This window comes from Aotus nancymaae, unplaced genomic scaffold (assembly GCF_030222135.1).
Source record: "Aotus nancymaae isolate 86718 unplaced genomic scaffold, 86718_ANA_hifiasm-v0.15.2.pri h1tg000072l, whole genome shotgun sequence".
NCBI lineage: Eukaryota > Metazoa > Chordata > Mammalia > Primates > Aotidae > Aotus > Aotus nancymaae.
In genome coordinates, this window is record NW_026988487.1 from 3,409,809 (window position 1) to 3,546,483 (window position 136,675).

Consider the following 136,675-nt stretch of genomic DNA (forward strand, 5'->3'; position numbering starts at 1 on the left):
GGAGACCCACCCACTGCCTGGGTGCCTCCCAGCCTCCTCGTGATGGCAGCTGTCTGCCCCACCTCCCTCCACTGGGGCTCAGCTCACAACGGGGTTCTGGGCCCAATGCATGCCCTTTTCCCCCTCCTCATTTTCTGTGCTGGGATTTGCCCCTTCCTAGGGTAACTGACAATGGAATGCCCGCTTTCCCCAGGAAAACCCTAACCCCTACCCGGAGCTGCCAAGCTCTCAGAATCCAGTAAGTGGAGACCACACTTTGTTTTCTAGAATCTGGGATCCACTTCTTTGGGAATCACACATGTGAGTTGTCAAAGCTCAGCCCAGTCTTGTCCTTTCAGCTACTTCCTGCTTAAGGCAGGGGCGTTGACACATCCCTCTGGCCAGTTTCATAGACACTACCCCCAAGTCTCCTGTGAGCCACTGCTCGAAGAACACACACACACACACACACACACACACACACGAGGATAAGTCATTTTCAGAATTAGTGTAAGCTACATATCACGAAAGAAATGGTTGGCAGAGATGTAGCAAAAGAACCCTCGGCAATGCCAAGCTTCCTGAGTTCCTTGGAGAGTCCCCCACCAACCACATTGTACATATAGCAGGAGATGTGGGAACTGGGGGATTAATCTCGGCATCACCTAACCAAACTTGACTACGATGTACCGTGTCACACCACTGCTGTTAGCACCCTGCGGCGGGCTCTGCAGGAGGAATTTCTCCAAGCACAGGGCCCACATTATGGACGTCCAGCCGAAGGTAAAGGTCGTGGGAAATCTTTCCCTCCCCTACACCTAGCCTTAGAGGCCATGGCCTTTTCCGGGTTACTTCAATTCTGACAATAACAGCAATAGCTACCATTTATTGCTAGGCACAGAGCTCGCCCTTTTTTTTTTTTTTTTTTTTTTTTTTTTTTTTTTTTTAAGACAGGGTCTTACTCTGTCACCCAGATTGGAGTGCCATGGCACAATCATGGCTTTGGCTCACTGAAGCCTTGGCCTCCTGGGCTCAAGCAATCCTCCTACTTCAGCCTGCTAAGTAGCTGGGACTATAGGTACATGCCACCATGCTTGGCTAATTTTATATTTTTTGTAGAGACAAGATCTTGCTATGCTGCCCAGGCTGGTTTCAAACTCCTGGGCTCAAGCAATCCTCCCACCTCAGCCTCTGAAAGTGAGGACCAGGCTTTTTGTACTTAATATGCTATATATTCTTCTGTGCACTTGAAAACTGCACTCTCCAGCATCATCATTCACATCCTAATCGCCAGCCCGGTAGATATTTGGTGGTTCTCTGTAACAACTCTCTGGCATGCTCCCCAACTCGCCCTGTCTTCTTTTTCACCCTGTCCTCCCTACCACGTGCTGAGCACTGCCTGATGCTGAAGATAGAGCAGTGAATAAGACAGATACAATCCCTGCCCTGCCTTCATGGAGCTTAAAGTCCAGCAGGAAAACAGATCAGTTGGCAAACAATTATCACTCAATTAATAAGAGCTACTATCAGCTCCTTCTAACCCCTCCTTCCTGGATTTGTCAGGTAGCTTTCAGCCAATCCCTTTCCTCCCAAAGGTACCTGTTTTCACATGTCCTGATCTTTCCTTGTTCTCCCTTAAAGGGTCTTGTGGGTTCCCAGTCTGGATGACAGTGACCCAGACTGCGAATATTTGCTAAGATCAGGAGATTTAAGGAGCCCTTGAAGGGAGCCTAGAACCGAGCTTGGTAGGATCAGGGAAGGCTTCCAGGAGGAAGGGATGACTAAGCAGCTGAGACCTGAAGAATGGGCAGAAAGAATGATCCAGACAGAAGAGATGCATTTGCAGTAGCTTAGAGATTAGAGGCTGGTTCAAGGCAGCAGACAGGTATGGCTGGGAGCTGCATGGGGGAATGTAGAGAGTCTGGAGAATTAAGCCAGAGTAGATTGTGTGACAACTGGAAAGCCTCCAGGAAAAAGAGAGCCACTGATGGCCGGGTGCGGTGGCTCACGCCTGTAATCCCAGCACTTTGGGAGGCTGAGGCGGGTGGATCACTTAAAGTCAGGAGTTCAGGACCAACCTGGCCAACATGGTGAAACCCATCTCTACTAAAAATACAAAAATTAGCCAGGCATGGTGCAAGCCTGTAATCCCAACTATGTGGGAGGCTGAGACAGGAGAATTGCTTGAACCTGGGAGGAGGAGGTTGCAGTGAGCCAAGATTGTGCCACTGTACTCCAGCCTGGGCGACAGAGTGAGACTCCATCTCAAAAAAATAAATAAATAAAAAGCCGTTGGAAGGCTGTAAGCAAGGAAGTAATAAGGTCAGATTTGCAGTTGAAAATGATCCCTGAGTCTCGGTTTTCTTATCTATAAAATGAGGCTACGAATAGGAGAATTAAATGATAAAATGTCTGCAAACAGTGCCTGGCATATAGCTTATTACTCATGCAGCTAAGAAGCCCTTCCATTTGCGAGGCCTTGCTCTGTGAGGGCTGTTTGGCAATCACATTCAGTTATAGCTAACTATTTATTTATGTAGTGCTCTCTGAAACTTAGAAATGAAATCATCGAGGAAAAAGGTCATGTCTTGATCCTGTCTGTGTTCCCTGTTCCCAGCATAAAGCCTAACACATATTAGGCTAACGTCACCGAGTAAAGAAAGCATCAAAGTGGCGAGTCGGGCCCCAAGCCCACGATGGGAGATACCACGTTTGGCCACAAGAGGGCGCGTCGCGTTTACTCCAAGAGAAGCGGGGCTGCCGGGGAAGGACGGGCTCCGGGGCCCCCCAGGACACTTCACCTCCTGGGACCTTGCTCTAAGGAAGCCCAGTGCGAAGGAGGTGGCTTTCTCAGGTGGTCGCGCTAGGTATCCAAGGCTTTATGTTCAGTCAGATGAGCTATATAATAAAAGTGTTAACAGGCACTTTGTATAGCTGCTGCCTCCACCGCCACTAGTCGTGACGGTTTTACTCTGGATGTTTTTCAATTGGAAAAGCAAACTCCGCCTTTTCCTGAGCCTCTTGGATCTTTGTGGAAGCGGGTGGGCTGCACATATATGGGACGGATTCGTATAGGCTTGCACCCTGGTTCCGAATTTTGCAAATATTCGCAGTCTGGGTCACTGTCATCCGGACTGGGAATCCACAAGACCCGTTAAGGGAGGACAGGTAAAGATCATGACAGGTGAAACAGGTACCTTTGGGTTGCAGGAAATGAATCGGTTGAAAGCTACCTAGACAATTCCGGAAAGGAAGGGTTAAGCGGAACCGGCAGGTGAAGGAGATGCGAGGGGGAAGCGAGGGAAAGGCAGGCGTGGAAGAGGAAGCGAAGGGGCTGTCGGGGCTCCGGGAAGGAAGGGGTTGATCCGGGCTTCGCCCCGGGGAGGAAAGGGAGGAGTGAACCCAGGGGAGGTGGGATCTCTGCGCGGCCTCCCCAAAACAACAGGCCCTCCCGGCAAAGGGTGGGTTAAGGGGGCGGACCCGGAGGGAAGCCACGTGTCGGGACGGAAGGCTATTGGCTCTCCCGGAGTTGTTTGTGAGTGGCCATTGGCGACGTCGAGGCGCCGCGACGAGCCGATTGGCTGGGCCTTGGAGTGCCCGCCAGGACAAGGGTAGGGAGGAGGTGGCCGAACCGCGCTGCTGGGCCGGGCTGGGCCGAACGGAGCGCAGACGCAGCCCGCGCGGGGACCACAACCCGAGCCCTTGCCGCGGCCGCCGCAGCCATGCGCTGGGTCTGGGCGCTGCTGAAGAATGCGTCCCTGGTAGGGGCGCCCAAGTACATCGAGCACTTCAGCAAGTTCTCCCCGTCCCCGCTGTCCATGAAGCAGTTTCTGGACTTCGGTACGGAGTGGGCGGGAGGCGGCGGGCAGCGGAGGCCCGCGGGGCGCTGGGAGGGGCAGTCGGGGGCTAGGGGGACAGAGGAGAAGGGAGGCCTCGATGGACAGAGAAGGGTTGTTTGGAAGGGTACAGGCAGGAAAGAGTTAACGGGGAAGCAGGGACTGGCCGAGACCTCTCGACTGGGCTGTTGATGGGAATGGGGAGCATTCTCAAGGAGGGTCCCGAGGTTTCTTCCTGGGCTTCATGAGGGGTCTTGAAGAGTAAGGGGCAGTAAAGCTGTGATGTTACTGCAGGAAGGGAGTAGGGTGGTATCCAAACGCGGAAGGGTTAATGGGAGTTGTCCTTGATGACTGGAGGGGTAGGGGCCCCTCCTCCCACCAGAGGAAACCGGGGGTCTGCCGTTGGGAGTGAGGAGGCAGAGTTCAGAGGTGCAGCCATCTGTAAAGAGACCTGAACTGGGCATGAAGGGTCAGGCACCCCTGGGCAGAGGGTGAGATAAAGCCAGGGGCAGTTGGGGAAGGGGGCTCTTTCAGAAGAAGATGCCAGTGAGAGAGAGCGCCCTGACTGGTAGACATCCACCCACGGAAGGAGCTGGACCCCACCTGCCCCAGTGGGCAAGGACACTTGAAGATCAAATCTGTTCCGGCCTGGCAGCCTGTCCCCATTCGGACAGGGGCCCCACGCACCGTGACGTGGATTCAAGCCACCTGTACCTCCCTTGGCTGCCCCAGGGCTGCTAGGTCAGGATCGCCCACCACCAGCATTTTGGGGGTGGCCCTGGGGCAAGAGGGAGGCTGTGCCAACCTGGCGGCCTAAATGGGCAATGTGTGGGCCCTGTGTGTCTACGCGGTATTTCCATGGTGCCAGCTGGGGACTGGGGGTGGGGGGGGAGTCTCGAAAGAGTTGAGTTGATAGTGCCTGGCTTGGGTTGCAGCTGCGTCAACGAGAGCAGGGAGGTGGAGCTGAGACATAGGGCACCTGTTCCTCAGGATTCGTCTGCCTGCGCCCCTGCCCTGTCTGAGTCTTGAGCCTCCCCCATGTAGGAAAGCCTCTTGGGCCCACTCCTAGCCCCCAACAGCTGTCCCCACAAACTGCACCCTAATTACAGAAACGTCACAGCTGTGGGGGGCTCACAGTAGAGTCTGGTCAACTTGTAGTACCATGCCCTGGTGGCAGAGTTAGAAGCAGAGTCTGGATGGACTGGAACCCTGGTCCCCTGACCCTGGGCCAAGGCCTTATTCTGTCCCCCACCCTCTCCATCTGGATGCCAGACAAGGGCCGAGGCATTTGGACTCCTGTTCTCAGGCCCCATTTGCCTCACAGATGGGCATTAAGACAAAGCAGCCCCACGTGGGCATTCAGACCAGGCTGGGTGAGGCGGCCTGGCCAGAGACAACGTTGGGACCCTGCCGTGGTGGTCTAGCCATAGCTCCCTCAGCCAGAACCCAGGCTCCTTTGCCCCCTGGGATCAGCCCCCAAAGTGAGGGAGGAGAGGAAAGAGAAGTGAGGTGATTGAGGCCAGAGGCAGCTCCTAATGGGCCCAGGAGTGGCCCTGTCCACTGTGGTTAAGGCAAGCAGGGTTCAGCTGGGGATCAGGAGAACATGCTACCCCTTGCAGTGTCAGGCACGGGGTATAGGTGTTTGAACCCTGCGGGGGACGGGGAGCCTTGCTGTGTGCCTGTGGACAGGTCACTTCCTCTCTGAACCCCTAGTAATGAAGGGTGTAGCTGACCTGGCCGACACATCCTTTGGCTTTTGTGGCTCGTGTCTCTGTGGCTCACCCCTCTTTCTCCTGCCAGGATCCAGCAATGCCTGTGAGAAAACCTCCTTCACCTTCCTCAGGCAGGAGTTGCCTGTGCGCCTGGCTAACATCATGAAAGAGATCAACCTGCTTCCCGACCGGGTGCTCAGCACCCCCTCCGTGCAGCTGGTGCAGAGCTGGTGAGACCCCTGCTCAGTCCCTGCACTTCCCTCTCCATCGCCAGCGTCCTTGGGCTCGGGGGGTGGAATCTCTAGCAGCCTTGAGGGTGGGGTGGGGGCAGGCAGGAGACACTGAGGCCCCAAGAGGCTTGGGGTTGCCTAGGGTCCCACGGGAATCCGAGGCCACAGCAGGGACTGAGGTCAAGCTCCTAGTCTCCTCTGTGTCTAGCCCTCTTCTTACCACCCTCCTTTCTCTGGAAACCCAGGATCCACTGGGAAAAAAGCATGGTTTTCACAGCCAAAACCCCAAGTCAGGCTGATGTCAGCATTAGCCACCAGCCCAGTCCTGGAACTCCAGCAGCTGCTAGGGAATATTTATTTGGGATAACTTTTTGGGAAACAGAAACAAGAAGCAAGTTTTCAAATAAATTACATAACCCAAGCTGTGACACAGAGTGTTTTGGATGTTGGAAAATACTCAGACACACACAGGATGGCACAGTACCTTCCCGAAGAGCTTTGGAGGGGCAAAGACCAAAAGTTGCTTGCGCATTGCAGCAGGAACAGAGGGAAAGGCTCATCAGAGTTCACTCAAGAACTCAAGTTAAGTAACTGGATAATATTAGCCAAAGGCCAGTCACATGAAAAATAAACAAGGGTGTCCCCTGTCACTGGGCATGTAAATGGCTAATCCTCACTGACTTTGGTAGCACCTGTGTGGAAATCTTCTGCTAGTTCTTCTGGACTTGCCGTGTGGTATGGCTGAGGTTTCCTTGTAGACTCAGAAGCAGGTGCCACATGTACTCTGGGCCCAAAGCCATGGGAAATCACAGCACCTGCCCTCAGGGAGCGTGTGATCTTGAAGGGCTCGCCTAGGCAGGTGAACTGAGCACAGCATAGTGCTAGAAGCCGGGAGCTGCCCAAGAATTGTTTTATTTAAATTAAGAATCCAAACTTTTTTTTTTTTTTTGAGACGGAGTGTCGCTCTGTCACCAGGCAGGAGTGCAGTGGCGCAATCTCGGCTCACTGCACCTCTGCCTCCTGGGTTCAAATGATTCTCCTGCCTCAGCCTCCCGAGTAGCTGGGACTACAGGCATGCACCACCATGCCCAGCTAATTTTTGTATTTTAGTAGAGACGGGGTTTCACCATGTTGGTCAGGATCATCTCGATCTCTTGACCTCGTGATCTGCCCGCCTCGGCCTCCCAAAGTTCTGGGATTACAGGCGTGAGCCACTGCGCCTGGCCCCAAACATTATTTTAAAAGAACATTGGGTATTTTTCTTCCCTCATTGTGGAAGTATAACAGGTTCACTTTACACTTGGAAAACGCAAAATAGTAGATAGAAGAAAATGCTAACCACTGCCCTCCACCCGCTAACCGAACCCAGTTCAGGTTTCATCAGATGTGTCGGTGCCTTTCCAGCATTGCCTTCTTTGCACAGAACTGTGTATGTGGGGCGTGTTCTAATTAAATGAGATACGGTGAGGGGCAGTGTTGTACACACAGGGCCGGGTTGTACTGGGTGCACAATGAATGCTGGTTGAATGACAAGTTGTGGGCTGTTGCCGTGGACATGCAGAGGAGGTGACTTGTCACTGAACCTTACAGGGTACCAAGGCAAGCTCAGAACTAGAAGGAAGGGAAGTGCATTCAACGCTAAAGGAATTCTTGGGCAAAGGTGTGGAGACAGGAAGGGGCCTGACTGGGGTGGCCGAGAACTTACTTTCTGGAGATTGTGCTGTGAGTGTGGGCTGTGAAAAGGGGTGGAGGAGTGAGTCTCAGAGCCCGATATTCGTGTAGCCCAACCAGGTCACCCCTTCCTGTGCCCAGCCTCTCAGAGGTCCAGGACCTCTGAGCCAACCAACACTTCCCACCGTGGGTGGTGTGGAGTGGTAGGAAGGGACAGAAGGCGCCATCTGTATTCCCTGGCCCTCCTCCGGCTCTATCCGGCCGCCTGACCTGGCTGCCTCTCCACCTGCTCCCTGACTCCAGGACAGGACTTCTCAGACCCCTCCCTGGACAGTGTGTTCCTGGGAGAGCTGAGGGATGCAGGAGGAGGGCACAGGGCTGCTGAGCTTCCCATGACTCCCACAGGGGCCCCTGCAGAGTCCCTTCCTGAAAATCAGTGACACAGATAAGGGGTTGGCCTGACTTATTCTTCCACAAAACTTGCAAGTAATGTCAAGTACCAGTGGGAGGGAATGAAGTTAGACAAGAGACATCACTTCCTCAATGAAAGATTCGGGTTAGAGGAGAGCAGGCCACGGGATTGCTAAAGCATCCCAACACCCTGAAGAGACGGCCTGCCAAGAATCTTTCCAGAGGGAATGGGCATTGGCTGCAGCAGGAGAAACTGAAGTGTGAGGACAAGAAGGACTTCCCAACAGGGTTGAGGTGGCTGCCTGTGAGAGAGTGGAGATCTCTTTGTCCAGGAGAAACGGCCTGCCAGCTGGAATGATGGAGGTGGTAGAGGTGGGCAGGATCTAGGTGCATGAGAGGAGGGAGAGATGTTACCAGGGAGCTCGGCAAGAGGGCTTTTAGCCTGAGTCTGATGAGTAAGGAGCAAACCCTCCTTTCTGGAAAACACAAGAGCCCTGGGCAGAAACAGTTACTAGCAGTCATGGTTCATATGTAGTCATAGAAATGGAGTTTCTACTCAGCTGGGGAGAGGTTGGAGGCAGAGTCACTGTGGGCATGCTGAGGCTGCCTGGTTATACATAAACCTGATGCGTTATTTCACCTGGACAGACTTGCGATCGAGGCCCCTGTTTTGGTGGAGACTGGCCTGGGAGGGAAAGCCCCCGGTTTGGCCTCGGCATGCATGACTTTGAAGCTTCATCTTGGGCAAGCCACGTGGCATCTCTGAGCCTCAGCTTCCTCATCTGTAAAACGGGGATCCATTGTGTTTGTAAGGGTCAAAGGCCAGTGCTAGATGTGAAAAGCATGCAGAACTCTACCAACACAAGCCATGTCCCCAAGCCATGTCCCCAGGCCATGTTCCCAAGCTGCCGGCCAGCAGCACCTCCAGCCCACAGATGATGTCATTGTGGTGTGGTTTCTTAGGCAAGGTAGTAATAAATCATGATGGTGATAAAAGCAAACACCCCCAAAGGCTTGCTGTGTCCCAGAAGCTGTCCTAAGTGTCTATGCATATTAACTCATTCAATCTTTACAACCTTATGAGGTAGTCCTTGCTATCACCCCCATTTTCTAGATGAAAAATTGAGGTTCAGAGAGGTAAAGAAACTTGTCTGAGATCACTCAGGAAGTAGGTGGTAGAGTTGGGATTGGAGCCCAGCTGTTGGCTTTGGAGACTGGATTCTTGAAGGGAAAGGAGGAGGGAGCCTGCACCCTGGGCAGCCACGTGGAGTCAGAGATTTCAGTTCACGGTGCCAGTCTGTGGGAGAGCAGAACTCACTTTACAAGATCATGGACAGCCAGTGTTGTTGTAGACAGAAAGGGACAACCCTGGCTCCTCTCAAAAACACAGGGTTAAGCAGGAGCCTCAGAGCAGAATCAGATGACAGTGAGTCACGGTGTCACTAACAGGGTCTTTGTGGGGGCTGCAGGTGGGAGGCGAATGGCCCCACTTTCCCACAAACCTCCCTTGCCTGTCAGCAAGGTATGCGGACCCCAAGCCCTGCCTGTGGGGAATCCTCACCCCCAAGCTGTGGAGCCAGTCCTTGCCCTTGAGAAGAATAACAACCACAGAGGGTGTGGCTTGAGTGCCCAGGACCTGCTATGGCCAACCGAGCTCACGGAATCCGAATTAGCCGCTCCTTGCATGACCGGAGCAGAACCGAGCACTTACTGCACGTGTGCTCGAGGGAGCCTCTCCTTTTCTGAACACCCAGGCCCACAAGGTGCTTACTCCTGTGAACCCCATTTGCAGATGGGGACCTGAGGGACTCGGTGGCCCCTTTAGGGTACAATCAGCAGCAGAGCCCAAGCCTGTCTGGCTCAGAGACTCCGGGTGCAGGACACCGTCACCTCTCCCCAGTTGCAGCAAGCACCCCTCCTCCCCAGCCTTTGCCTTGTTCACACCCTGCTCCCCAGCAGCTGTGGATACCAGCGCATGGTGCACACATACCCATAGGCCTGCACATGCCACATGCACACTTACACACACAGCCCCCCGCTGGCTCGGCACCCCCTCTGCTCCCACACAGCCCTGCAGGGCTCTCCTCCCACACCCACTTACCCTCTCCTCCCATCCCCTCCGCCCATTCTCAGCCCCACACTCTGAGCAAGCCCCCTCACTTGTGCCTGCCTCCCCGCTTCCTCCCTCCGAAGCCTGGGCTCGGGACTGGCTCCGGAGCCCTGGAAAGCAGGGTTTGGGTGGACTTCCACGTTACCTTGGGCTGGGCTTGGGAGCTCCAGATCTCATCAAGGGAGTCCTGGGGCCTTGATTACTGCAGAGGTCAGCACGCCCAGAGATGCCAGCCTCCCCCAGTTCACGGGGAGGAGTAGGGCAATGCCTGTCCCACCCCTCGGTGCCTGCCTGCCGTTGCTCCACTGCTTTCAGCCTCCCTTCTAAGCCCAGTTCTCTCTCTGGCCTGCAAGGGGTGGGCAGCCCAGAGGCAGTGCCACTCAGCCCCAATCTCTCTTCTTAGGACCAACAACTGACCCAAGGGTGATATTTGGTGCCCCAGGCCCCTGAGGGGCTTCAGGGCAAGGCCAGGGCCCTCTGGGAAAATCCTCATCCTCTCCGTTCCATTCCAAGTGTATCCTGGGCCCCTGCCCTGGAGGAACCCTAGCCCTGTGAGGAAGGCTGGCAGGCGCTGCCTGCGGTCACTCCATGCTGGTACCCTTTGCTCCACTTCAGTGGCCACGTGACCAGGCCCCATTTCTGCCCTCTAGGGTTGTTTAGCAGCCACAAAAGGGGTGGTGCCAGCCGCCAGGGCACTCTATCTACTTGAAACTGGGACTTTGACCCTGCCCACCCCTACCCAGCACAGTCAGGAAGTGGCTGAGCATCCCAGCTCCCACCCACTCCATCCTCACCTGCCCCCTGGGTCTTGGGAAGGGGTCCTAGGCCCTACTCTGCAGTGGGTCTCCTTCCCTTCCTTTCCCCACCTGCCCCTAGCCCTGCCTGCTTACGGGCTCTCTCTCCTCTAAGAATTGGATGAGCATGAAGGTCTATCCTGGGTCCGTTTAGGGAACAAGGGATTTGGAGCCACATAGGCCTGGGAGAGAGAATCTCAGCTCTGCGTGTTAACGTCCTCATCTGTAAAATGGGTCCAGCAGTAGCGCCCACCCCTAGAGTTCTTGTGGAGGTTAAAATAAGGCAGGAGGGAGGCACAGGATGGAGCCCTGGCCATTGGTACCCAGTAAATGCCACCATCACCATCAGCAGCGGCATCACCGTCAGGGCCAGTGTTGGCGGTTTCCCACGTGGTATAGACTTGGAGTCTGAGAGAGCTGGGTTTGAATCCTCGCCTGCTGCTGACTCTGCGGCCTGGGGCATATCACCTTTCCTCTCAGTGCTGATCTCATTGTCTGCAAAAAGAGGGAGCTACCTTATGCTCATCAAGGCTGTTGGCAGATGAGAGACGCTGTGCGGGAGTTGGCACAGGTGAGCATTAGTGGTCAGTACGTTATTCTCCAGGGAGACAGGTGAGGTCTCAGGAGTGCCACCTGTTGTCTGCTGGGGTGGCAGGGTGAGCGATGGGATCTGAGAGGAAGGCTGATCTTTTCTGCTGTCTGGGCCCCCAGCCCAATTGGCAGCCACAGCCCCTCCTATCTGGCTCTGTTCAGAGCCCTGGGTAGGGAGGGCGGTGGGGAGCTCTGGGCCTGAGCAGAAGCCCCATTCCTGTGGCAGGGGGCAGTTCCCTGGGGCATAGGGGGCACAAACATGCTGTGGTTCAGAGCCTACAAGCAGTGGGCGAGTGTCAGATGCCACCCGGCGGCTCAGAGGATGCACTCAACTGTTAATGACGTTTGAGCCACCAGCCATAATAAGAGCAAGCATTTAGAGAGTGCTCACTCCGTGCTAGGCACTGCGCTGATCATCACGTGGAATCTTGCCACAGAGCAGTAATAGGTAAGTGTAACAATCCCCATTTTCCCAATGAGCAAACTCAGGCACAGAGAGGTTCCGCGACTTGCCCAGGGCCACAGAGCTCCAAGTGCTTGAAGAGCCAGATCTTGATCCAGAGCTCCTTCTTTCACTTTCTCTGTCAGGCAAAAGAGGGAAGGGCAGCTTCACTAGGTGTAAGGGGAAGGGCATTCCTGGCAGAGGGCACTGTGAACAGAAGTGTGGAGGTGAGAGTTGAGCAGAATCAACACCCTGGAGTGGCAAGAGCGCTGGAGACTCGGGGGGCTTCATCATCCCACTTACCAGCTGTGGAGCTGTTCTCCCTCCCTGGGGAGGCTGTGCATGGGGCTGATTCCCGCCTGTCGTGCCTGTTACAGGTTACAGCGAAGATCAGAGCACTGTGGACATGGGAACGAGTCCTCGCGTGGTGGGGCTTTTTTTAGAAACACTGTTGGGCCCCCAGGGCCCTTGCCACTGCCAGGCTCTAGGCAGCCCTCAGTGCCTCCTGGTTATAAGTGTTTCTGCCAGAGAGAGGCTCAGCTCTTCCTGCCTTCCCCAGAGGAACAAGCCACAGACTGGGCATGTTAGCAGGGAAATAGGTCGTGCCTCCCCAGGGCATGGGGCACAGTGGCTCCAGCTTGGTACCATCTGCCACCACAGGTGGGCCTGACTCCCTTGCAGAAGCTGGCCTGCTCCTGTCCCTGAGTTCAGGGCTGCTGCTGCTTTTTTTTTTTTTTTTTTGAGACAGTCTGGCTCTGTCACCTAGACTGGAGTGCAGTAGAGCGATCTCAGCTTACTGCAACCTTTGCCTCCAGAGTTCAAGCGATTCTCCTGCCTCAGCCTCCGGAGTAGCTGGGATTACAGGTGTGCACCATCACACCCGGCCAATTTTTGCATTTTTATTAGAGACAGAGTTTCACCATGTTGGCCAGGCTGGTCTTGAACTCTTGACCTCAGGTGATCCACCTGCCTCGGCCTCCCAAAGTGCTGGGATTACAGGCATGAACCACCATGCCCAGCCAAGTTCAGGGCTTCTTGATGCTCCTATTAGAGCATGAAGCTCTTCTCGTAGTTCAGGGAAAACCGGCCTCCCCACCAGGCCTGTGGATGGGAGGGCGGCGGGGCGGCAACCACTCCTACCTGGCCTTTTGGAGTGCAGTGAGCATCTCTGGACTCTCCATGGCCCCCAGCCCCACCTGGGGACAGAGCCAGGCACACCCACCTCACTTTGGGTCCTTCCCACCTGCCATTTTAGAATATAATTGCCTAGGCAGGTGCCTGGCCCAGAGCACCCCAGCTTGGGAGTCACTGTGGGAGACCCTGTCCCCTCTGTCGGGGTCACTCTGGGAGGCCCTGTGCTGGCCCCTTTGTCGGGGTCACTCTGGGAGGCCCTGTGCTGGCCCCTCTGCAGTTGTGCCCTACTGGATGCAACAGCACCCTTGGGGAAGAAACATCAGCTGTTTCCACGCTGGGGCTCAGAAAGGTTCATAGACCTCCCTGCCTTCTCCCACTGCGGGCGCTAGGTCCAGTCTCCCCACTGCCCGTTTCAGCCTCCGTCTCCTGATCTGTGAGGCCTCTTGGATGGGAGCATCTCCAAGCCCCTTCCAAGAGGACTATTCTAGGATCCCAAAGCAAAGGTGCTAAACGGGGGACCAGCAATTTGAGTTTTTATTGCATAACTGACTGGGTTGTCAGGGAGACTTACATACAAATGAAATGGATGGAGAAAAATAGTGAGGCGGCTTGTCGGCAGCTGTGTGGGGCCCGCGTAGGAGCAGGACAAGAGCGAGGCCCAGCCGAAGTGGGTGGGGAGGGTCTGGCCACCTGAGCTGAGGCTGTGTCCCTCCCGCCCCCCGCACAGGTATGTCCAGAGTCTCCTGGACATCATGGAGTTCCTGGACAAGGACCCCGAGGACCATCGCACCCTGAACCAGTGAGTGGGGGCCGTGGGTGGGGCAGGAAGGCAGATGTCCACCAGGGATATCTGGGGTTGCAGCCCCTGGGTTAGGAGTACAGCAGGATGGAAGAAAAGACCCCTGCCTTCAGGAACATCCAGTCTAAGAGGGGAGACAGACTGCTTCAGGGAGCCCCAAATTTGATGGGAGAGAGATGGGCTTTATTCTCACTGTTCCCTGAGCCCGGTGGGCAAGACCCAGGCCTTGCCCTGGGGAGGATGAGAACTCCAGCCTTTCAAGTGGGAAGCCTGCCAGGCAGGCAGCTGGGAGATCAGAGTGGGCTTTGGGAGGAGCAGGGAGGGCACTGATAGTCCATGGGATTGGGAAGGGTAGACAGAGTGAGGACACCATGGAGAGGGGCGTCAGAAGCAGAGGAAAGTCTGGGGGTGTCCCCATGTGAACACCTGCCCTGCCTTACAGGTTCACAGATGCCCTGGTCACCATCCGGAACCGGCACAATGACGTGGTACCCACCATGGCACAAGGTGTGCTTGAGTACAAGGACACTTACGGCGATGACCCCGTCTCCAACCAGAACATCCAGTACTTCCTGGACCGCTTCTACCTCAGCCGCATCTCCATCCGCATGCTCATCAACCAGCACAGTGGGTGCCGGGTGCAGGGGCTGCAGGGGGGGTGCAGGGGGTGCGGGGGCTGCAGGAGGGGTGCGGGGGCTGCAGGAGGGGTGCGGAGGCTGCAGGGAGGGTGCGGGGGTTGCAGGGGGTGCGGGGGCTGCAGGGGGGGTACAGGGGGTGCAGGGGGTTGCGGGGGCTGCAGGAGGGGTGCGGGGGCTGCAGGGGGTACAGGGGCTGCAGGGGGGTGCAGGGGGGTGTGGGGGCTGCAGGAGGGGTGTGGGGTCTGCAGGAGGGGTGCAGGGGCTGCAGGGGGGTGCAGGGGCTGCGGTGGGGGTGCGGGGGTGCAGGGGGGTGTGGGGGTGCATAGTGCAGGGCCCCAGGGCTGGGCTGCTGAGGGGACCTAGGCCGCTATTCAGAACCCCACAAAAGGAGTCTTTGAATAGTTACTCCAGTAACTTCAGAGTTACTGGCTCCAAAATGGAAAAATAAAATGTTTCTTTTTCATTTATTTCCATTTCAAAAACATTTTTGTTTTTAATGTTTGCAAAATGTAAAGTTATGTCACATAGTTTAAAAAATGTTTAATTTAGTTTTCATAAACACTCTCATTACGTTCAAAAACGATTTGTCGTTTAGAGTTTCTTATTCCAGGAAGATTCACTATGATTGTTGAGAAGTCGTAGCCAGTCGTAAATTAAACAAGTTCCTCATGCTCAAATAATTTTGAAAGCAAGGTGGTAAGAGTTATCTTATAATGTTATAGTCAAAGAAAAGAATAAATCTAATGTGGAGATGTGATGTGGGGAGAGGCCTCTGAAAAGACGTATATTTCAGGCTTGCAAGAGTCTGACACAAAGGTTTAAAAATGGCCTGAGCTGGGGTGGAGGGGTCAGGGCCCAGGGAAGAGAGAAGCAGGGGAGTGAGGCAGCTTTAGGACTGGAGCCTACAGAGGCATCCCAGGTGGAAGTAGAGAGAGGAGGAGAGCCCCAGGGAAGAGGGAGCGCTGGGGCAGGCCGCCACCCAGCCAATAGCACCCTCCCTTCCCGCTTGCAGCCCTCATCTTTGACGGAAGCACCAACCCAGCCCACCCCAAACACATTGGCAGCATCGACCCCAACTGCAACGTCTCTGAGGTAATCAAAGGTGAGCCATTCCCATGGTGCCTGGCCCGCAGAGAAGCCCCAGGGACCCCTCCAAGTTTACCTGGCAAGAGGGTGACTTGTTCCTCAGTGAGTGGTGCCATGGGTTTAATGCTAGTGGTGCCCAGTGTCATTGTTGAGAGGACTGCCTGCTGGGTGGGCCACTCCTGCCCTGAATGGCCCCGTCTTCTCTCAGATGCCTATGACATGGCTAAGCTCCTGTGTGACAAGTATTACATGGCCTCACCTGACCTGGAGATCGAGGAGATCAATGGTGAGTGACCTGGGCTGTGTGTGTGTCTGTCTGAGGGCTGGGGACACGGCAGGGCAAGGTGAGATGGGGAGTCAGGAGATGATTGTTTTCTAGACAGGGGAGAAGCAGAGTTTTGATTGTATTATTAATTCATTTGATAATTTGGGCTGGGCACAGTGGCTCACACCTGTAATTTCAGCACTTTGGGAGGCCAAGGCAGGCCAATCACTTGAGGTCAGGAGTTCGAGACGAGCCTGGGAAACGTGTTGAAACCCTGTCTCTACTAAAAATATAAAAATTAGCTGGGTATGATGGCACGTGCCTATAATCCCAGCTACTTGGGAGGCTGAGACAGGAAAATCACTTGAATCCAGGAAGCTGAGGCTGCATGAGATCATACCACTGTACTCCAGCCTGGGTGACAGAGTGAGACTTCATCTTAAAAAAATAAGAAATTGAATGAATGAATGAATGAAACAGTAAACAAGACGGGAAGGGTCCCTGTTCTCATGGAGCTTACATTTTTGGTGCTAGGGAGATTGGGGAATGGAGCCTTTAGCCAATTAACAAGTAAATAAACAAGACCATATCAGATCATGACAGTGACAGGAAGGAAATAAAATGGGGTAACTCAACAGGGATGGGGGAGGGGCATATCAGCTTGGCTGCTTTCCTAGAACCCCAATACCAGTGGCTTACTTAAGAGGGAGGTTTCTGACTGGGCACAGTGGCTGACGCCTGTAATCCCAGCACTTTTGGAGGCCGAGGTGGGTGGATCACGAGGTCAGGAGTTCAAGACTAGCCTGGCCAACTCAGTGAAACCCTCTCTCTAATAAAAATAGAAAAATTAGCTGGGCATGGTGGTACATGCCTGTCATCCCAGCTACCTGGGAGGCTGAGGCAGAAGAATCGCTTGAACCTGGGAGGCGGAGGTCACAGTGAGCCGAGATCATGCCACTGCACTCCAGCCTGGGCGACAGAGCGAGACTCCATCTCAAAGAAAAAAAAAAAAGAGGGAGGTTTCCCTCTTGCCAGCCTCTGGCTGGGGAGGTCAGGGCTGGCTCCCTACCCCCGTCTCAGTTCTAGCCTGAAGGAAGAGAACAAGGGTATGGAAAGCAGGGCCCAAAATTAGCCGGGCATGGTGGCGGGTGCCTATAATCCCAGCTACTCTGAAGGCTGAGGCAGAAGAATAGCTTGAACCTCGGAGGCGGAGGTTGCAGTGGACTGAGATCACACCACTGCACTCCAGCCTGGGCAAAAAGAGTGAAACTCTGTCTCAAAAAAAAAAACTTAAACACATCACTTCTGTGAGTCACCAGCTACCCCAGCTCAAGGGAGGCCTGGGGATTTAGTCTCTCGCTGGACAGCCATGTACCCAGTTAGAACTCTGGGGAAGGGAGTGCCTCCTTTGGGTAAGGTGGTTGAGTGCTGACCTGACAGTTTCCTGACCCTCGGTCTTGACTTTCCCTGCAGCAGCCAACTCCAAACAGCCGATTCACATGGTCTACGTCCCCTCCCACCTCTATCACATGCTCTTTGAGCTCTTCAAGGTGAGGAGGCTGGGAGCCACGCTTTGCGGGGACCACGGGTATGGCTGGCTCCTCCCATGCATCTCTTACCTCTGCCCCTCCGCAGAATGCTATGCGGGCGACTGTGGAAAGCCATGAGTCCAGCCTCGTTCTCCCACCCATCAAGGTCATGGTGGCCTTGGGCGAGGAAGATCTGTCCATCAAGGTATGTGACCCTTGACCTTGGGGACCAGGGAGCAGTAGTGGGGGCTTCCCTCCTGCCAAGAGACAGGCTCTCCTTCTCTCCTACATGGTGGGCAGATCCTGGGGGCGGGGAAAACCATGAGAGGGTCAGGGGTGGGTGGGGTGGGGAAACTGAGCTGTAGAGAATCTCTGACATGCCCCATCTCTCCCAGATGAGTGACCGAGGTGGGGGTGTTCCCTTGAGGAAGATCGAGCGACTCTTCAGCTATATGTACTCCACAGCACCCACCCCGCAGCCTGGCACCGGGGGGACCCCGTTGGTGAGATGGCTGTACCCCAACCCCTCCCACCTCCTGAGAGGCCTCTCTCCTCCTCACTCACTTCCTTATCTCCAGGCTCACTCAGCCCCTGTGAGGCCATTGGTGACAGTCACCTGTCTTGAGTCTGGGGCCCGCACCTCCTGCATCTCCCGTCTGCACACATCTCACCTGTCGGATGTCTCTCTGTCACCTTTCCCCCCCTTCCCTCTCCCCTGTAGCCCCAACCCCCAATTTCTACCTTTCTCTTGGTGTTGTCCAACTTGCCAGCACCCCCTGCTAGAGAACTTGAGACTCTAAGGAGCCATGGGGCCTGCGCCAACCTCCTGGCCCTGGAGTGGAACTCCTCTCCCTGCCCAAGCCTCCTTCCTGTATTCAAGATTCCCTCATTCATCCCACACCCATTTCTTACCTCAGTGTCCCCTCCTGCATGTCCCCTCCCTTCTCCAGCTCTGGGACTCCCCCTCCCCTCACCCACTGTGTGACCCCAGCTCCACACCCTTCCCTCCCTGCATCAGTCCCTGCAGGTCCAGGAGGCCCCTGCCAGCCTCCTCATCCTCTCTGCCTTCGTGCCCCGCTGCAGGCTGGCTTTGGCTACGGGCTCCCCATTTCCCGCCTCTACGCCAAGTATTTCCAGGGAGACCTGCAGCTCTTCTCCATGGAAGGCTTTGGGACCGACGCTGTCATCTATCTCAAGGTGAGGGCCCGGCCTGCAGAGCCCAGCTGGAGAAGAGGTTTGCTGGTGGGAACTGGGCTGGCTTGGCCGGCTGTGAGCTTTCCTTCCCATCCTTCCAGTCCTTCCCCAGCCGCAGACCCTGGGAATCCAAGCAAAGCTACAGTCCCTTAACCTGAAGAACCCTCAACCCCCAGAGAGACACAGCTTTAGGGGAGTCTGTGGTCCATGATTAAGACCCCTGTGCTGGGGACCCTCAACTTGTTAGACCCAGAAGGAAGGGGACACCCTAGGTCTTGTCATTCAGCTCAGAGGAGAAGACTGAGGCCTGGAGTCGGTGACTTGCTCAGGGTCACGAAGCCCAGCCTCGTCCCCTTCTCCCTCCCTCTCTCTCCCTTCAAGGGAGCTGCTTTCTGGAATGGGCAGGGGTGGGACACAGGAGGGGCCACCTTTCGTGGATCTTTCCAGGCCCCCAGGTCTGGCAACTGGGCTGCTGCTGAGCTTGGGGTGAGGGTGGTCTGCCGGGGAGGGGGCTGACCCTGGCACTCCCCAGGCCCTGTCCACGGACTCAGTGGAGCGCCTGCCCGTCTACAACAAGTCAGCCTGGCGCCACTACCAGACCATCCAGGAGGCCGGTGACTGGTGTGTGCCCAGCACTGAGCCCAAGAACACGTCCACGTACCGCGTCAGCTAAGGGCCACGTGCATCTGCGCCTGAGAGGACGGACCAGCCACCGCGGTGCCCCTCCCCATCTTCCTGGGGGAGCAGGGGGTGGGTTCTCCCTGATGACCAGGCTCCGTCTCTATGGAAGTCACTGTGGTGATATCTGTGATGGTCCCTAAGTGCCAGTCCATCTCCGTGGAGACCCCTCGGTGGCCTCCCCATCTCTGTGGGTGATGCCTGAGGGTTGGGGATGTCTCCACCCTGATGGGGTATCCCAGAGACATTTTCCCATGGCAGTCCTCCTCTCTGAGGTCAGGGCTGTCACTTTTCTGCCAGGGGTCCACACCCTCCACAGCCTAGGCCTTCCAAGTGGATGCCCTGTTGGCCTTACTCTCCCCAGCCCACAAAGGCACCGTGGCCTTGGCCTGTTGAAGTGTTAGGAAGAGGCAGGGTGCCCTCCAGACCTGGGGACTGAGTGGGGAAAGGGGTTGCACCCATGAGTGGGGAAGGAGGCTTGTCCTGCAGCCTCTCCCTCCACTTGGGGCTTTAAGGTCAAGGTTGGTGGGGGAGGGGTGGTTCTAACAGGGTCCACCCCTAAAGTGGAGGAACCTTATTAGACCCAGAGGTTGCCGCCCAGAAGCTGCTCGAGGCCCTGCAGCAGCCTTGGAAATGTTTGTGCCACCTCCCGAGACCTCCCAGCATGTCCTCACATGCTCCTGCCCACCCACCCTCTGCAAGCCCAGTCCGTCCTGCCTGAGCCCCAGCCCCCAGCCCCCACTGCGCCCAGACACGTGTGCTCAGGGTGGCTTTCTCCCTAGGACCTCTGTGTATATAGCTAGTTTTATAACCCTGAATGTCCCCACCCTTCCCCTTAGCACACAGGGGTTAAAGCTGTGTGTTGTGTCCCTCCCAGTGGCTGTGGCAGTGACACCCACAGCCCCAGTAAAGAGGAAACTGACTGAGACTGGCCTGGCTGCATCCCTGGGGTGGGGGGGGGCGCACACACACATGCACTGCAGTGCCCTGTGACCACCACACAATGCACTCGGGATGTCCGGCCCAGCTCAGGACCGTGAGTAAAACACTGGGCAAAGCCATCTGTTCAGAACGCTGGATGGTCCAGCACCTGGTGACAGACCTGTTGTCTCACCACACTCAGGGCCTAGCACAGTCAGGCCAACCCAACAACTGGAGCAGATAGAAGTTCTGGTCACTGGCACATCATAAGTATTTATTGAAATAAATTGAGAACTGCCTCCCCTTCACATGCAGGTGGGCACCCACTATAGCTACTGATGGCTTTAAGGACGTGGGTGCCTCCCAACCTCCCATGGCCCCGCCACCAGGCCCAGATGGTGCCAGTGTCCTCGTATCTGTTTCCCTCTGAAGCCCCTCTCCCAGCACAGATTGCAGAGGGGGGATAAGGGCTGAGTCCCAGGTACAGGGTGCTGGCCGTCAGCCTCGGCCCCTGGCAGGAATGAGGGAGCCAGCATGCATTGGTGCCATCTGCCGCTCTGGGCAGATGGGAGGAGCTGGAGGGGGTTCTAACCAGGAGCCCCCTGGCCCCATTGGTAACTCTGACCAGTGTCCTGGAAGCAGGGCTAGCTGCTGACCAGCGCCACACATGGACACTTCCTCCAAGGACATTTCCTAAAAAGGACACATGCTGTCCCCAGGCTGCTGGTAGACTCCACCCCCATCCAGGGATCTGGCCCCAGCCCTCAGTGTGGCCCAGTGAAACAGAGCTTGCACTGCCTGCTGGTTCTGAGCCCACTGATTCCCTGACAATGTCGGGGGCAGATAGGGGAGGGCTGATGAACCTTTCCAATCTGGCAGCTGCCAGGGACCCCCAGATTTTGCCTCTTTGCCTGGCTGGGGTGAGGGTTGACCAGGTCGGCAGCTCCTAGGCCTTGGCTGGTGGGAGTGGTATCCTCTGTCCCCATCAGCTCCTGTTTGCTCAGCTCCCAAAGAGGGCTCAGGTGCCCTCTGAGGAAGCAGCAGGAAGCGAAGGGGGTCCTGGCTGGGTCAAAGACCAGGTCTTGAGTGGACCCCGAGAAGCAGACCTGTGTGGATATCATCTCACCCCCGGGACCCACAGGACAGAGGAGGGGAGAGGGAGAAGGGGGTGTGCATCCTCCCTTCTCGAGTCCTGGCGAAGACTGCACTGATCCCAGGCCGCTTTCTCTGCTCTCCTGTTGGAGTTTGGCTGAGGATCTACCCTGAGTGCGACTTGCTGCAGCGCCCCCTGGCCTCTCTGGGGAGCAGGACCGAGCTCTCCCACCACACAGCTGCCTGGGAGAGTGGAGAGGTGTAGCCCCAACTCCTGCTCCTGCCAAAATGCCCAGCCTAGCTCTGGGCCTTGGGGTCCAGCCATCATCTCAGGGCCTCTGGCAGGCAAGCAGGCAGGCTGGCCTCCTAGCTCCCCTCCACCCCTGCCCCATGATGGCCTGAGGGCAGTGGGACAGCCTGACCCAGGCTCCCAGACTTGCCTCAGCCCTGGCCTCTCTGCCCTCTCCCCTTCATCTGCTCCTCCCCCAGGAACTCTGTGCCAAACAAGTCCTCAAAATGGGATTTATTACTAGCCCCTCTCCCTGGGGTCTCCCTTTCTGGGGGCTCTGGGTCCAGACCAAGTGACAGGGTGAGAGAGGGTGTGTCCCCCCAAGAGCGTGGGACCAGGCTAGCCCAAGCGCGGCGCCCAGGCCCAGCCTCCCTGGTAAGGCCTGTGCCCGCTGAGCCAGCGGCCGCCCCTGCCGGGCACCAGTGCCTGTGCACGCTCCCCTAGCTCTTTTTGGCCTCCTGCTCTCTGCGCCGGAGCTTCTCCCGCTGCCGCGCAGCCTTCTCCTGGGCCTTGCGCTCCTTCTCAGCAGCCGCTGCCAGCTCCTTCAACTTCCGCTTCACCAGCGCCCGGTCATGCGAGTTGCTGAGCCCCAGGCTCTGGGGAGGAGTCCGGGGTGAGGGAGAGAGTCCCGGAACCATCCTGGTCCTGGCCCCCCGCCCAGGCTCCTTTTGCCCCAGGTATACTCTGTGGAGCTCTGAATCCTCCCTGAAGTGGAGCCTCCTCCTCCCACACCGTGACCTGCCCGTAGATTGGAACCCCCAGAGCAAGAATTTGGAATGAGTGTGGTTGGGAGAGATGAGGGTTGAGGGTATCAGGTGCTTTGCCCTTCCTCCACCATTCCTCCACTCAGGATTTCAGTCTTGGCCTGGCCCTGCCCAACCTCCTGAGGCCCAGAGATGGAAAGTCACTTGCCCAAGGTCACACAGCTAGTCAGTGGCCAAAGACCCTCCTCACTTCCAGAGACTTCCTAGGGGCTTTTCTCACCATCCCTGCCCCAAGCAACTCAATAGAGAGCAGGAGACAGGCCAGGAACCTCCCAGCATAGAGGTCAGAGGTCAGAGGCCATGCATCCCCTTCCCGCTTCCTCCCCCTGCCTACCACTACCACTAGCCTCTGAGACAGAATCAGGCCAAGCTGACCCAGGGAGATGCATGGCTTCCCATGATACCAGGAAACTCATGTGCATCAAAGGTCATCCTAGAGGGCAAGGTCAGCCTGGAGACCAGGGCTGGAGCTTGAAGGTCACACTCAAGTCATGGGCTTGAGTTTCAAGTCAAACTACAACACAAAGGTTAGACCAAGGACCTTGCCTAGAGGTCAGAGGTCAGGGTAGTGGCCACAGATGGAGTGAAAAGGTCAGCCCAGGAGGCTGGGCTGAGGGTTAAAGGTCAGAAGGAGGGGCTTCCAATCCTTGAACGTCGGCTCAAGTAACTTACTGGGCTGGGTCTTGGCCCTTCCACTCTGACCCACCTTCAGTTTGCTTCCATCCAGCTGCAGTAGCTGCGGCCCGTCTACCTGCCGGGCAGCAAACTCGGTGGCATACTGCTCCAGGTTGAGGCTCTGCAGCCACTGGCCCACCTGCTGGCTGGTCCAATGGTGGACGGGAGGGAGGGGCTCATCCAGGAACTGGGCAGAGACCAAGGAGTGAGGGGGAGGCTTGGCCTGTGACCTGAGCACTTTGCAGAGTCAGAGGTCAGGACTCCATGGGCGCCCTGGGCCAGCCTTGCTCACCTCATCCGAAGACTGAGACAGCGTGTGGTAGGGGTAAGAACATTTGGCCTCCTGCCGCGGCCCACTCGGGATCTTGGGGCTGCTGCTGGGGGGCGTGGAGTCATCACTCAGGGTGGATTCCTAGACAGAAGCGGGTGCATGCCACTGAGGACAGAGTTCACCCCCAACCCACCATTCCTATCTGGGTGGAGCTGAAGTCCTGGACTAGGCACCAGGAGTTGCTCAGTGCCCCGTGTGCATGAGCCAGGAGTTGGGCCTGCACACAGGACATGGTAACTCGTGTCAGGCATCAGAACCTGAAGCCTCTGGGAAGGCAGGCAGCCATCTGGAGGACATGGGGCTCAAACCAAGCCAGGTTAGTAGGAATGGAGGAGGTCTCAGACAAGGTGTCACTTCCTACAGGCAGCCCACCAGGATTCCCCCAGGTTGGGTCAGGCATCTCTGTTATGTGCCTCCTGCCTGGCCTCTAGCACCCCAGCTAGTAAGTGCTTAATTAGAGGTCTTTATCCTCATTGGACTGTGAGCTCTAGGAGGCCCTGGGGTGTATCTTGTTCACGATGGTGTCCCCAGTGCCCAGCATAAGGGAAGGAAGGAAGGGAGGGAGGAAAGAAGGAAGTTCCAGGTCCGAAGGGATTCTTTCTCTCCCGAATTCCTAGCTTCTGATTTTCTCCTCTGCCCAGCTGCACGTAAGAAACAGAACCATAGAACAAGCACTAGGCTGGGGGTCGTAGAGCTTGGCACCTAAATCTGTGCCAGTCTGTGGACAAGCCCCTTCTCTCTGGGCTGTCCTTTGCTCATCTGTGCAATGTCAGTGAGTGTGCCTTTCCTCCCTACTTCACTGAGCCTCTGTGAGAGTAAAGCAGAACGTGTTTGGGGCTTTGTAAACTGCAGAGGGCTCTCTGAACATACGCAGATGCTCATCCTTGCTTCTCTTACTTGGTCTCACGTCACACGGGGTTGTAAGCTTTCAGAGCACTAGGTTGGGGTCCTGTTCGTCTCTATATCCCCAAGCCTCACCCTACCAAGCAGGTGGCCCAGCTCCTCACACAGGAGTGGGCTTAGAGCTGAGCCAGGCAGAAGAGTTAGCAGGAATGAAGGAAGTCTCCGGCTGGGTGAACAGTAGGGAATCATGTGTTCAGTGATTTGTTGAATGCGTGAAGCAGTGACTGTATCAAGGAATGAACTACTCAGAATATGAAGGAGTGGATGAGTGAATGAATGAATTCAGAGAATGCATGAAGTAATGGGTCACCCCGTGGCTCCATGGATGGACAAATCGATTCCAGGAATGTCTGAATCCCAGCCTGAGCCAGGGCGAAGTACGCCCTCATGTCACCTGAGACTGGGGGTCAGTTTGGAGACAAGAAAGGCATGGACTTACCTGGGAAGCTGACTTCTTAGGGCTGAAGCCCTCGTGTTTAGGGGAGCAGGCGGGGGAGGTGGTGCTACCCGAGGATGCTGACCCCTTGCCACTGTCTGTGAACCAGGAAAAAGGCAGGAACGGGGAGCCCCCTGACCTGCCGGATCCCTCCACTGATTCCCTGCAGAGAGAGTGTCCAGCATGGGTGTGGGTACAGAGGGGAGGACTGGGGGCACATAGGGAGTCAGGGGAGGGAGCTGTGGGTGGGCTACCGTGGGCACCTCTCACCTGCTGCCCATGGACAGGCGGTTGCTGCCTTTCTCCTTCCGGCTCTTGCCCGTGGATGCTCGGCGCAGGGTGACCCTGTGGGGAGGCAGCGAGGAGTGGGGCAGGGCTGCCCACTGTGCCACCCCTTAACACAGCAGCTCCAAGCCCTGTGATCTAGCCCCGCCTCCACTCACCCCAGGTCCAGGAACTTTCGCCGAGTCTTCTTATCCAGGCCGATGGTGGGGCTGGCGGGCTCGGGAGGACTGGCATCACGGCTGTCATCTTTCCAGGGAGAGAAGGAAGGAAATCACCTGTTTGGTGGCCTGCCTGCCTCCTTTGGCTGCCGGTGTGGGGTGGTGGAAATTCTCTTGACTTAGAATCAGGCAGCATGGCTCTGGTGCCCCTCACTAGAGGGTGTCCTAGGACAGGACACTTTACCTCTCTGGGCTTCCTCCATTTTAAATATGGGATAATAACATCTGCCTACTTAACGGGACCTAATGGGATGCTTATGACAGTCTTTTACAAACTATAAAATGTTCCAAATTGGTAGGGACCACTACTATTTACTCAATTTGATCCTAGCCAACTTCTAGCCAGCCTTCCAATCTTGGCTCAAATGTTATTTCCAGGATGTTCGCAGCCAGGCCAGGCATCCCGGTGTATGCCCTCCCGCCACGCCGCTACACACTTCCCAGATAGCACTTATTACAGCCTGTAACTACACATTCAGTTAAAGGATGACTTGATTGGGGTTTTGTTTTGTTTCTGAGGCAAGGAGTGATCATAGCTCACTGGAGCTCAGAACTCCCGGGTTCAAGCTATCCTCCCACCTTAGCCTCTGGTGTAGCTTGTTCTACAGTGCACACCACGCGGGGTTAATTTTTAATTTTTTTCTGGAGACAAGGTCTTGCCATGTTGCCCAGGCTGGTCTCCAACTCCTGGGCTCAAGCGATCCTCCTACCTCGGCCTCCCAAGGTGCTGGGATTACAGTCATGAGCTGCAGAGCCAGGCCTGATTTGACGGTTTCTCCCCTAAACTATGATGATAAAGACTGCATATGTTTGCTCACCTGGGTGTCTCAGAGCCCACAGGGTCTGGCACTTAGTGGGCAATGGGTAAAGAACGACTGAGCCGCGAGGTTTACTCTCCACCTCCCCCAGCCACCCCGCCCAGCTGCTCTACCCGGCTTCCTTGCGCGCCGGGACACGGAGGGCCGCTGCGCCCGGGAGCGACCAGCAGGGGGTGCGGCGCCGGCAACTCACCTTCGCTGTGCGGCTCTGCGCGCAGGTGGCGGCGCACAAAGCTGGGGGAGCTGTCGGAGGAGGGCGCGGAGCGCGGCGGCGAGCAGGAGGCGGCGGCCAGGCCCTCGTGCGAGGCAGCGTTGTGCAGGGGCCGGTAGCGCGTGAGCGGCGAGGGCGGCGGCTCGTCCTCGTCCAGGCTGCGCCGCAGCCCGGGAGGATCCAGGCAGAAAGAGCCCCCCGCCGGGGACCCCGGGCCTGCGTGCAAAGGCGAGCGCAGCCGGTGCAAGGGGCTCCCGCAGCCGTCGGTCACCTGCAGGAGACGGCAGCCGCTCACCCGAGAACCCTCCTCCACACTTCCCAGAGGAGCTGGGAGGCTTTCACCCCAGAAACTGAGGGCCCCCGAGGGTCCTTCCGGGGCCTAGAGGGAGGGTTTCCTCAAGCCTTAGGCAGCTGGGTGGCTGGACAGTGAGAGGTGGGAAACAGGAACTCTGAGTCACAAAGGCTGGGGCTGAATTCCACCTCCTCCACTTACTGTGACTTTGCTACAGGACCTCTCTGGGCCTCAGTTTCCTCAGCTGTAAAATGGGGCTAATAATCTTCTTTACAAAGGATTAAATGAGCCAGAGGCGAACTGCAGCTAACACTTAGCATGACTAGGTCAGAAGTCTGGGGGTGTGGTTTCCCTGGAACAGCACTTTGGAGAGATCATCCAGGGGCCGGCAGAGTGGGAGGGGCGCGAGGGTGTAGGTGTATTTTCCTAACTTGCCCCAACCTTGCCTCCAGGCCCATCGGAGCCTTCACCATCCTCCGCGGAGCTGGCACTGTCCCGAAGCCTGGAGCGGGACGGCCGGTGTCTACGGCCCTTGGCCAACAGCTGGGCCCGGGCCTTGTGTAAACTGCTGTCCAGTCTGGCGGTCTCTGGCACAGCCAAGTCCAGGTCTGCGAACCGGGAGAAGGGAGCAGAGACCAGACACATGAGAGGTGACCGCAAGCCCAGAGGCCCACCTCAAGGGGCCACCTGCCCCCACACCCCAGGCATTCAACCAGTGTTCCCAAGTGCTGGGAGTACAGACAGACGAAAAACAGGGTGTCTCCCTGTCTCAGGTGGGAGTGGGTGGGTGTGCGGGCGAAGCAGACATGCCAGCACTTAAATGCAGCGCCGTGTGATGAACCCTCACGTAGACCCAGAGGACTGGGCAGCCCTGTCTGGATACATCAGAGGAGGAAACACCAAAGCTGGGTTTTAAGGTCTGGGTAGGAGTTTGTAAGTGATGAGGTGGGCAAAACAGGTATATGCAATGCTGGCAAGTAGGGAAGCAAGGGTGGTACCTCCTGGGACAGCTGGAGGGTAGCTTTGTGGAGAGAAGAGTTAGGGATGAGGCTGGAGAGAAGATGGAAATAATGACTGCCATTTAAGAAGCACTTACTACGCACCAGGTAATATACACACATCATCTCTCAAGCCAAGCAACCCAGTGGGGTTAGGACAGTTCCTATGCACACTTTACAGCTGAGCAAACTAAAACTCAAAGGGGTTAAGTCACTTGACTAAAGCCACCAGCTAGCAATGGTCCAGGATTTGGGCCTGGCTAGTCTGGCTCTAGAGACTGGCCCTACTGGGGACACTGGCTGGCTGTGCCACGCACAGGGTCTCACTCAGAGATAGCATTGCTGAGCATCTAGAGGGCGTGCAGTTGGAGTGGAGCAAAGCGCAGCCCCACCCTCCGCCAGAATCCAGTGGCAGTGACAGGAAGGGCAGCCCCATAGGCTCCTAAAACCTCTCTCCCGTCCTGGGTCTGTGGCCAGGCCTAGGTCTAGCATGAGGACATGGAGGAAGAGTAGGCAAACCCAATGTGTCAAGCGCAAAAATCCTTGTTGCCCATAGTGCCACTTTTCATGTGCTGCACCTCTGTATGAAGCCCTCATGCTGTACCAGTCCTGAGCTTGGCACTGGGATCTCCAAACAGAAAGAGTCTTCCCAGGCTTCGAGTTGGGTCAAGACCTTTCTTCCCCACTCTACCCAGCATGATCTCAGGCACCCTGTTCCATCACTCATGCCCACCCTGCCTTGCCTGCTCCTCTTTCCCGTCTTCAGACAACCCCTAAGCCACCCCAGTTGCTCTCCTGGCGTAACTACCACGTATTTCTATTTCCAGCCTTGAACCCCTCCCCTGAATTCCAAGTATGGGCACTCAGGCACCTGCCAGGGAAGTTACCACGTCAAAGGCCCCAAGGCATCTCAAGCTCAACTCATCAAAATGAACCTATCATGTAGCTTCAAACCAACTTCTTCATTCTTCCTTGACTCAGTGAAAAGCCCCCTTGTCCACTCAAGTCACCCAAGTCAGACAGCCCTAAGCCTTCTCTCTCAGCCCCAGACCCGGTTGGTAATTCATGTGTCCAACTGTCTAGTGACACTTCCACTTTGAATGTCCACCAGGGGTCTTCAACCTACATGCGCTGCAACCTCCTCATCTTTCCCACCCCAGAGCTCCTCCTCCCAGTCCGGTGAACAGCAGCTCCATCCTTCTAGTTGCTCGGCTGAACCCCTGGAGTCATTCTTGACTGCGTCCCCTGCCATTCATTCACAATCCCGTTAGCTCCGCTTTCAAAAGCTAGCTAGACATACTGAAATATTTACGGTGAAGGGATATGATGTTTTGGACTAGGTGCCATATAATCCAGGGCAACAGGGGGAGGGCATGGATGGGGCTAGACATGAAACTAGACGGCCGTGACTGGGTCACTGTTGAGGCTGCGTGGTGAGTTCTTGAGTGCATGATAGAGTACACTGCACTGTTCTAATTTTGAATCTGTTTGAGATTTTCCACAATAAATTGTCGTTTGTGTGTTCGAATATATATCTATACTCCTATACATGCGTACATATGGAGAGAAAGGGAGGAGTGCAGAGGAAGGGAGAGGAGAGGAAAGAAAAGGATGGGAAAGGATGGAGGGAAAGGACGGAGGGCAAGGAGGGGAGTGAGACGGAGAACTGCTCACAGCCTCTCTGGTCTAAGCTGCCATCATCTCTTGGCCTGGATTATTACAAAAAGCCTCCTAGCTGGTCTTCCTTCCACCTCCCTTTCCCATCTACGGTCTATTTTCAACACAGCAGCCAGAGTGATCCTGATCAAACATGTCAGTTTGTATCACTCCCTTGCTCAGAACCCTCCAGTGACTTCCACCTCACGCAGATTAAGAGCCAAAGTTCTCCCAGCGGCCTTCCAGAGTCAGCCTGTGCTCCCTTGCCTCTCTGAGCAGTACTCCTGTCCCTCCACTCCAGCCACCTTGGCCACCTGGCTCGTCCTCACACAAGCCAGCCTGCACCGCGCAGCCTTTGCTCTGTCTCTGCCTTTGCGCTGCCCCTGCCCTTTTTCTGCAAGGCTCTTTCCGCAGATTTCTGCATGGTTCCCTCCCTCGCTTCCGTCAAGTCTTTGCTGAAATGCTTTCTCTCACTGAGACCTTCCTCGACTACCCAATTTATGATAACCTCCCCTCAAAACCCCACTCCTGTTTTTTTCCTATAACATTTCTCATTCTCTGGGGTGCTATATATTTTGCTTATATCATTTATTGTCTCTCTCCACCCATTAGAATGTCAGCTCCATGAAGACAGGTTTCTGTTTTGTTCACTGCTCTGCCACAGGCAGACAACAGTGCCTGGCACACAGTAGGTGCTTAACACACTCTTTTAATGAAAGAAAAAAGTTCTGTTGATTGGCCTCCTCACACCCACAGAAGCTGGGCTCTCTTCTCCCTCTGGACCGAACTGCCTTAGCTCAGACCTTCACCTGAGTGGAGGGGAGCTGTCCCTGCTTCCCACCCTCTGCCACCCCAAAACATGCAACCATCCATCCTTTGCTCCCTACCTCGTGGGAGGCCCCGCTAATGCCTTCCATGTGACTAGAAGAAACTTTCTGATGCACATTTTTTCTTTTTCTTGCTTTCTTGCTTTCTTTTCTTTTCTTTTCTTTTTTTTTTTTTTTTTGGCAGAATTATGCTGTCACCCAGGCTGGAGTGAGTGGCATGATCTTAGCTCACTGCAGCCTCCACTTCCCAGCGTCAAGCGATTCTCCTCCCTCAGCCTCCTGAATAGCTGGGAGTACAGGTGTGCGCCACCACCACACCTGGTTAATTTTTGTTTTTTTTTAGTAGAGATGGGGTTTTGCCACATTGGCCAGGCTGGTCTTGAACTCCTGACCTCAAGTGATCTGCTCACCTCAGTTTCCCAAAGTGCTGGGATTACAGATGTGAGCCACTGTGCTCGGCCTGAAGCACATTTCTGACCATGTCCCATACTCTCCTGCTTTGGAAACTCTCGCAGAAAGAGTTCTAAAGCTAACAATATAAAGTCCATGCTACTCAGCCCTCTATTCAAGGCCTGAGGGGTCCAGCCCACCCTTTCTATGTTCCCCACAGAGTCCTCCTCTTACATGACTATGGCTAAGAGCACTGGCCCTGGAGTCCGATGGCCCAGGCTGAAGCCAGTTCTATCACTTGCTGGCTAAGTGACTCTGGGCAAGTTACTTCCTTTTAGGTGTCAGCTTTCCCATGTGTAAAATGGGATACACTAGCACTATCTTCCTTATGGGGGGTTGTGAGCATTAAATAAAATAATCCAAAGACAGTGCTTCACCATAATGCTATGACTTAGTACGAGCTCAACAGGCTCTCGCTGGTGATGGCATCTGTGGGATCAACTGAATTGCTTATACTGATACCTGTATGTGTATCTGCCTCCACCTTACTTCCCACCTCCGTCCCTGTGCTCCATCTCTCTCCAGCCCTTCTTTGTCTGGCCAATCAACTCTGACACATCACCCTCTGGCAGCCGCACCCCACTACCATATGGTCACGATACGGTCCGGATATGGTCGCCATACGGTCCGGATATGGTCGCCAACGACTGTCTCCTCCTGCTGGCCTTCATGCTGCAGAGGGTGAAGCCCTTCCCTGTCCACTGTATATTATGAGAGCCTGGTGCGGCACCTGGCAGGGAGCAGGTGCTCAGGGAGTGTTGAAGCAAAGTCACACTTCCATGGAACAGTGCATGCTTTGGCGGAGACAGACTCCAGACACACTGGTGCTGATGAAGGTCACCTGCACGCACAAGTCACATCCCATCACACCCACATTTCAATCCTCTGCCCAGCACTCCCCACCATCTAGTCTGTTCCCTGTTTATATATGTGTGCTTTGATCATCTGTTCCCCCTGCTTGCCCCTGCACAAGAATTTGAGCTCCATGAAGGCAGTGATTTTGTCTGGCTGGTTCATTGCTGTCTCCCCAGAGCCAAGAACAGAGCCTGATGCATATTAGGAGCTCTATAAATATTTGTCAAGGCTGGGCATGGTGACTCATGCCTGTAATCCCAGCACTTTGGGAGGCTGAGGCAGGTGAATCAGCTGAGGTCAGGAGTTCGAGACCAGCCTGACTAACATGGTGAAACCCTGCTTCTACTAAAAATACAAAATTAGCTGGGTGCAGTGGTGCATGCCTGTCATCCCAGCTACTCTGGAGGCTGAGGCAGGAGAATCGCTAGAAGCCAGGAGGTGGAGGTTGTGGTGAGCCAAGATCGTGCCATTGCACTCCAGCCTGGGTAAGAAGAGCAAAACTCCATCTCAAAAATAAATAAATAAATAAATATTTGTTGAATGGATGAAAAGATGGGGGATACTGGGAGGCTACTACTTTAAATGTAGCAGTCAGGCTGAGGTCCCAGAAGCCATAAAGAGCCAAGGTCATAGAAAGAACAAGAAAGAGTTTTCTAAGGAGAGGGACTGGCACAGCCTTGGACTTGGAGTGCCTAGGGAGCAGCAAGGGACCAGCACAAGCTGCGAGGGGACAGGAAGGGACTGGTTGAAGGGGAAGGGTGGACACAGGGGGCAACCTGCTGGTGTTTCCAGCCCCTGGGGCTGAGCTGGGGGAGGGTGCCCTCTGTTCCCAGCCCCCTCACATAGAATTTCCAGGCACTGTCTGGAAGCAGCAAGGATTGAAGGTCGAACCACAGAAAAGTAAGAGCTAATCCTTATTGAGCTCTTGCTGTGCTAGGCACTGTTCTAAGTGCTTCACAATTACTAGCTCATTTGAGCCTCCCCACAGCCCTATGAGGAAGGGACTCCATGAATCCCCAGGGCAGCCTTCATTTGCCCCGCAGCATAAAGCTGGTGAGGAGCCGGCCAGGGTTACAGACAGGCGGTCTAGCTCTGTTGATAAGCATTAAGCATGCTACACCCTCTCTGAAGCAGAGATGGGAAGGAATTTTGAGTCCAACCTCATTGTATGGATTGGAAAACAGGCTCACAGAGGACAGGAGGACACGTTTAGCTGAGGGTACAGAGAGAGTGACGGGGAGTGGCTCCCAGGTCAGTGCTCAGGCCCCTAGCTGGTGCCCAACCAACTCAAAACGGAGAAGGGCTCCTTGCTCCGGACTCTGGGCCACGTTGGCACCATGGCCATCTTACCTTGGAGGGGCTGGGGAGCAAGGGGACGCCTAAGGGGCTTGGTGGTTTTCAGGCAAGTTGCGGCCAGCCTGTCCTGGGTCCTCTGCTCTGCGAAGCTCTTCCTCCAGCTTCTTCTATCTCTTCCCTTCTCTGCTCCTGCCCTCTTTCCCTAGCTCCTCCCCCCTCTCTCTCCCTCTTCCTCCTCCTCCCAGCCCTGGGCAGTGGGAATTCATAAATATTCAATGGCCTTTCACAACAGGAAGCTGGGAGGACCCAGCTACCTCTGCAGTGAGGAAAACAGGCAGGAGTTGGGTGGGGAGGCCAGAGTAGGGAGGTGGGGGAGTAGGGGCAGAAAACCCAGGGAAGGGAGAGCTCATCTCCGTCAGGCCTGTGTGGAGACAGACTCAGAGACTGTGGCCCTCAGGCAATTCAAGGCTAGGGGAGCAGAGGAGACTGGGACGGGAAGCCGAAGCCGCAGTTCCTGGTATGGCTGGGGGAGAGATGAGGAAAAGGCAGGCAGGAGAGGAGAAACCGGGGGCCCTCTGGCAGAGGAGCCCCTCAAGGCGCAGGCAGCTCTCCCCCTCTCCCTCATTCCTCCAAGTTCCTTTGCTCACCGACTCCTCCTGACTCCTCCACCGGAATCCCGCTGGGAAACCGGCTTTCCGCCCCAGTGCATGCTGGGAACGCTGCCCAGCTGGGGTGGTCTCTTTCTCCAATCCGCACAACAGAAGACTGCAGGGGGTAAATGATGGTACCGTGGCGTGGGCATGCACCCCAGTGTGTACTGAGGACGCGGGCGTGCAGGCCAGCGTGAGGGGGTCAGCCTGAGGGTACGGAGGCTATGTGTGTTAGGCATTTGATTTCAGCACACAACCAGGCAGGGTGAGGTCCCTTGCACTTATTTATGCGTCTTGGAGGTAATGTGTGTCATCTGGGCTGGAACGTACAGGTAGGTGTACAGGATCGTGACTAAGAGCAGGAAGTCAGGCAGTCTGGAGTTCTAGTCCCAGCCCTGCCGCTAACTTGCTATGTGATCTTGAAAGCCAGTCACTTCAGCCCTCTGTACCCTACACTCCTGGTCTGTAAACTGGGCTGACTTCTAAGCGTTATTGTAAGGCTTAACTAATACAGTGCATGGGAGATGGGGGTGCTTAACCTAGTATCTGGCATAAGCACTTAATAAATGAAGATCTTTATTGTTATCACTGGTGCGTCCACTAAGACAGTGGTGCCAAAGGGTCAGGCCACAATACACACACACACACACACACACACACACACACACACACGCCGCCAAGAACCCCCTTATCCCCTTCAATGCCTAGTGGCCCAGGAAGGAAGTACTCTATGGCTGTGTCTATTAACTAGAGATAGAACCACACAGAACTTACCAAAAACCTCATCTGCGGGTTCTCGGAGCTTTGAAGAAGCCATGACTCAAGACAGCTGGAGAGGACAAGAGGGTAGAGAGAGAGAGAAAAAGAGAGCCTGAGTAAGAGATTAAAACTAGCTGAGGCAGGGGAGATGCCGAAGGCTACCTGCTCCAGGCTTGCTGGCCCTTCCCCTTACCTTAGAACACTTATTCTGGCCCAGAAGCCACTGGACTCATAACCCAGATTGTGGGCGCGGGGGCAGGAGGCATAGTAGGAGGGTGGGGAAAGACGCAAATCCAAGGCACAGACACAGGCTGAGCCCTGTGGTCCTGGTCCACTGATTGGCTGTGTGCCTTCACGGGGGTCACTGAACTTCTCCCCTTCGCGGTTTTGGGGCTTTACATCATTAGCACCGCCTAAACACTTTCAATTATCATCAACTGTGCAATCAAATCTGGGAGAAGTCATGGAGATTATTAAATCCAATCCTCTCATATTGCAAATGAAAATACAGAACGGGGAGTGACTGGCCCAAGATCACATAGCAAGTTAACGGCAAAATCAGGATCAGGACCAGGTTCTCCCATCCATCTACTTACCTATGCACTCATTCATCCATCTACCTGCCTACTCATCATCTGTTCACTCACCCATCTATCTACCCATCCATTCATCCAACATCTGCCCCCATCCACCCAACATCTGCTGCCATCTGTCCATCCACCCATCTCTGCATCCATCAATTTCCATCTCTTTTCCAATCCTGCCTCCCCACTCCCTATACCCCCATCACTGGTGCCCTCGCCACCTGCCTTTCTGAACATGAGCTGTTCAGGAAGCTGGCACCATCAGCAGGGCCACTGTTCCAGACACAGTTCTCACAGTTCTTGACAGACTCACAGATGTAGGAGGGTATAAGGAGTACACACAGCGCACAGTGGACAGCCAAACCTCTATGATGCATCAAGTATGTTCTCGGAAGAAGTGTGAATGGGTAGGGTTTTTTTGTTTTGGTTCAAGGTTTTTTGGTGGGAAGCAAGAAGGGAGGGCAGACAGGGAAAGATACATGCAGCTGAAACCATTTGAATAGGCTTTCAAGCAGCTGTAGGATTCCAGTAGCCCTGGGGAGCCCACTGGCTAGGGATACTGGATGGGGGGAAAGTGAAGAAGCTCAGGGGCCATTGATGGCTTAGGGAAAGGGGAGGCTGCATGGCTGAGACATGACCTCCAATTACTTCTAACACTCAGGTCCCCAGGAGAATGGCAAGGCACGGGGCTAGATCATACATGTGTCAGATATAGGAAGGCTGGGCCACATGCCTGCTGGGGTCTTTTCCAACTCTTCTCTTCTGTTATTACATAGACATCATCTACCTTCACTCTGGCCGGGCTTGGGAATTTTCATATCCCCACTTTACAGATGTGAAAACGAAGAAACAGGAGATGAGAGGCAGAACTAAAGCCAGGCAAATGCTTATAATCCTAGCTACTCAGGAGGCGGAGCTGGGAGGATCTCTTGAGCCCAGGAGTTCTAGACCAGCCCGCACAACATAGTGAGATCCTCATCTCAGAAATAAGTAAGTAGCTGGGCGTGGTGGCTCACGCCTGTAATCCTAGCACTTTGGGAGGCTGAAGTGGGCAGATCAACTGAGATCAGGAGTTCGAGACCAGCCTGGCCAACATGGTGAAACCCAGTTTCTACTAAAAATACAAAAAATAGCTGGGTGTGGTGGTGCAGGCCTGTAATCCCAGCTACTGAGGAGGCTAAGTCAGGACAATCACTTGAACCTGGGAGGTAGAGGTTGCAGTGAGCTGAGATTGTGCCATTGCACTCTAGCCTGGGTGACAAGAGTGAAACTCCATCTCAAAATAAATAAATAAATAAAGGTAACTAACTAAATAAATAAAAGCAAAAAAATAGTAAGAGGCAGAACTCCACCTTGAGCCAGGGCTCCTGCCCCTCTGCACTTTCCTAGGTGATGATCTTCAGTTTCGGGGTGGGGGAAGGGATAAGTGTAGAGGGAGGGAAACTGCTCCACACTGACCAGGACTGGGAGAAGCATCAAAACCACCTCCAGATTCCATAAATGCCTGGGACTGAAAGCAGAAAATGAGGTGCGGAAAGGGGCCATCAGCGAAGTAGATCCTCCAAGAACCCTCCTGCCATTCTTGAGCTCCAGGGGCTACCAGCAAAGATCTAAAATGTGTTTCTTCCTGTCCTGACAGGCCAGATGGGAAGGGAGGCTGACCCTAAGAATAAACCACATTTCCTCATTCAACCACAAAGCCTTATCTGGCTAGGACCCAGCTGCCACCTCCTGCAGGAAGCTGTCCTAGGTAGCCCGCCCTCCTCTCATTTGTCTGCATAATTTCTAAATCCATCCTTCTCCAACCACTGGGAAATGGGGAATTCTTCATACTTCTCTGATTCCTTAAATAGGTCTCATCTCTCCCCACCTAATCAGACGAGAACTCAGAGAAGAGAGGGTCCATGTATTCTTCCGTCAAACTAGGGACTCTCTGAAGACAGGAACTGCCTCTCCCATCAGAAAGGAGGCTCTCTGAGGGCAGTAGTGTTGTCTCTTCTCTGCCTCTGAGAATGAAGATCCTGTGTTCTTTATTCAAGAGCCCAGTCCAGGGTGGAGATCCTCCAGTGGCTGCAGTGCTCATCCTCCAGGCAGCCTCTGGGCCGGTCTGGAGTTTCCTGCTCACAGCCACTCTCAGGCCATCCTGATTCAGCACAAACTGCTCTCTTCTTCACTTCAACAACTTCCTAGGGTGTATACGGGACCCTCCCTGCACTGTCTCCGGAGGGTCACTAGACCCCTCCCACCCAACCCTCTCCTTCCAAAACTAAGCCTTGAAAAATTAGACACCAAACCCCGCCCCCACTCCCACTCCCACACACACCGCACACTCACACACACACATTCAGCCAGGTAACTGCACAAGGGTGGAAGTGAACCAGTTCCTCTGGACACCCTTCACCGAAAGGCTGCCAATCCCGGAGAAGGAGCACCGATGACCTTTGACCCTTCTCTGGGAGACAGGGAGGCAGGTGAGCTCACAGCCTCTTGGGACCCAAGGGGAGGAGAAAGAAAGAAAGGGCGCACAATTCCTGGGGAGGGAAGGGGAGCGGAAGGAAGTGGGGAGTAGGAACCGAGACAGACACACAGACTGGCGGAGAGTCCACGGGGCTGCTGAGAAGAAAGACAACAGACCGAGAGTGGGGCCAGGAGAAGCGGCATAGGGGACAAGGGCTCCCGCCGCCCTGAGTGACGGCCGAGAGTGGGAGAAAAGGGAGAAGCCCTGCGGGCGGGCGAGAGAAAAGGGTCCCTGAAGAGGAGAAAGCGACAGAGAGAAGTGCACCTGGGAAAGGCCGGGAAGAGGTGGATGGGAAAGGAGACGGGCGGTGGGGGGGCAGCTGTGGAGCCGGAGAGGTGGTCCCCCTTCCCACATGGCTGCCGTCCGCCGGCCCCAGGCTTGGGGTAGTTCTCAGGAGTCGGACACCCCCTCAAAGCACTGCTGGAGATGGTGTGAGGCTGGGGACAGGACACCTACTCCACTCCCAGAGCCCCTCTTCCCAGGCGGAGCCCGGGGTCTAGTTTCTCTCCAATCCATCAGCACAACGCGCCGCCGGGCAACAAAGAGTTAAGCCCTCTCCCCCTCCCCCCACACCAGCTTTTTATTAATTTCTCCGGGCCTCGGGCGGGAGGGAGGGGATTAGGGCCGTAAATCCTATCTCCGCCCCCTCCCCTGACTGCCCGGCACCTAGCCCCGTACGGTCCCCCTAGGGATAGGGGAAGAAAGGCCCTTGTCGCTTGGCCCCGTCCAACCCTGCTCGGGGTCCCATCGGGGTCCCACCGCTGGCCCGAGTGGCCCCAGCCCCGGCTCCCGGTCCACCCCAGGGCGCCCGGCCCCTCACCTCCGGCATCGGTCATCTTCAGCGTCTGGCGCCCCGGGAACCCCTCAGGCCCATGGTGCTCGAGGCGGGGGCCGGGCAGGAGAGGGGCGGGGGGGACCGTCACCCCGGCCGCGGGGGGCTACGGGCGGGCTCCAGCCGCTCCATCCCTGGGGTTGGGTGGGGGTGGGGTCGGCGGGGAGGGTCCCGCAGCCGGAGGGGATGGAGGGCGGAGGAGGTGGGGAGAGGGAGCAGGTTCTCTGGAAGCAGGAGGCGCGGGCGGGGCTGGACCAGGAGACCTGACGGGAGGATGCTCCTTGTGTGTGTGCGTGCGTGTGCGTGTGCGCGCGCGTGTGTGTATGTGTGTGTGTGAGAGAGAGAGAGGAGAGCGAAGAGCGAGCGCCACCTCCCTCCCCGCCCCCGCCGCCCGCCAGGCCTGGCCGGACGCGGAGACCCGCCTGGCAGGGCCGATTCGCGCCGCGTGGCGTTGGCCGGGGTCCGCGGGGGTCCCCGGGGAAGAGGCGTTGCGGGGGGCTCGTGGCGGGGAAGCCGGGCGCCCAGGAGACAAAGAGTGGGAGGGAGCGAGGGGGCGGAGGCGGGGGAGGGCGGCGGGGCGGAGGCGGCCCGGCCCGGGAAGCGGAGTTGCAGCTACTTCTCTGCCCGCGGGAGACACGGCGCACCGGAGTCAGAGCGGGTGGGAGCAGCTGTGGGGCGGCCCCGCCGCGGGACCCACGGGGCTTCCGCCCGCTCTGCAGGGTCTGTTAGGGCTCCGGATTCGCTCATTCATTCAACAAACGTCCGCCGGGGCGCCGAGGCTGGAGGGGACAGCGGTGAACAGAACCCCCCGCCCCCCAGCACCGCTCAAGGCCAGCGGGGCATTAGGGGGCGCAGATGAGTGGGGAGGCCCTCACCAGCTCGAGTGCTGTGGGCCCGGCTCACAGAGGGAAGGGAGAGCGCACCCTTGGCCCGGCCTGGGTCCCAGAGGCGGCGGCTGCTTGGGCAAGTGGGGGGCGGATTCCCAGAGGAGGTGACGTGTCGGCTACAACTGCTGGCCAGGGTAGGGAAGTGCCAGGGGGTGTTGGGGGTGGGAGGGCAAGAGGGGAAGATGAGTTGAGGTTGGGGAGGTGCAGGGGGCTTGCACTTTATTCTACAACCACACACGCATACTTAACAGAGGAGGGAGGGTCTCGGGTATGAATTTAAGAAGCACCCTTGGCTCCTCTGGAGATGACAGGGTTGCAGAAGGCAGCCTGAAGGCAGGGAGACTCGGGAGGCTGTTGAGGACCCCTGGCAGTGGGCATAAAGATTACAGATTAAGCCGAGAAGCCTTCAAGATGCAGGCCTGAAGAAACTGACAGGATTTGGGGACCTGGTGGACTAGGAGGTGAGGGAAGAGGGGTCTAGGATGGCTGTGGACCTTGGCTTGAGGCAGAGAGCCCTGGAGCAGGTGGGGGTGGGGATGGATGAGATCAGACTTGGACCCAGTGATCTGGAGGCAGTGGCAGGCTAGCCAGGGGAGGCAGTGCAGGAATCCACAACCAGCTACCGCACAGCACAGCCTGGCAGGTGTCAGGCACTCTCAGATCATCCATTGTCACCCTCACAATAAACCCACAAGGTGGGTGTTTCCATTACCCACTGCCTCAGAGAAAACAGAGACAGAAGAAGGAACGTGATTTGCTCAAGAGCAAGTGATGAAAGGCCAGGTGCAGTGGCTCATGTCTGTAATCCCAGCACTTTAGGAGGCCAAGGTGAGCGGATCACTTGAGGTCAGGAGTTCGAGACCAGGCTGGCCAACATGGTGAAACCCCATCTCTACTAAAAATACAAAAATTAGTCAGGTGTGGTGGCGCATGCCTGTAGTCCCAGCTACTCCAGAGACTGAGGCACGAAAATCACTTGAACCTGGGAGGCGGAGGTTGCAGCGAGCTGAGATGGTGCCACTGCACTCCAGCCTGGGCAACAAAGTGAGACTCCATCTCAAAAAAAAAAAAAAAAAGCAAGTAGTGAAGCTGGATTAGGGGTCTAGAGTCAGGGGAGAGGTGTGGTCTATTGGACAGACTGAGTTTCCTGATAGCCCACAGGACTCTGCAGTCTGAGGCCTCTGGGAAGTGGCCTGTTGAACCAGGACAATCTTGTGACTGTGAGTGAGGATGAAATCAACAGCCTTTAGGGTCTGAGAGTATCCTAGGGGATCTATGGGAGTTTAGGGGGGGGTCTCTGGATGTCTTTGGAATCTTCTGGCAGCCATGAGGCTAGATTGTGGAAATCTGGGGAAGGGGTGGTATCTCTGGTGATACCTGTGGGGGCTGCATCTGGTTGTCTTAAAGGGGATGTGCTTTGTAGGCATCTGGTGAGATCTTGGTGGTGGGCTGGAGTTGGGGGGATTGATTATATAGCCCCTGTATACCCCAAGGGAGTGGAAGACGATGGGTGTGTTTCCTAGACCCTAGGACCCAGGAGGAGCCCCTGTTCTGCTGTTCCTAGTGAGGCCTAAGCTTCTGGGAGTTGGGAAAATACCCTTTATTGGAAAGTGTTAGCAAACCTACTCAAGCAAGCTTCCAAAATTGGGCAAGTGGGTAGGGGGATAGGGGGTTTAAGGTGACAGGCCCACTCACAGCCACTTGACATAGTCCCAGACATGGACATACTGTGTTATCACAGGCGAGTCACAGCTCAGGCCTGAGAAACTCACAGCAAAACCACACACAAGACCTCCAGCCACACAACATACTTGGGCTTAAACATGAGGGGCTTCTTGGCTCACTGTTTGGAACATACAATGTACAGGCCCCTCACCTAATGCACAAGACAGACAGTGGGTGGTAGGGGACAGAGGGACCCCGCCCTGGATGCTTAGCCCCAACCAGCCCAGCAGAACCTTCACAACCTTCATGCCTGCCTCCCCACCCGTGAAGGGCACTCCACTTCACTTCGCTAGGTTTCCTGAGCAGGGCCTTGGTGGCTCCAGGGTTCAGTGACTTCTAACTCTGGAGCCATGACCTGTGACCCTGTGGTTTGGTGGTCTCTAATCTTGGGGTTCAGACACCTGAATCTGTCTTCAGCATCATCAGGGCTTCCAGAGTGTTCCACAGATCGTCCACATAGCAAAGATGCCTTGGGAAAAGCAATCACCATCCCCAGGTTTCCAGGGACCCCTCAGGTGGAGGCAGGACTGGACTGCGCCTGAGGTGTAGACCTTGGGTTTTTGAGGGGTAGCTATGGGAAGCCAGAATTTGGCTTAGCATGAATGGGATCTGTGTGACACAGCCATCCACAAGGGATGCTTCTGGAGCTGACTGTCCCCATGCTGGCCACTCATCTGGATGTTGTCAAGGACCCACCAAGGTGACCTTGAAGGGCCCTGAGGTTGGGACTTCATTCCTTATGGCAAAGGGAGGGGAAGGTGAGAATCCCCAAGCGCCACACCACTGAATACAGGTGCCTCCACGCTTCCAGTCTCACATCTACACACCAGCAGCCTGTCAAGTGAAGGCTAGCCCTGGGGCCTGCCACAAGCTCCTGCCCCATTCCCTGCTGGCTCTCCTCTGTCTGGGACTTCACCAAAGATTGTCCCTGGAACCCTGGCACCTAGACTCCCAGATCCATTAGCCTTCAAGCTGATGAGTCAGCATGCAGGCCTGCTGGTCCAGCACTGGGGCTGGAGCTATTTCAGGCCACTTGGCCTGCCCCAGAGGGCAAACAGATTCTCTAGGACCCTGGGGACACACCTGCCAGGCAGTCACCTCCCCCCCCAGCAATCCTTTGATCCTTCACCCGCCTCACATCAGGTGTTTCTTGAGTATCCCCACAGTTTGTTTATTTTTTCTTTTTTAACAGAAGATTCCCAAACTAGCGTGTCCCCACAGTTTAGAGGCCTTCTGGGGGAGCGACTTGGGGTTCACCTTGCTGTATTTAGCTGATCCTTTGAACTTCTTGGAGGCCTTGAAAAAGGAATGCAGCCTGAACGAACTCTCTAGAAACCCCCAGCCCTGCCCAGGAGGACTGGACAAAAAGCATGAGTTTTGATGGGTGGAATGGGGGCAGAGAGGCACCCGGGGGACACTGTAGGAAGTTCCTCAGGGTTAGACGCAGCACTGGTGGGAGGGGACCATCGGGGCAGCCTGGCATCCTTGATCCCTGCCCATTCCCTGCCCCAGTGAACCAAGAAACCAGGCAGTGAGGTTCTGGGGGCTGCTTTTATGGGGATGACCTGACAGAGGGCATGGTCCGTACAAAACCGGGAACAATACATACATATATATATTATATACAGAGACGCGGTCCTCTGGACGGCTGGGCAGGGGTGGCCACTGGCCCAAGCAGCCAGCAGCAGTCCCGCCCACCCGGTTCCGCCCCTTCCATCTGCCGGGGTGAAGTGCGTGGGCCCAGGACTGAGACGGCCAGCTCCTTCAGGGAATGGGGGCACATCTCGGGGTAGGAAGGGGTGGGGACAAGAAATACTGATAGAAGTCATGGTCTATTTACAGGGGAAAAGAAGCCAAAACGGATGGGATGGGTGGTGTTTTTAAAAAATGAACAAAAACCCAGATTTGGGGTAGGGGCGTGAAGTGGCAAAATGAGATGGATTCTGAAAGGGGAGGGACCTGGGGGGGCCTCACCTCCCTTGGTCCAAGCCCCAATTTGGGGTTAAAGTGGGGAAACAAAGTCGATTTCACTTAGAAGGCAGGCTGCCAGCAGGGCAGCCCTGGTCTCCAAAAAGATGAGTAGTAGTAAAATTTTGCCCTCCAGTCAAAACATTGGAAAAACAGTGGGGTGTGGGGGTGGGGTGAGGCTGACTCCCTTCGATATCAGTACAAGGCTTCCAGGCATTGCCCTGGGCTGGGCAGGCTGAGCAGAGCAGGATAGGCCCTGGCTCTCCAGCGAGAAATGGTCCCCTTGCCTAAGGCCAGGGTCTCTGTAGCCAGGTCCCCTAAGCTGACCTCCTCTCCTCCCTGGCATTCCCAGCCTTGACCAGGAAACCTGGACCCGAGAGGTCACATAACAGTTCCAGGGGGAGGTTATGGCTATTTGGCACCTGGGAGAGGGGAGGCACAAGGAGAAATTGAGGGCAGCTGCCCCAGGAAATGGGGAGCTGGGGACCAGGTATCCTGAGCTCTCCCTTCTTCCTACTCTCACTCCCCTGTTCCCGAAGCACACAGGAGAAATCAGTGCAGGGCCAGGGCCAGGGCCAGGCCCAGCCTCCAGGCTCTGCGGGGTACTCTATCCCTCCCAGGACAGGGAAAGGGGATGGGGGAGGTGTTGAGGCAACCCCCCACCCCCAAGGCAGGAGGGTCAGAATGCAACAGAGACAGCACAATGATGGGGGAGGGGGAAGGGCCGAGAAGGTAGAATCTCAAGTCAAGAGGCCCAGGGGCCACCCAGGTGCCCCATGGGCAGGGAGCAGCCTCCAGTTGGCGAGATGCTGGGAGAGCCCCAGCCCCGTTCCAGTCCAGAGACAAACGCTGGAGTGTGAAAAGTCTGGCAGTTTGATCTGCAGGTGCTCGTGTCCTACCACCAGGCCAGCCCTCAGCAGCCCTCAGCCTCTATGCCTCAGCCCCATGGGGCAAGAAAGAGCCGCCCTTCCAGCCACCTCTGTCTGCCCAGGCCATCTTAAGGGGGCCTGTGATATGAGCCCTCTGGTCCCTGAAGCTGGGAGAGGTGGGGTGGAGGGGTGGGGGGAGTCGGGGCACCTGTCCCCAGGCTGGTGGGGTAGGGGTGGGGTGTTGAGGACAGGGGAGGGAGGACAATGGGAGGGGGTTAATTATTGTCCAGTCAAGGAATGATTCCTGTTAAGTAGAATTGGAATTCCTCAGTGTTTGCAAGTTTCCTTCCAGTTCTGAGATCTGAAAACAAAGGAGGGTAGGGAGTCAGGTCGGGACACCAGGTACGACCCCAGCCCCCGCCCCCCACCCCGCCATGAGGACATGGCATCCCCTCCCTCCAGGACTCACAGGGTAGGGGCTTGGGTGCTGCTCCCTCTACTGGGCCCGCCCACAGGGTACCCCAGGCCCACCTTGTCCAGGAGCTTGTCCATCTCCTCCTTTCTGGCCAGCTCCGATTCCTCCAGAACCCGACGCTGTGCCGTCTCCTTTTTCAGGAACTCGATCTCCCTGGGCATAGGCAGGGGACAGATGGCAGGTAAGGGTGTGTGGTCTGGCTTTCACCCAGGGCGACCCAGGTTCTCAGCTCTACCCAGGCAGCTCTGCCTCTCCCTGTTCTCAGGTCAAGAGGCTCCAGGTTTTCCCAAAGCCTTTGGGGCCTGGCTCTGATGTCTGGTCATTCCGGGCCCAGTGTCCCCACCATGGGGCCCTCCAACTTCTGTGCTCCTCGCCTCCCTACTCAGCTGGAGGGGTGGGGAGGGGCTGCTCCCAAAAGCCTCTCAATGCTACCTGGGCCCAGGCTGACCAGCCCCAGACACATACTTCTGCTGGTAGTCCTTGATGAGGCGCTTGGCCTTGCTGTACTTGCGCTCCAGGGCCTGGTACTGTGCCTGGGTCTCCCGCAGGTGCTCATCTACAGCCTGGCACAGGCTCTGGGCCTCGCCCCAGTAGCCTTCCAGTTTCTCCATGCGCTCCTTGTTCTCCTCCACGCTCTGCTCCAACTGGGCCTTCTCCACCCGCCAGCGCCCCTTCTCCTGTTCCAGGCTCTGCAGCTGAGAGAGGACAGCCCGGCCCTGGGTTGGGGGGGGCGGCCAGCAGAAGCCAAAGAGCACCCCCATCCCAGCACTGGGGTCAGAGTCTCCAGCAGACTCCTACAGTTGTGGAGTCCACTGCACCCCAACTACTAACCCTCTTTGGCTGAACCTGAGAACTGAAACCCAGAGAGGAAAGTAGAGCTCAGCCTCAGAGCTCCCACCAGACTCCCTGTCACTGCACCCCACTCGCAGGGAGGCCAGAGGCTTCAGTTAGTCACTGACTACTCTGGCTTGGGGCAATGCAACTAATGTTCCAAGCCTCAGTTATCCCATCTATAAAATGGGAGTAATATGTGCCTCCCAAGCTCACAAAAGCTACAATGATACAGTAGATATGAAGTGAAAAGGCAGATGGGGGTCACCAATGCTCTCTGTCCCCTCTCTGCAGCCCGGCCCTGCTCACCAGTCTCTGCTCTTGTGGCGTCCTGAACAATCCTGCTTCCTCTCCCAGCTTCCAGGCGACTCCAGTGCTGACCTCCAGTCCCCCAAAGCTCAGTCCTGGATCCTCTGTTCTCTACTCACTGCCCTGGGGCACTGGCCCATCTCCCACACCACCTCGGTGCATTCTGAGCCGCAAATCCTAAATCCCAGCCCACCCTTGCTCCCACTCCAGCTTTAGCTCCCAGCTCCTCCCAGGTACCATGCCCCAAACCAGACCCCCCAGCTGCACAAACCTATGCCTCCTTTTCTGACTGCATAAACCTATGCCTCCTTTCCTGACTTGCTCTGTTAAAAGGCGCCACAACCTCACAGCCATCCTGGCACTCAGTCTCAGGCCCCTGCCTGCTAATGTTTGCTGCAAATGTCCCTTGCTCTCTGTCCCCCAGCCACACAGACCTTCCTGTAGATCCTTGGACTTGCCACAGGGCCTTTGCGTGTGCTGTCCCCTCTGCCTGGAACATCCCCCATGTACCCTCCTGCTTGCCTAGTCATTTTCCACTAGCTTACCCTTCGGCCCTCTGCTCAATGAGTCACTTCTCGAGAGAAGTCCCCATAGCTCCCTCCTACAGCACAGCCCTACCCCCACCACCACCCAAATCAGCTTCCTCCTGCTTTAGGAGCTCAGTAAGCCTGTCCTCTCCTACAGAGCCCCATGCCACTGTAACGACAGTCACTGGTTTGCAGATGCACAAGAACCATGATCAACTCTGGCTTTGCCCATCATGGTGATGGGAACAGTACTGGGCATCTAGAAGGTACCCAGCGGAGGTTTGTAAGTAGAATGCACGAACAGACCTTTGACGTGCCCTTTCCCTTCATACTCTTTATACGCCCCAGGGGCATGGCCTGTCATTCTGACCCAGGAAATGGAGCGCTAACCCACCCTTCCTTTCCAGGCCTGGCCCACCCCTGCCAGGATACTGTCTAGGCCCCTAACCAGTTTGCCTGCCTCTCAGCCCCGCCTACTCTCATGCCCACTCTCATGATTTCAAAACAATCTCAATGGCCACAGAGCCCCATGCTATCTACAGGACCAAGGTTAGAGTCTTTAGAGGGGAGGCAGGACACTGCAAGCCAAGGCCCACCCTGGCAGTCCAGCCCTGCCTCCACCTCTCCCCAGTAGGCATGCTGCCACCTCCTGGCTGGCCTCCTCCCAAAGCCAGCCTCCAAGCTCCATGGAGCTCCTCTCCCTGCCAGGAATGCCCCTGCTTCTGCCCCAGCCATCCAAACCCCACCCTCCTCTCCTGCATACGCCCATGTGGGAGGGTATACAGATCCTGCAGATCTGTTTCTCCCCACCATGGCAGAAACCCCATAGGTATTGGGACTCCTATAGTCCAGGTCCCACACAGACATTTCATATGAAGCCTGGGCCAGGCACAGTGGCTCACGCCTGTAATCCCAGCACTTCGGGAGGCCAAGGTGGGAGGATCACCTGAGGTCAGGAGTTCGAGACCAGCCTGGCCAACATGGTGAAATCCCGTCTCTATTAAAAGTGCAAAAATTAGCCAGGTGTGGTGATGCACACCTGTGAGCCCAGCTACTTGGGAGGCTGAGGAAGGAGAATTGCTTGAACTCGGGAGGTGGAGGTTGCAGTGAGCCGCAATCACGCCACTGCACTCCAGCCTCAAAAAAAAAAAAAAAAATGAAGTCTGTATATCTACATGCCTGTGAGGGTGCTGGTACCGGACATGCTTATGTAAGTATCTGTGCATGGTACATATGTGTGTGTGTGTCATGCGTCTCCATCTGATGGTGTCAGCATCAGCACCTCTGTGTTGCTTGCCCAGGTGAGAATGTGCATGTCCCATGACACTCTTCCTAGATCAGGCAGTCTGAGCGATGGCCATGCCTGTGTGTTTCAGAGCAGATGGGTGCAGAGTGGGTCTGCGTATCTAGGCTGATAGCCCTGAGTGTGATGTCACGTGAAACACGGGTCCACTGTCTCCGTGACCGTGTCTGTGTAGAGTGGCTGTCTCTGTGTGTCTGGGTGAGGGGGTCTGTGGTACTGTGTGTCAGTGTGTGTATTTCTGGGTGGTCTGTATTTATCAATGGGCCTATATATAGCAGACACGTGGGACAGTACAAACATAGAGCCATCTAGAGCAGAACTGGCTGCTTTGGTATCACAGCTAGTATGCTGACTTTTTTTCTTTTGAGACAGGGTCTCATTCTGTCTCAGGCTGGGGTGGAGTGCAGTGACACAATCATGGCTCACTGCAGCCTCGACTTACCCTGGCTGAAGTGATTGTTTCACTTCAGCCATCCGAGTAGCTGGGATCACCGGTGTGCACTACTACACCTGGCTAATTTTTGGATTGTCTGTAGAGATAGTTTTTTGCCATGTTGCGGGCTGGTCTCTAATGCCTAGGTTCAAACACTCTGCCTTGGCCTCCCAAAGTGCTGAGATTACAGGCATGAGCCACTGAGCCCAGCCTACTTTGACTTTTTATTGAGCACCTATTATGTCAGACATTGTGCTAAAGATTTGATATGTATTATCTCATTTAATCCTACAATGACCCTGTGGTGTTGGTTATATTATGACCCCACTTTATGGATGAGAAGGCTGAGGCACAGACACCTGCCAGTGTTTGCTGCAAACGTCCCCGAGTGATGGTGGAGCAGATGGATCCAGAGCTTGAGCTCTTAATATCATGTCTTCTTGTTTCAGAGCAGCCTGTTCTGTGGGTGCCTGTGCCCAAGTGTCGGCATGTGCAGGTGTGAGGGTGGGGGCCCCTGCTAAACGCACACAAATGCACATGCACACGCACCCTCACCTTTCTTTTCAGCTGCTGGATCTCTGCCTCGGTGACTGCATGCTTGATCTGGAGCTGTTGGGCAGAGGGGTAGGCACTCAACTCCAGTGGGGTGGGGCAGGCAGTGCCGAGGGCAGGAGACCTGCCTGCCTTTCCCTCCACCACTCCAGGGAGCCCCTCTTCCCACCTCCTTGAACTTGTGCACCAGCTTCTCGGGCTCCATGTCCACAGGGGACAGCGCGTCCTCGTTCTCTGCTAGCTCAAACACCTCAATGGCCATCTCGCCACCTGGGAACGTGGGGCTCAGCTCCTCATCCTCGTCAGTGGCGTACTCTCCCGTCTGCAAAGGGAGACCAGAGGCTGTGGGCCCTCCCCACCCAGCTGCCCTCAGCCCTGATGACCAGGGCTGGGACCAGTTTGCCCATGCCAGACAGAGGGATCCCCAGGGGTGTGGTTCGTGCCTCCTGCTTCAGCCTAGGGCTGCACCAGAGACATAGTTTATGTCTTCCCAAACAGCCTGGGTGGCCCCTGATGGCAGAGGGAGTTCCCCATCAGCCTGTACTGTCTTCCCCTTTCCGGATCTATCTTCCTCTTCAGATCAGGTCCCCCAAGGCTAGGGGCTATGCTCGCCCCTCAGACTGGGGGCTCTATGAGGGGACTGTGATTCCTTGTCCGACCTCTGAAGAGTGACTGCAGGAGAGGGAATGGCACTGTGGGCTTTTTACCAGGGCAGAGGAAGCAGTAGAGGCAGATGACTGTAAGGCTTCATCTAGCCACCAGGGGGCGACCACGCAGCCAGCCAGGCAGGGACTCCCTACCTCCTCGTCATCCTCCCCATACTGGGCGTATCTCTGCTCCATCATCTCCCGCTGCCATCGCTCCTGTTCCAAAGTCTGCTGAATTAGCTGGGCCACTTCGCTCTGCTCTCCTGGCCGCTCCCGGCCAATCATAAACCTGCAGGGGCACTGGCATCATCCACTGTCTCTGTCCTCAGCTGGGTAATGCCACCATCCTCCCTGCTGGTGCTCCCCTCTCCAAACTCAGGCCCTCCCAGGGGAGGAGAGATGAGAGGGTTGAGTCTGAAGGCTGCCGTGTTAATAATGAATGGGGGAATGGGGGCCCTCATCAGGTTTCCTTCCCAAGGGAGGCAGGAAAGCCCACTCATCCCTCTAGCCAGTATTGCAGGAGGGAGAATATCAGCCCACCTCTAGGCTGGGCTGCAGGGGATGTGCGCTCAGGAGGCTCTTCCCCAGCCATGTGGGAGAAAATGAGGCAGGGAAAGGTGAAGATGACCCTCCCAGCAGGGATGGGCTGCGGAGGTGTGTCTTGGGTACGCTCCAAGCCCCTGAGCTTCAGGAAGGGGCGGGATGATGGCAACTGGAGATTAGGATGGAGAGGAAACAGTGGAACTTCCAGGCAGCAGCCCCTCCTCCCGGTGGCCACCCACATCCTGTTTCTCTCCACCACCCTTTCCTGGGGGTAGTGCCCCTCTTGCAGAGGGGCAGGGAGTGATCTCTGAATGTTAAGCCAGAGGTGAAATAGACACAGGGAGCTTCTGATCCAGTCCCTTTGGTTACAGGCCTGGGGAGGAATCTTCCCAGGATGACAAGGGGCTGGTCAGGAGGGAGGGATGAGGTCCCAATGAGGGGACCCTAATGTGGCTGGCATTCACCCTGGACATCCTGGTTCTTCAGTCAGTGAGTTGGGGCCAGGCAGGGGGGAAGAGAATAAGCCCTAGAGGACAGTTTGGAGAGGTGGTGGACAGTGGGCCATGAAGCCTGAGTGCTGGTGGGCAGCACTGGCCAGTGAGAAGGCAGGTGTGAGGCAAGGGACCCAGGCACAGCAGCTCCTGCAGCCAAGGAGTCAGCGGAGCCTCTGTGAGCTGGGCCACTAGAACCTTAACTGGCTGTAGGCAGGAGACTGTAGTTCCTGGACGAGGACCTCCTGCCCACTCCCACGCCCCACTCCCCTGGGCTCTCACCGCACTCGGCCCTTGGTGTTCCGGAGCACGGATGCCGCAAAGCTCTGGGTCACTCCCACAAGACTCGTTCCATCTACCTCCACCAGGAGGTCATTCACCTGGATCCTAGGGGAGTGACATTGGTTAAGGGGTCGCAAGGGGAACCGTGGAGTGGGGGTACAGGTAGCCTCCCCCCACCAGAAACTCCAGGCTCCCCAGCCTGGGTACGTAGTGAGAACTCATCTCTACAAACAATTAAAAAAAAAAAATAGTTAGCTGGGCATGGTGGCGTGTGCCTATAGTCCCAGTTTCTTGGGAGGATGAGGTGGGAGGATCACTTGAGCCAGGGAGATCAAGGCTACAGTGAGCTGCGTTCGAGCCACTGCACTCCAGCCTAGGCAACAGAGTGAGATCCTGTCTCCGAAAAAAGAAAAGAAAAGAAAAGAACAACAAAAAACCTCACAGATACTTTGTCCACTTGCACAAAATTCATGAGGCCAGAGGATTAGATATCAGCCAGGCCCCCCTGTGTGGGCAGTGAGAGCCAGGCAAGCAAAGCAGATATGGGCGTCTGGGACCAGGAGAGGCGGCAGGCACACTTCCTGTGACAATCACACTCTTGTCCCCTCCTCCATCATACTCCATCAAGCGGTGTGACATTCTCAGAGTTCGTCTCTGCCATGCACACTGGCCAGGAGCCCCACAGCACACAAGTGACATGCCACCCTCTTACATGTACATTTCTGCCCAGAACCGAGTGCACAGATGTCCGCCCAAGTGCCCGAGACTGAACGGCACACTCTAGAGTTCACACACCGTCCCACACACCTGATACAGGTGCACCTCCCAACATACGCCAGCTGTGTCCCCTGAAGCCCTCGTTCTTCACACAAGGGGAGGTTCAGGCCGGCCTGCTGAGGGAGATGGAGGAGGGTAGGCCCCTCAGCCACCTCCCTCCTCCACTTCACCTCCCTGGGAGCGCCAGGCCTTCTCTCAGGACTCCCACTCGGAAATGCAGAGATGGAGGAAATGGCCTATTGTCCACAGCTCGCGCCAACACACCCTACTCCCAGGTGGGCATGAGTGAGTGGACACGGCCACACATGCGCACTCACTCCTTAGATAACCCACAGGCAACAATGGGAAAGGCTCTGGAAGTTCACTTCAGGAGGCGAAGGGGTAAATGAAAGGGCAAGGACTGCTACCCATCCTGTTCCCTGCCCCTCTCCAGGCCACCCAGGCTACAACAGGTAGAAGCCCCTTGACGGGGCAGCCCCATCCCTAGCGACAAGATCCCAAAGTCACCCAGCTGCACAAGGACACCTACTCACCTCCGTCACACAGGGGGGGTCTGGGTTTGGAGGTACCTCCACAAGGGATCCCCTATGTCAACCTCTAACTTACAGTCACCCTACAGCCCTTCCTACTGCCCCTCCCCACACCCTGCCATACACAGCTAACAGAGGGGTCCTTGGCTGGCACACAGCTCCAGGATGCCCTCCCCGAACCTTTTGTCCACAGAACACCCCCTGTAAGCACAGATGCTCGACTTAGGCACACACGCTCACATGCTCAAAGACAGCCTGTCTCCAGAGCCACCGCCACCAGTGTCCAGTCACAGCCTCCCGGCCCTGCTCTCTATGCTCCAGCCACACCTGCCTGCTCTTGGCTCCACTGCCTGGAACCTCTGCACTCCCTCCCTCAGCATAGCTAACTTCTGCTCAGCTTTACCTCTCAGCTCCAGCACTGATTCCTCCAGGAAGCCTTCCCTGATACCCAGAGAGGTCAAGCCCTCCTGTTGCATTCCTTCATAGCAGCCTGCATTTCCCTCCAATTCACCACTGTTTTGGTGTGTGTCCACTATGTCTACCTCACACTACACTGCACACTTCTTCAGGGCCAGGCCCTCACCACTGACTCCCAAGGGCCCAGCACCAGCCCAGCACTGTCAGAGACTCAACGTTTGTTAAGCCAAAAAAAAAAACCTCAAATATACTCCAGGCATACAGGCTCCATGCCTCTGTTCTGCCTACCAAGGTCCAAATCATACTCCAGACCAGGATGCACAACACCTGCCTACAGCCTCCATCATTACCAGCCCCTCCTGGAGAATGCACGCTCCCTGAGGGCGTGGGGGCTGACCGTGGTGCTCTCGGGGGTCATATTTCTGGGGCCTGGAACAGCACCTGGCACGGCAGTGCTCCTGAACATCTCAGCTGCACACACAGCACAGAAGACTCCCAGGGAATGCCCGCCCCACCCCCTGCTCAGTGGCCTACCCCACCAAGGATGGCCGGTCGGGGAGGGAAAAAGGGTTGGGGAGCGTGGGGAGGATGGGGTGGTACCTGCCATCCCGATGAGCCGCACCGCCCTCCGTCACTGTCTTGACAAAGATGCCCAGCTTCTCCAGGCCCATGTCCGCCCCGGCCCCCATGCCAATGATGCTGATGCCCAGGCCCTCGGAGTCTGTGAAACAGAGTGGTGAGACGGGAGGGCTTACAGGGGACAGGCGAGAGGCTCTCCACCCTGAATTCCAGGGCACAGCACCCCCATTAGGAAGCAGTCCCCATTAGGGGCTGTCCCACCACTGAAGAAGGGGAATGGTCTGTCCACCTTCTTTGCCAAGCCCACTAGGATGGTTCCTGAGCCACTCCCTGCCCTTGTCCTTCCAGAGAACCAGTGGGCAGCAGTGTTTGCCAAGGGTGGCACAGGCAGGTAAGACTGCTGTATATGCAGATGAGGGGGTGTGGCTGGCCATCCCCATCCCAGCCACACCCCCTCATCTGCATATACAACAGTCTTACCTGCCTGTGCCACCCTTGGCAAACACTGCTGCCCACTGGGAAACACTTGGCAAACACTGCTGCCCACTGGGTAACAGGGAGAAGACCAAAGGCTCAGGGCTGAGTCTGATCTTCTCCCTCTTAACCTATCTTATCTGTACTCACAGCAAAGACCTCCAGATTTTCTCTCCCCTGAGGTCCATTCCCCTATCCATACCTGCCCCTGCCTACGAATGGGCCTCTGATGTCCAAACTCATGACCTTCCCCCACAAACACGCCCTCATGGGGGATGGCACCACCACCTACCGCCTGCCAGGCCTGGGAGGCACCTGGATTCCTCCCTCCCCCTCACAGCCTCCACCTGAGCCAAACAACCCCCAGATCCTGTGGATTCTCCCCTGCCCCCGGGATCTTTCCAGTCCACCCACACTCGCTCTGCCATCTTCCTGTCCATGCCACAGTCATCTTTCTCCATCCACTTGTGACCCCTTCCCTACACCACAGCCTGGCATGGTCTTTCTAGACCTTTCCTGTGACTCGAAATGGCTCCCAATCCATCTTAGCAACAAGACCACGTGGTCTGCAAGGCCTCATTTGCATGCCCTTCTTCCCCTCCCAGTGAAAATGCAGCCAAGCCCCTTTCCTGCCTACTCCCCTAATATCTCCTCACCAGAGTGCCACTCAAGCCTCACTTCCCTGGGGAATGCCCCCAAACCCAGGCAGGTTAGGTCACCTGTTAAATGACTTATAGCAGCCCCTCTCTTCCCTCTCCAGCCCCTACTCCAGCACCTAAGGGTGAGGTTAGATGTGACTGTGCCTTCCGTATCTGCCTCCCCCATCCATCTCCCCAGGAGCCCATCACTGTGTCCCCAACACAGAGTCCAGGACCCAGCACACAGTACCCTACAGAGACCTGTGTCCCCTGAAGCCCCTGTTCTTCACACAAGGGGAGATTCAGGCCGGCCTGCTGAGGGAGATGGAGGAGGGTGGACCCCTCAGTCACCTCCCTCCTCCACTTCACCTCCCTGGGAGCGCCAGGCCTTCTCTCAGGACCCAGCACACAGTACCCTACAGAGACCTGTGTTGACTGAATGTACAAATGTGGTCCCATGTGGTGGAGTGTGGCTTGGCTTGGATTGGAGTCCCTGTGTGGTGCTGGGTGCTGACAGGGGAGGAGCAGGGAAGTCACCAAGGGCCTGAGTCAGAGGGAGAGGCCTAGCAAGTCTGTAGGCGCCCCTGAGGGCACAGGGCAGGAGTTGGAGCCGGAGATGAAACCTGGGTCAACCCTGCTGCGTCCAGGTGGCCTGGCCCCCGGGCCTCTCACCCTTCTCCAGCTCCACGGGGAACAGCTCCAGCCTCTCCACCCGCTTCTCCAGCTCGTACTCAGCAGAGGCCGCCATGGGATCCACATCCTCGTTGCGACGATCGTAGTCCTCATTGGAATAGGTGCTGAACACCTGGGGAGGGAGGCAGCTGGTCAGAGGCCGGCAAGAGGGCAAGGGCAGAACTGGCGCAGGGAGGCCGAGGAGGTAGGCCGAACTACCACCCAGTGTCCCGCTCCCCTCCTTTGGCCCCCACTAGACAGCCCTGAGATGAGGCCTCACCCAGCCCCCAGAAACCCCAGCTCTGAGCAAAGGCTCTTCTAGTTCTGGAGCCCAGGGTCAAGACAGAAAGGGACCCAGCCTTGGCCGACCGGCACTGCTATTCTCTCTGCAGCTCCAACCAGCGTGAGCATGGTCTGCCGTAGGCACACAAGGGGAATCCTGGAGAAACGTCCAACTCAGGAACCCAGAAACCCAGAGAGAGGGAAAGTGACAGATAGGACCCAGAGAGCCAGACAGGCGAGAGGGGACACAAAGACAGACACAGAGAGGAAGGAACAGGCTGAGCAGAAGAGGGGAAGAGGAGGAGGGGAGAGAGGATGGAGAAGATGCTGGAGGATGCCAGATGGGGAGAGAGGGGGGAGCAGGTGTGAGACAGCAGAGGGGGAGGGGAGCAGGAGGGGTGGAAGGGGAGAGGCACCCAGGACTGGCTCTGACTTGCTGCTCAAGTGATGTTGGGAGAGGGGAGGGAAGCAGGAAGGACCACCTCTAGCCCCGTGGAGAAAAGGCAGACCCTCCACTCCCAGGAGCCCCTCGGGTGGCAGGAGTGGGGAAAAGCTGGGCTCTGCGACCTTCCCTGCATACCCAGGCCGGACTCCCTCCACAGCTGAAGCTCTCTGAGTTACGCCCCCTGTCCCCATGTGCTAGGGGGCCCAGGAGAGACCAAGGAGCCAGAGTACAGGGCAGCCTCTGACACTGCCCACAGAGAACCCAGGTGACATGGGGGCTGAGGCCAGCCCTGCCTTGGCATCTCCTGTACCCGTCTGCTGTCTCTCTCCTCTGTCTTTCAGCAATAAGGGGAATTCCTCAGCTCTGACCCTCCTGGAAGAACAGACGTAGGGCTGGGCTCTGTGGGAATGTCTAATTCTGGGCCCAGGCAGGGGTGCCCCCATGGGAAGTTAATGAGCACCATTTGGGGTACCATGACATGCTCGAGCTTCATTGCCTGCAGTGACAGGTTGGCACCACTTGGAGCCAGGCGGGGGCAGGGAGGGGTGGGGAACAGCTCTATCAGATGGCTGAGTCTGAGCCCTGAGGAGCCAGACTGGGGTCCCATCTACCCCAAGGGCCTCTGCCAGGGCCCTATCTCTTCCAGGAGCAGGCCCTGTGGGCACCCTGGTGGGCAGCAGCACTCCTGTGTGCTTGCCTTTGTCTGGGCTTGCTCCATGTTGTCCCCACTCCCTACCAGAGAGGCTCACTGCCCTGTACTCGTAGTACTAAAGGCTTAGGTGGGAGGGACCCCTCTGGTCACTTACCTCAGTGCCCTCAATTTCACAGCATCAGAGACTCTGGCTCCAGCCCTTAAGGCTCATCTGTCCATTGCACCCCTTAGAGAAACAGGCTGCCCACCCTGCACACAGTTCGGGGCACCAGGCCCACTGCCCAAGGTCACAAGGGTTAGACTGTGGCCAGGCAGGATGAGACTGCACCCAGCTGGGCCCCGGTGGGTGGGTCACTGGTGACTCTGCCCCCACTGCACACATGCCCCAGGCCCGGGGACAGGGCTGGGGTGAGCCTGGACTCAGCAGTGGGATTTGGCCCACTTTGCATTGGGGTCCCCTGACTCTCACCTTCTGCTCTAGGATACAGGGTCCCCTCATCCTTCAGTGTCTACAGTCTCCTGGGTCAACCAAACCCCTCCCTGACACACAGGGACACACACACCCACTGTGACCTCCAGAACACACCCTCACAGCCTGTCCTGGGCTGCACCCTCCCCTCTTCTCTCAGCCTATCAAATCCTGTCCCCTTTCTGGCCCTGCCCCCTGCAGGAATCCCAGGCCTGGGCTCAGAGGCCGGACCACCCCTACCACTCCTAGCAGAGGGCCCTAAGTGCAGTCCCACCTCCCTGGGGCCACCAATCTGGAAATGGGTTCTCTGCCCTCAGCAGAGGACTCCACCTCCAGAAGGGCAACAACTGGGTCATCCTTGGGACCCGGGACCCTGGACTTGGCATCAAGGCAGGGGCAAGAAGAAAAAGTGGGGCCCCCGTGCCAGGGTAGGGAGGAGGAAATCCCCAGTGAGGCTGAAAGTCAGCCACGCTGGGCCAGCCACACACCCTGGCTCTCACACAGGGCGGGCCAGCTCCAGAGTCATCAGGGAGCCGGGAAGCACTGCTCCAAATCATGTGCTATTTTTTACCAAAAAATCAGGGTAAGGCGTCAAATATAGACAATCAGAGGCCCAGACCAAATGCCATCTCTGAGGGCACCAGGCTGCTTGCAGAATTAGTTGGGGGGGTGGTCCAGACTCCTTCAGAGTCCCAAGGAACACTACAGTCCCCCATTCCCTTCAGAACCCCACTGCCTTCAGGAGGGGAGAGGCGTGGGGAGAGGATCCCCCAGGTCCCAGCCCAGGGGAGGGGCTGACCTGGGAGGGGAAGAGCAGCCACTCACTTTAAACCTTCCCCGACTCTTGCTGGGGTGGGGGGTGGGAGGTGGGAGAGGGGCAGAGGCTGATATTCTGGGCGAGTGAGAGGAAACTTGGGCAGCTTCAGAGTCCAGGAGTTGTTATGGAAACGACAAGCAAATAGATGGTGGTTTGGCTGAGGAAGGGTAAAGGCCAGGCAGGGTCCAGGCCAAGGAGAGTCCAGGGACCTGGACACTTCCATGGGGCGGACCTGGGGCCGGGCGCAGCTGTGTGTGGGGCGGTGAGAAAGAACGATGCAGACTGAATCTGTCAGCCAAGAGTGGAGGGTGGTGGGAAGGGGGGGAGGGGTGGCCTGGGGTTTTTTATTTCCCCCAGGAGATGTCCCATCACCATCAGCACTGTTCTGAGGATCTCAAAGCTCTGGCACAACCCACAAACCAACCGCCAATAGTGACAGTAGGATGAGACTCCCCCCAAAAGGGGCAGCTCCCGCCCCTCTTTCAGGGCTCCCAGAGAATGTGGCAAGAATACTTGGGGCCTGCCAAGGCCATGGGAGTCTGTCCTATTGAGCAGCCAAGAGCAAAGGCATGCCCACTACTGCCAGGCACCCAGGGGCATCCCAGCCCCACCCCCTCCTCCATGCCTGCAGAAGGCCTCTCCCTATCAAGGGCCACACAAAGTGCCCCTCCCTGTGCAGCCAGGACTGGGCAGCCGGCCCGTAGGGCCCCCCAGGGAGCACCGCGCCAGCCAGTCACATGGCCATAGACCAGCTCACCCTCACGATCTGCTTCCCTCTTTCACTTCTGCAAAGTTGGGGTGGGGGTACAATCAGAATAGAGGAAGCGCTGCCGTCCCCTGCAGCTTTGTTTTGAGAAGTTCCTGGCTTTCCCCTTTCTCACCCCATCCAGCTCCCATACAGGGGGAAAGCACCCTTGACCCCTCTCTCCGCAGTGGAGGGCAAATGTCTCTCCTGAAGACACACACACCCCTTCACACTACCCAAGTTCCAGCCTCTGACAGCCTCTGAAGGAAGGAATGTCTGGACGAGGAAGGGAAAGCAGGTGTCCCAGGACCTGCGTGGGGCAGGGCGGGTTCCGCGGAGCGTCGGGGCGGGGCAGCAGGCGGAGGAACCTGAGGGCAGGTCAGGGCAGGCCACCCCTCCTCGCACACCTGAAAATCCCTCTCTGACAAACAGCTGGAACTCCCCCACCCCCGAGGGTGGGAACTTCTGGTAAGGGGGCTGGGTGGCAGGGGCTGACTCAGCCTGCCAAACCCGGCTGGCTGGCGAGCCGGGGGCGGCCGCGTGCACGTGGCAGGGGCGGTGCGGGGGCGGGGAAGGGGGCCTCACTTACTTGGATGGGCGCCGTGCTGAAATGGATCTTCCGGCTCGGGGCCGGGTCCTCCTCCTCCGAGAGCCCCGGGATCTCCACGCATCCCGACTCGGGCTCGTAGGGGGGCTCCCCATCCTCCTCGTCTTCTTCGTCGTCCTCCTCCAGGGCACTGCCCCCAGAGTCCTCCCCGAGCCCACTGTAGGCGCTCACGTCCACCAAGTCCGCCTCCGAGAAGTCCTCCTTCTTGGATTCATCTACCTCCTCGGGGGCCACGTCCGGGGCCCGGCCATTGCCCACCCCCCTCTCTGGCGGCGCTACCACCGCTGCCGCCTCCTTCTCCGGGGCCGCTTGGGCCTTTGGCTCTTCGGGCGCGGGGCTGGCTGCGGTTGCCACGGTGCTGCCATTCTCCAGGGCCGCGTGGACCGTCACCTCGGCCTGGATCACCTCCCCGGGCGCCGACTCGGCCTCCGACTCCCCGCTCTCCTCCACCTCCACCGGCTTAATCTTGCGCACCTCCCGGGGCTTGGGGGGCGGCCGGGCGGGGGCCACTCGGTGCTGCGGGGGCTGCTGCCCTGCGGGACAGCGCTCCTTCTCGGCTGGGGCATCCCCCGACGGGGCGGGCGGCGGCGGCTGGAACACCCGGGACCGCTTGCTGACCAGCTTCGAGTTGACCTGGGGCGCCCCTACGGCCCTGGGGAGCCCGGGCCCGCGGTGGAGGCCGGTCCTCGAGTCGGCCTTCTCGAAGACAGCGCTGAGCTGGCTGACCGTCGGGGACACGGCGTCGGCGTCCAGCTTGTCCAGCGCCTCGGTGCTGCCGTTGAAGCGCACCACCACGTCCAGCTTCCGGTCCTGCAGGCCGGCGCGCTCCTGTCTCAGCAGCCGCCGCGCCGCGGCCTCCTTGTCGCCGCCTGCGGCCGCCGGGGCGCTCCGTTCGAACAGCTTCCGCGTCTCCTGCAGCCGGGACGGCGGGTGCGGCGGCGGCGCGGGCTGCGCGGAGGGCGCGGGCTTGGAGTCGAAGCGGCTCACGCGCTCCGACACGCTGGTGCCCAGCTTCAGCAGGGCGCTGTGGTCCACGTTCTCGTTCAGGCTGCTGGCCCGCGGCAGCGACAGGCGCACGCCGCGCTCGGACGCCCGCGGGGCCTCGGCCAGGCCCGCGCCGCCGCCCGCTTCGCCCGAGGGCCCCGCCGTCGTGCCCATCTGCAGGAACATACTTTTGATGCGGTGGACGTTGGAGCCATATTTCTTGTGGTGGGCCCCCTTGGGTGCCTCGTCGGGCCCAGGCGCGTCGGGCGGCTTCAGTGCCTGGATGCCCGCCTCGTAGGCGCTGCGGTGCGGGGAGGCGCTCCGGAGGGGACCCCCGGGCCCCCGCGGCTCCGTCTTCATCATGGTGGGGGGAGCCGGGTTCGCATCCCCCCGCTCCCCGCTCCCCCCCTTCAACAGGCGGCTGGCCAAGTCGGGACCACCGCCCCCTCCCCCCGATAAAAGAAACCCCAGGAGGCCTTTTTTAGGGTCCCCCCAAAACCAAGCTGCCAAAAACAGTTAATCCCGCTTTTTAAAAAAAGAAAAAAAAAAATCTCCAAGCGCCCTGTGTGTGGGTCGCCTCCCCCAATCAAGCTGCCGAAGACAGTCAGCCCCGCTTCGAAAGCCCGAGCGGCCTGGTACGGTCGCCCCCACCCAAATTAGCAAAGCGGTGGCTGGGGCCGGTGGGAGCGCGCGCCCTGCCCGCGAAGCAGCCGCGGCGTCGCCGGCTCACATCGTCCGAGGCGGTGTCAGCGGGGCTGGCAGCCCGGGCGTTCCCCAGTCCGGCCGGAGGCCTCGGCTCTCGGGGGGCCCGGCACCCCGGCGCCCATGGCTGCTCCGCCGGCCCGGGCCGCTCCGCCGCCGCGCCTCCCTCCCTCCCTCCCTCCCCCCCGTGCCCCGAGCCTCGGTCTTTCTCTGGCTCTGCCCGAGCGGCTGCTGCCGGAGACCGAGCGGCTGCCCTTCTCGCCGCCGCCGCTGGGGGACTGGCACCTCTGGGTCCTAAAGGGATCGGATTTCCGGGGCCGGAGCTTGTGAGCCCTCCCCTTCCCCTCCACCCGAACGGATCCCCTCCCCTCCCCAGCCCTCGCCGAGAGCCTTCCGCTGTCCCCGGACCTTGGCCAGCCCTCTTCAACCCTTCCATCACAACCTCTGACTGCGGCTTATCACAGCCCACAGAACCGCACCCCCAATGAAATATTGGGGGGAAGGCAGTACATCCACGATGGTCTCAGTGTGAGGGGAGGGGGTTTGTGGGGAGGGGGTTTGTGGGGAGGGGCAGAGGTGGGTCCTCGGAGCTGGCTCTTCGGTGTACTTCAAGGCTTTAGCATCAGAATCGCTGGGCACTTGGTAGAAATACAGATTTCTGGGCTCTCCCTCGAACCTTGTGAAGGAGAATCTCAAGAGGCTGAACCCAGGAATCTGCATTTTAACACTTCACTATCGGGAATCTTGGGCACTCTTGGAGATGTGAAACCTTGGCCCAGCGTGGCTGACCTTTCGATGCAGGGGGGAGGAGTGGTGAAGAAAGAGGTGGACCCCGTCACCCAAGTAGCAGGGGATCCCCAAAACTGTCCTTTAGAAGTCTGAAGCGGATGTCCTGTCGCCTGTCTGCTCTGCACCTCAGGTTGGAAGAGAGCGGGTAGAACCCCAGTCTTCAGGCCCCTACCCTGGCACTCCTGCCTCTCAAACCAGAAGGAAGGGTTTTGGAGCAGGAATTCTAGAGGCCTGGGGCCAAAGTTTCCCCAGTGAGAACTCTAACTTGGGTCTCTGATTTAAAGGATCCTGGCCACTGGGTTCTGGTGGGGTGGGGGTGGGGGGTGGGAAGGGTGACAGTGACGTACACATCCCCTGTCCTGGCAGCCCAGAAAGCTGTTTGATGATCTCTGCACCCCCCACCTACACAGCTAGGGAGCTGGGGCTGCCTGGGCCCTGGGTGTGAGGGTCCACCCTCTGGACAGATCCAGGTGCGCTGCTTCAGTCCACACATCCCAGCAACTGGCGAACACAGTGGGCCCTAGGACCCAGAGAACAACTCAGGCACAAAGCCTCCCCCCACTCCCAGCTGCTTCCTGCATCTCAGGCCTTTCTGCGGCCTCTGCCTCCTCCCCCGCCTTCTTCCCCTCCATCCTCTTCCTCCTTTTTCCAATCTCCCACTCTCTCCCCTCTGGCCTGGAAGGGCTGGCAAAGGGAGCCCTCCTACCACTCCACTGCAGGGGTGTGTGTGGGTTTTGTGGGATATTAACGCGTTACCATGTGCAAAAGAGCTTAGAGTACAGCGTGGGGGATGGGGTGTGGGGAAGCTGCCTGGGAACGCTGATATTGGGAGGATGAGGGGCCAGGAACCGCAGGACTTATCCTGAGGCTGGTGCTAAGGAGGAGGGAAGATCTGGGTTCTGAGCTGGAGCCAGAAATGACCCCAAACCTCAGGCTTTCCAAATGCCACCTGCATCATTACCCAGCTGTCCAGGAAACTTACCCCTCTTCAATTGTGCACTTCAGGGTGGGACAGGGTGAAGAAGCCTCCCCCCTAACCCTTCTTAGAAGGCCTCTGTCAGGAGCAAGCTTTGGGACTCAGATTTCCAAGTTCAAGACTGGGTCTTGAAACTTCCTCCCCACAGGCCCTCCAACCTCAATATAGAAGTCCAGAGAAGACAGCAATCTCACCCCTTTGTGGTTTGGAAGTTCGGGCAATGTCCTCAGAAGCTTTTGTGTGGATTGGAGGAGGGTGCAGGTCCCTGTGTTCTGCCCAGAATCTCCCACACCCATGGTGGTGTCATCTTAACTGGTCCCAGCCCAAGGGGTCTGTGCCCACACTTCTGGCCAGGTGGGGAGGCCCCCAGTTTCTGAGGGTGGAAGGAGGAGCTGAGACCCTGGGACCCCCAACATCTCTGGTAGCAGCTTGGAGCGAACTGGAATTATGGGGATGCTCTTGAGTTTCCCTTGTCCAAAGATTTCTGAATCTCTGGACAAACCCCTTTAACAAACCCCTCTAGGGGTTTTGGGCTGCAAGAGGGTAGAGCTAGCCAGAGCTTGGGCAACTGAGGCTAATGAGTGGGATTATTATTTCACGGGCTTCTGGTTAGCAGAGCAACACCCCGGCCAGAATTCCCGAAGACACTGTTATGGAGTGACAAGTGCCTGAGCATCACTTGTTCTCTGGTGTCAGGCACCAAGCTGGCTGGCCTGTGAGATGGGTAAGGAATAGGATATCATTCCCTCTATCCCCTCTCTGCCTGCCTGGAGCAGTCATCGCACCTGATAGGAACAAGGAGGGTTTGGGAGTTACCATCCAAACTGAGGGCTTTAAACCTAATTTTCATTCATAGGGCTGTCATCTTCACCTAATTCCTCCGGTTCAGCACCCCAGGATAATTTAACCACCCTTTCTCTTTCCTTTGTCCTAGGGGAAGAGACTTTGATGGCCAAGTTGCCTGGTGGACTTTGGATGGACGTTTCTTCCTTACCTTTGCCTTGGCATAGAGTGGTTGGCCTAGGAGCCAGGCTGCCAGGGTTCAAATCTTGGCTCCACTGCTTACTGGCTGTGTGACCTTGGACAAGTCACTTATCCTCTCTGTGCTCTGGGAGGATAAAAGAAGCCCCAGAAAGAGATGAGAGTGGCTCAGACACAGAAGACAGGGTCTGGGGAAGGAGATGCCTTTCCCAGCCCTTGCTAAAAAGGCTGGAGGCTGCAATAGGCAGAAATAATCCACCCCCAACTCTCCTCCTGGTAACCCCCGCCCCACAGCTTTCCCATACACCCCCAAATCTGATGAGGGCCCTTGGGAAGATGCTGTGTTAGGACTCTTCCCTGAGGCTTGCTAGTTTTAAACACCAGGTGTAACTGCAAAGATAGTGATGAAGGCTGGGAGAAGCCTGATGAGCGATAAGTCCCTAGCCCTCAGAGCCCCGGGCTCAGGCCCAGGCTGGGTGCCAAGGCTGGCTTCTCTTTCCAGCCCTGGGGCCTTGAGACTCAGCTTCTAAAAGCAGTTTTTCCTTGGCCACGATCATCTAAGCAGAGGCTAGCCTAGACCCTGCACTTGGGTCCTTTCGTGGTGAGCCAGTGGTCCCTACCTAGCTGCTCTCCTTCATGGGTTATCCTCTGCCAGGGATTTGGGCTGGTTCTAGGATGCTGGAAAGGTATGCTTGTGTGTGTACACCTCAAATCCAGGATCTCAGTGTTGGAGGGGCCTTTACTGGCCCTTGGCTGACCTCTTCACAAGGAGAATGAAGAAAGCTGAGAAGTGACATACTTAATTTGAGAGGAAACAGACCGGCTAGGGTTCATGAGGCTTGAATTGAGTCCTAGCTGCACTCATTTGCTGGATGACCATGGGCTAGTCATGTCCCCTCCCAAAGCCTCAGTTTCCTCAAAAAGCTCCACTTGACTGTCTGAGTGTCTCCTGAGCATGGATGACCCTAGGCATCCCTGACTTTGTCCCTGAAGCAGAACACAGGCCTTGCAGCCAGACCACCTTTGTTAGAATCCCCAAGTTGCCACTCCCTAGCTAAGGGACTTCAACAAATTCCTTCATCTGTAAGATGCAGATAGTATACCAACTTCATAGAGTTGTTGTGAGGAATAAATGAGTCCTCAATGCCTAAGGCACAGAAAGGGGGCTCAGAGTGTTGGCTGTTACCGATTGCAGGGTATCCATGCACGTATGGGTGTGTGTGTGTATGAATGCTCGTGCCCAGGTAGGTATGGCTGAGAATGAACATCAGTCTTTGCATCTCCCTCTCCACACTTGCTCCAGTGGCTCTTGGAAAGTTCAGATACATCTTGGAGACTGGGGAGGGAGACTCAGTAGGAGGAGTCAGGGTGTGTGTGTGTTGGGGGGTGGGGGAAGGGGTGGGACAGAGGAAAGATTTCTCCAAATCATCAGTTGCTTTAAAAGAAAGCCTATATTTAGCTGGTCTTAGAGGGCCTGTAAATATGTATTTTGCAAGGCAGACAGCCATAGCCGTGGGAGCTCCAGAGATATGCAGGGAGGTCAAAGAAAAAAAAATAATCAGAAAGATTAGGCAATATATTTTGTCATCAGCAGACTCAAAGAACTCTTTCTACTGCCTGCTCCCACTGCTAATAATACACATTTCTGTGTTTTGATGGTTCCTGTGTTTCATCTGTTCTCTGGATCTTGTGCAGTGGGTGCCTGAGAAGGCGACTGGCTCTCAGAGACACCTTTTCCTGCCAGCCTTTGCCTCATCTGCCCTGGGTCAGGGGAAACAGCATCCTGCCATCTCCATCCCCTGTGACCTGCCAGGCTCTGCTGGCACAGGTACAGCCTCCACAGCACCAGCTCGCAGGTTTCCCACACTCAGCGCCCAGCACTCGGGTGGCTTTGGGAATGAGGTGCGGGGTGAGAAATCCTGCCACTTTGGGGCATTACTACTTCAGAGACCTCTTCTTCCTACAAAAATGTTTATGAATTATTCTTATTTTTTGTTTTTTACTTTTACTTTGAAAAGTTTCTTTAAAAGTAAGAGGCATTTGGCTGGGCACGGTGGCTCACCCCTGTAATCCCAGCACTTTGGGAGGCTGAGGTGGGCAAATCATGAGGTCAGGAGTTCGAGACCAGCCTGGCCAAAATGGTGAAACCCCGTCTCTACTAAAAATACAAAAATTAGCCGGGCATGGTGGCGCGTGCCTGTAGTCCCAGCTACTAGGAAGGCTGAGGCAGGAGAATTGCTTGAACCTAGGAGGTGGAGGTTGCAATGAGCCAAGATCACTCCATTGCATTCCAGCTTGGGTGACAGAGTGAGACTTCATCTCAGAAAAAAAAAAAAAATGTAAGAGGCATTAAAAAATCATGTAACAGAATTTACAAAAGCTAGCCATGAACCATTTTTGCTTTGGGTTTCTACATATAAAAGAGAATATTCTAACTTGAATAAAGCCCCCTTTTCTTTCTCCCCAGTCCCACTGCCCACCTCCCTCCACACTCACAAGTTTGGAATACAGCTTTTCTAGACCATAATTTTTGCATGACTAGATTTTAATTGTAGCAAACTAGAGATATAAAATTCACCATTTTATGTGTACAGGTCACTGGCATTAAGTACAATTACATTGTGCAACCAGCACCACTATCCATCTCTAGAATTTTTTTCATCTTCCAGAGCTGAAACTCAATGCCCACATAAGTCTGCATTCCCCCATTCTGCCTCCTGGGTTCAAGCAATTATCCTGACTCAGCCTCCCGAGTAGCTGGGATTACAGGCCTGCACCGTCACACCAGGCTAATTTTGTATTTTTAGTAGAGATGGGGTTTCACCATGTTGGCCAGGCTGGTCTCAAACTCCTGACCTCAAGTGATCACCCGCCTCAGCTTCCCAAAGTGCTGGGATTACAGGCATGAGCCTAGAGATTACAGTGCCTAGCCTAGAGTTACGTATTTTAAAAATTTATGTAACAGCCAGATACAGTGGCTCATGCCTGTAATTCCTGTACTTTGGGAGGGTAAGGCAGGAGGACCACTTGAGGCCAAGATTTCAAGCCTAGCCTGGACAACATGGCAAGACCCCGTCTCTACAAAAAATAAAAAATTAGGCCGGGTAAGGTGGCTTATGCCTGTAATCCCAGCACTTTGGGAGGCTGAGGTGGGCAGATCACAAGGTCAGGAGATCAAGACCATCCTGGCCAACATGGTGAAACCCAATACAAAAAATTATCCAGGCCCAGTGGTGTATGCCTGTAGTCCCAGCTACTTGGGAGGCTGAGGCAGGAGAATCGTTTGAACCCAGGAAGAGAAGGTTGCAGTGAGCCGAGATGGTGTCACTGCATTCCAGCCTGGCGACAGAGCAAGACTCTGTCTCAAAAAAAAAAAAAAAAAAAAAAAAAAAAAATTAGCCAGGTGTGGTGGTTCAGCTATAGTCTTGATTGCTTGGGAGACTGAGGTAGGATAATCACTTGAGCCCAGGAGTTCCAGGCTGCAGTGAGCTATGATTGTGTGCTTCTGCACTCCAGCCTGTGTGACAAAGCAAGACCCTGTCTCAGAAAAAAAAAAAAAAAATTTTGCAATGGCCGTCATACTATGTGAACCATTTTCCCAGCCAACATGTTTTTCACAATGGAGCCACAATTATTCATTTGATTTGTTCATATGAATTTCTGTTTATTACTATCATGTGAATAAGCCACAATATATTTATCAATTGTTTAGGTTGTTTCTATGTTTTGCTATTATTTTTTTATTTTGAGATGAAGTCTCACTGTCACCCAGGCTGGAGTACAGTGGCTCAATCTTGGCTCACTGCAACCTCTGCCTCCTGGGTTCAAATGATTCTCCTACCTCAGCCGCCTCCTGAGTAGCTGAGATTACAGGCACGCACCACTGCGCCCAGCTAATTTTTGTATTTTTAGCAGAGATGGGGTTTCACCATGTTGGCCAGGCTGGTCTCAAACTCCTGAGCTCAAGTGATTTGCCCGTCTTGGCCTCCCAAAGTGCTGGGATTACAGGCATGAGCCACCTCGCCTGGCCTGTTTTTCTATTATATAAACAGGGCTGCAGCGAACACGCTTGGACTTTTCTCTGAACCCATCATTAGAGCATATACTTAGAATTAGAAAGCTAGGATTGTGGGGCAGGAACACTTTGAAGTTGACTAGTACTGCCAAACTGCTCTCTACAGCGGCTGAACCAATTGATCCTCTCACCACCAGCGTATGTACAAGACGTCCTGTTTTGCCATATCCTTGCCAACTTTTGCTCTTGTTAGACTTACGTTTGCCAATCCGATGGGCATGAGGTGGTATTTCATTTGAAGCTGCATTCCCTGCCTGAGGTCGAGCATCTTATTAATCTCGTTGGCATGTGGGTTTCCTCTAGGCAAATCATTTACATTCATATCCTTTGCTATCCTATTGTAGCTTTCAGTGCAAGTTACAGCAGAAAGCCCAACTAGAAGGGGTTTAAGCAAAAAGGAACATTTATTAGCTCACACAACAAGAAGTCCTGGGGGTGGTTAATTCAGAGGCCCTGCTGTGACATCAAACACCAGGTTCTTTTTGTCTTTTTGCAACACCCTCTCATTGTGTCGGCTTGCCTCTTAGACGGGCCTCCTCATGGTCCCGAGATGGCTGCCTCAAGTCCAGGTGTCTTGTGCAAACAACGTCCAGAGACAGAAGAAAGTGGATAAGTGGATGCTTTCTTTTTTTTCTTTTCTTTTTCTTTCTTTCTTTTTTTTTTTTTTTTTGAGGCAGAGTTTCATTCTTATTGCCCAGGCTGGAGTGCAATGGCTCAATCTTGGCTCACTGCAACCTCTGCCTCCTGGGTTCAAGTGATTCTCCTGCCTCAGCCTCCCTAGTAGCTGGGATTACAGGCACCCGCCACCATGCCCAGCTAATTTTTTGTATTTTTAGTAGAGTTGGGGTTTCACTATGTTGGCTAGGCTGGTCTCAAACTCCTGACCTCAGGCCATCCACCCAGCTCTGCCTCCCAAAGTGCTGGGATTACAGGCGTGAGTCACTGCACCCGGCTGGATGCTTTCTTATTAGTCTCCTTATTACTCTTATTAGTCTCCTTCCCCCACAGGAGGCCTTCCAGAATTGCATAAACGTCCACACCTAAGTCAATCATTGATCAGAAGAACTAAATTAACATGCTATATTTAGACCAATCACTGTTCATCTAATGGGGCTGAGGAAGGCCAAGCCTCCTGGAAAGCCCAAACCCGTGAATCAGAACAGGGTTCTGATTATCAAGGAAGAAGAGAAGGGATGCTATTTGGAGTGGCACAAAAACATATCTGTCCTTACTACTTGATGAATGCCTTGAAAGAAAAAAAAATAGGCCAGGCAGGGTGGCTCACACCTGTAATCTTGGCATTTTGGGAGGCCAAGGTGGGTGGATTGCTTGAGCCCAGGAGTTTGAGACCAGGCTGGGCAACATGATGAGACCCCCATCCCTACCAAAAAATCTATTTTATATATATATATATATATATATATATATATATATATATATATCTTATATATACATGTATGTGTGTGTATATACATATATATATGTAAATTAGATGGGCATGGTGGTGTGTGCCTGTAGTCACAGCTACTTGGAGGCTGATGTGGGAGGATCACTTGAGCCTGGAGGGGCAGAGGTTGCAGTTAGCGAAGGTTGTGCCATTGCAGTACAGCCTGGGCAACAGAGTGAGACCCTGTTTCAAAAAAGAAAAAAGAAGAAGAAATACAAATAAAATAAAAGTTCTGTCTTTTCCATATTGATTCCTAGGAGGGTTGTTTTGTTTTGTTTTGAAGAGATGGAGTTTTGCTCTTGTTGCCCAGGCTGGAGTGTGAAGGATCTCGGCTCACTGTAACCTCTGCCTCCCAGGTTCAAGCGATTCTCCTGCCTCAGCCTCCCAATTAGCTGGGATTACAGGCATGCGCCATCACGGCTGCCTAATTTTGTAGATTCCTAGGAGGTCTTTATATTCTGAATGCTAACCCTTTATCTGTTGTATATGCTGTCACCATTGCCACCCAGGCTGATCCTTGTCTCTTAGCTTTGTTCGTAATATCATTTTCATGGTGGAGGGCTTTTGGGGGATAATGTAATAAAAATCGGCTGATCTTTTTTTAAGGTGTCTCTTGTTTAAGAAATACTTTCCTACCCTTAGGTCACCTACATTTTCTCCTAATTTTTTTTTTCATTTTCTCCTAATTATTTTAAAGTTTTGTTTTTCACTTTTAGGTCTTTAATCCATCTGGAATTCATATTTATGGATGGTGTGAAGATTTTTCATAGGAAAAGGCAATTACCACGTTTTATTGAATAGTCTATTCTCTCTCACCGAGTTGCAGTGCTGCCACGATGATAAATCACATTCCCACAAATGCTTGGATCTGTTTCTGGGCACTCTGTTCTATTGATCCCTTTGTCTAGCCCAGCACCAATACCACATTGTTTTAATTATCGCTTTCAGAATAGTCTTGGTATTTGTTAGGGCCAGGTCTCTTTCCTTATTCTTTTTCAGAATGGTCTACTTTTTTCTTGGGTCTTTGTTCTTCTCTATGAAGTTTAGAATTAGTTTGCCTAGCTCTGTGAAAAATCCTGTTGGGATATTTATTGGACCTGCAATAAATGAACAGATTAAGGTGGAGAGAATCATCTTCATAACATTGAGGCATCTCATCCCTAACCTAATACTTCTCTACTGTTCTCCATTTGTTACTTTTTTTTTTTGAGACAGAGTTTCACTTTATTGCCCAGGCTGGAATGCAGTGGCTCCATCTGGGCTCACTGTAACCTTCCCATCCTGGGTTCAAGCAATTCTCATGCCTCAGCCTCCTGCATAGCTGGGATTACAGGCACCTGCCACCACGCCAGGCTGATTTTTATTGTATTTTAGTAGAGACCGGTTTTCACTATGTTGCCCAGTCTGGTCTCAAACTCCTGAGCTCAGGCAATATGCCCATTTCGGCCTCCCAAAGTGCTAGGATTACAGGTGTGAGGCACCGTGCCTGGCCGCCTATTTGTTACTATTACAGCCTATGTTTTTCTTCCTAAATATCTTGCAATGTATTTTGTAATTTTTTTCTGGGGTTCTGTACAAATTTTAATTTATTTGTGAATGATTTTTTTGAAAAGATACTATAATTTCTTTCTTTCTTTCTTTCTTTTTTTTTTTTGAGATGGAGTTTTGCTCTTGTTACCCAGGCTGGAGTGCAATGGCGCGATCTTGGCTCACCGCAACCTCCGCCTCCTGGGTTCAGGCAATTCTCCTGCCTCAGCCTCCTAAGTAGCTGGGATTACAGGCACGCACCACCGTGCCCAGCTAATTTTTTGTATTTTTAGTAGAGACGGAGTTTCACCATGTTAACCAGGATGGTCTCGATCTCTTGACCTTGTGACCCACCCCCCTCGGCCTCCCAAAGTGCTGGGATTACAGGCGTGAGCCACCGTGCCCGGCCAAGATACTATAATTTCTAATAAATTATTGCTAGTGCATAGAAACACTGCTGAATTTGTTTTTTGTTTTTCTTTTTTTGTAATTTGGATGTTACCTTTGTCCAGCAGGACTTCACTTAATCACTCTAATAATATGCCCTTAGAATCTCTTGATTTTCTATATAAATAATCATGCCATCTACAGATGTTAGAGAGTTTTGCCTCTTATTTTCCTAATATTTATTTATTTATTTTTTATTATTATTTTTGAGACAGAGTCTCAATCTGTCACCCAGGCTGAAGTGCAATGGTGCGATCTCAGCTCACTCCAACCTCTGCCTCTCGGATTCAAGCTATTCTCCTGCCTCATCTTCCTCAATAGCTGGGATTATAGGCCCCCACCACCGCGCCCACCTAATTATTTTGAGTAGAGACGCGGTTTCACCATGTTGGCCAGGTTGGTCTGGAATTCCTGATCTCGTTAGCCACCCACCTCCGCCTCTCAAAGTGCTGGGATTACAGGAGCGAGCCACCGGGCCCGGCCTTATTTTCCTAATCCTTCTATCAGTGAATGGTGGCTTCTAAATCTGACCTCTCCCAGCTCTTGGGCTGGGCCTGTGGACTGACCCTGGGCAGCTATTACCTTGCACTGCCAGTTATAAATAAATAAAACACCCTTACTTTCTCCAGAGCTTCACAGTTTGCAAAGCACTTTCACTTCCATCATCTCATTGATCCTTCTTACCCCCACTTGATGGAGTGGGAGTGTCTGGGTGGAAACCGCTTAGGGCTCTGTGTCCAGAGATCCAGCTGTGCAGGCATGGTGCCAAGGCACCTCAGACAGTCCCTCCTCTTCTTTCTCCGGTAAGCTAAACGTTTGGCCGGGAATGGTCCCTAGCATTCCAACTCATGTGTGATGGATTTGGGCCGTCAGAGGCTCAGGGAACGAACCCCTTTGAGGGCTGAAATCCACTGATAAAAAGGGGGGGATTCTGGGTACATTAGGTCTCCAGGCTGGTAACCCAAAATGTCTGGGGGGATATGGAAATGTCCTTGGATGTCGGAGGCTTGATACAGATGGTGGGATGGGTGGAGGTGGGATGGGGAAGAGATCATTATGTCCAGCGCCTGCCTCCGTGCCGGTTCTCCTCCCCCCGTAGATTAGAGCGTCTTCTGGATAGGGAAAGGGAGGACGAGATGGAGCTCGTGGCCTTGGGTTCCCTCCTGCGTCGCCCCCCGTAACTGCGGCGCCCCGCACGCACTGCTGACGCGCATCCCCAGCCTGGGGCTTTGCGCTCCGCTCCACAGCCAACCCGCCCCCGACTCCCGCTCCGCCCTAACATCGCGCAGGCGCAAGACCGGGCTGGAGCCGGTGAACGCGCCCTCTCGTGGCAGACTGGCCGAGTCGCAGTCTTTGTTGTTGCGCTGGAGGCGGCGAACGGGACGGGGGAGAAAGATGTGGGTGGAGTCTGAGAGGCAGTTGCGAGAATCAGATCACAATGACGAGAAGCCCTTTCCTTTGTCCCTCACAGCAACGTATAGATGCAGATAAAGAAAACACGACATCAGACGTCAAGAGACTTAGAGACAGGTGCATAGAGACTGAAGCTGAATGAGACACACTGGACAACATTCATTCATTCATTCATTTGTTCATTCAGCAAACGTTCACTGGGATGGGGAGATACGGGGACAAAGGACCAGAGGGCTTATATTTAGGCACTGGTGGGCAGAGACAGGGCAGAAAGCTGGAGAGACGGATGCGGTTGTCAAAAAGGCGAGGACAGAGAAGCGACTAGCTCAGGGCAGGGCTGGGCCACGGGAGTGAGGCAGAGGCCGGGGAAGTCCTGGCGGAGCCTGCAGCCTGTGGCATGGCGCGGGCACCAGCTGTGCGAGGCGGGGTGCGAGGCCCAGTCACCCAATCTGCAGGCCAACACCTGTGCCCCTCCAGCTCCTCCGACCCCTCCAGTTCCCCCAACTGACACCGCAACTGGGGAGGGCCAAATGGAGAGCTAAAGATAGGCAATGTGAGCACCAGGCGGGACCTGATATGTGAGAACCATGCATTCATCATTCTACTATTAACAAAAAGCCCGGACTGGCCAGAGTTTGGAGGATGCTGGGGAATCCGCTCTTTATTCTGAGACTGGTTAATACAGGAAGAGTCCAGCGTTTCTCCTGTCTTTCTTATACCAGCTTTCCCACTCAGTAACCAAATTGCAAGGGGCAGTTTCTGTCTATAATTATTCCAGCTAGTAAAGGAAGGCGTGATCAAGTTTGAATATCACTATTTTGCACACACACACACAAAAGCTGATGGCAGAGGCCCTGACACTGCTAAGACCAGAGAAACGCATGATGTGCCTTCAAATGGAAGATCGCTGCCACTACCTGGGAAGTGGTCTCAACAAGGAAACTGAACGTAAATCTTACCAGGCCTCTAGATGCAACTACAATTAATAGGAGATAACAATGTACAGGAAATACGATGTATAGGAAGTATGGAGGTGGGAGGAACATGTTAAAAAACACCATAGAGATGCAATCAGCAAAATCCAGAGGGCAGAAAAGTACAGAAGAAATGATCTGGCTCCTTCAAGGAGAGAGAGTGAGGAGGGAGGGAAGGAAGGGAGGAAGAAAGGAAGGAAGGAATGAAGGGAAAGAAGGATGAACCTCCTTTGGGAGGTCGAGGTAGGTGGATTACCTGAGGTCAGGAGATCAAGACCATCCTGATTAACAGGGTGAAACCCTGTCTCTGCTAAAAATACAAAAATTAGCTGAATGTGGTGGCATGTGCCTGTAATCCCAGCTACTCAGGAGGCTGAGGCAGGAGAACCACTTGAACCCGGGAGGCGGAGGTTGCGGCGAGCCGAGATTGCGCCACTGCACTCCAGCCTGGGTGACAGAGTGAGACTCCATCTTAAAAAAAAAAAAAGAATAAAGAGCCCTATCAATCATCAATCAGTTGCAATGTGTGTACCTTCTTTGTATCCTGATTGGAACAAGTACACCGTAAATATATATATATGAGAAATTGGAAATTTGAACACTAGAAGTTTGATATTAAGGAATTTTATTAATGATGTTAATAACTGAACATGTCGTGTGATTACATTAAAAAGAATTATTATTTAAAGACACATACTGAGATATTGACGGATGAAATTAATTGGGAGGGGTATAGATGAAACTAGATTGGCCATGAATTGATAATTGTTGAAGCTGGGTGACAGATACATAGGGGCTTATTATAGTATGCTGTAAATTTTTCAAACTAAGTTTAAAGACCCTGTGACCCCCTCTTCCCACCCCTAGGCCCAACAGACAGAGGGTGCTGTGTGTTACAAGCAGCAGGTTGCAGTCCAGACAACTCTGAATGGGAAGGTCCTCTGAGGGCCGAGCGGCCTGGGGAGGCTTTCTGGGGACTTTCTGGCTTGTGGGACAGTCCCTGGCGCCCCTGAGTTGGGCAGGGAGGATCAGATGGGGAAGTGGCTGCAGCTTTTCATTAAGGAAGGCTGGCCTCTGTGGGCCTGGTGACACTGGAGCCAGGCACTGCTACCTTAAGACAGCTGAGTGGGTGGCTCCAAAAATAGCCAGGGGATAGCAGGGGGCGGGGGGAGAGTCACAAGGAGAAGCTCAGGGGTGAGGCTGGGCAGGTGCCCGGGTGCTGGCGCTTCTGCCTGCTCCTGCAGAGCCCTCGGACTCTCCCTCTGCCTCCAGAACTTTCCTTCCTCCCTCCCTCTGTCTCTGAGAAGGCAGAGAGATGCCCAGGTGATGCTGGGACAGATACCGCCTTGCCTGAGGGGATGCTGACTCTTGGAATTTGGTGGCTCCCCAGGGATGCGCAGGTCAGTCAGGTGGAGAGAGAGAGAGGAAGGGACAAGGACTGAGTACGCTGCCTACCATTCACCCCATCTGCAGGCCAACACCTGTGCCCTTAGGCTGGACCCACGCGATCCTCTCCTGGGGTCTTTTGTTGTCGTCTTGAGGAATGCTCACACAGGCACCAAGGGTTTGGGAACCCTGGCAGCCATAGGTCCCTGCCCCCTTCTCAGGGCACTTGGGGAGAGTGCCCCTGTGCCTGCCCTGAGTGGGAGACCTGGGGAGAGAAGGATGCCCCACCCCATCACCCCTGGACTGAGATCCTTTGGCAGAGGCAGGAAGGAAGGGGAGGCAGGGTCGGGCAAGTGCTTTGGCCACTGTCATTGACTGAGTCAGGCACTAGGCTAAGCCATCTGCATGCATTCAACTTCTCAGCAACGTGGCCTTGGGGAAGAGGTATGCCCCTGTGCCTCCGTTTTATCCTCCATTAAATGAATGGGTACAGTACTCATACCTGCGTCATGGGACAGCTGAGGGGGTGGAATGAGGTAACAGACATATGTAAGACCTTCAGCACAGCAGCTGGCAGGCCTAGCTGGTATTACCCACTGGCAGGTGACCTCCACGTGGGCAGCGGTTTGCTTGTCTCTGCAGCTTCCTTGCCTGATGCCTAGCAGGTGCTCCGTAAATAGATGCTGCATTCATTACTTTGTGGATTCCTCGTAATGACGCCAAGAGGCAAGCACTCTTCTTGCCAGTTTATAGTTGTGGAAATGGGCTAGAGGGCAAATGGCACACTCAAGTCCGCATCCCCAGCAAGTGGCCAAGGTGGGACTCCTGCCCACCTCCAGGCCTCTGAGCCTGTGCGCTGAGCCCTGACTCCACAGGCCAGAGAGGGCACCTCCTCCACTCACCTGTCTCCACCTGGTTGGTCCTGCCCAGGCTTGCCGTCTTCCTAGACCTCCATGCTGAATTGCCTGGACTAGGGATAAGGGCTGGGTGGATGGCACCTACATTGCTGTTAAGGAAGCTGTCACCAGTCAGCTACACCTACTGGTTGCCAGGCCCTGTGCCAGGCCCAAGGATACAAACACGACAAGATCCTAGTCTTCGAGGAGCTTGAAGCACCAGTTCCAGCCCACAGTGCGGTGTGGTGGGTTGTGCCCAGGAAAGCACGCAGGGGCTAAGGGCGGCACACCCAGCTTGGCCCGGCAGAAGGGAGGTCAGAAAGCCTTCAGAGAGGAGAGGACATCTGTGCAGTCTGGAAAGGTGATGGAAGTTTTCTGCTTGGATGAAGGTGGGAAGGGAAATCCAGGCAGAGGGAACAGCCTGGGCAACGGCATGCGGAATTGAGAGTCTGCCAAGCTAGGCAGGGACAGAGTGGGCAGGGCAGGGGCCTGGCGTCAGGAGCAGGGGGCAGAGGACGGGATTCTAGACCAGCTGGCCAGGTTCAGTAGGGCAGGAAAGCCACCAGCTGGGATGAGCTAGGAACTCAGGGGCCATGAGGGCCGTTAGAATTTTAAGGGAGGATGGAGGTGGTCGGTTGGTGGTTTAGAAAACACTGTGGCCACTGGAGGGGACGATTGGAGGGACAGTGAGTGTGTGGAGGACGTCCATCCCAGATTTGGTGCCTGCTTCAGCGGGGAGGGGAGGCTGAAGCTGGGACCCAGCTGCCCCGAGCCACCTCCCTCCCTCCCTCCCTCCTCTCCACCCTGCCCCCTGTCTCTGTCACTCACGGGGCAGGCCTGGCCGGGCAGCCATGGCTGTGGCACTCATCTGGACTCCTCTCCTCATGGGTAAGTTGGGGCCTTGTTCAGTGGGGAGGCCTGGGATGAGGAGTGGATTTAGGCGTGGTAAGATGGAGGTATGGAGGGTCAGCAGAAGAGGGGTCTGGGTTGGGTGAGGCAGGAGCCAGAAGGGCTTTCGGGGGCTAGTGCTGTGGCCCACTGGGATCCAGGGAATGGGGCTGGGAGCTGGGCTCTGGGAAGAGGGAGCTGGGAGCTCTGAGGGCTGGAGGTGTCCTAGGGCCGGGGTGGGCCTGACAGCATAGGCCTAGAGGATTGTGGGCCCTTTAAAGAGCGGGCTGGGCCACAGCTTCTAAGCCCAGGCTAAATTTGGCCCTGGGAGGGAGGGTGGAGCTGGCAGCCCCGACCTCAGCTCCTCTCCTGGGCTTAGGGTTCCTTTTGCTCAGCTGCTATGGCCTCTAGGGCAGGGTCTCTTCTTCCTTGGATTTTAGGGGAGGAAGGTGGGGATCTCGAGTCCCAGAACGCTACCATTCCTCCTCCGGGTAGTGGTTCCTGTAGGCTCCTGCCCCCTTTTCCTCTCCTCTGGGTTCTTGGGCATTTAGCATGGGATTCTTTCCCAAGTGCCCTTCACACACACACACACACACACCACACACACACACACACACACACACTCTCTCTCTCTCTCTCTCTCTCTCTCTCTCTCTCCCCCCAGCCAAACATCAGTCCCTGCTCACTGCGCCATTAACAGGGGCCTGAAACAAGGAGTGGAAAGGTTTCGGGAAAGGCTCCATGAACCCCAAATTGATGAAAATCTGGACGTTGTTACAGATTAAAATGTCTATCACAGCTGGGCGCAGTGGTTCATGCCTATAATCCCAGCACTTTGGGAGGCTGAGGTGGGCGGATCACGAGGTTAGGAGTTCGAGACCAGCTGGACCAACATGGTGAAACCTCGTCTCTACTAAAAATACAAAAATTAGCTGGGCATGGAGGTGCTCACCTGTAGTCCCAGCTACTCAGGAGGTTGAGGCAGGAGAATCACTTGAACCCGGGAGGTGGAGGTTGCAGTGAGCCGAGATTGCGCCACTGCACTCCAACCTGGGTAATAGAGTGAGACTCCACCTCAAAAAAATCAAAAACCAAACGCCATCTAGCATAACCAGGGCCTGCTCCCCTACCCCACACCCCATCCCTTCCTAGGAGGTGGCAAAGGAAGTGCTTCTCTTGGTCCCATAGGGGCTCCAAGGACTTGGTGGGGAAGGGAGCTTATCCCCTTCCCAGGACTGAGGCTGACCTGTGTGTTTGGGACTTGTGGGGTGCCCACAGGTCTCCTGGCAGGACTGGGGGGCACCAAGTCTCAGCAGACCACGCTACACCCACTTGTGGGCCGTGTCTTTGTGCACACCTTGGACCATGAGGCGTTCCTGAGTCTTCCTGAGCACGATGGTGAGCAGCCTGACAAGCACCCAGGTGGGCAAACTGGGGTGTGCTCTGCAGGGCTCCTGCTGTGACTCTAATCCCCTCTCCTGGCTTCCACCAGCTGTTCCACCCACTGTCCGCATCACCTACCATGCCCACCTCCAGGGACACCCAGACCTGCCCCGGTGGCTCCGCTACACCCAGCGCAGCCCCCACCATCCTGGCTTCCTCTACGGCTCTGCCACCTCAGAAGATCGTGGGCGCCAGGTCATTGAGGTGCCATCAGGGACCCTGAGACACTCACAGGGGCGGGCCAGCATGGCCTCCTAGGAGCAGCCCTTCCAGTCGGGATTGGGTGTTCCTTCACAGTCATACATACAATTTACATACCTCTAATTTGGTATCTGAGTCCTCTCCTGCCAGCCCTCCCCCTTCCCCCCCACTGCTGTGCCACGTTTCTCATCTAACATACCTCTCAGGTGTCTTTCCCATCCCCCAGGTCACAGCCTACAATCGGGACAGCTTTGACACCACTCAGCAGAGGCTGGTGCTGGAGATTGGGGACCCGGAAGGTACCTCTAGCTGGGCCCCATCCCTTCCCTACCAACACCAGCCTTGGGGGAGGGGAAGGGGGCTGTGGTTGGGAGAGGCTTGGAGAGGAGTGGAGCAGGGCATTCTGGAAAGTGGGCACAAGGTTTTAGGGAATGGGCATTGGACTGGGATTCCAGGCTCTGGAGTTCTGTTACCAGCTGTGTTGCAGAGACTATGGCGCCTTGGGGTCGTTGGGGTCGTGATGGATGGGGCATTGAGGGGCCTGAAGGGGTTTGTGGGGAGGAACTTCAGGGAAGCTTTTCGGGGCAGAGCTGGGACAGAGTGCAGCCTGAGGTGTCCGCCTGGTCTTACCAGGCCCCCTGCTGCCATACCAAGCTGAGTTCCTGGTATGCAGCCACGATGTGGAGGAGGTGCTGCCCTCAGCACCTGCCAGCCGCTTCCTCTCGGCCTTGGGGGGGCTCTGGGAGCCTGGAGAGCTTCAGCTGCTCAACATCACTTCTGCCTTGGACCGTGGGGGTCGTGTCCCCCTTCCCATTGAGGGCCAAAGAGAAGGGTAGGTGTGCAACCCAAGAGGACTTCCTGAAAGAGGAGGATGCAGCTTGTGGCAGGCCTAGAACAAGGGTCTCCCTAATTTCCAGGTGGGGCTCTACCATGCCCATCTCCACTTCCCAGCTTCACACCACTGTCCACTCCCCTCTGGCTACACCCGCATCTTCCTGTCCTTCCGGAGCCCAGACCCTAGTTACCCTGAACTCTGTACTTCCTGGTGCCTCATGAGGACATACCAGATCCATCCATTAAAGGACAGTCCTTGAGGGGGAGGGTAAGGACCCCTAGAAAAATGAGGTGCTCTGTGTACTCTCACCATGACCTCAGATCTCTGGGAGGACTGTGACTCCTGCCAGACCCCAGCTGTGCCATGTTCTTCTCTTAATCCTCCCTCCTAGCTGTCTCCCCGATCCCATTCCCAGGTCATAGCCTACAATCAGGACAGTTTCAGCCACTCCTGGCAGAGTGGTGCCTGGTGCTCCCTGCCCCCGCTCTGCTGACAGTGACTTCTATCTGGTCCCAGGGTGTACATCAAGGTGGGTTCTGCCTCACCTTTCTCTACTTGCCTGAAGATGGTGGCATCCCCTGACAGCCACGCCCGCTGTGCCCAGGGCCAGCCTCCACTTCTGTCTTGCTACGATACCTTGGCACCCCACTTCCGCATTGACTGGTGCAATGTGACCCTGGTGAGGAGGAACCCTGGGTCCAGGGGTGGAGCAGGGCATGGCCCCATAACAGTCCACCTTCCCTCCCGTGCTGCTTCCTGCCTCTGTCTCTCTGATTGCTCCGGTCCCATTTCTTTCTCTGATGCTCTCAATATTGCCCTCAGACGCTCGCTCGCTCTCTCTTTCTCTCGCTCTCTCTCTCTCTCTCTCTCTCTCTCTCTCTCTCTCTCTCTCTCTCTCTCTCTTCTACCTTTCCCCACAAGGGGGCGACAGAGCCCGCAATCCACACGTGGGGTCTCCAACTCCTGGGCTCCAGACCCACCCAGCCCAAGAGCTACATTACAGTGCAGTTCCCAAACCCTTTCCCCACCAAGCGCCTCTGTGTGACAGCTGTCTGCTTTTCTCTAAGGTGCCACCTAGCAAACCTACTTACAACAAGAACCTGATAGCTCTTCACACTGTAAACCAAAGATGCTCACGACAGCTCTTTAGATACTGAGCTGAGGTTCTCGGGATCTCACTGCTGGTGTACTACTCTGTTCCTGTGAATTGGCCGACAGAGCAGGAACTCATTCAGGGTCCACAGCCAGGGACTGGTGATTGACAACATTCTTGAGCACTTGTTCTGTGCTTGGCACTGTCCCGTCAACCTATTTTATGCTCTCCAAGAGACAGGCGCTACTATTATGCTTCTGACTTTACAGATGATGAAACTGAGGCACACAGAGGCAATCATCCTAGCTAAAGACTTGTCTGAGTCTGGATTCAAACCCAGGCGGCCAGACCCTAGAGCTGTGTGCTAACCAGTGCGCTGTCCTGCCTCTGCTGGACGTTATATCTCCTGCCTCCTAGTCCTGGCTTGTCCTGCTAGGTCACAGGACCTGGGGAAGGCAGGCAGGAGGAAACCCTGTGGCTGCATAAGGTCATAGGAGGATGGCCCAGAACCCCTGCCCTGTTCCTAGGGGCCTCTGTGTCCAGCTTCCCACTTCCTGTGTCAGCCCTGAGCTCTCTGTGCAGGTGGATAAGTCAGTGCCAGAGCCTGCAGACGAGGTGCCCACCCCGGGCGATGGCATCCTGGAGCATGACCCATTCTTCTGCCCACCCACCGAGGCCCCAGACCGTGACTTCTTGGTGGATGCTCTGGTCACCCTCCTGGTGCCCCTGCTGGTGGCCCTGCTTCTCACCTTGCTGCTGGCCTACATCATGTGCTGCCGGCGGGAGGGGCGGTGAGTGTGGGCATGGGGGCAGGGGGCACCTGCCGGCGCGTGCACCCATGGGACTCCCAGCAGTGCTTGTGCTGTGTGGGACCCAGACTGGGAACAGGGTTCTCAGGCACAAAAGGAGTGCAGGGCCCCCTTCTAGGCAACTTGGGGCTTGAGACCTGCCTGGCCTGGCACCAGGAGGGCATTGTGGGCGATCGCACACAGACCTCCACACACACAACGGTGCCCTGAGGCACCTTGGCGTGAAGCCTAGAGCTGGGCTAACCCTCTCCTTCACTTTTCCACAGGCTGAAGAGAGACCTGGCCACCTCTGAGTGAGTAGGGGAAAGCTGGGGGTGGGATGGGAGCCCACCTAGACAGTTGTTGGACCCCCCAACCTATGCCATGAACAGCAGAGAAAAAGAAATCACTCTGGGGTGAGGCTCACCCCAGCCCTTGACCTTTGAGCTCTAGCCCCGGGCTGGCTGGATGCTGGGCCTGATCTTTCCTACTCTGCCTTATTATTTGCTGGTATCCATAGAAGAATCTCTTGTGAGCCAGGTGTGGTGGCTCATGCCTGTAATCCCAGCACTTTGGGAGGCTGAGGTGGGAGGATCTCTTGAGCCCCAGAGTTTGAGGCCAGCCTGGGCAACACAGTGAAACCCCATCTCAAAAACAACAAAAAAATTTAGATTAGCCAGGCGTGGTGGAGTATGCCTATAGTCCCAGCTACTTGGGAGGCTGAGATAGGAGGATCACTTGAGCCTGGGAGGTTGAGGCTGCAGTGAGCGGTAATTGTGCCACCAGCCTGGGCGACAGAGTTACTCTTTCCCAAAAAAAAGGAAGAGCCTATTGTGACACAGGGGAATGGGACCTGCTGCATGAGAAGCAACTTAAGAGTCAGACACGTGGGGTCCAGGCTGGGCTCTGCCACACAATCTCCGTCACCCTTCTTTCTGGCTTCAGATGCTCCACCTACAAGATCACGCGGTTGGACTAGCTGGTGTCTATGAATGCTCCCAATTCCGCTAGCCCTTCCCAAATCCTTCCTCTTATTTTGCCCAGGTTTCCACTACTCGTGGCCTTACCCCTCCTCTGTGCCCCCAGCCCTCTTCCTCTCCCACTCCCCTGAACCCCAGAATCCACGAAGCAGATTTGAAATAAGTTAGGCTCCTTTTATTCCCAGTGCGCTGAGCCTGTGGTGGGCTTGGCACCCCTGACTGCTTGCCCGGCCTGCCTCGTTAATTGCGGTGGCTTTTAGCCACCCTTCGAACCCCCTTGACAAGCCGCTCGTGTCCCTGTTTGGAGCCCAGTAGTGACCTGCACCATCCACAGTGGCGCTGCCCAGAGCACCGCCTCCGCTGCCGTTGTCTCTTGACCTTGAGCTTGGGCTTGGAGGCCTGCTTTTTGCCCAGTCTGAAGGAGCCTGAAGCCCCCTTGCCGGTCACTTGCTTGAGCATGCCCTTGTCTACCAGCCCCTTGAGCACATGCTTGAAGTGACAAGCATTTCAGGCCATGTCGTAGCCTGTGGTGACAAGAGCCTTCTTCAGGGTGGCCAGGGACACACACTTGCAGGCCCCCTTGTCTGCCACAGCCCTCAGGATCACCTTGGACATGCTGGGCTTCTGGCAGGATTTGGGACAGGTGCGTTGCCCAGTTGCTCTCTTGCTAGGGGCCTCTGACATGCTGGCCTGCTGGCTTCCACCCGTGGCAGTATTTTCCGGGGACAGCGGCAGAGTGTCTTTTTGCATCTCTCCCTGGGGCAGGTGAAGGGTCTTGGGTGTAAGGACCTCCAGGGTGGCTGGCAGTCTCCACTGGGCTGCTCCTTGAAGGATGGCTGAGGTGTGTCCCGGTTCCTGGTCCCCTCCGAGGCTTCCGCTTGGGCTCCAGCCCCCGCCTTCCCTTGGGTGGCCAGAGAGAAGACCAAGGGCGCTCGCCCACGGTTGGCCTCTACAGACTTGTGCTCCTGGTGCAGGGGGTGGTGAGGTTATCTCTGTGGTGACCTCAGGGGGACATTGTGAGGCCACCAGAATTCTGTGTGGGTCACAGAGGCCCCATTGCTTCCTCCAGGGGGGAGTGGACAGGAGATGCCAGATGGTGGAGGCATGTAACATGCCAGGTGTCCTGGCATGTAACATGCCAGACAGTGCACCTGCACGGTGCATGCACACATGCCTACGCTAATTTTATTTTTTTAAAAATTTTTAGAGAGAGGGTCTCACTGTGTCACCCAAGCTGGAGTACAGTGGCATGATTGTAGCTTGCTGTAGCCTCAAACTCCTGAGCTCAAGCGATCCTACCACCTCAGCTTCCTGAGTAGCTGGGACTACAGGTGTGCACCATTGCACCTGGCCTGGCCCCGTTTTAAAGTCACCATTTTGACCCCACCATCTCGACCCACTGGATTTTTGAGGCTCTGGCTTGAGGAATACAAGCTTTGCAGGCATCAGGGTTATACCAACATTTATGAATTTTTACGGGAATATATTTTCCAGAGTGAACAGAGATGTAATTCCTTGATCTGCACGAAGTTGACTTAATTCCTCTAGCAACTTTCTATAGAAAGCAGCTAAAAGGTTTTGCTTTCATTTTCTGTTTTCATTTTTATAGAATTTTTCCCCATGGAGATCAGTGATTTTTCATGTACATTTCATAAGGAAGATTTTATTCCTCATTTTTTTTGGACTGTGCCAAATTTAATCACTGACATCTATTGCCATTGGGGATATGCTCTCATGACTAGTACTTCCTCCACCTCCAGCCTCCCCGGGTCAACTTTATAGCTCTGATGTTGTCAGAAAAACCTGCTGCCTCTGTCAATTTGAGATCAATAACCGATTTCACCATGTGCAATATTAGCCTTGGCTGGTTTGGATTTTGTGTTGATATATTTCTACAAAATCCAATTTTTCCCTTGTTCAATGTCTGCCATTTTTCAGATCATCCACAAGTTATGATTCTGCTGCCTGCTTTTCACGTAGATCAGATTTCAGCGGTCACAGAGTCCTCCAGGCCCCATGACCCTCTCCCGGGGATCTGTGTGCCAGAGGCAGTGCTTTCGGGACTGTGTGTTGGTGGTGGAGTGGGTGTGGGTGAGACCTGGGCCACACGTGTGTGTGCGCATGCGTGTGCCTGAGGGTGCAAGAATGCCTGCCGTTTGTCTGCCCAAGTGCTGATGTGGAAGGACGTGGGGAAGCCACTGCAGGGTCTGGCTTCTGCTCTTGCTCTAGAAAAACATCCCCAGCACATTTTTCCACCTGTGTGTTGCCAGAGTAATGAGGCCCAGATGTGGGGCTGGGAAAAAGGAGGGGCCCACTGATGGAGGCCTTCCTCCACCAGGGCCTCACCTGACCGGCTGTCTCCATCCTGGCATCCACCACCCACTGGTTGCTCTCTTTTCCCTCAGTCTCCCCTTGCCTGGGAATAGAAAATTGTGTTTCTGTCAACTCAGCTCACCAAATTCCAGACTCAAGAGCTCATCTTGACCCTCCCCTAGCCTTAGATGGTGACTCCACCTCTTCCTGCTGGCCAGACAGGACTTGGTCCCACTGCCCGCAGGAGGAGCATGGCTCATTCAGCAGGAAGCTAGGTCTTTGTCTTTTCTGTAGTCTAAACTGTCAGGCTCTAGCTGGAGTCCGTGTCCACTAACTGGGACCTGAACATGGGTGGGGATCACTTTTCCTCCCTCATCTGATCAGTAACGACGTGGCAAGCGGGGTCACTTCAGCCCGCCTGGGGCCCCAGCTTCTCCAAGAAAAGCAATTCTTGGCTGGGTGCAGTGGCTCATGCCTGTAATCCCAGCACTCTGGGAGGCAGAGGCAGGAGGGTCCCTTGAGGCCAGAAGTTCAAGACCAGCATAAGCAACAAAGTAAGACACCTGTCACTACAAAAAGTTTTAAAACTTAGCCAAGCATGGTGGCTTGCACCTATAGTCTCAGCTACTCAGGAGGCTGAGGCAGGAGGATCACTTGAGCCCGGGAGGTGGAGGCTGCTTGAGCTATGATTATGCCACTGCACTGAAGCTAGGCGACAGACTGAGACCTCATCTCTTAAAAGTAAATAAATAACATAACATAATATAAAGCTCAGCAAACACTGGGTCCTGGAAGAATATGCTCCCTGTGATTGTCCAATCATGTCTCCATATCCTGTGACTGCTTACCACGTGGTAGGCACTATTCTAAACACTGAGCCAAGTTTTCTCTTTTAATCATCATAGCAATCCTAGGAGGTAGGTGTTTTTCCTTTTTTGAGACGAGTCTCACTCTGCCGCCCAGGCTGGAGTGCAGTGGTGCGATCTTGGCTCACTGCAACCTCCGCCTCCCGAGTTCAAGGGATTCTCCTGCCTTAGGCTCCCAAGTAGCTGGGACTACAGGCATGTGCCACCATGCACAGCTGATTTTTTTTGTATGTTTAGTAGAGTCGGGGTTTCATCATGTTGGTCAGGTTGATCTTGAGCTCCTGGCCTCAAGTGATCCACCTGCCTCGGCCTCCCAAAGTGCTGGGATTACAGGTGTGAGCTGCCGCGCCCAGCCTGGAGGTAGGTGTTATGATCTCCGTTTGACAGTTGAGCAAACTAAGGCATGGAGTGGTTAAGCAACTTGCCCAAGATAGAGCCTTGAACCCAGGCTGTCTACACCCACAGCCCATGTCTCGACCACTGGGCACTGAGCAGGCACCATAGAGCATTCTTTTTTCTTTTTTTTTGAGACAGAGTCTTACTCTGTCACCCAGGCCTGAGTGTAGTGGCACGATCTCGGCTCACCACAACCTCCGCCTCCCAGGTTCAAGTGATTCTTCTGCCTCAGCCTCCTGAGTAGCTGGGATTACAGGTGCCCACACCACGCCTGGCTAATTTTTATTTTTATTTTTGTAGGAACAGGGTTTCACCATGTTGGCCAGGCTGGTCTCCAACTCCTGACCTCCAGTGATCCGCCTGCCTCAGCCTCCCAACGTGCCGGGATGACAGGCCCGAACCACTGCGCCGGCCCCGTAGCGCTTTCTGTTTGTTTTCTGCCCCTGCATCATGTGTTTGAGTCTCTTTCCTATAAGTGGTGGGAGGATTGCAGGGTGGCTAAGAGGCAGCGCCAGGCTGTGCGCTGGGGCAGCTGACTCCCAGAGCTGACAACTCCCCGCCCGTTCCTCCAGCATCCAGATGGTCCACCACTGCACCATCCACGGGAACACAGAGGAGCTGCGGCAGATGGCGGCCAGCCGCGAGGTGCCCCGGCCACTCTCCACCCTGCCCATGTTCAGTGTGCGCACGGGTGAGCGACTGCCTCCCCGCGTGGACAGCGCCCAGGTGCCCCTTATTCTGGACCAGTACTGAGGGCCCAGCCAGGTGGGTCTGGTGGGCGATGCCAGCTTTATTTCTGGGAACAAGATGGCCTCCATCTCAAGGCTGGGGAAATGGTGGGGTCTGGGGGAGGTCAGGGGAAGAGGCACATAGACTTGCCTGCCTCTCTGAGGCAGCTGCTGGGGGTCCCCACCAGTGCCAGGGCTATGCCCCCAATGCCAAGCACTCGGGGTTGGAGGGGCAGGATGGGAAGAGCAGGAGAACCGGCATCTGGCCCTCTCAGCCCTCCACTCTCTCTTCCCATAGTGGTTCCAGGTCCAACCCTGGCTTCATCCTCCCTTCTCTGTCCATTTGGCAAGCGGCACATCCCACCTGCTGATTCTGGTTCCTGGCCCACCTGGAACCCACCTGGAACAAGCAGGGAGATGGGGTGGGGCAGGGTGAGAGTGTGTGGAGTAAGGACATTCAGAATAAATACCTGCTGCTCTGCTCACACGTTGCTGCTGGCAGCCTCCCCCGTCCTCACTGCCTCTGTTTCCCTTTGTGCTTTTTGGGAGGCCCTGCAGGCAAGCAGCGCATGTCAGCCTCTGCCCTTTGCACCCTGGGCATTTTGTTGTTTTCTCGAATTCTCAGGAAGAAAGAGGAAAGGATCTACTATCTGCAGCCCTCCCATGAGCCTGGTAGTGAGGGATGCCTGGATCATTAATCCCCATTTCATAGACAAGGAAACAGAGACCAAGGGAGAGTCAGTGACTTACTGAAGGTTACAGAGCAAGCAAGTGGCAAAGCTTGGATTTGACCCTGGCACGTCTGCCTCCACTCTGCCTTCTGTAGGGTTGGGAGGTTCTAGAACAGGAAATCCAGGCCCTTATCTGCAGATTTCCTTGGCACCTCAAGATCCCCTGGAGGGAGAGTTCCTCTGTCTGTTGTGTTTGACGAGAAGCCAATCTAGATATGCAGAGAGGGGTCGGGGGTGGTAGCTCACGCCTGTAATCCCAGCACTTTCATAGGCTGAGGTGGACAGATCACTTGAAGTCAAGAGTTCGAGACCAGCCTGGCCAACATGGTGAAACCCTGTCTCTACTAAAAATACAAAAATTAGCCAGGCATGATGGTGTGCACCTGTAATCCTAGCTACTTGGGAGGCTGAAGCAGGAGAATCTCTTGACCCCAGGAGGCAGAGGTTGCAGTGAGCTGAGACCACACCACTACACTCCAGCCTGGGTGACAGAGCAAAACTGCATCTCAAAAAAAAAAAAAAAGAGAGAGATGGAGAGAGGGAGGTTGGAATGAGGGTCCCTGAATGCCCTAGGCTCAAGGACCCCTTGCCTTGCTGAGCTGATCCGGAGATGGGCAGGGGTGCAGAGGACACCACACAGCCTGTGAGCCTTGTTGGGCTGAGTGGCTTCAGCGCAGCTTGACCCCTCACGAGCTTGGAAGAGCTCAGCTGGCCGTGAGGAGGCCTGAGCTTGTTTTTCCCAGGTGACTACAACCAAATTGGGCCAGTTCTGCCCTGATCACAGCCATCTGGTCACATCCAGGCTCAAATAGTTCCAGGTGAGGACAGGCCGGCGGCTCAGCCTGAGAGAGGCCCGGCTCCTAGAGGGACAGCTGGCAAGGCCTGCTAGTGGCACCTCCAAGACAACCCTCCTTTTCCTCTGCTGAAAGCCCCTGGCCCCCACATCCACACAACTAGCCCCTGACCGCAGGTTCTGTCTCTGCCCAAAGGGCACCCCTGAGACAGGCCTTCCCTGTCCCCTGTGGCCCCACCTCCCACCCTGAGAGGACTTCCTGCTCTCCGAGAGGATCTGCACTGTTAGGGCTCATGTATTCCGAGTCCTTTTCTGCACTAGAACAAATGATTCTTTCAGCCTGCGGCAGGTGCGGTGCCTGCACACAGTGGGTACTCGGGAAGGATGTTGTGAAGGGAGGCATGAAGGGATACCACGTGTCTGGGTTTGCTCAGCGTTCTTTCTTTCCTTTAGAGCCAAGGTCTCACTGTGTTGCCCAGGCTGGTCCTGAACTCCTGATCTCAAGCAATCCTCTTGCCTCAGCCTCCGGAGTAGCTGGAATGACCGCCGTGAGCCACGGTGCCTGTGCTCAGGGTTCTTAAGGAGGTTGCTCCCTTGTCAGGGAACAGGGGGTGAGCAAGGCCATTGCTAAAGCTTCTTCCATGATCTCCAGGGCTTCCCAGTACACATTAGTTAGTCAATCAACTCATCGAACATTGGTTTCGTGAGCATCTGCTGAGGCAGGCCGAGGAGCAGTGTATGTGCTTAATAATCACCTGTTGTGGACTGGGCACAATAGCTCATGCCTGTAATCCCAGCACTTCGGGAAGCTGAGGTGGGCGAATCATGAGGTCAGGAGTTCGAGACCAGCCTGGCCACATGGTGAAACCCCATCTCTACTAAAAATACAAAAATCAGCTGGGCATGGTGGCACACGCCTGTAATCCTAGTTACTCAGGAGGCTGAGGCAGGAGAACTGCTTGAACCCAGAAGGCAGAGGTTGCAGTGAGCTGAGATTGCGCCATTGCACTCCAGCCTGGGCAACAGAAGAGACTCTGTCTCAGAAAAATAATAATAATAATAATCACCTGTTGAATGACTGACTCTTTAAGTGCCCACCCATAACCAAACGGATTCTTTGACTGGTGGGTGCCTCTGGCTTCTCATTGGCTGTTTCTTTCTCCTGAAGGAAACCAGGGGTTGAGCAGACCAGAGGCTTCAGCAGCCAGCCTGCTGTCTGGGGCGGCTCCTCCTTGATCCCTGCTCCTTTGAGGCGGAGGCTGCCTACCCCTCCTCTCTGGGCTTGCCTCCTGCAGCCAGGAGCTCTTGGGCCTCCCGTGCACTTCCTGTGCTGGCCAGGGCTGGGAGGGTGCAAGGCCAGCTCCTCACTTCCTGGCTTCGCCTTGGGGTCTTGGCAGCGCCTTCCTCCCAGCTCAGCTCCAAGGAGCACACGGGAGCCTGGCTGCCGGCCTGAGAGGAAGTGGCCCAGACGAGTAGCTGGGAGGATGGCGTGCCTGCAGAGGACGCCTGGGCACACACGTCCAGAGGCCCCAGTGGCACGCTGGGAGGGCACAGACACTCAGTGTCTCCCCCCCACTGGGCAGCAGCCCCTCCCTGGCACACAAGAATCCACCCAACAGTCACGCCCCACCCCCACAGCCCAGGTCAAAGAAGGGCAGCCACTCCACCGCCACTGGGAGACTTGGCCAGCTGCACACTCTGCTCCACCCCTGTCTCCTCCAATCCCACGATGGCATCGCCCCTGTGGCCCAGTGGGTGGCCTCCACCTTCCTTCGAAACACAGCACACATACGTGGCCTGAAGCTCAGACATGTCCTCACCACCTCTCTATCTGCCAGACCTGGGGACTCAAGGCACCACCTGGGCCAGCCTCAGCCCCCGACACCCCGCCGCTGCATGCTGCCTGGGAGCAGGACTGGAATCATGATTCTGCCACACCACAGCTGGCTCAGCCAGATGAGGGTGTTTACTCATAAGACAATCATCATAACGGCCTTGGGGATGTTGTGGAAATTTGTGGGAACCGGACAGTCTAGCAACTCCCAAGGTTGGAGACATTATCGCATACAAGCATTCATACCACTCACATGATCCCCAAGGCCAGAGGTCCCTGGGGGGTCCCTGGGGTCTCCCTGGCCCCTAAGATCCAGGCTGAATGAACTCCATTTCCACCTGCGCCTTGTGAAAAATTCAATCCCTCCCTGTGAATTACAGGTGGAAGCCTAAATTCCTATGATCTTTGGGACAAATCTGCTGCCTAGAGCTGTGCCATCTAGTACAGCAGCCTCAGGCCACACGGCCACTGGGCACTTAAAACGTGGCTGGTCCAAACTGAGATGTACCATCAGTGTAAGGGTGAAATGATCAGATTTGGGGATACGTTCAGTTAAATAAAAAACACTGGTAGGCTGGGTGCGGTGGCTCATACCTGTAATCCCAGCACTTTGGGAGGCAGAGGTGGGCAGATCACGAGGTCAAGAGATCGAGACCATCCTGGCCAACATGATGAAACCCCATCTCTACTAAAAATACAAAAATTAGCTGGGCGTGGTGGTGCATGCCTGTAGTCTCAGCTACTCGGGAGGCGGAGGAAGCAGAATCACTTGAACCCGGGGATTGGAGGTTGCAGTGAGCCGAGATCGTGCCATTGCACTCCAGCCTGGCGACAGAGTGAGACTCTATCTCAAACACACACACACACACACACACACACACACAAAACAAACAAAAATTGCTAAAATTAGTTCTACCTGTAGTTATTTATTTATTCTTTTGAGATGAGGTCTCACTGTGCTGTCCAGGCTGGAGTGCAGTAGCATGATCATAGCTCACTGTGACCTCAAACTCAAGTGGTCTTCCTGCCTCAGCCACTCAAGTAGATAGGACTACAGGCACTCACCACCACATCTAGCTAATTTTTAAATTTTTTCTTGTAGAGATAGTGTCTCATTATGTTGCCCAGGCTGGTCTCAAACTCCTGACCTCAGGGGATCCTCCTGCCTCAGCCTCCCAAGTAGCTAGGACATGCACTACAGCGCTAGCCTTTTTATCTTTTTTGTTTATTTTGAGACAGAGTTTTGTTCTTGTCACCCAGGCTGGAGTGCAATGGCACGATCTTGGCTCACAGCAACTTCTGCCTCCCGGGTTCAAGAGATTCTGCCTCAGCCTCCCGAGTAGCTAGGATTACAGGCATGCGCCACCATGCCCAGCTAATTTTTGTATTTTTAGTAGAGATGGGGTTTCAACATGTTGGTCAGGCTGCTCTTGAATTCCTGAGCTCAAGTGATCCACCCGTCTAAATGGCTGCTAGAAGATGAAAAATTACATCCGTGCCTTGGGTTGTATCTTCACTGGGCTGTGCTGGTTTCATGGCTCCTCCTGTATCTCCATCCCAGATCAGTTCACACCCAGAACTCAGCCTTTTCCTTGCTTTCTACAGAACACCTGCTCTCCCAGGCCTCTGTGCACTCATCAGTGAAGCCCTGGGGTGCGGGCAGAGTGCCCCACAGCAGTGAGTTCCTCCAGAACTTGAACATGAATGTGGCTCCCTCTCTAAAATGTGCTTTAGTCCCCATCATGGTTCTCCATCCCTTCTCATTCAGCACCCCCTTCCCAGTTTCTCCTATTGTCTTTTGCAGAGAAAAATCCCACTTTTTCCAGCACTAGCGTGTGCCAAGCTCACCCCCTCCCGGCCTTGCCTTGCATGTCCTCTGCAAAGGATTGAAATCTCTGCATGGGGAGGGCCTGCCAACCTCCTGCACAAGGCTCCTCCGGCTTCCAGGGTCTTGCCTCCTGGGCTGTGGACATGCTCTGGGCCTGACTTGATACCCTCTGGAGCACACACAGTGGAACGGACAGAGAGACACAAGCCTTCCCAGCACCAGGACTCCCGCTGGCTGGGGGGCTTCGGGAGAGTGGTCCCCTCCGACACCCAGCCTCTCCTAATTTTTCCCACACTCCTTTCTGCTCCCCACCCATTCATCCGTATCACACAGAGAGACCCTCCTATGCCCTCTGTCATGGCCATGTACATGTATGTCCCAAATGCCACCATCCACGCATTCACACAATTTGCACAGGGGAGCTTTCACTGCCATAAGTGTGAGGAAGCTGCTCTCATTGCATAGACACCCACCCACTCCAACACACACACGTACATGTGTATAGGAACCCTGTGAACACAGATGCATTTATTTGTGCACAGGTAGGTGGGCGCAGAGAGTGAGACATTCATCCGCAGGGCACCCCCAGGAGACCCACCCAGGGACCCCTTGGTGGCACTCACCTCGCTCCCTCAGACACCATCACAGGCCTCCTCGTGTGGACGCTGAGTTGACAGCAGCCTCACATTCTCTCCCACGAGGCCCATGTGGCCCACGCGGCCCACACTCACGCCTGCTCCACCCACAGTCTCCTCGCTCCAGCCCAGCCAGGAAGCTCTCTCTCAACCCCTCCCCTCCTCCACCCACCCAGCTCAGTAGTTGGAGAAAGTCTGGGAAGCTGAAAGTCAAGGTGCTGGAAAAAAAAAAAGGAGGGAAAATCCACCACATTCCAGTGATAGAAAATCCTACCTGGAGATGGACTCAGGTCCCTAAAGGAACCCAGCATTCTGAGATTGCAGCAGAAATTAAACATCCAAATGAAGCCTCCTCCCTTTCTAGAATTTTCCATCTGGGTTTGACTGAAAAATCAGCCACAGGAACATGCATGGTCCTCACAGAGAAGACAAAAGTGAGAGCGACAGAGCGGCAGGCTCTGTGCCACTGTGCAGGGGACAACGAGGGTCTCGGGGAACGGGTCTGAGCAGCTATATTTAGGGCGGCTGTGATGTCAGCGGAAAGGAGGGTTTGAGTTGGGAATGTGGCACAATGGCCCCTTTGTCCCCTTCCCCTCCTGTCCTGTACACACTGAAACTGCACACCGGCCCCACATCACGTGATGCGGGCTCGGAGCTGCCGCTGCCCATGGGCACTGCCACGCAAGGCTGCCCCCACTGCAGCCCTGGAAATTGCATCCCCCAGTCACACTAACTGCATCTCACATGCTCAACAGTTGCGCATGGTCAGCGGCTACCGTACCAGGCAGTGCAGCTCTAGGACATGTTTGTTGCTGCAGAAAGCCCTGCCCTGCACCCTCCATTGCTGTCTGCTCCCTCACGGGCCTGGTTTTCACTTGCTCATCCTGTCACACTTGCTCACTCCTATACACAAAGCATACACAGCACCATGCTCTCACCTAAAGGGTGGCCTCTCTAGCTTGGTGTCTCTGTCTTTAGTCTCTGCTAAGCACAGACTCTGCCCAGCCCTGCCTCCCAACACCTGGCCTCTAGCCTGGAGAGAATAACCGGGTGGAAACACGACCACACCCACAATCCCAGGATGAAGGGCCGAGGGGAGCGCTGTGGACCCAGAGAGCTTTGGAAACTCAGAGGGACGGAGCTCAGGCGGGGTTGGGCAGGGGAATGGGAGGAGAATGAGACATTTGAGCACGGCCCGGACAGTAGGTCGTTGAGCAAGCAGAGAGAAGGGACATCGAGAAAGGCCTGGAAGTGGGGAAATGTGATGCATTTGTGGGGACTGTGGTCACCCCGTTTGGTTGGTGTGACAGATGTGGGCAGGGGAGAGGACAGTGAGCCCAGGCAGGCGGGTAGTGGCCAAGTAGAGCCTTGGATACCAGGCTCAGGATGTCCCTGGGTCCCCCATGAGGGCAGATGGGGATGTGGCCTGGACAGCCAGGGTCCTTGAGTTCCAGAGGTCCCGGTGCACAGGGCTTCCTGGGCAGCATGGCAGGCATCACCAAACAATCAACACATTCATCAAGAGATGGGATTGGGGGCTGTGGCTCATGCCCATAATCCCAGCACTTTGGGAAGCTGAGACGGGTGGACCCCTCGAGGCCAGGAGTTCGAGACCAGCCTGGCTAACATGGTGAAACCCCATCTCTACTAAAAGTACAAAAATTAGCTGGGCGTAGTAGTACATGGCTGTAATCCCAGTTAATTGGGAGGCTGAGGCACAAGAATCACTGAACCCGGGAGGCGGAGGTTGCAGTGAGCTGAGACTGCGCCACCGCACTCCAGCCTAGGCGACAGAGCAAGACTGACTCAAAAAAAAAAAAAGAGAGAGAGAGAGAGAGAGAGATGAATGGGCATCACCCAACTTTGGGTAATTTGCATATGAATAAGCCTTCATTTATATGCCATCATTCTTATCCTCTCTAAGACAGATTCATTTCTACACTGTCCTAAGTGTAGTAGAAGTGCTAATGATGAATTGTTAAAGGCCATGATGAATAGCCATGAATACTTAAGGACGCCACGGTATTAGTATTGCCGATGGATGGTATCTATGGACTTGTCCATCTCTCTGGAGACCTTGGGGAGGAGTGTGGGCTTTTTTTTCCTTTCGGGTTTAGACCTGAGACAGGGTGAGAGAGGGGACTGGGGTGAGAGAGGTGACCAGCTGTCATCTCAGGGTGAGGGAGGTGACCAGGGTGAGAGAGGTGACCAGGGTGAGAGGTGACCAGCTGTCATCTTGGGGTGAGAGAGGTGACTGGCTGTCGTCTCGCTGTCCCCCTGGCTCTGGGTGCCTGGTTCTCTCCGGATTTCTGATGTCCTAGATTCTCCTTCCCCCACTGACCACACTCGCTGTCCCCCTTACCTGAGATGAGGGAGCTGAACAGTCGCTTTCCCTCTGAGCCTCAGGTTCTCAGGCAGGTGGGGAGAAGCAGGCAGAAGGTGAGGGGGAAGAGAAGGGAGGAAGAAAAGGGAGGAAGAGGAAGCAAGAATTTAAGGATAAAAAAAGGAAAAACTTCAAAAGGAGTGGGCAGGAGGCAGGGGCGAAACGGCGCCGCAGGCCACCCCAGCCCAGGGGTGTCGTGTTCTGGGGGTTCAGGAGGTCGTGGTGAGTAGGGCCAGGCTGCCTTCCTTCCTGAGAGCACCCTGCGAGCACCTTCCCCACAGCTCTCCCAGGCTTGTCTCCCTTATCCCCCAGGGCAGGTTAGTGAGCAGGGAGCATCCCTGCCTTGGGTCCCAAACCCTAGCTAGGCTCAGCAGACCCCTCTCCTGTTGCACTGCTCCTTCGGCAGGAACTCAGAGTGGGTGAGGAGGGAGCAGAGGCCATGTCAGTCCAGGGAGGGGCCCCCAGGTCCTCTTCATGGGGTCCGCTCCCCTCCCCCTCCCAGTATCCATGAACCTCCCACCGCCACCAACTGCAGGGTGTCCAGGGCAGTGGAGAGTGGATAGGCTTGAGCGGGAGTGGGCATGAGGTTTGGACAACCCCAGGTGTGAAGGGTGTGTGTGTGTCTTGCACACATGGGTTGCCTGTATGGTATTGCAGGGGAGAAGAGGATTTGGAAAACATGCAAGGAGAATTACAAGAGATAGAAAATAAAAGAGGAGCCGGGCGAGGTGGCTCACGCCTGTAATCCCAGCAATTTGGGAGGCCAAGGCGGGTGGATCACGAGGTCAGGAGATCGAGGCCATCCTGGCTAACACAATGAAACCCCGTCCCTATTAAAAAAACAAAAAACAAAACAAGAGGAAAGAAAAGGTTTGAGGCATTAGAAGGGTGAGAGAAAGGGGAGGGGGCTATGGAGGAATCTAGAATAGAATCAGGGAGGGAAAGGGCAGGAATGGAAGGCAAGCCCACCACCCCAAAGCCCCCTCCCCATGTCTCCCCCTCCCCCAACTCCAAAGAAGGAAATTAGGAGGCCACTGCCAGTGGTGTTTGGGTCATTTCCACATGCTTTATTCCAGCAATCAAAATAATTAAAAACATCTCAAATTATTATACACATACAAAATAGGTACAGAGTCTTTTGCTTCCTCCCACCCCTAGGGGGAAAAACTGCTTTGTGCTTTGGGAAATTGTCTCTGAAACCCGGGGAGAGAGGACGCAGGACAGACTAGGAGAGAGCCGGGAGGATGGGCTGCCGCTGTGGGAGGAGAGGGTTTCAGAGGAGAGAGGTCGGAGAGCAGAGGCCTGAGAAGCCAGAGGCGGTGAAGAGGTTGGAAAGTAAGCCGGGCTGGGTTGCAGCCGCACGCCTCTCCTCCCGTGTTAAATAGCACCTTTAGAAAATTCACAAGTCCCCATCCACAAAAAAAAAAAAGAAAAATATCAAGGAATAAAAATAGACTTTGAACAAAAAGGAACATTTGCTGGCCTGGGGGGGCATCTAAATGTCTATAGCACCAGTGATTCCCTCCCCACCCTACCCCATCACATCGATGTAGCACCTTTGGTATAAAACGGGGAGCCGCTTCCACCCTGCCCCCATCCCCGCCCCCAGGCAGTTGCCCCGGTGACACATAAAGACAAGAACGAGGTAGTCTTTCAGCAACACAGTTACACAAGGAACAGAACAGTCTCTCCCGCCCAGCCCTGGGCACGAGGGATTGACGCGCTTTCCCCGAATCCGATGCTTCCGCTTGTCGTAGCCCTTCCTGACTCTCCTCCGGACCCAGTGAGGGGCTGGTGGCTCCCCGGGCACGACCCCCTCAAAAACGAAGGGGAGATGTTGCTAGGGCCATGGGAGTGCCAGATGGGAAGGCTTCTTAGGCAGTCTGAGAACCCCAGGTCCCCCCAGGGTTTGGGGGTGCTGGGCAGGCAGAAGCGGGCTGAGGATGGGGCCACTGGGGTGTTTCAGCATTGTCTTTGGTTGCTGGGCAGACAATGCCTTTTTTCCTGTGTCTTCTGGGGAGACAGATTTGGGAAGGAGTGGAGGGGAGGCCCCAAGGCGGGGTGGAGAAAGGAGCAGAAAGGGCAGCATTGGGGTCTCATGAGCCCAATGGGCAGAAAGGGACTTACCCTCGCATGGGTCTTCAAGCAAGTGGACCAAGCTTCCTTTTTTAAAAAGTTATTTATTTATTCTTTTTTTTTTTTTTTGGTAAGGTTGAATGCACTTTTGGTTTTTGGTCATGTTCGGTTGGTCAAAGATAAAAACTAAGTTTGAGAGATGAATGCAAAGGAAAAAAATATTTTCCAAAGTCCATGTGAAATTGTCTCCCATTTTTTGGCTTTTGAGGGGGTTCAGTTTGGGTTGCTTGTCTGTTTCCGGGTTGTGGGGAGAGTTGGTTGGGTGGGAGGGAGCCAGGTTGGGATGGAGGGAGTTTACAGGAAGCAGGCAGGGCCAACGTCGAAGCCGAATTCCTGGTCTGGGGCGCCAATGTCCAAGGGGGCCACATCGATGATGGGCAGGCGGGAGGTCTTGGTGGTTTTGTATTCGATCACTGTCTTGCCCCAGGCTCCGGTGTGACTCTGGGGTGGGGCGGAGACAACGGGAGGGGCATTACCATGTGGGAGTGATGGAGAGAGGCTGCCATGGTCTGCCCAAAGGGCCCAAGCCCAGAGAGGTGGGGCCCTGCCTGGGGTTTCCGGAGACTCACCGTGCAGCCATCGACGGTGACGCTGTAGGTGAAGCGGCTGTTGCCCTCGGCGCGGATCTCGATCTCGTTGGAGCCCTGGAGGAGCAGAGCCTTCTTGAGGTTGCCAGTCTGCTGGTCCATGTAGGCCACGCTGTTCTTGCAGTGGTAGGTGATGTTCTGGGAGGCCTCGGTGGACATCAGGCGCAGGAAGGTCAGCTGGATGGCCACATCGGCAGGATCGGAGCCCTCGCCGCCATACTCGAACTGCAGGGGAGGGGAGAGAGGGAGGAGTAAGCAGCTGTGCGGGAACCTCTAGTCCTGCCTGGCCTCCCTGTCCAGGGTCCTCAGAGAGCTGCCCAGTGCACCTTCTATCGAGAGGGGCCACCACCTGCCCATAGGCAGCCTGTGTCTGAACCACTATCAGGGACCCGGGCCCCCTACCTCCCAGCCCAGCTCTGTCCATCACCCTTAGCAGAAACCTACTCCAAGACTTCGTGTCCCTTCTGAGCACTGGGCTAGCCCCTCTCCTGACACTGGCTCTGAGGTCCAGCTCACGTACCTGGAATCCGTCGGTCATGCTCTCGCCAAACCAGACGTGCCTCTTGTCCTTGGGGTTCTTGCTGATGTACCAGTTCTTCTGGGCCACGTTGGGCTGAGTGGGGTACACACAGGTCTCACCAGTCTCCATGTTGCAGAAGACCTTGATGGCATCCAGGTTGCAGCCTTGGTTGGGGTCAATCCAGTACTCTCCTGTGGTAGGGCAGGGCAAGGTGGGGTCAGGGAAGGGGGCAGCCAGCACCATACGGTAGGGGGCACACATGGGTATGGGGACCCTGGCACGGCAGGAGTAGGAGGGAGGGGGAGGCTAGGGCAGGCCCTCACCGCTCTTCCAGTCAGAGTGGCACATCTTGAGGTCGCGGCAGGTGCGGGCGGGGTTTTTGCGGCTGCCTTCGGGGCTCCGGATGTTCTCGATCTGCTGGCTCAGGCTCTTGAGGGTGGTGTCCACCTCGAGGTCACGGTCACGAACCACATTGGCATCATCAGCCCGGTAGTAGCGGCCACCATCGTGAGCCTTCTCTTGAGGTGGCTGGGGCAGGAAGCTGAAGTCGAAACCACCACTGGGAGGACCAGGGGGACCAGGAGGGCCAGGAGGGCCGGGGGGACCCTGCACAGAGAGGGAGGAGAGTGGGGATTACTGGCATCCAAGTGCTTTGGGGGCTGGAGGGCCATGAGCAGAGGGGATGAGGGGCTACGTACAACAGGACCAGCATCACCAGTGCGACCGCGAGGACCAGGGGGCCCGATAGGGCCTGGGAGACCGTTGAGTCCATCTTTGCCAGCAGCACCAGCAGAGCCAGGGGGACCCTGGAGTGGGAGGACTGGTTTGAGAAAGGCTGCCAGAAGCCCCGACAACCCCAGCCCTGGAGGAGAAGCCCACCACCCTCCCTGCGGGCTCTGGCTCCATGGCCTCATACAGCCAGCCTCGGCCTCTTTCCCTAAGACATGCCATAGCTCCTTCCAGCAGCTGAGCCAGGGGGAGGACGACTGGGGAGCAGAGAGGCCAAGGCTAGACCAGATTGCTTGTTCAGGATTCTTCTTCCCTTTGCCCATTCTCTGTCCCTCAACCCTTTTCCAGAGAGGCAAAGGGTGCCTGGGTCCCTGGCAAAGGGCCCTGAGTGAGCCTGGGCTTGGGGATCAGGAAGCAGAGAGAGAAGGCAGGACTTACTCGGGGACCAGCAGGACCAGAGGCTCCAGAGGGACCTTGTTCACCAGGAGAGCCCTGAAGGACAGATACAAAGGCAATTCAGGCCCAGTGTGGGTCAAATGCAGCCCGAGGGCCTGGCTGGAGAGATGAGGGCAGCGTGGGCAACCCATGCCCCTTCGTTATTCTGGAAATCTAGTCCCAGGGTGTTCGTAGGCTGAGACCTCTCCCATCATCCCTCTCTGTGCATCCCTCACCCTCTCAGAAGCTACTCGGAGATGCCCATCAATCTTCAGACCTCAGTTCCCACTAGGGAGGGGTCAGAATGACTATCCAGAGGGGGAAACTGAGGCAAAGCTCCCCCTCCTACCACACAGCACAGCATGAAGGCTGGGGAGGACTGAGCATACTCACGGGAGGGCCAGGGGGACCCTGGAGGCCAGAGAAGCCACGGTGACCCTTTATGCCTCTGTCACCCTGTTCGCCAGTCTCGCCCTTGTCACCACGGGGGCCTTGGGGTCCCTAGAAGAGAGAAGAGGACAAACCATCAGGTGGAAGTTCCACTGGCATTGAGTGGGGCACTGTCCGCATCTGTAGGGTTCTGAAAGCATGGGGGACACAGCAGGGTACTTACAGCAGGGCCACGGGAACCAACGGGGCCGACAGGACCGGCGGGACCAGCAGGACCCTGGGGAGAGAAGGAGAGCATGAGATCCGGGCCAGGCAGGCTGAGGCTGGGGCTGTGGGATGAGGCCTCCCTGCTGCTGGATCTCTCTCCTCAGCTCCCTTCCACTGTGGCCATCTCTCCCGACCCCAGGGAAACCTCCCTGCTGCAATCTTCACGGGAGCTGGGGCCCACAGGAGAGGGGACTGGGGGCTGAGCTTTAGCTCAGTTTTTACATTAAGTCCTGTCTGGGAGAGGGGACTTGGGGCTGAGCTTTAACTCAGTTTTTGCATTAAGTCCCTGACATCGTGCAGGATCTCCTTCCCTCCCCTGCCTGAGTGAAGTCTGACACCCATCCCTCTAAGGAGGCCTGGAGAGTCTCTGGCCTGACCAGATGCAGGGAGCTGGAGCCCAGCTACTTACAGTCTCACCACGATCACCACTCTTGCCAGCAGGGCCAACGGGGCCAGGGGCACCAGGAGCACCAGGAGCACCAGGGGGTCCAGCGGGGCCGCTCTCACCACGGTCACCCTGGCGGGGGAAGCAGAGGAGTATGGGTCAGCCCCAGCTTAAGGGCCAGGATGGGGCGGGGAAGCAGCAGGCAAGGCTGTGGCCATGGAGTGCTGCCATCTAACCTTGGGGCCAGGAGAGCCATCTCGTCCAGGGGAACCTTCAGCGCCAGGAGCTCCCTGAAAAGAGAGAGAGAAGTGAGAGTCAACCGGGGAAGAGGGCTCAGGCAAGGCCACAGCGGCCATGCTGCAGGTACTGGCGCGGAGGCTGGGGACTGCTCACCTCACGTCCAGATTCACCAGGGGGTCCGGCCAATCCAGGGGGGCCCATGGGACCAGGGGGACCACGTTCACCACTTGATCCAGAGGGACCTTGTTTGCCAGGTTCACCCTAAGGGAGAAGAAGGAGTCAGGCCAGAGGTAGGGTCTGGGAGGACTCCTGAGTCCCTTGAGGTCATCTCTACCAAATCTGTCCTCCGTGGCTCCATCCCCCTCCAAGTCCTGTGACGGTTTTTCACCCCAAGGTGAGGGGGCACTTACAGAGGGGCCAGGAAGACCAGGGAAGCCTCTTTCTCCTCTCTGACCAGGCAGGCCGACCACACCACGCTGTCCAGCAATACCTTGAGGTCCGGGAGTACCAGGAGCACCCTGTGGGAGGCAAATGGGGGTGGGGTGCCGGACAGAGGTACAGGGACCCTCCCCAGCTCTGGACACCACCAGAGCTGCAGAGATCTGAGCTGGCACTTACAGCAGGTCCATCAGCACCAGGGGATCCTTTCTCGCCAGCAGGGCCAGGGGGGCCAGGGGGGCCAACTTCACCAGGACGTCCAGCAGGGCCAGTCTCACCACGGGGACCTTTGCCGCCTTCTTTGCCAGCAGGACCAGGAGGGCCAGGGGGTCCAGCATTTCCCTGGATGGGGATAGGAGTGGCTCTCAGGCTCTAGGCGGCTCTGGTGCATCACTGAGTTCTCAGTTGGGCCCACCATCCTTCTGGCAGCCTGTGCCCGCCACCCGCAACCTAGAGCAGTGGGCTCCACTGCAGAGACTTACAGAGGGACCGGGAGGACCGACTCGGCCAGCAGCACCAGGGAAACCAGTAGCACCCTGGCAGGAGAGAACACAGGAATGGTCAGAGGGAGAATAGCCAACTCACCTGACCCAGCTGCCCTCACCTGCCAGCGCTGCCCGAGGAGAGGGGAGAGGCTCAGCAGAGAGGCGGGCGATACTCACAGGGGGACCAGCGCTGCCTCGAGCACCTTTGGGTCCAGGAGCACCAACGTTACCCTGTAGGAGAGCACAGAGGCATCAAGCCTGGGCCCGTCCTGGGTCCCAGCCCACCAGCATCACGGGCACAGAGGGTGAGCGACTCACAATGGGGCCAGGGGGGCCAGCGGCTCCGGCAGGGCCAGGAGGACCAGCATCGCCTTTAGCACCAGCGTCTCCAGGTTCGCCTTTAGCACCGGGTTGGCCATCAGCACCCTGGGGGAGGAAGCGGGGCAGTGAGTGGAGGGAAGGAGGCTGGAGTTTCCACTGGTTGGGGGAGGAGCAGTAATGGAGGCAGGAAGATGCTTAGGTGGGAAATGATCCCCTCTCCACCCTTCTCCCCCGAGGAGGGCTGAGCCTTTGGCCTCATTCAGTCCCAGGTCCTAGTCAGTGATGAAAAATGAGGAGGGTCTTGGTACTCACAGGGGGACCAGCGAAGCCAGCAGGGCCGGGGGGACCGGGCTCACCACGGTCTCCCTAGAAGAAAAGGAGAATTGGAGAGATGCGCTGATATGGGGGAAGGTGGGGATGGGGCGAGGGGAGAGGCACAGACAGGGCCAGGGGTGCTGTGTGAAGGCAGGGAAGGGCCAAGTATGGGGTCTTAAAAGGTCTTCTGTACTTACGGGGGCACCACGAGCTCCAGTGGGACCAGCAGGGCCGCTGGGACCAGTCTCACCCTGAGAGCAAGGGACAAGAGGCTCAGGGTCAGGGGCCTCCCCTGAATACTCCTGGCAGATGACCCCAGGAAAGCCTCCCCTCCCTCTGGTCCCTCCAGCTTTCCGGGTTGCCAGCTCAGTTTGGCAGGACCTGCTCTCTTCACCCAACCCAAGCCCATGGAACCATGTCCAGTCCTGCTGGGAAAGCTATGGAGGGGAGGCGGCCACCTCACCTTGTCACCAGGGGCACCAGCAGGGCCAGGAGGACCAATGGGGCCAGTTAGACCACGGACGCCATCTTTGCCAGGAGAGCCATCAGCACCTTTGGGACCAGCATCACCCTACAGACATGGATAAGCTTGAGACTTCCAGCATGGGGTGAGGAGGTGACCTATAGTGTTCTGCTCGTGTCTGGGTTTCCTGAGAGGCCTTCTGCAGCTCTGCCCTGCCTCCCTCTGGGCCAAGGACTCAAAGATCCTTTCAGGAAAAAGGGTTGCTGCCTGGAGACTCGTGGAAGTGAGGTTAAGAGGCCCCTGACTTGTGTAGTGGGATGAATCTGGGAGCCTCCATCAAGGAGATGCCCCCACCTCTTATCACCATGGAAACTCATGGGGAGAGACGGGCCTGGACCACAAGGAGAGGATTCATCAGCAGAGGCCAGAGGGGAAGAGGGGAGGATTAGGGAGAAGAGCGGCAGATCCCAGGGAGAAGGAGAGACGCTGAAGGATCAAAGCAGGCAGAGATGGGAGCCACGTAGGGCTCAGGGGACGGGGAAGGTTGAACTTGAACTTACTCTGTCACCCTTAGGCCCTGGAAGGCCAGCTGCACCACGTTCACCAGGCATTCCCTGAAGACCAGGGGCTCCCTGGCTACCGGGGGCTCCAGGAGCACCAGCATCACCCTATGTGACAACCAGGAAGACTGTAGTGAGACCTGGGGTCCCAAGAGTGGGTCATAGCCCTCAGCCCCACTTGGCATCTCCCAGGCTTGGTTCCAAGGCCAGACAGGAACCAAGATGAAAAGATGAAAAGGATGGACTCACAGTGCCGACTTTAGGCTGTGTGTGGGCCCCTACCCTGGTCTTGTCCCTGCCTCCCGCCTGGTCATAGCCAGTCATCCCCTGCTGTGGGGCGGGTGAGACCTGGCCCCGGGGCTGCTGGCCAGAGCCCCTTCCATGCCGCCCTCACCTTAGCACCATCGTTGCCGGGAGCACCATTGGCCCCACGGGGACCAGCAGGACCAGGGGGACCTTGCACACCACGCTCGCCAGGGAAGCCTCTCTCGCCCTAGAAGGGAAGGTAGGGCGTGTGACTGCTGCTCTGGAGACAGGGCCAAGTACAAGCCACCTGACAGATCCTGACAGATGCAGCAAGAGAGGCCTACTTACTCTTGCTCCAGAGGGGCCGGGGGCACCAAGGTCTCCAGGAACACCCTGAGGGGGAGGGAGGGAGGAACAGACAGTGAGCAAAACCTACCTGGGGCCACTCTGCTAGAAACCACTCTCCCTCCTCCTGGGGGCTGGCTGTGATTAGAGGTGAACCCCTGCTCAGCACTGAACTGGGATGATCCCAAACAGCCCCTCTTCCCCCTGGGGATGTGTCAAAGGCCTCCCCTTCCCCAAACTGCGGGCCAAGATTTATCAATGGAAGGGTTGAGGGAAAGCCAGAGTATTCCAGCAGCTCTTATAAGAAGTTGCCCAGACTAGCAATCGTGCAGCCCTCCACTTGCCTCTGTGCCGCTCCCTTCGTGGTAGGAAGTTCTTTCTGGCGTCTAACCTCAATCCCTCTAGCTGATGGTTGTCTGATCAGCTAAGAGCAGGGGCCTGTCCCTTCGGATTCCCTGCACCTCCCACCCTTCTGGCCGACTGCTCCCTCTTACCTGTTCACCAGGTTTGCCTGCTTCACCGGGAGGACCAGCGGGTCCAGGGAGACCCTGTAGGAGGGAAATGGGGGAAGGAGGGAGGGAACATTTAGAATCTGGAAGAGACCGAAGAGGTGTTTCCCACCCCTATCTTCCAGCACCCTGACAGCCACGAGGCCTCACCTGGAATCCGGGGGAGCCAGCAGGGCCTTGTTCACCTCTCTCACCAGCAGGACCCTGCATAGAGAGAACGCTGCGGTCACAGGGAAGCCGAGGAGAAGAGGGGCCAAGGGCATCTCCCCTTTCCTGCTTGCCAGATCTCCCCATCAGGGACACTCACAGCAGGGCCAGGGGCTCCTTGAGCTCCAGCCTCTCCATCTTTGCCAGCAGGACCCTGCGGGGAGAGAGTGAAGGGGAACTTAGGCTTGGGAGGCCCTGAGCAGCAGGGGAAGAGGGGCAGGTGGGCAGGGCCTGGGGTCCTGGACGAAGCTGACCCCACTGGGGTCCTCTGATGCATTGTGAGGACTGTGACCTCTAGCACCCTCTCTGCAGGGAGGAGAAAGTGCCAGGGCAGGGACGGGAAGGGGGTCGAGATGGAAAGGAGATACTTACCACAGCGCCAGGGGGTCCAGGAACGCCTCGCTCTCCAGCCTTGCCGGGCTCTCCCTGTGGAGAAGGGGAGTTAGGGTTGAGGGGGCTGCAGTGAGAAGCCAGGGCCTGCTGGGGCCTCCCATTTACTCTGAGTGGGACTTTCTAAGGGACTTCCTTTTCAAAAGACTCTCCTGTTTGGCCCCCAGGGAATGCCCCTGCAGGTGCTCCTTGCTGGACCCCTCTGAGCCCACTCCTCCCAAGATGCCCTTCCAGGCTCCTCCTACTCCCCCCTCCACCTTCTCCCTATGCGCTGCCCGCTGTGGCCCGCACCACAAAGGCCTTTTATCTCCTCTGCTATCTCCTTTTGAACTTTGAAGAACCCACCAAGACTGGGGGTGTCACATCCAAGGCCTGTCCTGTCCCCATGTGTGTGGGGTGGAGGGCCACAAACAACACTTATTTCCAGGGACAGAGCAGTGGTCATGGAGCCTGGAGAAGTCTTTCATTTTAGAGATAGGGAGATGGAGGTCCCAAAAGCAACTGTGAGTGGTCACATGGCAGATCAGTGGCAGAGCTGAGCCCAGAGCCCAGGACTCCTTCGCGTCCCTGGTGTGGCCGTCGCTGGCTCTTCATCGATCCTCACTGAATACTCACAGCAGCACCTTTAGGTCCAGGAAATCCCATCACACCAGCCTGACCACGGGCACCAGGGGGGCCTGGGGGTCCGGGGCGACCATCTTGACCAGCGGGACCCTAGGGATGGGAGGCATGAAAGCAGCGGTGAGGATGGGGGGAGACAGACAGGAGAGTGGGAGGGGGCTCAGGGGGAGTGATACTTACAGGGGGGCCAGTTTTGCCATCAGGACCGGGGCTGCCAGGGCTTCCAGTCAGACCCTAGGGAGGCGGAAAGTTATGAGTGGGATTAGGGGAGAGGCATGATGGAGCAGGGGGAGGACTCCAGAGGGCAGACCCCTGGGCTGGCTCCAGGACGCCTTATCCCAGACCCCACACGGGATGGTCAGGGCCTGGCCAAGCCTGGCCGAAGGGCTGGGGCCTCACCTTGGCACCAGGCAGGCCAGCTTCACCGGGGCGACCAGCTTCACCAGGAGATCCTTTGGGACCAGCAGGGCCAGGAGAACCACGTTCACCAGCGGGACCCTGGTTGGGGGAAGTCACAAGGAACAGTTAGAGTCTCAAGTTTGTGGCTCTTTGCCACGGGCCAGCAGAGGAAGAGGCTGCCCAGGGAGTAGCCAGGTCAGACTCCCGGCCTCAAGGAGAGGTTACCTTGGGACCAGCAACACCATCGGCACCAGGGAAACCACGGCTACCAGGTCCACCCTGCGGGAGGAGAGGAGGTCAGTGAGCTCAGAGACACACAGGCACCAGCCAGGCACTGGGGGTGGAGTGGGAGAGGGCGGGCAGGGGCACTCACACGCTCGCCAGGGGGTCCGGGCAGGCCAGTGGGTCCGGGTTCACCTCGGGCTCCTCGCTTTCCTTCCTCTCCAGCAGGGCCAGGGGGTCCTTGAATACCAACAGGGCCCTGGAGAGGGCCAAGAGGAGGGGGCGGCTTGTGGTGAGGGGCCATCCTGTGCCAGCTTCAGAGCTGGCTGAGGCTGGTCCTGCAGCATCAGGGGTTCCTGGGGGTGGGGCAGGGGCTCCCGCAGAATACTAGGGGCTCCTCTTTCTTTCTGGATCTCCTTCAGGGCCTCCCAGGGCAGGGTGGGCTGGGCTGCAAGAAGGACAGCAGGGGGACTTACGGGTTCTCCTTTGGCACCAGTGTCTCCTTTGCTGCCGGGAGCACCAGGTTCACCCTGCAAGCGAGGAGAAGAGGATGAGCTGAGAGTTGGGGCGCTCAGTTGGCCTGCGTCTTCCTGCTCCCCAGATGAGAGCCGCACTGGAGCCAGTGCACGGGGCGGGCAGAAGGGAGAGGTTGGTACTCACGCTGTTACCCTTGGGACCGGGAGGGCCACCGGGGCCCTGGGGTCCAGAGGGTCCTCGGGCACCAGGGAAGCCAGGAGCACCAGCAATACCAGGAGCGCCCTGTGGGAGGCAGACAGACAGGTGAGCCCAGGAGCAGAGGGCACGGGGCAGGCAGGCTGCAGGCAGCAAGGATGGGATGGAAGCCTGGCAGGATACTTACATTGGCACCTTTAGCACCAGGTTGTCCGTCAGCACCAGGGTTTCCCTGTGGCAGAGAGAAAAGAGTGTGGGTGACAGGCAAGGACTCTGAGGTTAGAAAGTGCCACAGGGGACACTGAGGCGGGGACACTTACAGCAGGGCCAGCAGCACCAGCAGGACCAGGGGGGCCAGGCTCACCACGCACACCCTGGGGTCCTTCAGAGCCTCGGGGCCCTTGGGGACCAGCTTCACCCTGGATCAGAAGAAAGGACATATCAGAAGCCATCCTGTGAGACCCAACCTTGCCTCTCTGGATGGCAGGAGGAAGGGGAGACAGGGACAGGAGAGCATGATCAGGACTCTAAGATCAGAGGTGGGGACCCCAGGACAAAGCTTTCCCTGCTCTCTTGCCACTCTAGGTCCCTTTTGTTTGGGGAACAGGGAGACATGAACCCCTTGGCTCATGAGGGTCATGCTCAGAGGAGAGCGGGGTCTCACCTTAGCACCAACAGCACCAGGGAAGCCAGCAGGACCAGCGGGGCCAGTGGGACCCTGTGAATGAAATGGGAATGTTAGTGAGAAGGAAGATGGCAGCTCCAAGTCATACCCTGGGACAGAAGTCCTGGGGTTCAGACCAACATAACCCACCCGCAGTGTCAGTCCTAAGAGCAGACACTGAGACCCTCCCCACTTCCAGGCCCTGAGGCCCACAGGCCATACTCACAGGGGGGCCGGCAGCACCAGTAGCACCATCATTTCCACGAGCACCCTGTAGGAGAGAAGGGAAGCCCTGTTGAGTCCACTGAGCACTGGCCAGTCCCTAGAGCTCAGCGGAGCCCCTTTCAGAGCCCAGGGGTCCCCCAAGGGGCCAGGAGTACTTACAGCAGGGCCAGGGGGTCCAGGGCGACCTCTCTCACCAGGCAGACCACGGGGGCCCTGACAACCAAAGCAAGGGCAGTCAGATGAGATGGGAGGCAGCCTTGTTCCCCCAGGCCTCCATGTCGCCCCTGCCTCCTGCCCCGTCCCTGCCCTCTGCAACTGGGCACACTCACCATCTGACCAGGAGCTCCATTTTCACCAGGGCTGCCAGGCTCACCCTGTAGAACAGATAATGAGTGAGGAATTCGTTCATGGTGGGACTCAGGGGATGTGAAGGACCATGGCGTTCAGACAGCCTCTTACCTTGGGACCAGCAGGACCAGCATCTCCCTTGGCACCATCCAAACCACTGAAGCCCTAAATCAGGAGTGAGGTAGAAGGTCAGGACCCGTGGAGGGGCGGGCCATCTTGACACCCACCCAGACCTGAGAAACAGCCTTGGAGGTCAGCACCGCCATCCCCGTTTCTGAGCTAACTAAACCCCAACTGGCTCAAGACCTCACCAATCCTTTAACTGGGACTGCTTCCCACGGAGGGAGGTGCCTTTGGATGTCCACTCTCTGGCCCTTGGGATTTCTGCGGCTGCCACCCACCATGATGCACCCAGGACCTTTCGGGGAAGGGGCTGGGATTGGACGGTGGGATGCTAAGGACTGGGGAGCTTCAATGACTCAAAGGGAACTTACTCTATGTCCCTTCATTCCAGGGAGGCCAGCTGTTCCGGGCAATCCTCGAGCACCCTGGAGAGAAATAAAGAAGAAGATGAGGAAGGGCCATTAGAATACACCACCGTGAAGCCAGCTCCTAAGTGACGCCCAAGTGCAGTGAAGCCCAGCCCCCTGCCTACCTGAGGCCCAGGAGGCCCACGCTCACCAGGACGACCAGGTTTTCCAGCTTCCCCCTGAGTGGGAGAGAAAAGACTATCACGCCCCTGCCTCCCCACCACCGCCCAGGGGCTGGAAAAGTGAGGAAGGTCTCAGTCTTCTTTGGACTGTTGCAGGTCAGGTTTGGGGGCCCAGAATCTTATATTTGAATCTACAGCTCAGTGTAAATCTACACTGAAACCTTTATTTGGTGAAATCTGAGTGCCTCTAAAGGAATTTCTGTCTAATTCTGTCACCAGCATTTTAATCTCACCATCTGTACACCAATTTCCCTGGAGGGATGGGGTCGGGGATTGCTCTAAAGTGGCTGGGGTGAGGAGAACAGTCACCTTGTCAGGGACCTGGGGGAATCATCTCACTAAGGGGAAAGGTTATCGTTCAAGGGCAGTCCGTGCGTTGGAAAGGACTTGCCCTCCTTTCGCTGAGTATCGCTCCCAAAGGTGGTGGAGTGGAAATGACAGGACCCAACCCGTGGAGGCCATGGGGTCAGATGGTATCTTCTTGCTGGGGATACTTACATCATCTCCGTTCTTTCCAGGGGGGCCAGGGGGACCTCGGGGACCCATGGGACCCTAGAAAAGATAGAAGGGTGGTTAGAATAAGGATAAGAAAAAAAGGGGAAGGCTGGGATTGGAGGGAAGAGGTGAGGAAGACCCCAGGCCTGGGGGTTCTTCGATAGGAGAATCTGTGTGTTTGTAGAGAGAATGTGTATCTGTATAGAAAGTACTTACTGAAGCTCCAGGCTCGCCAGGCTCACCAGGGGGACCTTGGAAGCCTTGGGGACCCTTGAGAAGAAGGAAAAAATGATGGGGTTAGAAGGCAGGTCCCTGTCAACTTTCTCCAATCTTACCAAGAGATCTCTGAGCCTCTCCCCTACCCTCATCCCAGTCTTCCCTCCAAAAGCCCAAAGCCCAAAGAGGCATATGAAGACCTCCTGGATACTCACAGGTGAACCAGGGGGACCAGGGAGACCACGAGGACCAGAGGGACCCTATAGGAGGAAAAAGGGGGGGCATGGTGATCCCTCTGTAGGAAAGCACATGGGTGGAGTCATTCACGCCTGTTGGGACCACCCAGCCATCCTGCATCCTCTCTGGACTCTGAGGTCCCAAAGGTGATCTTGACCTCCCAAGCTGTCATTGCCAGCCGCCTATGCCCGCCTCCTCTGGATACCCATTGTCCCTCCTGTCATCCCTGCTCCCCCTGCTGGCTCACCATGGGGCCAGGCACGGAAATTCCTCCTGTTGATTTCTCATCATAGCCATAAGACAGCTGGGGAGCGAAGTTCTACAACAAACAAGAGAAGTCAGGGTCAGGACAGTGAATTGAAGGGCAGGAGATGGCGCTGAGGATGGAAGAAACTGACATCATGCGCTTCCTGGTGTGACGTGCTGAGAAGAATAACATTGCTTGGGAGATAGTCTTGCCAAAAATGCATCCCTACATCTAATCTAATCAGACAATCCCAAATTGAGAAACAGTCTGCAAAACAACTGGATTCTTCAAAACTTCAAGTGCCATGAAAGACAAAGAAAATCTGAGGAACGTTCCACATGTGTGGAAACTAGAGACATGACAGGGCGTGGGGGGTGGAATCTATAAAGGACATTATTGGGACATCGGTGAACTTTGAACATGAACTGCACGTTAGAGAATGAATTTAATCATTGTGCTATGCTCAGTTAAGAGAATGCTCTTGTTTTCAGGAAAAGTATACCCAAGTATTTAGGAGCAAAGGAGCCTGATAGCAGCAACTTACTCAAACAGTTCAGAAAAAAAAAAAAAAGTATACGTAAACAGAGACTAATAAACTACATGTCACAAACTGAAAAGGGTATATGAGAGTTTTCTGTAGGATTCCTGCAACTTTTCTGTAAGTTTGAAATTATTTCAAAGTATAAAATTATGTCATCTGCCAAAAAACAAAAACTAAACGGGAGAGTGGACACACAAGTCCTCTCCACTTACTCCTCCGAGGCCAGGGGGTCCGGGAGGTCCGGGGGGTCCGGGGGGTCCGGGAAGTCCAGGCTGTCCGGGGATGCCATCTCGGCCAGGGGGGCCTGCGGGTCCCTGCAGGGGGAGAGGGCGGGGCCGGGGTGAGCGCGGGTCTGGGAGCCACGCCCACCTGCTGCTCCCCGCAGCCCAGAGAGCGCAACGCTTACCCTTGGGCCTCGGGGGCCAGTGTCTCCCTTGGGGCCCTGAGGGATTAGGGGAGAAGAAACAAGAGGCCAGGTTAGAGAAGGGAGGACCGTGAGGAGTCACGGGCGTCGGAGGGGCAAAAGTCAAGGGCAGGAGATTACCTCGACGCCGGTGGTTTCTTGGTCGGTGGTGGCCTCTAGGGGGAGAAGAGACGCGCGTTAGAGCCAGGGTTTGCTAAGGCTGTTCCAGGCGGCAGGGTCTCCAGCAGGCAAGGCCAGCGAGCGCTCACCTCCCCCAGCCCCAGCCCCAGCCCCAGCCACAGCCCCAGCCCCAGGCCCCGGGCGCGGCCGCACCTGAGCCGTCGGGGCAGACGGGACAGCACTCGCCCTCGGGGATTTCGGCACCGGGGCAGTTCTTGGTCTCATCACAGATCACGTCATCACACAACACCTTGCCGTTGTCGCAGACGCAGATCCGGCAGGGCTCGGGTTTCCACACGTCTCGGTCATGGTACCTGAGGCCGTTCTGTACGCAGGTGATTGGTGGGACTGGGACAGGCGGAGGAAGAGGGGCATTGTCAGGAGGCTGGGACCCCCACCTCGGGCTCCAAGACCCCCAGTTTAACCACCTTTCCCCCGGATCTAAGAGGCACACTTGGGCTTTTCACTTCCTGCCCCTCCCCCCGGTTCCTCTTTCCTCAAATTCTTAAAAGCTCGCCTGCTCCTCATCAGTGCGGTGACAGCGCCAAGGCGCCTGGCCAGGGAGGCTGTAACTCTTTCCAGTTCTCAGGAATTTAAACAAAGCTTTAGGCCGCGGTGACTTCCAACTCCAACCTCAGCCCACTGGCGCTGAAGCCAAGTGAAATAAAAACCACAGGGTGGGGGGGGAGGGGAGGGGGAGAAGGAGGGGCCCATCGCGAGGGCAGGCTCGTGGGGAGTGGCCTGCGTGGTGGGGACGGGAGGAGGGCGCGGGAGGAGAGGAGGGAGGTCCAGCCCTCATCCCGCCCCCATTCCCTGGGCAGGTGAGTGGCGGGGGCGGGGCTAGGAGAATGGGAGCGGCTGATTAGGAGACACTCTAACCTCCAGCACCTAGACATCTTAAAAGCCCGCTCTCGCGGCCATCCCCAGTCCCCCAAAAGCCAGCGAGTGCCTCCGGGTCACTTTTTAGCCAAAAAACCAAAAAGTCCGCGAATAGTCCAGAAGTTAGCTAACCAGTCCCACCGCGCTAGCCGCTCCCCAGACGGCCACTAGGTGTCGGGCAACGCTAAGCAATGGGGCTGGGGCGGGGCCAACCTCGCCGGCCGGGCCACCTCTTTAAGAGGCTGGTGCTGCCCCATCCTCGGCTTTGCTTTCCAGATCTAGAGGTGGGGTCCGCACCCAGCAAAAACCCAAGTCTTCCCTCTCCTGCTCCTGCCCAAAGAAGCGCCGGACAGGGAGGTGCAGTGCGCAGCATGGGTCAGCAGGGGGCGCAAGGACCCCACCCCGCCAAGTCCACGCCAAAGTTTCACATCCTCCACCCGCCCACGCTCCGCGCCCCCTCCCCCGCGGCCCAGCACCCCCGCGGCCCCAGCAACAGTCTGGCCTCAGAGAGGCCAATCTTTCCTTATGAATCATCCCACAGCCTTCCCGATCGCTTCTACATCTTAGGCTTCAAATCCCTCTCTCGGCGCCCCCATCCCATCTTCGACGTGCTTCCCCCACTCTGCACCCAGATCCCCACTTTCCCAGTTGCGCGCTCGGGATTCTCTCCTGCACCAACTCATGCCGCGCTCCACCCTCACCTCCCACTCCCGGGGCGCGCTCACCCCCATCCTCCCCAGGGTGAGCTCCCTCCTCTCTCAGGGCGCCCAGGAAGAGCCCTCATCATCTCCGTTCCATTCCTGTCTTCGGAGCATCCACGTCTCCGTTTAAGCCACGGCGCCCGGGACCAAGCGCAAGGCAGGATATAGAGGAGTATCCCTGCACTCCCAAAAGTTTGGGACTTACTGTCTTCGTCTTGGCCCTCGACTTGGCCTTCCTCTTGGCCGTGCGTCAGGAGGGCGGCGGCCGCTAAGAGGAGCAGGAGCCGGAGGTCCACAAAGCTGAACATGTCTAGACCCTAGACATGTAGACTCTTTGCGGCTGGGGAGGGGGTTAGCGTCCGCTCATGCGTGGCCTCACACTCCGCGTGCCTCCTGCTCCGACCCCGAGGAGAAACTCCCGTCTGCTCCGACGACTGGCCCGGGCCCCTTTTATACTATCCTGATCCAGAGCAGGGAGGAACCCTGCCCTTCGGATAGGGGGAGCCGGCCGCCCGTCCCCTAGCCAATCAGAGCTGCCTGGCCCGGCCCCCAATTTGGGTGTTGGAATGGAGAGGGGGAGGAGGAGGGAAGGGAGTCCACCCCACATCTCCCCCCTTCGCAGCTCTGCCTCCCCAGCCCCCCAGCCTAGCCTGGGCCAGAGGTGCTGTCGCAGGGATGCGCTGAGTCCTCAGAACGGTGTGGGCTGAGTGGGTAGGGGTGCCCTTCTGCTCTCTTCCTGGGACCTCCAGTCTAGAGGAAGTGGAACTGGGGAGTGGGGTGGGGAGCCTTCCAAAGGTGGAAGGGTTGGGGGTGTTGGGGAGGGGTTCCTCTTGGCTGTGCCCCACTTGCCCTCTGACTTTTCTGGCAAAAGCTAAGGGAGGGGCATAAAGAGGGGAATTTAAAAGATGTACCTGTTTGGGGGTGTCTTCTGGTGTGGCTAGGGGATGGAGCTTAGGAATATTTGGGGAACAATTTAGAGATTCCTTTCTAGACATGAAGAATCAGGTATCCGAGAGAGGGGTGCAGGCGAGGGAGTTTTAATTTCGAGGATGTCGATTCTGCTGTGCTCCAAGACAGAATCAAATGCCTTCCTCCAAACCCTAGGCATGATTGAGACGGGGTGGGGAGGCCGAGGTGCAGGGTGGTCTGTCCAGAAGGAAACTTTGGCGTTGGGTGATGGCACAGCCAGGAAGGGGTGGGCGACTGCTAGGGACACAGAGGTGGGGATTGGGGCTTGCAATCCCCTAAAAATTCATTCCTCAAACTCTTCCACCCCAGAGTTGGGAAGTATTTTTAGTGGGAGGCCTGTGATCACTGGCGACTTAGAGAAGAGTTCTGTCTGCCATGGCTGTGGCCGGCGGCTGCTTGGAGACCTCCTGCCCAGCACAGTCAAACCAGAGAGAAGCTGGATGGAGGGAGGGCACTTAGCTAAAGAGGTGTCTTTCTGGGAGCTCCGTAAAGCCCCTTCTGCAGTTGTACCAGCAGTCGGTGTTGGGGATGTGTGGGATGTTTTGGGGGTCTGGGTGAAACTTGCCTTTGGGGGTGTGGATAGGTTACAGAGGACGATTGATCTTATTTTAGGGGCCACTTGCCACTGCCTCATCTCTTTACTGAAAATCCAGGTCATTGCTGTCTGCCTTAGGAACCAGAGAGAATCATCTGTACACTCTGAAAGGGGCCTGAGACCCAAAGGACAGCAGGCTATATGATATCTAGGGAAGATGCCTCTAGAACTCCATGTCCTTTCTTCCACCAACCCCGCAACAGGGCTCTGCCTCAACCCCAATCTACCTCGTTCTGACAAGATCTGTGGGCCTGAGAGAAGGCCTGGGGGTCCCCTGGCCTGCCCAGTACATTTCTTTCCCTCCTGTGCAGCTCCCCACCCCCGGTGCTCCAGAGCTGCAAACGTGGAAGCGGGGAGTCCCGCCTCCCCCAAACCATCCAAGATTCCATTGCCTCCCCCCGCCCCTCTCCACGCCCTCCCCCAGCTGGTTTTGTGCAACGAAGGCAAAGGGAAAAAAAAGGAACAGAAGGGGAGGGAGCCACGTCGGCTGGCCGTGGGCAGCCAGGATGAGCGGTGCGGGTGGGGCGGCAGCGGGAGACTGCAGGGGCTGTAATTAAAGGGAAAATATAGAGTTTCCAGAGAGGCAGGGCTGGAGACAGCAATGGAGGGACGGACTTTCATCAATTATCCCGACCATGTGGCAGCAACTTGTGGCCCAGGGTCTGCCCCCGCCTAGTGCCAGCGACTGCAGGGCAGGACTAGGGGGCTGAGGTGCTGAGATGGCATTTCCTGAAGCCACCAAAGTCTCTACTGTGGGTCAGTTCCAAGAGACCCCCTTCCTAATAGCGCACAAAAGTCCGTTTTTGGAGGGAACAGACATTTAGAGTGGTGGTCTAGGGCAGGGTGTCACTGGCTTGGTCGTATGATGGTTGGTGACCTGTCCACCTCCTTGCTTCTTGGGTTTCATAGCAAGAAGGGCTCCTGCCTGCAGCGTCCCCTCCCCACATGTTTCCCATCCAGGCTTTCCCAGGCATGTCTTAAAGAAGAGCTGAAACCTCCAAGGTGTGAATTGGGGATTGCTACATCATGGGCCTGGGGTTCTGAAGGATATTTGGGGACACTTGGTATTGGGGTTTTGTATGCCTGGTGTGTAACAGCCACCACCCCAATGTCCTGTTCCAGGCTTCCTCCCAGGAGCCGAGGCAGACGGTTTCCAAGCATCCTTTACACGTGGCATGGAGCTGAGGCTCAAGGCCTCCTCTGCCACTCTTCGACTTAAAACGTTTGGCAGGCGCCCAGGCTGAAGATGTGTCTTTAATTTCTGCAGCATGACAGTGAGAGGAAGAATGTGCTTGGGGTCTCCTCCCAGCCTGGCTGGGCCTTCCTGGCCAGGACTGAGGGCTGCAGACTTGGGGGATGGGGGTGGGAGGAGGAAGGAGCTTGTGCCTGAGAGAGGAGGAGACGCCACCTCATCTTTAGGAAACTCTGAAGCTCTGGCTTCTTGTGGAATGCAAGACTTTGTCCGGCACTTAAAGTGGGGGGAGCAAAAGCCAAAATCTCCTCCCCACACCCCCAAGAAATGGTAAAGTCATTAGCAGTTAGGGAAAAAAAAATTCCTTAAGAAGAAAAACAGAAAGAGGAAAGTGCTGAGCTCTGAATTCTCTCCTCCAAATTTCCCCATGTGCCCCCCCAACACCAAAGAAGGAGGGAAAAGGCCCCTAGTCTCAGAGCTCCTCAGGCGCCCCATCTGGACTCAAGGTGTGGGACAAAGGAGAGAACACACCTGGAAGAGGTAGCCCAGGTGTGGTGCACCTGGTGGGGGCACGTCCCCTGCCCTGCACATCTGGGTTCCGCTTTCCAGCTCTTCGGCCTCCAGTTGAGGTTCTGTTGCCCCTCCCCCCACTCCAACTCTCCAGAACGCTTCTCTGCTCCCATCTCTGGCCCCAGACTGATGACAGGGAGGGGGTCCCTAGGAGAGGGGCTGCGAAGAGAGAAGGGCCGGGTCTAAGAGTGGGGTGGGGTGGGGGGGTGCAGCGAAGACCCCAGGATGAAGCTCTCCGTGAGTCTCTATCATGAGCCCTGCACAGTTCCTGTGGAGTGAGCCTGGAGCCGAGTGTGGGGACCGCCCCTGAGTGTGTCTGGGACCTTCTGCTCCCCTTGCTTCAGCGCGGCGGCACCGTTGGAGCCCGTTGCGGGGTTCCTCAGCTTCCAGCTGCAGCTCTGCCCTTCTATGCCTTAGCCCCAAATCCAAGTCCTCCGGTCTCCTAGGATTTCCCTCTCTCCCTTCCTCCCACCCTCCTTCCTGTCCAGGGTAACGGGGAAGACGATGAAGTCGGTTTGGTCTGAGCTGAGTGTTTGAAGCCTGTGAGACACCCAGTTAGAAATATGGAGGAAATCCCTGGGTGCCCGAGTAGGAGTTCAGAGGACAGACAAACGCGGGGCCCAGGAGGATGGTAACTGAAGCTGGGGTTGTGGACGGTGCGGCCTCAGAGAAAGCATGGAGGGTGGAGGGAGGAGTGTGGAGGGGCTGGCGCTGAGCCTTGGGGACCCTCAGGGTGTAAGGGCTTAGGAAGGAGAGCTCTGTGCTGCGGAGAAAACTAGTGTGGTAAGGAGAAAAGCGTTCCCCGGACTTAGCAGAATGGTGGGGACTGATCCCCCCGTGTGAGCTGCTCTGGTGGAGAGATGGGCAAGGAAGCAGATTGGAGTGTGCTGAGGAGTGTGTGGGAGGCCAGAAGCGAGGCCAGAGGACAGCGCCTGGAAAGAGGAGTCTGGAGAGGCGTCTCTCCCCTGCTCTCTCGCTCTCCTTCTACAACCTGACCTGCCTTCCTTTCAGGCCCTGGCGTCTCTCCCCTCTCTTTTAGTGACTTCGCTGCTTTCTCCATTCCCTCCCATCTCCAGAGCTCCCTTTCTGGATCACATTGGCCTCTTTTGCTCTCCTTCCCCCTTTTCTTTTCTCCCCAGGTGACCTGAGCCCTCAAATGTCCACAGCCAGGCCCAGCCTCCCCGTCATTCTCCCCTAGAGCAAGCCCTCATTCCACGCTCTTGAAGATGAGCCTTGCTTTCTAGTCCTGGACAGATCCCACATCGTTCTCTGCACCCCTCACCACCCCAGTCCTAGGAGGAAAACTTGGGAGCTGGAGAGAGAAGGGCCAGGGGCATGGCCCCAGGTGACACGAAGTCTGTCATGCCCCCCGCTCCCAGGCCCTCTCTGGCCACCCCACCAGGTCCCAGCCAGGTCCCAGCTGAGTAGACTGCACTGGACGGGGGATGTTATTGAGTTTGGGAACCCCAGTTCTCACTGTCGCTCTGTGGTAGTCAGAAGTGATGGCCCAGCCCCATCTTTCCTGTGTGAGCTCCGGCCAGGTAGCTGGCAGCTTCTCTGTCACATCCCTCCCTGCTCCTGGTGTCTGGAGGCAGCGTAGGTTCTTCTTAAAAGTTGCCTTGGCCAGGCACGGTGGCTCACACCTGTAATCCCAGCACTTTAGGAGGCTGAGGCAGGTGGATCACCTGAGGTCAAGAGTTCGAGACTGGCCTGGCCAACATGATGAAACCCCATCTCTACTAAAAATACAAAAATTAGCTGGGAGTGGTGGCACACCCCTGTAATCCCAGCTACTCGGGAGGCTGGGACTATCACTTGAACCCAGGAGAATCACTTGAACCTAGGAGGTGGAGGTTGCAGTGAGCCGAGATCACGCCATTGCACTCCAGCCTGGGCAAAAAGAGTGAAACTCTGTCTCAAAACACAAACAAACAAACAAACAAAGCTTGGCTTAATGAGTTGATTAAATGTTTCTTTACATCTTTCTGTTTGGTTTAATTCTGCGCCTGTTTATTCCACTTCCTTTTCTCCATTCCGTTCTTCCTTTTTTCCACTAATTTACCTTTTATCTCCCCCTCCCCCAACCTTGCGCCCTCCAAATTTTCCTCTTCATGCATTTTTCTTCCTTTTCTTAGTTTTTTTTTTTTTCCTCTGCCTCTGGCCCATTGTCCCATCCCTCCACCCCCACACTCTTCTTTCTCCCTCCCTCTTTTCCTCTCTTACTCTCTTCCGGCATCTCCTCTTCCCCAGTTCCCAGTGCTCTGGTGCCCATCCTGGGGGTGGCGCTCTGCCAGGTCTCCTCATGCTGCAGGCGGGTGTGCAGCCTTCGTGAGCTGCTCCAGGGGAGAAAGGGCAGCAGCCACGGAGGGGGCGGGTGGTGCAGGGCTTGCATCACAGCCAGATGTCTGGTTGCCGTGTTGTGTTTGGGAGATACATGCCAAGGTTCCTTTGAATCCTGAATTTAAATAAAATAAGGGGGTTGCTGAGGAGAAGCCTCTGTTGGGCAGAGGTACCTTCCAGATCTCCTTCCTTGATACGCCCCCACAACCCCCACCCCAGGTAAGCCTTGGTCACCAATGGCTCCTGTCTTCCACCTCTGACCCAGCTACCGGTTCTTCCTCCTGGCAAACCTGAGACTCTGGAGTTTCAGGAGCAGGGTGTTGGGAGCCCAGTCTGCTCATTGCACCAGCCCTGGCAGAGGGCCCCTTTGGACAGTCTGGCTCGGACACAAAGGATCCTGTATGGATAACATGACCTTGCCTTCTTCCCAAAAGCCACCTCTTGCTAAGGAGCCATATTCATTTACTGATGAGTTTATTCAATAATACTCACGTGCCAGGCACTTTGCTGGGCACTGGGCATTCAGTGGTAAGCAGCACAGACCCTGTGCCCGCCTGATGGAGCTTATGTCTGGTAAAGACACAGACAGCAATGAAATTACATGAATAAACATGGAGGCGCAACCAGCAAGGTTACTAAGGAGAAGAATGCAGAGCTTTGAATGGGTAGACACGGCAAAGGGTCTGCCTGAGCCCTGGAGCCCTAGGAAGCCTTCCCTGGGTAGGCTGATGGGAAGGGTAGGAGGCGGGCTGCGGAGTGATGGGACCACATATGCAAAGGCAGGAGGGAGCATGGCGAGTGCTGGATGCCCAAGGAATTCAGGGAAGGCCAGTGTGGCCGGAGCACCAGAGGCAAAGGCTGGGCAGGCCGGAGAGGCCCCAGCAGGGGTGTAGTCTCTCTTCTTTGAGCTCTGGGCCCCAGCAGAAGGCCTGAGGCAGGGGAGGGTCACAATCAGGTCTGCATTTGTAGAGAAGGCATGGCGTAGGTACCTGCGGGAGGAGGGCTGTGGGTGAAGGTAGAGGAGCAGCTGAGAGGCAGCCACACCTGCCCAGGTGAGGGGCTTGGACCTGGTAGATGGGAATGGAGACTGAGAGAAGAGGATGGGCTTGAGAGGCCTTTGGGAGACAAAAGTTACAGGTGCTGGGGTTGGACTGGATGTGGAGTGGGGCTGGTGAGGAACAGGGATGATCCCAGGCTTCTGCCTGGACAAAGACCCTACTTGGAGGAGAATATGCTGAATTTGCCAACCCCATAGTTGATCCTATTCCCTGGGTGGTTACTGCAGGTCTTCTAGGGCCATCCCTGTGCTGGGGAGAGCTCTGGGGACAATAGCTTCTACTGTGGGAGAGTGGGGAGCCAGGAAGGGGAATAACACACAGACACACACACAGACACACACACATAGACACACACACACACACAGAGACACACACACAGACACATAGACACACACACACAGACACAGACACACAGAGAGACACACACACACAGACACACACACACAGACACACAGAGAGACACACACACAGACACACACACAGACACACATAGACACACAGACACACACACAGACACACACAGACACAGACACACACAGACACACAGACACATAGACACACACACAGACATACACACATAGACACACAGACACACACAGACATATAGACACACACACACAGACATACACACATAGACACACAGACACACACACAGACACAGACACACACACAGACACTCACACAGACACACACACAGACACACAGAGAGACACACACACAGACACACAGAGAGACACACACAGACACATAGACACACACACACAGACATACACACATAGACACACAGACACAGACACATAGACACACACACACAGACATACACACATAGACACACAGACACAGACACATAGACACACACACACAGACATACACACATAGACACACAGACACACACAGACATACACACACATACACACACATGCACACACAGACACACATACATAGACACACAGACACACACACAGACATACACACATAGACACACAGACACACACACACAGACAGACACATACACACACATACACACAGACATACACACATAGACACACAGACACACACACACAGACACAGACACACAGACACACACACAGACATACACACACACAGACACATAGACACACACAGACATACACACATAGACACACAGACACACACACACAGACATACACACATAGACACACAGACGCACACACAGACACACACACACATACACAAACACACACACACAGACACACACACACACAAATGTCCCTTACTTGAGGCAGCACTGGCTGTGTGATTTTGAGTAAATGCTCCAGCTCTGTACTCCATTTCCCCAGTGTATGAACTGGGGCAGTAGTGAGACCACCTTGCTGGCCTGTGTCTTGCTCAGTAAATGGAAGCCTCCAGACACAAAGGATAATGAGAGTGCTGGTGGGAAATAAGGAAGGTTGCATGGAGGAGGAGGCTTTCCAACCAGGCTTAGGAGGGTGGGTGACAGGGTTCCAATGCAGGGTTTAAATGGGAGGAAAGGGACCACCCAGCCTGAGAAGTTTCACAGATTGAGTGAGAGATGGACAGACAGAAAGAAAGACAGAGAGACAAGGCCATGGGCAGAGGAAGATAAGGCTGGAAAGGTAGGCTAGGGCCAACTTCTAGAGGTCTGGGGTCCCGGGGGACGGAGTTATATTCAGTGGCGACCACAGGGAGTTGGTGACTGCCTTTGAGAGGAGAATGGTTGTGATCTTTTTGCTGAGAACTCACCCAGAGGACTTATACCTTGGTGACAGCAGAAGGACTCAAGTTAGAAGCCAGGGCCCTTAGGCCAGGCGCAGTGGCTCACAACTGTAATCCAGCACTTTGGGAGGTCAAGGTGGGCTGATCATGAGGTCAAGAGATTGAGACCATCTTGACTAACATGGTGAAACCCCATCTCAACTAAAAATACGAAAAATTATCTGGGCGTGGTGGCACGCACCTGTAGTCCCAGCACTCAGGAGGCTGAGACAGGAGAATCACTTGAACCTGGGAGGTGGAGGTTGCAGTGAGCCAAGATCATGCCACTGCACTCCAGCCTGGGCAACAGAGTGAGACTCTGTCCCCACTCCCCGCCAAAAAAGAAGGCCGGGGCCCTTGAGGGGAGAGAAAGATTCAAGGAAAGTGTGGGTGGGCTGGGAGGAACTCATGGATATGGAGATGAACAAACAGACAGGCCGGGAGCAGGTAAAGAGGTAGATCAGATAACCCCTCTAGAGCTGGGCTGTGACTTCTGCTGGGCCTCAGAGCTTTAGAGTCTCCAGGTGGAAATATCACAGAATAGATGTTCTGCTGGAAGGAAGCTCTGAGTTTATTCTGTCCTCCCCTCCTTGTACAGATTAGAAAACTGAGGCCCAGAGAAGGATAGTAGTTGCCAGAGGTCACACAGCTGGGATTGAGGGGTCAGAGGTGAGAACCCTGTGACACTGAAAAGCCCAGGTGGTAGGGGCTGGGGAGCTGGCAGGGCCAGGGAAGCCACCGAGGATGGCAGTGGCAGTGTGACACGGGGATCCCACAGAATCCCAGCGTGGTCCTGGGAGGACGGCCCAGGAGAGCTGCTCCCCAACTCTTAGCTGAGCCATGTGGCCAGAGGGGGAAGGGAGCCTGGTGGGCAGGGAGGAACTGCCACATGGAAAAGCCTTGATGCGAACCATCTGGCCTGGGCGGGCGGAATGTGGGCTGCAGGGAGGGGAGGAGCAGGAGACGGGAAGGAGGCCATGGTGGGCGGTGGATGGCGGGTTTGGGCTGGGAGTGGCCTGACCCGGAGGCCCCTACCTTCCAGACTGCTGCAGCCCAGATGCCTTCGTAGCCATGGCCTGGCCCATTCAACCCGCTGACCTCATTCCCAGCTCCCCTCCCTCACAGGCTCCCCCCTTGCCTGCCACGTAGACTGGAGGCTTAGCTGCATCTTCGCTGGAGGGAGGAAGAGCAGGACGTAGAGGCCCGGAGCGCAGAGCTCGGCTGGGTCAGGCTGGCCTGGGGAGAGCAGCTGTGTTTCTCAAGGCCCGGCCTAGTCCGGCCTCAGTTTGCCTTCCTCAAACCTGAGGCCCAGGAAGTGGAGGGGACAGAGGTCATGGGAGAAGCCTGACAGTGAAGTGGGTTGGAGTGGGTGAGAATCACGTGGGGGCTCTCTGGAGGTCATTGTAACCATCCCCCTGCCTCCTCAGGGGAGGAGGGTGCTAGGATCAGACCAAGAAAGGGACAGGGGCAGGCTGTTCCTCCTGTTTTCAAGCTGTTCACAAGAAGAGGAGTTCCATGGTGGTCCAGGAGGAGGTCCTCTGTGAGATCTAGCCCTCCTCCCCCTGCTGTGTGAGGACCACCGTTTGTGGCTAGGATGAGGCAGGCGGCACACTGTTTCCGTCTCTCAGCTGCTCTCAGAGACCTTGGCTTCAATCCTGTCTCCAGGCTCTGCCTCTAACCCCTGCCTCCTCGCCTCCCTGCCCCCCAGGTCCTGGGTCTCCAGCTGCCCCAGCTGAACAGGGGGCTGTCCCGCCGCTCTCAAGGCGTTCCGGGGCTATGAGTCATCTGGAATGTCTTCTGGCTGCAGCTTCTCTCTCCTGACGTGGACCCTCTTTCTCCTCCTCCCCCCACTCAGGGAGAGGGTGACCCTCCCAGGCAGGGGGCTCTGAAGGAGGGGAGGAAGCCATAGGCAGGCCTGTGATGAGGTCTCATTCCCCAGACTGCCATCGGAAGGGGGCTTCGAACACTTGCACGCCCCTCACCCAGATTCTACCTCCGCATGGCAGATAGAATTCCTTGCCCTTTCTCCCATTTCCCAGATAGGGACACCAAGGACAGGCGGGGAGGGGAGGGCCTGAACTTGGGTGGGCCCAGGTTTACCCACTCCCTCTTAGGGCTCAGCTCTGTCAGACTGGGAGCCTGCCCAAGCATCCTTCTGAAGGGCCCTCCCTGAATTCGAGGCTGGATCTGGCAGAAAAGCTGGAGAGAGGCTCTGCTGCCCATTCCAGGGATGACACGTCCCTGCTGGGGTGGGGAGTCCACGTCCGCAGAAAAGGGGGAGGCCACCTGTCCGGACCCTTCCCGCAGAGCCCCTGTGCCCTGCAAGGCTGCCTCCCACCCTCCTCCCCTTCTCCCTTCTCTCCGCAGCAGCCCTGGTCTGCCCCCTCCCCATGACCTCAAGAAATAGCTGGGGGCGGGTGGGTGGAGGAGGGGACACTGAAGGGAAGGCCAAGCTAGGAAAAGCCCCTCTCCGCACCCCCCCCCAGCATGCCTGGGCCATTTCACTCCCCATCACTGAACCTCAGTTTCCTCATCTGTAAAATAAGGGGGACAGACAGAAAAAGTCTCCACCCAGGGTGAGCCTATGATTCTGCCTCTGCACAATCAGTCAGACAGACTCTCAGGAGCTCACCCCTACTCGCTCAAACCCACCTGCTCTGTCACGCACACACACACATTCATTCATTCACACATTCACCGATGCACACTTAACACATCTACGCGCACACGTGGTCCTCTGCTTATTTTGGGTAAAGTAGATCCCCACAATTTCTGTTTCCCTCTTTCTGACAGCCCACCATTTCTTCTCTCATTCCAATCATACCTCCCCAGCCCCCACCCCACCCCCTTTAGATACCTTCTTTACATTTTTCTACTCCTGACTCTCCTCCTCTTGAGGTCACTGGCAGGACAGTGAGATTTGAACTTCAGAGTATCAGACCTCTGACCTCGCCAAAGACCGCTTTCACCCTCCCCTGAGGCTCTTTCTGCGTTTTGGGTGGGAGGGGGTCTGAGGCAGGAGAGGGAATAGAGCTGAGAAAGGCTACTTCTTTCCTACCCTCCTGGGGATCTACAAAAAGGTGCCTCACTTGTCTTTCCTGAACATTGTGAACATTCGCTTTCCAAAAAAACTGTCCCACTGACATCCGGAGGCCTCTTCTGAAGTGTGATCATTTTAGCAGCTTGCCCTGGCTGTTGCCCCAGGTTGCACCCTTCTAGGAACTTCTGCCTGAGGGAGACTGGTCAGAGCTCAGGAGGACTGTTCCAGGGATGAGATATCTGCTGGCCAGGAAAGGCGTGGGAATCGGGCAGCGGAGCACACCCTCCAGACCCGGCCCATCTCCGGAATAACAGCAACGATGGTGCCAGGCTCTGCCGTCAGCACTTTACACCTTTGTACTCTTCCAAAAGCCCTCTGAGATGGGTGCCCCAATTGTCTCCAATTTCAGAGGAGGAAAGAAAGGCACAGAGGGGTTAAGTCAGTTGTCTGAAGTCACAAAGCTAGCAAGTGGCTAAGCCGGAATTCAAGCCCAGACAGCCTGGCTCCAGAGCCCCCAGGCTTATCTGCTACTTCCAGCTGGTCCAAGGGACCCAGGATGGGCCAAGGGATGCCCTCACTTCATCTAAAGAAGTGGCTATTTGCACAAACAGGCTCCCATCTGTGTGCATGCATGGAAAGGACTGCAGGATGACGTGGCTGGAAACTGACCACAGGCACCACCAGTAGTTGGAAAGATCAGAACAGAGCTGCCTCCCTCCCATTCGCTGAGGAACTATTGTGAGCTGACCACACCACACACGATATCTCATTTAATCCTCACAACAGCCCTGGGACGTCAGCCTTAATACCTCTATTTTATAGCTGGAGAGTCAGAAGGACCGAGGCATTGCGCAAGATCCCCTTTCTTGAGCTCTGAAAGAAACCAGGTGCCCCGATAGCTAGATCGGGCTTCTCTCATTGATCCATACGTCCCCTATTTCTAAGTCTACGTGGCTTCTAGAGACACACAGCTGCATACAACAGACCACATAGAATGTTGGAAAGAATTACAGCTCTCGGCCAGGCGCGGTGGCTCACGCCTGTAATCCCTGCACTTTGGGAGGTCGAGGTGGGTGCATCACCTGAGGTCAGGAGTTCGAGACCAGCCTGGCCAACATGATGAAACCCCGTCTCTACTAAAAATAAAAATAAAAAAAATTAGCCAGGCATGCTGGCGGGCTAATCCCAGCTACTCAGGAGGCTGAGGCAGGAGAATCGCTTGAAACAGGGAGGTGGAGGTTGCAGTGAGCCGAGATCGTGACACTGCACTCCAGCCAGAGCAACGAGAGCAAAACTCCATCTTAAAAAAAAAAAAAAAGTACAGCTCTCGGTAGTGTTTGAAGAGGCACTTTGCACCTTCTCACTGACAATGCCCAGGAAGGGCTTACGCCCATTCTGTTGTGAGGGGAAGTTCCTTGCTGGGGCTCCCCCGGCTGGGAAGTGGTGAAGCTATGAATAGATCCCATGCCTGCCTGGCCTGGACACACAGCTAGTGCTCCTCCCACCCTACAGTCCCACCTGCCACCCTCGCTGTCATCTAGCCCAGAAGCTCCCCCTGCACACACCGTATCCCCACTGAGCACACATGCATGTCACAGACAGGAAAGTCACTCGCATAGTACCTGCACGACACAGGCTGAGGGCTGTTTGGTGCCTCCTGTGTGCCAGGCCCTGTGGTAAGATCCATGCAGGCATGAGCTAGATGCCAGGTTGCAACAATGCTATGATGTAGGTGCCTCTAATATTCTTATCCTCATTTCACAGATGAGGAAGCTGAGGCTCAGAGAGGTTAAGTCATTTGCTCAAGGTCACACAGCTAAGAAGTTGCAGAGCTGAGATTTGAATGCATGCTTTAACCACTGTGCTATGGCCCATTCTCTAATATTGATTCCATGCTACTCATTTGGTCACTCATCAACCATTGCTCACTGCCTGTTGTGCCCAACTTTGTACAGGCCCCGGGCACAGCTCTTCCCTGGCCCCTCCTCCTGCCCTGCCTGGTGTGCACCACATGGTAGATGTCCTTCTCTGGACATCCTCCTCCCCCACAAGCTGGCATATGTGGATGTTGGCTCTGTTTGCCTTTGGCCCCTAGTGAAAGAAAATACTGAGGTAATGCCTGAATGAGGGGCATGGAGAGAGGGAGATGCAAATGGGGTGCCAGCTGGGGCCAGGGCAGGAGTCGGGGGCGAGGGAAGGTTTGGGAGCAGGAATCTCTCTTCGCTTCTGCCTGCATTTGAATCATATACTCATATCTATTCTTTTTTTTTTGAGATGGAGTCTCGCTCTGTCGCCCAGGCTGGAGTGCAGTGGCTCGATCTCAGCTCACTGCAACCTTCACCTCCTGGGTTCAAGCAATTCTCCTATCTCAAAGCCTCCAGAGTAGCTGGGACTACAGGTGTGTGTCCCTAAGGCTAATTTTCCGTATTTTTAGTGGAGACGGTCTTCACTATGTTGGTCAGGCTCCTGACCTCAGGTGATCCACCCACTCGGCCTCCCAAAGTGCTGGGATTGCAGGCGTGAGCCACGGCGCCCGGCCTCATATGTACGCTTTATCACTCCATTTCAGATCTTCCACATGTGGCTCATGTGTCTCTATTTGTCTGTCTCCTGTCTTTCCCTGTCCCTTCACTGTTTTTCAGCAGCTATCAGCCCCTGTGGGGACAACAGATCAGAGCTTGGTCACCAACACGGACATCCATGTCTGAGCAGGGCTCGTTGCCCAGGGGCCTGTCAGCTCCATCCCAGCACCTTTCACACTGGCCTTCTCTTCACAAAGGACCGCGGGTCCCTCCTCAAGCCTTCCCCCGAGGCTCTCCTTGTCCCTGAATACTAATGTCTAAAGGTCAGCCTAGCCACCACTGGTGTGCGTGTGACGTGTCCTGCCTCCCCTTTGGATTAGAGGAAGAAGCGGTGTCCCTCCCATCAGACAGAGGGGCTCCTCAAAGCTAGGGATCGCGTCCGTGCATTCAGACAGAGAGCTATCTGAAGTCAGGGAGTGTGTCTCCCAAACAGATCAGGGTTCCTTGAGGGTATAACGTAGGTTTCTCCATGAGACTGAGGGCAGGCCTGTGTCACTTCCTTCCTCTAGATTCTCCTGGTTTCCTGCTTGGGCTCTGCTGGAAAGCACAGGAAGTATTTAGCATGATGCCCTCCCCACCATCCATCTCTCGATCCAAACCTGTTCAAACTGGAACTTTAACATTCACCCCCAATCCAGTAAACCCAACTTCCTTGAGTCCCTCTTCAGTTCTGTCCGCTCTTTCCCAGACACATTCTGCTTCCCTGAGGCTGCTAGCGATAAGGAAAGACAGCAATATGAATACCCAGCACTCCACAAAGAATCCTACAGGCAAGGACATTGCCCAATCGCCAATGCCTCGTATCCCAGTTCTACCTAAGATTCAAGCTTATTTCCTCCTGAAAGACTTTCTGAGCCAGGAAGTCTTCCATCTCATCTCTGGATGTATTTGGAGCTCATTTGCCTGATGGTTTTTGAATGCTATTTTTTTTCAAGCTCACAAAAGCACTTTTTATTTGAGGCAAAGAGAAGTCTTGCTGAAAGGATTACAGTTCCAAGCAGTCAAAACTCAGCTGTTAGTGGCACCATTTTGACCTGGTAGATTTTGCTTCTCTTTGGTCGGAAAAGGGTATTTAGGTTGTACTTTCCCCAGCGGGGCAAAAAGAAGGGCACAGCAAACTGGAAGAGACTTCTACTCTACGGACAGGCCTCTTCAGATCCAACATCAAGCTAGACACGCCCTCGCTGGCCACTCTACAGGCTGATGTCCCACTGCTGAGTGACACAGGCTATGCTACACTTGCAAGGAAAAAAATGAGGCAGGAAACACAGGTATAGGTCACTTAGGGACGAGCAGGCATCCACAGCTTCAAAACTCTTTACGGAAGGGGTAATCCTTGTGGGAGGCACAGCTCACCAAGGCACAGACCCTCCAGTTCCTGTTGTAACTGAGTAAGGTGGTCATATCCTGGCTGCTCAGTTCCAAGTCAAAGACCTTAAAGTTCTCAGCAATGCGTTCTGGTGTCACAGACTTGGGGATCACCACCAAGTTCCTCTGCATGGGGAACCAGATCAGGACCTGGGCTGTAGTTTTACTGTGCTTGTCTGCGCTCGCCTTGATCCTGGGATCCTCCAGGAGGGAAGGGTCCTTGGGCTTGGCCCAGGGCCTGTCGGGAGAGCTGAGGGGGCTGTAGGTGGTCACCACGATGTCTTTGGACTGGCAGTACTGGATTAACTTCTCCTGAGTAAGGAACGGGTGGCACTCAATCTGGTTAACTGCGGGCTTATACTTTAAGCCAGGTTTGTTTAAGATCCTCCCCACCTGGAGATGGTTGAAGTTGGAGATGCCAGTAGCTTTCACCAGCCCTTCATCCACCAGCTCTTCCATGGCTGCCCAAGTGTCCAGAATGTTGGTGTCTCTGGGAACCACGTTGCCTGACTCATCCAGTGGGAAAAAATTCCTTCCCAGGCTTAAAGCCAGTCGGCCAGTGAATAAGGTAGAGGTCCAGGTAGTCCAGCTTCAGGTCACTGAGCGTCCTCAGGCAGGCTCCTTTCACCAGGCCCTTCTCATGGTACGTGCACCACACCTTGCTGACGATGAAGAGCACCTCACGCTTCACCACCTGCTCCCGGAGCTTCTCCTGAATGGCCACCCGCACCTCATTCTCATTCTGGTACACGTGGGCACAGTCGACGTGGTGGTACCCAATGTTGATGGCCACCTTCACAGCCTCAGTCTCCTGCCTGGAGGGGACTTCCAGATGCCCAGCCCAAGGATGGCATCTTGGCATCTTGGCTCAACCATTGTTGAGCACGAGGTGACTGGCCATGGCTTCTGTGTTCCCCAGACCTCTGCCCGGAACCATCTTAAATGCTATTTTTTTAAAATAAACTTTTACAATTTGGGTTTAATAATTTTAGATTTACAGTAAAGTTGCAAAGAAAGTACAGAAAATTCCCATATATACCTTATCCAGTTCCCTCAGTGTTAACATCCTACATCATCACAGAACATTTGCCAAAAGGAAGACGTCAACATTAGTAGTACGTTACTGTGAGCTAAAATCCAGACTTTATTCGGATTTCACGAATTTTTCTCCTGAGGTCCCTTTTCCGTTCCAGGATTCCATCCAGGATATCACATTGCATTTGGTGTTTGCATCTCCTTGGTCACCTCTGGTTCTTGAGAATTTCTTAGTCTCTCCTTGTTTTTCATGACTGACAGTTTCAAAGAGTACTGGTCCAGTATTCCCCCACTTTTTTTTTTGAGACTGAGTCTCACTCTGTCACCCAGGCTGGAGTGCGGTGGCACGATCTCAGCTCACTGCAACCTCTGCCTCCCGGGTTCAAGTGATTCTCCTGCCTCAGCCTCCTGAGTAGATGGGACTACAGGCAGGTGCCACCATGCCTGGCTATTTTTTGGATTTTAGTAGAGACAGGTTTTCGCCGTGTTGGCCAGGCTGGTCTCGAACTCCTGCTGGTCAGGTATTCTATAGAATGTCGTACTGTTAGTTTTCAGCAGTAAAAGGCTTTCCTCAAACAAAACCTTCTGCAGAGTCCTAGTCTGTGAGCAGGTAAGAATGGAGTTGCCATGGTCACAGCAGTGATGAGAGAGAATCTCCTGAATATCAATCTCCATGGAACTCCCTGAAAATTAGAAGAAACCCCCAGGATACCATGGAACCCAGTTTGAAAATCATTAATTTAGGCCAAGCTCTATTCAGTACTTGGTTTTGTGCTATAAAACCCTAGACAGGGAATTATAAACTAAGTCTCACATACTTCTGGTGACATGGTCACCACAAATGTTCTTTTCTTTTCTCTCTCTCTTTTTTTTTTTTTTTTGAGACAGAGTCTCACTCTGTTGCCCAGGCTGGAGTGCAGTGGCGCGATCTCAGCTCACTACAACCTCTGCTTCCCAGGTTCAAGCGATTGTCCTGTCTCAGCCTCTGGAGTAGCTGGGATTACAGGCGTGCACCACAGCACCTGGCTAATTTGTGTATTTTTAGTAGAGATGGGGTTTCGCTATGTTGGTCAGGCTGGTCTCAAACTCCTGACCTCAGGTGATCCACCTGCCTTGGCCTCCCAAAGTGCTAGGATTACAGGCATGAGCCGCTGCGCCCAGCCCACAAATTTTCAAGAAGGCTCCAATGGCTGGAGAGATCTGTGAAATCTGCCTTTCCTCAGCCTGTATTGTGGGGGTCCCTGCGGGACTGTAATACCCTTTTCCCCTGGCTGAAGGGAAAGCTGGAAGTCACTGACTTGGTATTTCTCCCCAAGTATCACCTCCTGAGGTCTCGAACAGGACAGTCATCCTAGGGCTGGTTGCTGTGAGGGTGTAAAAGCCTGACTCCTTGTCTCAAGGCAGGGACAACTCCCAAGGGCTACCTCTGCTCCAGAGCTCCTTGTGGGGTCAGCCGAAGCCTTTGTTGTGAATGCACTGCAGTGAAATGTCTGTTTCTGCCCGGTCCCACTGCACTTGCTCCCTCCAAAATTTCTGCACATAAAACTCCATCTTACAGTCTGTTTCCTGGGGACCTAACTGAAGACAGCTGGTGCCAGGAGTGGCCTAAAGAAGCAGACTCTGGGCCAGACATGATGGCTCACTCTTGTAATCCCAGGACTTTGGGAGGTGAAGGTGGAAGGATAGCTTGAGCTTAGGAGTTTTAGACCAGCCCGAGCAACATGGCAAGACCTCATCTCTATTAAAAACATAAAAATAAAAATTAGCTGGGTGCTGTGGCTCATACCTGTAATCACAGCACTTTGGGAGGCCAAGGCAGGCAGATCACTTGAGTTCAAGACTGGTCTGGCCAACACGGTGAAACCCTATCTCTACTAAAAACACAAAAATTAGCTGGGTGTGGTGGCATACACCTGTAATCCCAACTACTCGGGAGGCTGAGGTATGAGAATCTCTTGACCCAGGAGACAGAGGTTGCAGTGAGCCAAGATGGTGCCACTGCACACCAGCCTGGGGGACAAAAAAAAAGATTAGTCAGGTGTGGTGCCGCATGCCTGTAGTATCAGCTACTCAGAAGGCTGAGGAGAGCAAGGCTGCAGTGAGCCATGATCATGCCACTGCACTCCAGCCTGGGTGACAGAGCAAGATGCTGTCTCAAAAAAAAAAAAAAAAAAAAAAAAAAGAGAGAGAAGCAGACTCTGAATCACCAACCAGTCAGCTTTATACTAAGTATAGTAGAAATGCTAGAACTGTCATAGCAGATAGTAGAAGATGGGATCAAAAAGCTCGGAGAAGTGGGCATGCTAGGTAAAAGCCAAACATTTGCCAAATAGTTTCTAGAGGATGACAGCGGACCAGAGCAAACACAACTATTAGCTCACTGACAGCTGCTGCGCCAGGTGCTGTGCCTTTGCTAAAGCAGAGGAACATGCCTCAGGTGCATAGTACGTGGGCATTGATCTGGGAAATGCATTCTTTCTCATCCTTATCGGAAAGAAATAGAAACAATTTGCATTCACTTGGGAAGGACAGCAGTATACATTTAAGGTCTTGTTTTAGAGTACATTAACTTTCCCACTCTGTCGTAGAAGTCTGAAGACACCTGGAGCATCTGGACATTCTGCAGAATAGTGCGTTGGTCTACTCTTCTTCTTCATTTTTTTTTTTTTTGAGACGGAGTTTCACTCTCATTGCCCAGGCTGGAGTGCAATTGCGAGATCTTTGTTCACTGCAACCTCTGCCTTCTGGATTCAAGTAAATCTCCTGCCTCAGCCTCCCAAGTAGCTGGGATTACAGATGTATGCTACCATATCCAGCTAATTTTTTTGTATTTTTTGTAGAGATGGGGTTTCACCATGTCGATCAGGCTGGTCTTGAACTCCTGACCTCAGATGATCCACCTGCCTCAGTCTCCCAAAGTGCCGGAATTACAGGTGTGAGCCACAGTGCCTGGCCACTTTGGTCTACTCTTGTGATGACATCATGTTAATTGAACCAGAAAAGTGCCACAGAGCCTTGGTAAGTACATGCATTCCAGGGGATGGGAAGAAAAATCCCCTACAAAGATTTAGAGTCTTATTAACATCAGTGAGCTCTTTAGTGTTTGGCAGAAGCATGCCTAGATATCCACTCCAAAGAAAAGGAGAAATTCTTGGCCAAGAGATAAGAAAGCACATCTGGGCCGGGCGCAGTGGTGCACACCTATAATCCCAGCACTTCAGGATGCTGAGGCGGGCGGCTCATGAGGTTCAAGAGATCAAGACCATCTTGGCCAATATGGTGAAACCCTGTCTCTACTAAAAATGCAAAAATTGGCCAGGCCTGGTGGCTCGTGCCTGTAGTCCCAGCTATTCAGGAGGCTGAGGCAGAAGAATCCCTTGAACCTAGGAGGTGGAGGTTGCAGTGAGCCAAGATCACTCCACTGCACTCTAGCCTGGTGACAGAGCAAGACTCCATCTCATAAAAAAAAAAAAATTGCACATCTGGTAGGCCTCCTCAGACTCTGGAGAAAACATGTTCTACATTTGGGAATATGTTTACAGATGACATTGAAGGCTGTCAAATTTGAGTGGGATGCAGAGCAAGAAAGAGCTGTTCAACAGTTCCAGATGAGGTGCAAAGGAACCTGCCACTTGGACCCCAAGACCCACAGACCCTATGCATTAGGGGTATTTGTGGCATCAAAAAAGACTGACATCACAATAGGAGACTCACAATGCTGACCTCTAGAGCTCTGGAGGACTATTCTCTAGTCAGAAACAGCTTACTGCGTGCTACAGGACCCTCGTAGAAACAGAACACCTGACCAGGGGACATCATGGGACCAGGGCTGCCTGTCACCAGCTGAATCCTGACTGACTCCGTCTTTCCGTGGATCTCCTCCAAACTGAGCTGTCCACTTAAATGTCCTGGATCTCTCTGAATGCCCCTTATGTGTCTATCAAGGTCCCTCCCACTTAACATGTCACTTGGCCAGGGATGCACTCTTCCAGATATAGGTGGCCAGAGACCAGGGTAACAGGACAGTTCCCCCCACTTGACTACATTTCATGATTCAGACGACAGATTTAATGGCTATAGAATTTTCCTAAAGTGTGGTTCATGGACCACTGGGGGTCCCTAAAGGTACACAGGTGTCCATGGGAAACCTCTGAGGAAAAGACGGAACTGCTCTGCTCAGAAATCTGAAATGCAAAATTGATTTAAGATTCTCGCAACAATCCCATCTTGTTTGTTTGTTTATCTATCTATCTATCTATCTATCTTAGAGACAAGTTCTTACTCTGTCACCCAGGCTGGAGTGCAGTGGTGTGATCATAGCTTACTGGGTTATGTGATCATAGCCTTGAACTGGGCTCAAATGATCCTTCTGCCTCAACCTCCTGAGTAGTTGGGACTACAGGCGCACGCCACGACGCCCAGTAAATCTTTAAATTTTTTGTAGAGATGAGGTCTCCCAATGTTGCCCAGGCTGGTCTTGAACTCTTGGGCTCAAGCAATCCTCCTGCCTCAGCTTCCCAAAGCACTGGGATTCCAGGCGGGAGCCACTGCGCCCAGCCCCATTTTGTTCTTAATAACTGTCACATTCTCCAACATTGTGCATCTCTAATTTGAATGTGGCTGATCTAGCGTGTGCAAATCATGTCCAGAGATATATTTTCATCTCACTTATGGGTTTTTGGTTATTACTTTTGTGATGTGTAATATCCTCAACCCAAATAATAAGCCAATGATTAAAAAGTGGTTAATTACAGCCTAAGAAGAGTGATGAAAATAGTAACCCAAATACTACCCCTGAGAGTCATGTTATAAAAGTAAATACGTAGTGTCCAGGCATATGGCCGGGCTTAAAAAAAAAAGAAAAGAAAGAAAGAAAGAAAGAAAGAAGAAAAGTAAATACGTAGTGAACAAGAATCTAGTTCAAAAATATGTAAATCTCTAAGAACTGGGACACGTCTGACAATTTCATACAAGCAGCTGAAAAAGTATAAATAGTGAGTATGATGTTGACGATCTGAAACTAGACTTTGCTGGGCTGGTGATCTATTCCATTTTAATCCCCAGTGAGTTGTGTGTTATGAAACTTTGTCAAATAGTGGCATAAAGCCATCAAGATTTTCACATCATTTTCAAACACAGCACAGTGACCTTTCTGGTAAATCATCAGAGACATTTTTTTTTTTCCAGAACAAGAGCAAAATAAGCTTTCCAGGACAAAATTAATGGATTTTCCCCCAGTAAATGCAGGAAGAAAAACAGAAGGACAGAGGCAGTATTTAAAAGTGCACTCCTCTTAGTAAAACACAGCTACAAAGTAATGCTATCTGAGAAGACTGTGACACAGCTGTGTTATTAATGATACACATTCCTCTCAGAGAGAAGGAAAAACCAACTTTTGGCAAATTTCATTTATCAAATGACAGTGTTGGCTATCACACAGTATCAATTGCAAATATTATGATAAAATAGTTTGATTTTAATAAATCTGGCTATCTTATGCTCCTCAATTAAAAATGTAAGTTTTCGCCCAGTGATAATTTGTGTAATACCAAAATTTTTAAAAAGGTAATGATACTTTGTTACTCTAAGGTGAGGTTTGAACTCTCAGTTATTACATACGTTGTCATCTGAGCAAGCTGTTTAAGATCTTAGCATTGATCTTCAGTGGCCTAGTCCATGACTTAAGGAAATGGTTTCATTTCATCTCTTCTCAAATATTCTTGGGGCCCCATGTGAAGTTGGCTAGAAATCAGTAATGTGCCGCTGAGTCTGATGGCTCATGCCTGAGATTCCAGCATTTGGGAGGCCAAAGTGAATGAATTGTTTGAGTCCAGGAGTTCAAGACCAGTCAGGGCAACACAGCAAAACCTAGTCTCTACAAAAAGTACAAAAAGAATTAGCCAGACTTGGTGGCTCATGCCTGTGGTTCCAGCAACTGGGGTAGGTGGTGGGGAGCTGAGGTGGGAGGATCACTTGAGCCTGGGAGGCGGAGATTGCAGTGAGCTGAGATCATGCCACTGCACTCCAGCCTGGGCAACAGAGTGGGACTCTTTCTCAATAAACCAAACCAAACCAAACCGAACTCCCCGCCATTTCTTCTGAGTCCACTCAAGACCACTTCTGAGATCCTGAGTGGCTCGCTCAAATGGCAATATATTCAATCTCTGTATTGTCCAGACGTCACCCATGACAATGTTTACTGTGGAGGAGCAAGTTAGCAGAATTTCTTAAAACCAAACAGCAGTACGACTGCTCCATTATGATTTTGATTCTTTCTCAGCACTTGGTGATTTTGTTTCTGAGCAGGAGAAAGGAATCGGTGACATATTATTAAGACTATTTAAAAACCACATCCAAACATTACATCAGAACTTAAAGAATTCTTTCTGGAGTCAAATTCAACCAAAGAAAAAATACAGCTCTGCTTGCTCCCCCCGACCTCCTCTCTCTTGGTGAAATCCTGAGTCTTCTGGCTTTTGGAAGCTTCGTACCTGCTGGCCTAATGTTCAAGAGAGGGAATAGCAGTTTTCAGGAGGACACAGGTTTGTGATTTCTGAATTCCTCTTCGGTCTGAACCCAGAACCATCTGTCAGAGCCACCAAACATTTGCTGCCATTTCTAAAGACCTATAATTGTGGTTTAGGATTTTTCTAATTTGGTACAAATAAGGAATAAGAAAAGAAACTGACAGGATATGAAAACTCCTTATGGCTCCTACTGTCACGCAGGGCGCAGAGGTACTGGCAGAAATTTTCAGAGGGTATCATCACCCTCCCTGATATGTCACAATTATCCTTCATGTTACTTTCTACACAGTTGCATTTCAAAATGATTTTAGAATTACACTGTTCAAGTTTGTTTAAAGTGGGTGGTTGGTATGTGAGCTCAGTGCTCCGTAAGGGCTGCCGATGAGTGTGAGAAACACTCCCCTTGCTGCGGGGGCTGCATTCCAAGGCAGATAACGAAATCCCACAGGGAATCCAGGGAGGCCCCTAGGATCCTGTGAGCCCTGCTTGTCCAGCGCAGCCCTGTGGCGTCAGCTGAGCTGACCCAGTCAGAGCCTCCTGGTGGGTCCCCAGCTCTTGCTCACACAAGAGCAATGCTCTGCTCAATGTCCAAAAACTCTGTCCCAGCTGTTCTGCTCAAAGGCCAGTGAGGGAAATACTAGTGTCCCTATTTTACAGATGAGGACCCAGAAGCTCAGAGAGTTTCTCTCCAAAGCCACCCAGCTTGGAGGGGAGAGGCTAGGAGAGGACCCGGCAACTGTTCATGCCCCTTGCCCCAAAGACGCTTTCCCCTATACTTAGATGTCTGCAAAACAACTGAAAGGACAGAGTGCAGAATGTTCCGGTTTACTTAAGACAGGTCCAGGCACCTGCTTACGCTGTCTCAATCTTCACAACAGCCTTCACAGTGAAATACATGGGTCATTAGCTCCACTTTACAGATGAGGAAACTGAGGTTCAGAAAGGTTAAGTCACTTGCCCTTGGTCCCACTGCAGATGAGTGGCAAATTCTTCAAAGTGAGGTCTGGCAGCCAAGTGTGAGTTTTTAACTCCGCCCTGCAAAATGGCCATCAAGTGGGGTTCTCCCTGTAAAATCTCTCCGCCCATGGATTCCCCCCGAGCTGACTTCCGCCCACCTTGCAGCCTCTGCAAACTCCTGCCACAGACTCCCAGCTCCTCTCCCTGCCCCGTGCCTCCTCGGATCCAAATCCTCCGAAAGGCAGCAGCCAGGTGGTCTTGCCACCGGTGCCTCATCCTTCCTCTCCACTCTGCCCCTTGCGCAGTGGTCCCCTCGCCCTGGGGAGGACCTGAGCCCCCCCAGTCACCCCCAGGCCCTGCCTCCCCGATTAGGGCTAGCGAACATACGGTCGAGCTTCACGGCCAGTACTCTCACTTCCCTCGGGCCTTCCAGTCGCCTCCATCCAAGGCCAGGGACATCCTGCCCAGCGCGCACCTGCCCTGTTCTCCCCATCTCCACCTACCACCCCACCCCCACTCTCCTCTACCCTGCTCTTCAAAGACTCACCTTGGGTCCCTGGCTGTGGGCTCTCTCCCAGGCTCCAATCTGTCCCTCCCAGCGCCCTACTCTGCCTAGCTGCCTACTCCCATCCCACCCTCCTGAGGATCTTCTCTTGGAGGACTGGAGTACGACTGTCAGGTTCATCCCGGCTCCTATCACCGTGCCTGGCCCACAGAGGGAGCAGTGCAGTTGTGCTACGAGAGCTTGGCCTGCAGGCGCAGACTTCCAGTTCAAATCCCAGCCGCTCCTTTTCCTAGCGGTGTGACTGTTGGCAACTTACTTTCCTTTTCTGTGCCTCAGTTTCCTCATCTCTAAAATGGGGATCATAGATCTTGTTCATAAGGTTGTGAGAACCTAAGGTAGGTAGAACAGTGCCTGGTGGAAGTAAGCGTGTAGCGTGTATAGATAATATTTATACTTATCATTCATCTTCTTTGTGTTGTTAGCTTACTTTCCTTCTCAGCCCACTTCCCTCCCCTGAGGGCCTCATGTGCCTCTGAAAGTCTGGCTCCCTCCCCGCTCGCTTAAGGGCAGTTTCAAAACCCAAGGGGTAGATCTGTCTTCCACCACATCCCCCACACCAAGGAAGCTGCTCCATCTCCCAGCCCTAGTTCCAAAATTCTAAAACTTAGAGAGTTCTGGAAAGAGCGCTGGACTTGTAGAGAAAAGCCCTGTCTCCTGGTCCTGGCTCTGCCCACCAAATAGCTGTGTGACTTAGGACAGATTGCTTTACCTCTCTGAGCCTTACTTTTTACTACTCTGAAATGGTAATGATCCCAGCCCCACCTATGCCACAGGGTTGTCCCGATGCTCAATTGCACAATCTGGAGACAGGGTGCTTCGTAAACCAAGGCAGGATGAAGAAATGCAGGGCCTGGTGACCACAGGGCTGGAAGGAAAGACCAGGACCAGGCTTGCAGACTTCTGGTCAGGGGTGTGCCAAGGGTGTGGCCACTGGGCTCCGGGCTGGGTAGCAACTGTAATGAGGTGGCGCTGATTGGGAATAAGCCTGGTCCCAAGCTTTGTCTGAAGTCACACAAAGACTTCTGCTGGTCACTGTCTCCCTGCCACCTGCTCTCGCCACTTCTCCAAAACACCTTCAGGTGCTTCTCAGGTCCCCAGAACTCCTGCTGGATCCTGATACCCAGAGGCCCTGCCAAGTCTGACCATCAGCCACAGCTCTCCCCACCCCCTTCCCACTCTCGACTCCAGCCCAGCTGAATTAGGAATTTCCTAATATTAGTCATGATTTTTTCAGTTGCAAGTGCCAACAGCCTAACTCAAAGTTGCTTAAATAGAAAATTGAAGATATTTGGCTTATTTAACCAAAAAGGTCAGTACCGTTGGATCTATGGGCCAAAATCAGATCAAGAAGACTC

At 55.2% G+C, this 136,675-nt stretch overlaps 5 protein-coding genes, 1 long non-coding RNA gene and 2 pseudogenes across 12 annotated transcripts; 2 read left to right on the forward strand and 6 right to left on the reverse strand.

Annotated features, from left to right (window-relative positions):
- The first annotated feature begins 3,015 nt into the window (after positions 1 to 3,015).
- Positions 3,016 to 20,328, forward strand: PDK2 (pyruvate dehydrogenase kinase 2). Of its 3 annotated transcripts, none has more exons than XM_064367517.1 (11): positions 3,016 to 3,147; positions 5,616 to 5,757; positions 13,638 to 13,709; positions 14,152 to 14,336; positions 15,360 to 15,449; positions 15,642 to 15,719; positions 17,172 to 17,248; positions 17,334 to 17,432; positions 17,623 to 17,730; positions 18,311 to 18,424; positions 18,954 to 20,328. In XM_064367517.1, exons 2-11 carry the CDS (start codon positions 5,690 to 5,692, stop codon positions 19,092 to 19,094), a joined length of 1,032 nt encoding a protein of 343 aa, XP_064223587.1. In that variant the 5' UTR covers positions 3,016 to 3,147; positions 5,616 to 5,689; the 3' UTR covers positions 19,095 to 20,328. The 3 variants fall into 3 exon arrangements, with proteins under 3 accessions (XP_064223587.1, XP_064223589.1, XP_064223588.1); XM_064367519.1 differs by lacking the exon at positions 3,016 to 3,147 and adding an exon at positions 3,648 to 3,819; XM_064367518.1 differs by lacking the exon at positions 3,016 to 3,147 and adding an exon at positions 3,968 to 4,556.
- SAMD14 (sterile alpha motif domain containing 14) lies at positions 20,268 to 38,401 on the reverse strand. 3 transcript variants are annotated; one of them, XM_064367516.1, is made up of 11 exons: positions 35,762 to 36,050; positions 33,841 to 33,895; positions 26,776 to 26,942; positions 26,025 to 26,313; positions 24,954 to 25,041; positions 24,781 to 24,855; positions 24,514 to 24,673; positions 23,305 to 23,388; positions 23,133 to 23,252; positions 22,872 to 23,027; positions 20,268 to 21,997 (listed from the first exon to the last, which is right to left on the reverse strand). In XM_064367516.1, the coding sequence occupies exons 2-11, from the start codon at positions 33,881 to 33,883 to the stop codon at positions 21,842 to 21,844; spliced, it is 1,338 nt and encodes a 445-aa protein (XP_064223586.1). In that variant the 5' UTR covers positions 33,884 to 33,895; positions 35,762 to 36,050; the 3' UTR covers positions 20,268 to 21,841. The 3 variants fall into 3 exon arrangements, with proteins under 3 accessions (XP_064223586.1, XP_021522482.2, XP_021522483.2); XM_021666807.2 differs by lacking the exons at positions 23,305 to 23,388; positions 35,762 to 36,050 and adding an exon at positions 37,748 to 38,401; XM_021666808.2 differs by lacking the exon at positions 23,305 to 23,388 and having other exon boundaries at positions 35,762 to 36,040.
- Positions 38,402 to 41,903: 3,502 nt separating this feature from the next.
- Positions 41,904 to 59,376, reverse strand: PPP1R9B (protein phosphatase 1 regulatory subunit 9B). 2 transcript variants are annotated; one of them, XM_021666806.2, is made up of 10 exons: positions 57,688 to 59,372; positions 53,689 to 53,821; positions 51,926 to 52,046; positions 49,602 to 49,706; positions 48,439 to 48,574; positions 47,808 to 47,960; positions 47,642 to 47,695; positions 44,149 to 44,378; positions 43,740 to 43,836; positions 41,904 to 43,569 (listed from the first exon to the last, which is right to left on the reverse strand). In XM_021666806.2, the coding sequence occupies exons 1-10, from the start codon at positions 59,050 to 59,052 to the stop codon at positions 43,516 to 43,518; spliced, it is 2,448 nt and encodes an 815-aa protein (XP_021522481.2). In that variant the 5' UTR covers positions 59,053 to 59,372; the 3' UTR covers positions 41,904 to 43,515. The 2 variants fall into 2 exon arrangements, with proteins under 2 accessions (XP_021522481.2, XP_064223585.1); XM_064367515.1 differs by lacking the exon at positions 44,149 to 44,378 and having other exon boundaries at positions 57,688 to 59,376.
- A 15,299-nt stretch (positions 59,377 to 74,675) lies between these two features.
- Positions 74,676 to 85,347, forward strand: SGCA (sarcoglycan alpha). 2 transcript variants are annotated; one of them, XM_012463503.2, is made up of 10 exons: positions 74,676 to 75,190; positions 76,469 to 76,588; positions 76,683 to 76,837; positions 77,061 to 77,133; positions 77,468 to 77,666; positions 78,186 to 78,348; positions 79,345 to 79,553; positions 79,838 to 79,864; positions 84,678 to 84,870; positions 85,132 to 85,347. In XM_012463503.2, exons 1-9 carry the CDS (start codon positions 75,154 to 75,156, stop codon positions 84,856 to 84,858), a joined length of 1,164 nt encoding a protein of 387 aa, XP_012318926.2. In that variant the 5' UTR covers positions 74,676 to 75,153; the 3' UTR covers positions 84,859 to 84,870; positions 85,132 to 85,347. The 2 variants fall into 2 exon arrangements, with proteins under 2 accessions (XP_012318926.2, XP_064223590.1); XM_064367520.1 differs by having other exon boundaries at positions 76,683 to 76,828.
- LOC105724724 (putative histone H1.9) lies at positions 80,710 to 81,651 on the reverse strand (annotated as a pseudogene).
- Positions 84,950 to 90,749, reverse strand: LOC135270963 (uncharacterized). Its single transcript, XR_010339118.1, has 3 exons — positions 90,643 to 90,749; positions 85,584 to 85,773; positions 84,950 to 85,233 (listed from the first exon to the last, which is right to left on the reverse strand). It is a non-coding gene; the product is annotated as an uncharacterized LOC135270963 (long non-coding RNA).
- Positions 90,750 to 95,383: 4,634 nt separating this feature from the next.
- Positions 95,384 to 111,078, reverse strand: COL1A1 (collagen type I alpha 1 chain). The gene is made up of 51 exons (XM_012463505.3): positions 110,973 to 111,078; positions 109,341 to 109,535; positions 109,149 to 109,183; positions 109,011 to 109,046; positions 108,817 to 108,918; positions 108,064 to 108,135; positions 107,795 to 107,839; positions 107,580 to 107,633; positions 107,367 to 107,420; positions 106,812 to 106,865; positions 106,651 to 106,704; positions 106,268 to 106,321; positions 106,138 to 106,182; positions 105,968 to 106,021; positions 105,810 to 105,854; positions 105,584 to 105,637; positions 105,240 to 105,338; positions 105,107 to 105,151; positions 104,908 to 105,006; positions 104,724 to 104,777; positions 104,399 to 104,506; positions 104,251 to 104,304; positions 104,026 to 104,124; positions 103,807 to 103,860; positions 103,621 to 103,719; positions 102,988 to 103,041; positions 102,716 to 102,769; positions 102,559 to 102,612; positions 102,394 to 102,447; positions 101,903 to 101,947; positions 101,703 to 101,801; positions 101,309 to 101,416; positions 100,749 to 100,856; positions 100,483 to 100,536; positions 100,283 to 100,336; positions 99,968 to 100,075; positions 99,827 to 99,880; positions 99,647 to 99,700; positions 99,345 to 99,506; positions 99,137 to 99,244; positions 98,880 to 98,987; positions 98,723 to 98,776; positions 98,511 to 98,618; positions 98,058 to 98,111; positions 97,838 to 97,945; positions 97,448 to 97,501; positions 96,979 to 97,086; positions 96,604 to 96,886; positions 96,281 to 96,471; positions 95,743 to 95,985; positions 95,384 to 95,614 (listed from the first exon to the last, which is right to left on the reverse strand). The coding sequence occupies exons 1-51, from the start codon at positions 111,073 to 111,075 to the stop codon at positions 95,468 to 95,470; spliced, it is 4,395 nt and encodes a 1,464-aa protein (XP_012318928.1). The 5' UTR covers positions 111,076 to 111,078; the 3' UTR covers positions 95,384 to 95,467.
- Positions 111,079 to 126,176: 15,098 nt separating this feature from the next.
- On the reverse strand, positions 126,177 to 127,137 carry LOC105724694 (aldo-keto reductase family 1 member B1-like; annotated as a pseudogene).
- Between the last annotated feature and the right edge of the window lie 9,538 nt (positions 127,138 to 136,675).

What these genes read in the sequence shown, in the direction of transcription:
- PDK2 (XM_064367519.1), top strand. Translation starts at nt 3,702, where the DNA reads ATGCGCTGGGTCTGGGCGCTGCTGAAGAATGCGTCCCTGGTAGGGGCG. An exon ending in GAAGCAGTTTCTGGACTTCG is followed by an intron (nt 3,820 to 5,615) that starts GTACGGAGTGGG and finishes TTCTCCTGCCAG; the next exon opens with GATCCAGCAATGCCTGTGAG. An exon ending in GGAGATCGAGGAGATCAATG is followed by an intron (nt 15,720 to 17,171) that starts GTGAGTGACCTG and finishes CTTTCCCTGCAG; the next exon opens with CAGCCAACTCCAAACAGCCG.
- SAMD14 (XM_064367516.1), bottom strand. Translation starts at nt 33,883, where the DNA reads ATGGCTTCTTCAAAGCTCCGAGAACCCGCAGATGAGGTTTTTG. An exon ending in CCGATGGGCCTGGAGGCAAG is followed by an intron (nt 26,314 to 26,775) that starts GTTGGGGCAAGT and finishes CGTCTCCTGCAG; the next exon opens with GTGACCGACGGCTGCGGGAG. An exon ending in GCTCCACCCAGATAGGAATG is followed by an intron (nt 23,253 to 23,304) that starts GTGGGTTGGGGG and finishes GCTTCTGTCTAG; the next exon opens with GAATCCACCCTGAGTGATGA.
- PPP1R9B (XM_021666806.2), bottom strand. Translation starts at nt 59,052, where the DNA reads ATGATGAAGACGGAGCCGCGGGGGCCCGGGGGTCCCCTCCGGAGCGCC. An exon ending in AACACCAAGGGCCGAGTGCG is followed by an intron (nt 48,575 to 49,601) that starts GTGAGAGCCCAG and finishes GTGCCCCTGCAG; the next exon opens with GTTTATGATTGGCCGGGAGC. An exon ending in TGGTGCACAAGTTCAAGGAG is followed by an intron (nt 47,696 to 47,807) that starts GTGGGAAGAGGG and finishes TCTGCCCAACAG; the next exon opens with CTCCAGATCAAGCATGCAGT.
- SGCA (XM_012463503.2), top strand. Translation starts at nt 75,154, where the DNA reads ATGGCTGTGGCACTCATCTGGACTCCTCTCCTCATGG. An exon ending in TGCTGCCGGCGGGAGGGGCG is followed by an intron (nt 79,554 to 79,837) that starts GTGAGTGTGGGC and finishes ACTTTTCCACAG; the next exon opens with GCTGAAGAGAGACCTGGCCA. An exon ending in AGAGACCTGGCCACCTCTGA is followed by an intron (nt 79,865 to 84,677) that starts GTGAGTAGGGGA and finishes CCGTTCCTCCAG; the next exon opens with CATCCAGATGGTCCACCACT.
- COL1A1 (XM_012463505.3), bottom strand. Translation starts at nt 111,075, where the DNA reads ATGTTCAGCTTTGTGGACCTCCGGCTCCTGCTCCTCTTAGCGGCCGCC. An exon ending in ATGGAGCTCCTGGTCAGATG is followed by an intron (nt 106,022 to 106,137) that starts GTGAGTGTGCCC and finishes TTTGGTTGTCAG; the next exon opens with GGCCCCCGTGGTCTGCCTGG. An exon ending in ATGGCTCTCCTGGCCCCAAG is followed by an intron (nt 98,619 to 98,722) that starts GTTAGATGGCAG and finishes TTCCCCCGCCAG; the next exon opens with GGTGACCGTGGTGAGAGCGG.